At 41.4% G+C, this 144,179-nt stretch overlaps 5 protein-coding genes across 5 annotated transcripts; 3 read left to right on the top strand and 2 right to left on the bottom strand.

Moving 5' to 3' along the window:
• Positions 1 to 11,201: 11,201 nt before the first annotated feature.
• On the top strand, positions 11,202 to 24,951 carry LOC117382592 (solute carrier family 22 member 7-like). Its single transcript, XM_033979805.2, has 12 exons — positions 11,202 to 11,282; positions 13,765 to 13,922; positions 14,705 to 14,925; positions 17,611 to 17,714; positions 17,953 to 18,107; positions 19,029 to 19,197; positions 20,453 to 20,576; positions 21,495 to 21,604; positions 22,024 to 22,238; positions 23,433 to 23,541; positions 23,603 to 23,809; positions 24,109 to 24,951. Exons 1-12 carry the CDS (start codon positions 11,251 to 11,253, stop codon positions 24,182 to 24,184), a joined length of 1,680 nt encoding a protein of 559 aa, XP_033835696.2. The 5' UTR covers positions 11,202 to 11,250; the 3' UTR covers positions 24,185 to 24,951.
• A 19,399-nt stretch (positions 24,952 to 44,350) lies between these two features.
• Positions 44,351 to 106,724, top strand: LOC117382756 (high-affinity choline transporter 1-like). Its single transcript, XM_033979992.2, has 8 exons — positions 44,351 to 44,604; positions 59,836 to 59,949; positions 89,908 to 90,063; positions 98,726 to 98,874; positions 100,500 to 100,643; positions 102,497 to 102,650; positions 103,803 to 104,020; positions 106,191 to 106,724. The coding sequence occupies exons 1-8, from the start codon at positions 44,421 to 44,423 to the stop codon at positions 106,722 to 106,724; spliced, it is 1,653 nt and encodes a 550-aa protein (XP_033835883.1). The 5' UTR covers positions 44,351 to 44,420.
• A 9,169-nt stretch (positions 106,725 to 115,893) lies between these two features.
• LOC117382582 (cytochrome c oxidase assembly protein COX20, mitochondrial) lies at positions 115,894 to 118,741 on the bottom strand. The gene is made up of 5 exons (XM_055227440.1): positions 118,616 to 118,741; positions 117,877 to 117,991; positions 117,284 to 117,347; positions 116,509 to 116,642; positions 115,894 to 116,465 (listed from the first exon to the last, which is right to left on the bottom strand). The coding sequence occupies exons 1-5, from the start codon at positions 118,646 to 118,648 to the stop codon at positions 116,452 to 116,454; spliced, it is 360 nt and encodes a 119-aa protein (XP_055083415.1). The 5' UTR covers positions 118,649 to 118,741; the 3' UTR covers positions 115,894 to 116,451.
• Positions 118,742 to 123,134: 4,393 nt separating this feature from the next.
• Positions 123,135 to 124,617, top strand: lhb (luteinizing hormone subunit beta). Its single transcript, XM_033979616.2, has 3 exons — positions 123,135 to 123,221; positions 124,012 to 124,130; positions 124,384 to 124,617. The coding sequence occupies exons 1-3, from the start codon at positions 123,158 to 123,160 to the stop codon at positions 124,615 to 124,617; spliced, it is 417 nt and encodes a 138-aa protein (XP_033835507.1). The 5' UTR covers positions 123,135 to 123,157.
• A 783-nt stretch (positions 124,618 to 125,400) lies between these two features.
• On the bottom strand, positions 125,401 to 142,411 carry LOC117382909 (high affinity choline transporter 1-like). The gene is made up of 8 exons (XM_033980149.2): positions 142,207 to 142,411; positions 134,813 to 134,926; positions 133,273 to 133,428; positions 131,885 to 132,033; positions 130,715 to 130,858; positions 129,560 to 129,713; positions 126,068 to 126,285; positions 125,401 to 125,975 (listed from the first exon to the last, which is right to left on the bottom strand). Exons 1-8 carry the CDS (start codon positions 142,388 to 142,390, stop codon positions 125,448 to 125,450), a joined length of 1,647 nt encoding a protein of 548 aa, XP_033836040.1. The 5' UTR covers positions 142,391 to 142,411; the 3' UTR covers positions 125,401 to 125,447.
• Positions 142,412 to 144,179: the final 1,768 nt, after the last annotated feature.

Here is a 144,179-nt window from a genome sequence, read left to right as displayed (position 1 = left end):
ATCAAGGTGGACGTATTCCCTTACATCCATGTCCAGGTCATCGTCAGATGCGTTGGAGTCCGATGGATTGGAGTTATATCCATCGATGGATTCTGAGTCATCTGATTCCGAACATAAGGACAAATCTTCACAGTTTACAGGGACCCTATATAAACTGCCTCTATGAAGAACCCAGCTCTCCAACTCCTCATCACTGTCAGCCTGGCTGAGCACTTCATCACTCTGACTGGTTTCATCTTCCTCATCTTGGCCACTTGACCAAGATGAGGAAGTGTCAACCTCCCTTTCATCAGCGATAGGCTCCCAGGTCTCTCCCCGGGCTTGGGCTTCTGTTAGTGGGAACTCAAACCGAGGTTCCCCCTCGGTCTGACTGGTTTCATCTTCCTCATCTTGGCCGCTTGACCAAGATGAGAAAGTGTCAACCTCCCTTTCATCAGCGATAGGCTCCCAGGTCTCTCCGCGGGCTTGGGCTTCTGTTAGTGGGAACTCAAACCGAGGTTCCCTCTCCTCTATCAGGTGGGACCAGTTATTATACATTGAACGGTTGATCCTGTTCATAGAATGTTCATACTGTGTATTCCATTTCACACACGCATCTTGCCATATAATCCATACCTCCTGAACTTGTGACTGAGTGTCCTGGATCATTAACCGGTGATAGTTAAGTCTTTTTTCATGTTCCTCGATCTTAGCTTGCAATGCAGCCATTTGAGACTGAGTTGACCTACATTGTTCACAAGTTTGAGTCGGTCTGGCTGTCTCCTGAATTTCTTTGGACCCTTCCATTTGAGCGAAAGATGTAGAGGCTTCGCAATCTGTTTGGGCCATCTCAAAACTTTTTATAACTTTAAAGATATCGATCAGTATATCTACTAGTACTAGGTAATGCTTAGTAGTGATACGCAAATATGCAATTCTAATACTCAGCTCGTCAGTGTACTCTTGTAAATGCCTGTATTGTAACTGTCCGACAAACAGGGGAGTCACTATCACACACTGAAAGTGATGTGACTTCAGAAAGTGATGTCACACAGCTCAAAGGAGCTTTGAGTGTTGCCTAGCAACGCCAATGACATCCACAGCATAGGGCATTCTAATGGTTGCCATGGCGATTCTAGCACAGAGGCCTGCTTTACAATTGGTAGTTTCCGGATTCTAGAATGTGATGATGTCATAGTCCCAGACAGGGACAAGAAACAGATTTTCCTATTAATAACATTGTGCTTTGCTATGAAAATATCCAAAAAGGTAAATTCACAAATGTTGAACTGGATGATTTCCACTTGTGACTACACTGCCAACTGCCTAGACTTCACATGTGGACACTGCATCAGACGTAGCGCAGCAATAAACCACCAGTCATCCCTCCTTCTGTTGAATAATACTGCCTTTGTCAGAATCACCCTTGCTAGATTTGTTGCCCCTTTCTCTGTAACTGCTGTTGTCAGGCTCATTTTGATCTTAACATGTTTGTGTTAACCCGCTCTACCTGATCCTGGTATGTTTATTTTGCTATTGTGTCTGTAAATCAAGATATGAACATTAATAACAGACAAATCAGGCACCTTTTTTCCCCAAGGTCACTCCTGCTACCATTACGAACAGGTTTGATTGACAGTGTTGCTAAGCGCCTGCTATATGCTAGACCAGCAGTGCTGACTAGGGGCGTCACCTTCATCAGCTTTGCTCCAGATTGGCACTTTGGTTGCTATGACATATGGAACTTGGCTCTAAATTGGCCCCTATAGCCGCTAGCCTCAATGAGCTTCATTTGACTGGAGCCGAATGCTATGGGTGACGTCACACTCCCTCAGTCCACTTCCTTATACAGCTTTTCATATCCTGAGTGAAAGTTGGAGCTGCGGTTTGGGTGGGACCCCAGAAGAATCACGACACTGAATGTGATCTGTCCCCAGCCCATGTGCAGAGCAGTGTGTTGCTGACCTCAGGGCCAGGGGCCACAGGGAGGAAGTGACATCACACCCCATCAGTTCAATGGTTTTATATTTGGTTTTATGCAATGAGAATATCAGAGGAGGGCAGCGAGTCAAAATAGAGTCATTGTACACAAATAAATGACAATATAATCACAAAATAAAGTTTTTTGGAGAATTCAAATGTGAATGCTGCATCTCCACCCTGTGCACACCCTCTCCCCCTGCTGCCCTGTCCTCTTGCTGCTGTCACACTGAAAGCATCTCCACTGATATATCCCTCAATATTAAAGTATTTTTGATGATTTTCCTTTATAAAGGACTTCATTCCACTTTCCTTAGTTGCCTTAGTTCATTATCTGTCAAAAGGTCATTAAAGCTGATTTTCAAACTCACTCTTCAAAACACTTCAAAGATTAGGCACAAGTCTGTTGTGTGAAACAATGTAAACGTCTGTAACAGTACAATAAAAACAGCTGTTTATTTACTTCTAGGGACCTGTGAGTGGAGGTAGGTCACTTGAGTGGCCTCTGGGTGGAGGTCTTCAGCCTGTTGCATCCTGCTGAGTGCGCAGGGCTCATGAGGATGACGGTGGCCAGTATGCGATCGGAGGCCGTGCCGCTGCACATGGTCAGTTTGGTTAGTTTTTTCCATGTGATGACTCTTGGAGGGCAGTGATGTGGTGCAGCTGTGAGTGACCCCCACAGAGAGGATACAATACAGCACCGTGACACTAAAACTACTGTCTGGGATAGTATCAGGGAGTTGGGTTCCTATGATTCTTTGCCACAATGCACCTGATTGGAAATTTTTTCTCAGTTCAAAATCCGTCTGTTGTCTTAAATGCTTTTTAATCATTAGCTTCCACTACACTCTATGTCTGCTCTGTCCTCGCCTCATCTCCTGGTGTCCTCGCTGCTCTACACTTTTGTTTAATCCATACACTTACAGAGGAGTGTCACAGCAGGACTCATATCTGATTCACTGAGATATTTCATGGCCTTGGTCTTATTTTCTTAATTAAAGCAATAGCACTGCTGCTCCACATGTAAACAAACAGTGCCGTGTGATGACATCACCGGGCCGTGGCTCATTTGGTTGTGCAGGTGTGAGTGCGGGCCATGGGGGCCATTGAACCCTAGGCAATCGAGCTTGAGCACGGTTCAAAAGTCCTAGTGTGAGTGTGCTCTTATTTAGCAGCTTTTACCAAACAATGCCTGATGGAAAGATAATTTATCTTGAAAAAATAAATAAATACAGGCTCTGTACAGTCAGGGCGAGAGGGATCTGGCTGCAGACCTCCACCCAGAGGTCCCTCATGTGGCCTACGTCCGTCCACAGATCCCTAAAAATAAACAAACAGCAGCTGAGCCAAACGATCGGCAAAGACCAGTTTCTTGGTTGCTATTAACCTTAACCATTACAGACTTGTGCCTAATTTTAAGCAGACACAGGGCCTATAGCATCACACAGGGACAAACTGCATCTAATATGCCTATGCTATTTACACCCTTGTATATTTGCCCTGATAGCTAAATATCATTTTTTAAATTTGTTTGTTTTAAACTAGCACTGAGTCATGTTTGCCTGCAAGTTCTGGGGTTTAGGTTTAAACCAATTGGCTTGAGGTTAAGAACTCAGACCCAACTGAGAGACTTAAGTGAGGCTAACATAAATTTAAGATTGAGTAACCCCAGGGTTTAATAATCTCATTGCATTTTATTCCATTTTACCTTCTAAATTATGTTTTATGTATTATTTCATATGCACTTAACTGATAAACAAAGAAGCGGTGTCTAAAAATATATATATTTTAAAGAATTTGAACATTTGAAGAACATTTGCATTTCACTGTGGTACAGCAGAGAGTGTGAAGAGTGGTTCAGTTTGAGAAAAGTCTTCCACCTGTTCCACCAATCTGTGTCTCACTGGCAGCAGGTGAATGTGGACCGGTGGATTCACTCTGCCACAGCATCCAACACAACATTCTCCAGCTAAACTCAGACAAGACTGAACTTATAGTCTTTGGCCCACAGAAACAAATAGAACATGTCAGCAGTCACTTTGTGTCTCTCTCTTTAATACCCTCAAATCAAGCTAGAAATTTAGGTGTAACAATGGACTCAGGCTTGAACTTTAACAGCCACACTAGGCAACGCCAGAGAAATGGAGGGTCCAGCCTTTCTCAAGGAGTTAGGTTCCTTGCTCAGGTTCCTTCCCCCCCCCAGCGAAGTGACATTCCATGCCCCCAGAGCAAGTCTCCATGTCTGGAGATCTGGTCGTTGAGGCCCCCACCTTCGAGTTCCACCCAGATCTCCATGCACCTGCTCTTACGGATCCCCCCGGGTGGTGGGTCCACATAAGTACAGCCCCACTTTGCTCTTTCGGGCTGGGCCCGACTGGGCCCTGTGGGGAAAGCCCTGGCCACCAGATGCTCGCTCTCGAGCACCCACCCTAGGCTTGGCTCCAGGATGGGGGCCTGGTGACGCCAGTCCGGGTGATGTAGTTAGCCTTGCTCTTTCACTTGTCATAAGGGGCTTCTGAACCGCTCTTAGTCTGACCTGTCCCCCTCGACCTGTTTGCCATGGGTGACCCTACCAGGAGCATGAAGCCCCTGACAACATAGCTCCCAGGATCATGTGAGTGCTCCTTCACCACTTTAAGGTGGCGGTTCAGGGAAGGTTATTATAGGTTATTATAGGTATTTATGTTTTGATTTGTATTGTCATTTCAATGTCTGTCTTATTCTGTAAAGCACTTTGAATTACTTAATGTAGCAATTGTGTTGTACAAATAAAGTTGCCTTGTCTGTTATCTACCATGTCCCTTCCCTCTGGTGTAGCCCAGTGCAGGCCACAGCCTGGAACAGTTCACTAAAGAAACAGATACATATCACTGTAGAAGATTTTTTATATGTTTTTTAATTATTCAGTTTTTGACAAACCCGTGTACAATCCTATCACATTTTTTACTAGACAGAGATCAATGAAGATAGCAGCACATTGACAGTCTGAGCTGAGTTGTCTGTGTAGACCCTCAGTCGTCCAGCTCTGATCCATAGCAAACAACGAAGTTAAATCTGTCAACTGGACAAATGTATTTTTGTTAGGAAAGAGAATCCTTCCTTAAACAGAAATGGGGGCCTGAGACATAACCTCTCCCCCATCTACAACTCCATCCTCAGACCCAGAACAATGAGAACAATAGCAGGGTCGTTAAGGGCTGAATAGGGTAGTTTCAGCTGAAACTGGAGACAATAGCTGTTTACAGTTTCAGTGTAGTTAGCCCCTCCTCTCAGATAGATTTAAAGGCAGTGGTCACCAGCAATCTGACCAGAACTGAAGAAGCGGCTTGGATGAGCAGCAAAACGTCTTCACTACTACAAGATTTGTCCAGTTTACAGATTTAATTTCTTTGTCTGCTATAAGTCTGAGCTGAGGTTACAGGGCTCATCTCCAGGTCCGACACATAAACATGTGCAGTGAAGAGACAGGAATCTCCACACATGGACATAAGAAATTTATCTCTCATCAAAAACAGCACATGATGAACAACATGATTCTAAAGACCTTATAACACAGCAAACCCATCTCCAATTCAGCTCCTTCAGCGCTTCAGATCCGTACAATATTTGAAAATACTATACTGATCTAAGACAAGACACTTATTTAGACTTTACTCGCCTCTCCAAACTGGATTAGATTTTAGAGCTGCAGAAATCCACTATCTCATCGGCTTAGTTTAAAAGGTTGCTGAAGGTTGCTTCCACTTCAGTAGCAATTTCCCTCAAGAGGTGCGACAGAGTCTCAGGGTCAACTGAAGATGAACCGAAGAAGTATGTCATAAGTTCGCAAAAGTACAAGTACACCAATCCGTATAACAGTCCTTGTCCAAATGATGTGGCAACTGTCTGCACCAGTAGGGAACCCAAAATACGTGTGACAAATCCCAGACATGAGCATAATGCTGTTGGGATAAGAGTTGCACCAGCCAAAGAAAGAGCTGCGCATGTCTGTAAAGGACCTATGGAAAAATCGCTTCCCTCAAAAGGATTTAGCTCGTCATTATTGGTGATGATGTTTAAATCGAGAAGACTCGTGTCTAATCGTGGAAATAGCTGAACAAGAACCGCTAACTCGTTTTCTCCCGTTAACTCTGCCTCGTCCTGATTGGTCCACTCCACCAAATTATCACGGTGGATGGATTCCCTTACATCCATGTCCAGCTCATGATCAGGCGGATTGGAGTTATATCCATCTATGGATTCTGTGGAGCCGTCTGATTCCAAATCTAAGGACAAGGCCTTGTGATCAGTATCATGGTCAACTTCTGCCACCTGGCTCGAGTCTTCTGTTGATGGCCACATAAAGGAATAAAAATAGTCCCTAACAAAAAGGATTGGAGCAACAAGTTTGTACAAAAGCTCTCCATTGAGTTTCGCAATAATCCCCAAATTATTTTCATCAAAAACACCATCATCATCAGAATGGCTGCTGGTTTCACTTTCATTGTCACGCCGGTCTGCAGACTCATTGGAGGCTTGGGGAAAGTTGGAGGATTGTGGTTCAGCCATGTTTAAAACGAGAGGACTTGTGTCTAATCCTGGAAATAGACGAGCAAGAACCGCTAACTCATTTTCAACTGAGAACTCTGCCTCATCCTGATCGGTCCACTCCACAAAATTCACTTCAGCTTCTTCAGCATTATCAAGGTGGACGTATTCCCTTACATCCATGTCCAGGTCATCGTCAGATGCGTTGGAGTCCGATGGATTGGAGTTATATCCATCGATGGATTCTGAGTCATCTGATTCCGAACATAAGGACAAATCTTCACAGTTTACAGGGACCCTATATAAACTGCCTCTATGAAGAACCCAGCTCTCCAACTCCTCATCACTGTCAGCCTGGCTGAGCACTTCATCACTCTGACTGGTTTCATCTTCCTCATCTTGGCCACTTGACCAAGATGAGGAAGTGTCAACCTCCCTTTCATCAGCGATAGGCTCCCAGGTCTCTCCCCGGGCTTGGGCTTCTGTTAGTGGGAACTCAAACCGAGGTTCCCCCTCGGTCTGACTGGTTTCATCTTCCTCATCTTGGCCGCTTGACCAAGATGAGAAAGTGTCAACCTCCCTTTCATCAGCGATAGGCTCCCAGGTCTCTCCGCGGGCTTGGGCTTCTGTTAGTGGGAACTCAAACCGAGGTTCCCTCTCCTCTATCAGGTGGGACCAGTTATTATACATTGAACGGTTGATCCTGTTCATAGAATGTTCATACTGTGTATTCCATTTCACACACGCATCTTGCCATATAATCCATACCTCCTGAACTTGTGACTGAGTGTCCTGGATCATTAACCGGTGATAGTTAAGTCTTTTTTCATGTTCCTCGATCTTAGCTTGCAATGCAGCCATTTGAGACTGAGTTGACCTACATTGTTCACAAGTTTGAGTCGGTCTGGCTGTCTCCTGAATTTCTTTGGACCCTTCCATTTGAGCGAAAGATGTAGAGGCTTCGCAATCTGTTTGGGCCATCTCAAAACTTTTTATAACTTTAAAGATATCGATCAGTATATCTACTAGTACTAGGTAATGCTTAGTAGTGATACGCAAATATGCAATTCTAATACTCAGCTCGTCAGTGTACTCTTGTAAATGCCTTTGACTGTCCGACAAACAGGGGAGTCACTATCACACACTGAAAGTGATGTGACTTCAGAAAGTGATGTCACACAGCTCAAAGGAGCTTTGAGTGTTGCCTAGCAACGCCAATGACATCCACAGCATAGGGCATTCTAATGGTTGCCATGGCGATTCTAGCACAGAGGCCTGCTTTACAATTGGTAGTTTCCGGATTCTAGAATGTGATGATGTCATAGTCCCAGACAGGGACAAGAAACAGATTTTCCTATTAATAACATTGTGCTTTGCTATGAAAATATCCAAAAAGGTAAATTCACAAATGTTGAACTGGATGATTTCCACTTGTGACTACACTGCCAACTGCCTAGACTTCACATGTGGACACTGCATCAGACGTAGCGCAGCAATAAACCACCAGTCATCCCTCCTTCTGTTGAATAATACTGCCTTTGTCAGAATCACCCTTGCTAGATTTGTTGCCCCTTTCTCTGTAACTGCTGTTGTCAGGCTCATTTTGATCTTAACATGTTTGTGTTAACCCGCTCTACCTGATCCTGGTATGTTTATTTTGCTATTGTGTCTGTAAATCAAGATATGAACATTAATAACAGACAAATCAGGCACCTTTTTTCTCCAAGGTCACTCCTGCTACCATTACGAACAGGTTTGATTGACAGTGTTGCTAAGCGCCTGCTATATGCTAGACCAGCAGTGCTGACTAGGGGCGTCACCTTCATCAGCTTTGCTCCAGATTGGCACTTTGGTTGCTATGACATATGGAACTTGGCTCTAAATTGGCCCCTATAGCCGCTAGCCTCAATGAGCTTCATTTGACTGGAGCCGAATGCTATGGGTGACGTCACACTCCCTCAGTCCACTTTCTTATACAGCTTTTCATATCCTGAGTGAAAGTTGGAGCTGCGGTTTGGGTGGGACCCCAGAAGAATCACGACACTGAATGTGATCTGTCCCCAGCCCATGTGCAGAGCAGTGTGTTGCTGACCTCAGGGCCAGGGGCCACAGGGAGGAAGTGACATCACACCCCATCAGTTCAATGGTTTTATATTTGGTTTTATGCAATGAGAATATCAGAGGAGGGCAGCGAGTCAAAATAGAGTCATTGTACACAAATAAATGACAATATAATCACAAAATAAAGTTTTTTGGAGAATTCAAATGTGAATGCTGCATCTCCACCCTGTGCACACCCTCTCCCCCTGCTGCCCTGTCCTCTTGCTGCTGTCACACTGAAAGCATCTCCACTGATATATCCCTCAATATTAAAGTATTTTTGATGATTTTCCTTTATAAAGGACTTCATTCCACTTTCCTTAGTTGCCTTAGTTCATTATCTGTCAAAAGGTCATTAAAGCTGATTTTCAAACTCACTCTTCAAAACACTTCAAAGATTAGGCACAAGTCTGTTGTGTGAAACAATGTAAACGTCTGTAACAGTACAATAAAAACAGCTGTTTATTTACTTCTAGGGACCTGTGAGTGGAGGTAGGTCACTTGAGTGGCCTCTGGGTGGAGGTCTTCAGCCTGTTGCATCCTGCTGAGTGCGCAGGGCTCATGAGGATGACGGTGGCCAGTATGCGATCGGAGGCTGTGCCGCTGCACATGGTCAGTTTGGTTAGTTTTTTCCATGTGATGACTCTTGGAGGGCAGTGATGTGGTGCAGCTGTGAGTGACCCCCACAGAGAGGATACAATACAGCACCGTGACACTAAAACTACTGTCTGGGATAGTATCAGGGAGTTGGGTTCCTATGATTCTTTGCCACAATGCACCTGATTGGAAATTTTTTCTCAGTTCAAAATCCGTCTGTTGTCTTAAATGCTTTTTAATCATTAGCTTCCACTACACTCTATGTCTGCTCTGTCCTCGCCTCATCTCCTGGTGTCCTCGCTGCTCTACACTTTTGTTTAATCCATACACTTACAGAGGAGTGTCACAGCAGGACTCATATCTGATTCACTGAGATATTTCATGGCCTTGGTCTTATTTTCTTAATTAAAGCAATAGCACTGCTGCTCCACATGTAAACAAACAGTGCCGTGTGATGACATCACCGGGCCGTGGCTCATTTGGTTGTGCAGGTGTGAGTGCGGGCCATGGGGGCCATTGAACCCTAGGCAATCGAGCTTGAGCACGGTTCAAAAGTCCTAGTGTGAGTGTGCTCTTATTTAGCAGCTTTTACCAAACAATGCCTGATGGAAAGATAATTTATCTTGAAAAAATAAATAAATACAGGCTCTGTACAGTCAGGGCGAGAGGGATCTGGCTGCAGACCTCCACCCAGAGGTCCCTCATGTGGCCTACGTCCGTCCACAGATCCCTAAAAATAAACAAACAGCAGCTGAGCCAAACGATCGGCAAAGACCAGTTTCTTGGTTGCTATTAACCTTAACCATTACAGACTTGTGCCTAATTTTAAGCAGACACAGGGCCTATAGCATCACACAGGGACAAACTGCATCTAATATGCCTATGCTATTTACACCCTTGTATATTTGCCCTGATAGCTAAATATCATTTTTTAAATTTGTTTGTTTTAAACTACTAATTAACCTACATGTGGGGGGCCGTGAGAGCCTGTGAGATCAGCCACTACTGAGGCTTTGTTTGATTCTGACTTTACTTCAGTCCGGTGTTTTCTTTCCTCTGTCACAGTTTAGGTGTTGTGCCTGAAGTCCTGCTTTTTAGTTTGGAGAAAGGAAGGGCATCTGATGCACAGGGGTACTGGAGGATGGGAAGGTATCTAACAGCACATAATGGTGGGGCGTCTGACACACAATTATGATTAATTTGAAACATTCATCACAATAATATAAAAAGATTATGCCCATGCCTCATGTGAAAGAACCTCCAGAATTCACTCACTGAGCTGCGGAGGCTGCACTAGCACTGAGTCATGACCATTCAGATCAGATTCAGAGAGAGAGCTTTTAAATTTAAACCAACTTGTTTTCAGCATTGAAAAACACAATATTTTACAGTTCCTTTAGCCGCACAAAGGCCTTATAGACAAGCTGGGCAGAGGGATGGCAGGGGGCAGTGTGATGAGGGTCAGCTGGTCCTCTCCTGCAACAGACGTGTCCGTGCCATAGACTGTTTATATAAATGTACATAACTAACCTGCTAGCCGCCACGTTCCAAGTAGGAAGTGATCTTGGGTGCACTCATAATTTTTGTCTTAAAATGTTCATATTAACTCGCTGTACATGATCCTAGTATTTTTATTTTGCTATTTTGTCCATAAATCAAAATATGAAGATAAATTACAAACAAATCAGGCGCCATCTTTCCCTGAGGTTGGTCCTGCTATAATTAGCAACAGATTTGATTGACAGCGTTGCAAAGCCCCCTCTCCCTTTTAAACCAGCGGTGTGGGTGGGAAGGGACGTTACCTTCAACAGCCTCACTCCGGGTTGGCTCTTTGGTTGCTATGATACTTGCAGTCATAATTCCAAATATGGAACTCGGCTCGCCTCAATGAGGTTCTTTTGACTGGAGTCGGACACTATGGGTGACGTTACATTCACTTAGTCCAATTCTTTATACAGTCTATGGTCCCTCCCCCACAGCTCCAGAGGCCCAGAGAGGAGCACAGGCAGAGGATACACATGGACAAGAGGACTTAGAACAGCCCAGAAGAAATAGGACCAAGGAGACATGGAGAAAGACCCCAGGAGCTTCTTAAACAGGTGAGGCTGTACATATGTGGATCTAGGTCTGTGTCATTCTGTGCGTTATGTCAGTGTATATGTGCACCAGAACTGGGTCAGAATGTGCAGTATGTGCAAACAGTTTGGATGCCGTTCTGAAAAAAAAAAAAAAAAACAGAGTCAGTGTCATTTATATTTACACTGTTTATTGTCTTAAAAACATGAAAAACAGAAGTAGTTCATTTCAAACAGTTTGCAGTGGTCCAAAGTTATTCCTCATTTATTCTGAACATTCTAATTACTCACCACAATGAGTGGTTTTACCTGTTTTTATGGTAACACTAACAACAACTAGCCTGCCAACACACTCATCATTCAACAATAAAATATAATATAAAATTAAATGCAGACAGAGCTTGTCAGACTTATTTGGAGCTCAAGAGCTTTTTATACAATATATCTGTGTTGGGGCACACTTTGAAAAAAAAAATGGATTTAGAGATTTTATTATTAATTATTATTTTATTTATTTAAATTTTGAAAGATGTGTCTTCAACATACAACGAGGCTTAAAGGTACACTATGTAACTTTTCTGGTAGCGGCTGAGGTCACCTCACAGACTTGCTCCAAGACCTGTTTGCTTTCATGGAGATATGTATTGCTTGGTCTGGAATGTCCCACAGAAAGGCATTAATTAATTAATGTATTTATTTTAATTAAGAATAATTGTATTATAATGAGTAAAAGCTATATTTGATTTGAACTTGTTTACCTTTACAGACAGGTCACATTTGTGAAATTTAAAATGAAACTCTCACATACAGTTCCTTTACAGGCAGTGGGACCAGACTATTTTAAAAACATCATTGAGGCTGGTCGATGCACTGGCTGTTCACTGTTGTGTTCACACAGCACACACACAGCAGCTCAGTGTGGTTCTGTTTGCTTTAGTTCAGTGAAAAACACAGCTGCTTTGGAAATGCGCTGTGTGTGATCCTGTGTGGCATCGACGATTCCTCATCTTCATCCTCATCCAGTTCAAACTATAATGAAAGCTGTAATCACTTTGAATGTAAAGTGTCTATGTAATAATACAATATAAAGTTATTTTGTAGCTCATCAAGTGTTAGTGTAATGTGTAGAGATTTTAAACATTTACTTAAAGGTTTGTCAAAAGTATTGAAAATCTGATACTAAGTTACACTTAAACTAATATTGAAACTAGAACTCACTAAAAAAGTCACGTTAATTCGACAAATTTTAGCTTTTCTGAACAGTTTTGCTAAGATAAAGAAAGTACAGTTTTTTGTATATGAAAATTACCTTGTAAAACATTTTTTTGTCTTCATTGTGTTTTCATACTCAGTATTGAGTCCTTAGTATCAAAATAGAGTTTGAAATTTTAGTACCGTGATCTGCCCCCCCAGATACGAACATGTTCAAATCATATATAACTTTTAATGCTGATTTATTCTTAATTACAAAAAACACTGAACAGGATGGACAAGTTGTTTTTGTCACTACCTAAACCCCAGCACCTGCAGCCAGTCATGACTCAGTGCTAGTGCAGCCTCTGCAGCTCAGTGAGTCTGGATGTTCTTTCACATGTTTTCACCTGTCCATAAACTGAGAATGAGTGTGTGTCAGACACCCATGTTTATAACTGTTCAAATGAATGGGAGTCAATGGGTGAACCTGATGTGAATGATTCACGGTGAAGTGGGGGAAGTGGAGAGCATTCAATATATATATATATATATATATATATATATATATATATATATATATATATATATATATATATATATATATATATATATATATATATATATATATATATATATATATATATATATATTGAATGCTCTCCACTTCCCCCACTTCACCGTGAATCATTCACATCAGGTTCAATTATTATTATTATCATTAGACCTGATATTACCACCATTTTACCTGAAATTGATCAAGTAAAATGCAAACCACAACTGCGGGACCTTGATCAAAAAAGAAATTTGCTGGTATTAGTCATAGGAACTGGCGACCCAAATCATGTGAGGCGCATTCTGCTTTCTGATTGGATAATCAACTTACCAATTACACAATTGTTTTAACAATAAATCAATATTGATTGATTGATTAGAAGAAAGCCTACGACACACACAGGCCACACAAAGATCACTGAGAGCTGCCTGGAGCTGTTCATCAGCAGGACTCACTGCAAACTCCATGAGGCTGTGGAAAACCTCCCATGAGGCCAATGACCACGTTAACGTGACCATCAAGTGTGCACCAAGAGAATCAGTCACCTCCTCTGCACACATGGGGATGAAGAGATTTGATTCTATATGGACGAGGGATTTAATAATGAAACATATAAAATTCCTGGTGAGTAGAAATCAATGTGTAACAGGTCCTAGCTGTTTTATAAGGTCCAAAGGTCCAAAGGGTTAATCATCATCATCATCATGGTGCTGTAGTTTTAGAGGTCTAGGTAAACCTCCTGAGACCCATCTCTTTCAGGATGTTGTTCGAGACTGTTCTCGAGGAGGTGAATGGGTTCGGACCCTTCCAGATTCTCATCCTAGTCCTACTGTGTTCTCCGCGCATCGTTCTGCCCTGTCACTTTCTCCTCAACAACTTCATCGCAGCCATCCCTCCTCACCACTGCGACTTTAAAGGTGACACTTATCTGTGTGTAACAATCTTGTCATGCTGTTTCCATGTCAAAATGTGAACCTCTGTTTTTGTTTTACTGCCTGCAAAATCTTGATGTCATATAACTAAAGGAATTCAATGCTAGTATGTACTCTTTTAGCCTGCCAGCAGAGGGCACAATGACCCACATTTTGCTTGTGACAGTGGCACTGCCAATGAATGAAAGGCTTTTAATTGTTTTCATAAAAATACTGTCTTAAAAACATGAAGAACAGAATTAATTCATTTTAAACAAAGTCATTCCTCACTTACCTTATGCATTCAGAGCGTCCTAATTATTCACCACGATGAGTTTATAAGCACTTCTCAGAGACCAGACCTCAGTTTATCATCATAGTGAAGATAACCAAAACAGAAAAGTGCAAAAACTGTTGTTCTGCCCATACTGTAGATTTTGTATTTGTATATCAAAGTCTATTTTTATTTACCTTATTTTAATGCAAGAAGTAGCATGCTAATGTGCACACTTCCTGATTCTCTGACAATTGTATTAGCAGCTCTTTAGGTCACAATATTTTTGCTGTGTGTGTGTTTTCAGTAAGTGCACTGTTAGCATGCAAAACTCAACTATAAACTCGTCGTGGTGAGTAATTAGGATGTTCTGAATGCACGAGGCAAGTGAGGAGTGACTTTGGACCACTGCAAACTGTTTAAAATGAACTACTTCTGTTTTTCATTAAGACAATACTTCAAAGTAAAACAAAAGTGTGACATTTCTGAATACACTGATATGTTTTCGTCACAGCTGCGGACCATGATGGCCTCCTGTCAAACCTGAGTGAACAGCAGAGACTGGTGGTGTCTCTTCCCCTGACGGAGGATGGGCTCCCAAAGGCCTGTGAGATGTTTCCTGAAGCTCAGTTTGACCTCCTGTCCAACGGCTCCTCTGGATCTGACCTACCCACAGTGCACTGCAGCAGATGGGTCTACGACAACTCCACCTTCACCTCCACACTGGCTACTGAGGTGCCTCCATGCTCGTCACTCCATTTAAATATGTTTGAAGAATATTGACCCTTTTTCAATTTGATTAAAGTGTCCCTGTTACAGTAGTTTTTCTTTTCTTTTCTATGTTGTAATGTTGTTTCCTCATCACAAACAGACCTGGAGTTGTGTTTTGTTTCATTCACACATGTTTAACACACAAACCTGACTTATTTATGTTTTTTCTTAGACTGAAAACACTCTGTTCCACCTTGTGATGTCATGTGGTAATACAGGAAGTGCTCCACTGTGTTTTTAAACTCCATATACCTTCACTAGAATCATTTGGATCATTTCATATCTGGAAAATCTCTACTCAACTAAAGTTAGAAGGAGCTGTTAACTTGAAATCTAACACTTGATGACATCACAAGGTGGAACAGAACATTTTGAGCTTTGGAGATGTAGACAGACTAATAATAAAGGGTTACTCAAACATGTGTAAATGAAACAAAACACAACTCCAGGTATGTTTTTGAGGAGGTAACAACATTATTACATGACATAAAACTCACACGAGTAAATTTCCCATAATATAGGACCTTTACTTTCAATAATTTTGTTTTAAAAATTGAACATAGATTTTAATTTAAATATAGAGCTTAGGATAGAATGTCAAAAAATGTCTATTACTAAGGAAATCCACCATTTGAAGCAGCAGTGCAAAATGTCCATAGAGTCTTTTGAGGTTAATTACATTAGCTAACATGTGTACTTTGACATATGTACATGCTGGTGTTTTAATATCAAAAGTGTCAGGCATAATTAACACTGCAAACAAAATTAAAAACTCAACCAAAGTCTTTAAAGAGGTGAAACTAACATACTCTAGTTGTTTACAGGACTGTCTGTTATAAGTTACTCCATTGAAGTAACCTAAAATGTGAAGTATTTAATTATTTGAATAAGAATTGGGGCCTTTGAGATAATTTATCTCCAATTTATAACTTCATCCTCAGACCTAAACCTGTACAAAGTAAACAATAGTGCTAGCCAGGATGCTAATAGGTGTGAAAGCCAATTTTTTGCCACTCTTCCAAGATAATCAGTTCTGCCTTTTCCTAGGTTATTGTGCTGCCCTGGTGGAGTCTGCATGGTGCTTTCAGGGTTCATTGAGAAATATGGATCACATATTTACAGTGCACCTCGGTTCAGTCCGTGTTGTTGATTAATTTTTTAAAACACGTGTTGCTGTCTCCCAGAAAAGAGGCTGCTTTTGGTGACCTAAAACTAAAACACTGTGGTTGCTTAGTGATTTATTCACTGTCTTCCAGATTAGGATATGTTGTAACTTGTGCATGGGCAGACTTTCAACATTCAAACCTGGCAACCCAGACTGAAACTTGACTCTGTTGGTCTGGAGTTGGCAAAGGCTTTTATGAGTACTTTAGAGTTGTTAACAGTCAGGTCCCGTTTGTTAAACTAGCAGAGCAACAAGTTAGCCTGTCAGCATACAAATATGTTTTAAAAGACACAAGCGCAAAATCATGATACAAGATTGTTACTTCAGAAAGTTGCCTCTAGCTTGATTCAATCTGGTTTCGCTAATCTTGAAATCCTGCCAAATAAAATCCACTTTGCATTGTCCCAGGATTGTTGCGTCACAGGTAGAAACCACACACTGTAAAGGTCCTGTATTACACAAAATGGACTCTTGTGAGTTTTCTCCAAAACATACATGGAGTTGTGTTTTCTTTCATTCACACATGTTTGAGTAATCCTGCATTATTAGTCTGTCTACATCTCCAATGCTCAAAATGCTCTGTTCCACCTTGTGATGTCATGTCAAGTTAACAGCTACCTGGTGTTTGTCTTCCTGGAGATGTTATTCCGTTGCCTGGAATATTCCCTAGTATGGCTTTAAACACATACATCTCCATTTTATTTCATAGCAGGTGTTTTATTGCCATCCCTCGTTAAAACATGCATCACCTGCTCGGAGATGGATTAGTTTAATGCTATTCTGTAGAACATTCCAGGCAAAGCAATTACATCTCCACGGAAACAAGGAGGTGGCAGACGTTATCCTGTGCACCTTTAACAGACGCCTGTGACTGACACAAGTGTGTGTTTCAGTTTGGACCTCGTACTGTACACACATAATCAGTCTCTTACACATTCATGCATGGGTTAGGTCATGGGTGAAACGTCTTGCCCAAGGACATCAATCAATCAATCAATTAATCAATTTTTCTTTATCTGTCCCTGAGGAGCAGTTTAAGCTTGAGCAGGAAAATATAATCACAATAGAAAGCTCAAACAAAAGTCTCAGTGCAGCTCAACAGCAAAGCCTCTCCTGAGTCACACTCTTCCTCTGCTCTGTTGTTTCGGTCTGCGACGAGACCCTCAAAGTATCTCCTCTGGAACATCTTCTGCCATTTCTGGTGTAGAAAGTCTGTTGCATTGTTGTAAAAAGTCTGTAGCATTTCAGAGCTAGCTGATTAGCACAGCTATCTCCAAGCAGGGTTGCCATGGATACAGGAAAAACAAACTGTGCATGCTTCACTTGTTAATTGTTCATATTCCAAAATGTTAGAAAAAAATTAAGAAGATAAACATTTTAAAAGTTTTAAAACTGCTCAGTGTGCCAGCCAGTCAGCCGCAAGAGCAACCAACCATGACCCTTCCTCTAAACCAGTCTCATTAATTCTCTGTTGTGTGTTTCAGTTTGACCTGGTGTGCGACCGGAAAAGTCTGGCCAGAACCGCCAGCACCATCTTCTTCATGGGAGTTATGTTGGGGGGCATTGCTTTTGGGTTCCTCTGTGATAAGTAGGCTATGTACACACAACCCCACTCAAAAAGACAGTCATATTAAAGCTGAACTATGTAACTTTTCTGTTGATGCTATTGCTTTACCTGGAATGTTACCCTGAAAAACAAGATCTGACCTCCTACTTAATGCCATACTGTGGAAGATTTCAGGGAATAACATCTCCATGGAGACAAAGAAATCAAAAAAGTTACATAGTACACATTTAATTGTACTGATATCCATGTTGTGCTGCAGGTATGGGCGTAAAAACATGCTGTTGTTATCGTACGCCCTGCCTGTGGTGTTCGGCCTCTCCAGTGCCTTCGTGACCTCCTACGAGATGTTTGCTGTGCTCAGGTTCTTCACAGGGTTTGGACTGACAGGAATTAGCATCATCTCCTTAGTGCTGAGTAAGATGTTTACAAGTTCATACAAGCAACAGCAGCTCAGTTAGTAGAGTGTTTGTCCACCGATTCTAACACTGCCTGTTTGAATCCCGTTATTATTATTATTATTATTATTATTATTATTGTTGTTGTTATTATTATTATTATTGTTATTATTATTATTATTATTATTATTATTATTAATAAAAAATACAGTCAGACAGTATCTCCAGACATAGCCTACAATCCCAGGACCACTTCCTCCTGTCAGGACTGAGCTGCAGAAGTCTTTTCAGTTCAGTGATCCTAATCCATGGGCTGTGTTTGACAGCTGGTCTGTTTGAACTCTTCAAAAGTCTTTGTTGATAGACTTGGAGAATAGCTCGGGTTTTTGTCCAGTTTAGACTGTCTCATAGACTGTATAGAACACAGCCTTTTAATCACATTTACAGACAGATAAATGTCCTAATACGTGGCGCAGCATAATGTAAAGAGCTCATATTAGGCTATTTTCTGATCTATGTCATAATTTTGTTTCCTCATCAAAAACTAGAGTTGTCAAGGTTAACGCAGTAACTCATATGATCAATCAAAACTGACACATCATCCACAAATTAAGGCAGATTAATCACACCCATCACTGGAACACTGGAAGAAATGAGGCCAACTCTAACAGCTTGTATCTGACACAATAAGAGCGAGTTACGCTTGCAAGCAGCAATAAAAGGCCTTAAATCTCACTAAGCCTATTGTTGGAATATGTGGGCACACAAATTGTTAGTGCTGAGACCAGGATGAGTATATTTCAAGTATTCCTTCTGGAAAGCAAAATAACTTTATGATAAAGTTAGGACTGGATCCTAAAATATGTTCTCTGAGTTGGCGATGTAAAGATGACTCTTGTATGCTCTTATTCATTTCGGGTGGTGTTGTTGTGACTTGCAGGCCTGGAGTGGAGTGACACTATCCACAGGTCCTTCATCGGTGTGATGGGCAGTACAGCCTGGTCAGTGGGGAACATGATTCTGGCAGGGTTAGCCTTCTCCATCAGGGACTGGAGACACCTGATGCTGGCAGTGACCGCTCCACTGGGACTGGCCCTGCTCAGCTGGTGGTGAGGCCAGAGACACAACACAATGTAGCATGTGTGCCAGGACCCACTGCATTCAGCAGACTTTAAAGGTCCTATATTATGCAAAATGTACTCTTTTGAGCTTTAAGCCGTGTTATAATGCTGTTACCTCCTCAGAAACAGACCTGGAGTTGTGTTTTGTTTCATTCACACATGTCTGAGTCATTGTTTTATTACTAGTTTCTCTGTATCACTAAAGCTTAAAACACTCTTGTGATGTCATGTTAACAGCTTCTTTTACCTGTAGTTCAGTAGAAATCAGAAATTCCAGGGCTGAAATGATCAAAATGATTCCAGTGAAGGTGTGTGGAGTTTAAAAACACAATGGAGCACTTCCTGTATTACCACATGACATCACAAAGTGGAAAAGAGTGTTTTATGTTTGAGAGAAGAACTCAGCCTAAATATTCAGGGTTTGTGTGTTAAACATGTGTGAATGAAACAAAACACAACTCCAGGTCTGTTTGTGATGAGGAAACAACATTATAACAGAGAGAAGTGTCTTATCCAGGTCTTATAGGTCCCCGTCTAAAACCTGCCTTGCTTGTTTATTTGTTGCTCTATTTCCTCCTTTTGGTCAATTCTCTGATTTTGTGCGCACTCTGGTGGTAGTTTAAGAGAATACAGCCTTGACATAAGAAACGTTTGGAAGTATAAATGCTGTTTATATATGAAAGTGGAGCACAGATAAGCTAAGCTCTCTGTAGCAAGAGAAAAATAAAATCTGTCAAATAGACAAACGGTTGTAGGAGTGAGGACGTTTCGCTGCTCATCCAAGTTGCTTCTTCAATTGTGGTCATATTACTGCTGGACACTGCCTTATATGTGTCTGAAGGGAGGAGCTAACTACACTGAAACTGTAAACAGCTGTGGTTTATAGTTTCTGTTTGTATGCTAGGTCTATTGTGCTACAATAACTGCACTGAGCCTAAGTCCAACTTAGCACATTCATTTAAGCCCCTAATGAGTGATTTTACATGTATTAGCAGTGTTTTCTTTATTTTCATGGTTTGGCGTTGGGCGTGAGGATGGAGTTATACAGAGGGGATAGATGACTTCACCTATCCCCCATCGATCTATAACTCCATCCTCAGAAACAGCTTGGATGAGCATCAAAACATCTTCACTCCTACAACCGTTTGTCCAGTTGACAGATTTAAACTTCGTCTTTTGCTTTGGATCAGACCTGGACGACTGAGGGATCACAGAAATAATTTCTCTCTCTGTATACTTGTAGGTGGCTTCCTGAATCTGCTCGTTGGTTATTGGCCAATGGAAAAGTGGAAAAGGCGAGATTTTATTTGAACAGATGCTCCAAGTTCAACAAGGGACAAACTCTGTCACCACAAATCCAGTTAGAGGTACAGAACAGTCATGACAGAACATGCTATTGTCAGTGGTGGAAGGTAACACAGTACAAGTGGTAAAGTACTGTACTTAAGTAAAGTACTGATGCCTAAAAATTCTACTCAAGAAAAAAAGTACTTTTCATATGATCTAAGGGGTTATTTTGACCATGTTCATGGTAACATCATGACTAAAGTTTTCCAGTTCAAGTTTAGGCTTTGAGTGAACAAAAATAAATACACAGAATTTATAATAAAATAGTTGTTGATTCATATTGCTGCTGGTGACCAAGATATGTATCATTTTTTAATTATTATCACTACATTTACACAAGTACAATTTAACAACACTTGTGTGAAATACTTTTACTTTTTAAAAGTACTCTTTAAATGGATACTTTTACTTAAGAACATTTTTTCTTGTGATAAATTTTACCCCTGTATCTGTACTTTTACTTGAGTAAAAAAATTGAGTACTTCTTCCACCACTGTCTATTCTTACTTTAAAGGTCTTATATGAGATTTTTTCCATGTATTTGAGCAAAATGTGTAGTACAGGTGTTTTGTATAAGCAGCTCTTGAGGTCAAAATAAGTGCTGTCTGCATCTACTTAGAAAGCACGTCATTGTTCAATAACAGGAAGTGTGTGTTAGCATGTACCTATGCTCCCACAATGCTGTTTTCTCACAAATAAAATACATTTTTGAAAGTGAATCCATAACACCTACCCTCACCCTGGCCATAACCTTAACCATAATCCCAAAACAAGGCCCTAACCTTACCATAACCTTACAACCCAACAAATGTGAGAACATAGAGCTAACCCTCAGGCTTGTTGTTGTTTTTCACATTTTTAAGAAGGAAAAATCAGGTACAACACCTTAAATTGAAAGTGTTTGTTTTTCAAATCTTATATGCTGTTCTCTTCTTTAGAGTTTCATTGACATAAAAGGCACAAAGAAAGCTGAGAAAACATATAATTTTCTCGACCTGGTCAGAACTCCAAGGATACGGTCCTACACCATCATCACTGGAATTGTCTGGTGAGTATTGGTGGTGTAATGACGTCATGCTGCCAGAGGGGGCGACACAAAGTTTTCCCTATTGATTACACTGGACTTTACCATGAAATATCCAAAAGGTAAATTCACAAACGCTGAAACTGGTATTTTCATTTATTGACTAAACCCAAGGACTCACTGTATTACAACATAATTTAGCATTTTAACTATTTAAATTTGAGCTGTTCCCGTTTGTATTAATTACAATTGGCCTATGGAATGTTGTGGTGTCATCTGAAAACATAGACTGTATAAAGAAGTGGACTGAGTGTGTGTGACGTCACCCGTATGTGTCCATGTCCATTTATATATACAGTTTATGGTGAATTCATAACAAAAATGACATGACTGGTTGCCGTGAATGAATGAATGCCCTCTGCTGTCTGATGGCTGCACTGCAGGTACGGTGTCGCTCAGACGTACTATGGCATCAGTCTGAACATCAGTGGCTTTGGGCTGAGCATTTACTTAACTCACTTCATCTACTCCGCCATCGAAGTACCCGCCAAGTGGACCATTTTTGTTCTGCTCAACATCATCGGACGCAAGTGGTGCCAGGCCGGGACGCAGCTCCTCACCGGAATCTGCATCTTCATCAACATCTTCATACCAGACAGTAGGTCACAACACTTTACAAAGATGAGTGGATCTGGAGGCATATCCTGTCTACTTGATTTCAGAAGGTGTGATTGACAGACGGATTAACCAATCAGAGAGATGCATCGTCGTTCGAGTAAAAACAAACATGGCGGCTTATGTTTTAAAAAAGGGAGAAAATAACACAGAGGGATGAGAAACATGGCTGATTTGTGTCGAATCAACAAGAATTATACTTTTGTCCTGGCTTTGTTGTTTATAGTCTTAAAATGACCAAAAAAAGAAAGTAAATTCTGTCTGACAGCACGGCCATCTTGAGATGACATCTGTTGTTGTTGTCTGAGAAGGGTTGCTAGGCTTCAGTGACCCATCCCACACAAGAGCATATGACGAGTCTGTATACGTGTCTTCTATGTCTTCTGTGATGCACATACAAGCACACATGGAGCTGAACAGTGTGAACGAGCAGACTGCCGGTTGCTATAGTCATAGAAATCTTGTAATCAAATGCCCTGCGCACTTCAGCTTCATGTTTTGTAGATGCTCCACTGTAAGCCATCTGCGACATCATATGCTTGTATCTATGGAGAAAGATAAACAGGGCCTGTTCCCACAACTAGGAAAGTTACAAATTGCAACTTTAAGCAATAAGAAATAAAACACAATGCTTGATTCTGTGTTAAAAGTCCTATATTACACAAAATCGACTTGTGAGCTTCAAGTGAAGTTATAATGCTGTTACCTCCTCAAAAACATACTTGGAGCTTTGTTTTGTTTCATTCACACATGTTTCAATAACCTTTTATGTGTGTTTTCATCTCCAAAGCTCAAAATGCTCTGTTCCACCTTGTAATGTCATGAAGTGATAGTTTTCAAGTTAATGGCTGCCTTTTACCTTAAGTTCACTAGAGACTGGCAATTCCAGGGCTGAAATGATCAAAATGAATCTAGTGAAGGTGTATGGAGTTTAAAAACACAGTGGAGCACTTCCTGTATTACCACATCACATCACATCACATTTTCAGTTTGCAAAAGAGCATAGCCTAAATATGCAGGATTAAACATGTGTGAATGAAACAAAACACAACTCCAGGTCTGTTTGTGATGAGGAAACAACATTATAACATAGATCAGAAAATAGTGTAATATGGGCCCTTTAAATGCCTACACAATGTTAACCTGTTGAACTCAAACGTCCTTCTCCTGCTCACAGGCCTGTGGTATGTGCGTGCAGCCATTGCCATACTAGGAAAGGGAGCCTCTGAAGCTGCCTTCACAACAGTCTTCTTATACACTACTGAAATTTTCCCCACCGTCATCAGGTAGGTCCACTACTGCCTCTGTTCTGAACGCTCCTGTACAGCTCATTGCTGCCCCCTGCAGACAGAACGCTATGGGCTACACCGCCTTCATGAGCCGCCTGGGCGTATGCATCTCTCCTCTGATCCTGCTGCTGGAGGACGTGTGGGTGACCCTGCCTCAGATCATCCTCTGCACCGGGGCCATTCTGTCGGGTCTGGTGGTGCTGCTCCTGCCTGAGACGCTCAACATCCACCTGCCGGAGACCATAGAGGACGTGGAGAACCCGAGGTGAGGGGGTGTGGCTTGTACACTACATATATACATGGACATAGCTAACCTGCTGGCTATTGCATTTCAAACAGGAAGTGAGCAAGGGCACGGAGGGGATCCTTAGAGCTCAGGTTTATTATCACTTGGATGTTGTTTCAAGTGTAAAAGATTTGATAGCACATTAGAAGTAGTTTGTCCATGTGTTGCTGTAGTGAATGATCTGGATGTGAGTTTTTACACAAATCCTGACTCAAATCGGGGAGTCACTAGCCCTGTAGATTCATTTTTGCAGATTAATTTCCTCTTTGTCATTCCAGGCGTAAAGGAACATCTGATGGTGTTGAATCCACAGAGGCTCGTCTGGACTCCAAACTTTCACCTGGTCTAACATAGTTGAGCAGCTGTTTGAGGGGAAGCTCACTCACCCGGCCTCGTCAGTGGAACAATGTTTCACACTAACTGAAAAAATGGACGTCCGATTGTTTTCTTGTAGTTTCTTAACATGTCCGTGTTGAGAGGTCAGGGGTTACATTGTTGGAGACTTGCTAAGAGATATGTGCTTTTTTTTATAACAAACAAACAATATATGTAGTTCAGTAGTAGTCTATAATACAGATTCTTGTTGTAGTACAGTGAGGTATTGGGCCCAGGCACTGACAGGTTCAACATTTGAGAATTTACCTTTTGGAAGTTTCATGGCAAACGTAAAACCCTCATGTGGGAGTATGACAGCATCACCTTTGAGAATCTAAAAACACTATTACATTCTATAGCAATATGTGCAGGAGCAACTGAACCCAGGCTACAAAGTTATTTTCATAATCAAGTGCAGATAAACTGGAACCAGCTGTTGCTAAAGTTCTTTGTTTTTTTTAAGTATGTTAGATGTTACCAGCTCAGCTATGTTCATCACAAGAGCAGGGTGTAAAGGGTGTAGTGGCGCTTGTGATCTTGTCCAATCATTGCAAGGTATGGTTCACTTTCACCTTTAGTCTTTGCCCTCAGAGAAATGCACCTCAGGGGAAGCCCATTCCCTCAGAGCTGAGAAGAGGAGGGACTCATTTTATAACTGCCTAAATATAGGTTTTTACACTAATTATAAAATATGTGTTGTTATACTAATCACTCAAATATTGTCAATAAATTCTTACACATTTTGTGAGTTGGATTTTAACAACTGGATCATTGTTACATACTTGTTTGACTGTTCACTTTTAGCTGTTTCAATGGAATCCACAAACATGTTTACCAGGAGCATCCAGAGGAGCAGACAGCCCCACACCAGCAGAGCAAGACCAGCACCAGATCAACCAACACATACACAGGGGACCAGAATAAGACCAGAATAAGACCAGAATGAGACCAGCATAAGACCAGTATGAGACCAGTATGAGACCAGTATAAGACCAGCATAAGACCAGTATAACACCACTGTAAGACCAGTATAAGACCAGTATAAGACCAGCATAAGACCAGTATAAACCAGAATAAGACCAGTAAAAGACCAGTAAAAGACCAGTATAAGAGCAGTAAAAGAGCAGCAAGGCCATAACATGTACTCCAATAATCATGTGTCATGTAAATTGTGAACATTCTTTGAATGTAATAACATTACAAAAATGACATATTTCATTACATCACAATTGGTTTGGTCCAAGGTTATTCCTCTCTTACCTTATGCATTCTGAACATCCTAATTATTCACCATGATGAGTTTATAAGCATTTTTCACAACTTTCCGAGACCAGAGTTTTGTCATCACGATAAAGCCAACAACAACTAGCATGCTAACTGCACACTATACGATGCTCTATAAGTAGATGCAGACAGCACACAGCGGACTTATTTTGGCCTCAAGAGCTGCTTTAAAAATATATCTGTAGACAATGAACCAGGATAAAAGTTGACTTTGCATTCTGTGTCTTCTTTAAACTCAAAGTCTTGTGTCGACCGCCTGTGCCACCGTCACCACTGCCTCCTCTCTGTGCCCAGCGGGTGTTGAGTGACAGCAAGACAGGGCCTTCAGCACCTCCCCGGGCCCCTGTGTCATGAACAAGTACAACAAAGGGTCCACTAGGGGCCCCAAGTACAGCAACATGTGAGCCACCAGGCCGAGATACTCCAAGGCCTCCCTGACCTCCAACGCTCCCAGTAACACGCTCAAAACATACGGCAGATACAATGCGCTATAGTTCACCCAAATCGCGGCAATCCCGTACACTGCTCTCCTCCTCTCCACAGTGGGACGGTTGGATCGCGAACACGCCAACGCTCTCCACGAATCCAAGGCGAAGAACAACAAGAGAGGGAACGGTGCCAACAAAGCTACAGCGAACCAGAAGGTGTACCTGAAAATCGCCAAGGCCAAAACGCCAAACGGGACGACCCATTTGAAGGCAATGAAGAATTGGCTGGTCTTGCAGGAAGAGGAAGAGGAGACGCATTGAGGGTAGGCAACCACAAAATGGCGCTCTTGGGAGATGAAAAGCATGAGGTAGATGTTGGAGATGAGGCCAAAGTTGAAGATGAGGTCAGTGATGTTGGTGGAGGAGGACGAGGAGAGGGTAGGTAGAGACGCTTGTGAAGAAGACTCATCCACAGCGGGACGTCCGAGGAAGCTGAGGATGTCCGAGACCAGCAGAAGTGTGATGTGAGGAGGGACTTTGCGCTCTCCTGGAAATAATGTAAATGGCAAAAAATGAGTATACAGTAATAATGGGGCTGTGTGATTAAAGCTACAGTGTGTAACTTTATAAATACACGGCTTGAGTGAATAATCTAATTTCATAAAATAGAAGAAATTACATGTTGTTGTAGTTAAATGTGTTGTTAAAATCCATTTTGTATTTTTTCTTGAGTTTTCAGACAATCTTAAATCTTTTTAGCTGTGTTTGCTAATGTGTGCAATTGTCCAGGTCTGATCCATCGCAATTGACAGACGAAATCTGTCAACTGGACAAATTGTTGTAGGACTGAAGACGTTTCACTGCTCATCCGCTTCTTCAGTTCTGGTCAGATTGCTGCTGGACACTGCCTCATATCTATCGGAAGAGAGGAGCTAACTACACCGAAACTGCAAACAGCTATTGTCTTCCTTTAATGGCCCTATTCAACCTTTAATGGCCCTACTATTGTTCTGATCTGAGGTTGGTGTCACCGTGGTAACTCCTGAACATTCTGCCTATAGAGATACATGTAGAACACCCCCAGCGTGATGTCACTGCACAGTATCAATACAATGAAAGGTGAAACTAAATTATTTAAGACAAGATGGTCACAGCATTTCTATCAAATGCAAAAAAAAAATAAAATAAAAAATCATGAATTCAAAACAAGGTGCTGGTAGCTGTAGGTATTAGTGTCTTAGTACAAACCTAAAGATATAAAAAATGTTGTAAGATCTGAAAGTGCATATCAGAGCCTCAGACATTAAGTAGTGTAAGTCTAGTTTAATGTGAGAAATATGAGTTTACGTTACTTAAAGGGCCCATATGAGGCTATTTTCTGATCTATGTTATAATGTTGTTTCCTCCTCACAAACATAACTGGAGTTGTGTTTTGTTTCATTCACACATTTAACACACAAACTCTGCATATTTAGGCTGAGTTCTTCTCTTAAACTGAAAACACTCTGTTCTACCTTGTGATGTCATGTGGTAATACAGGAAGTGCTCCACTGTGTGTTTAAACTCCATACACCTTCACTGGAATCATTTTGATAATTTCACCCCGGGAATTGCCAATTTCTACTGAACTAAAGGTAAAAAGAGATGTTAACTTGAAAACTACCACTTCGTGACATCACAAGGTGAAGGTGGAACAGAGCATTTTGAGATTTGGAGATGTAGACAGACTAATAAAGCAGGGTTACTCAAACATGTGAATGAAACAAAATAAATCTCCAGGTTTGTTATTGAAGAGGTAATAATATTATAACATGACTTAAAGTTCATAAGAGTCAATTTTATGTAACATAGAACCTTTAAATTAGGTCACACAAATATTAAACCCGATTATAAATATTTTTCTGCTGAAATTCGTACACATCTGACAGTTGTTGTTGTTTGGATGTTGTTTCAGAGGCTGCTGTAATGTCTGGGAACCACTTTGAATGAGTTTAATGATTGGTGTTTTATCTCTGTCTAACATAACATATTAGATTACATATTAGCTTCATCAGATCTGAAAATGTTACAGTCTAAAGTCTAAGTCATTTCATGTAGTAGTTATGATCATGAACGTCAGTGTGCTCTGACTTTTTCCCCCAGGTCTGATGTAGAGTTATAATTTGTCTCCATCTAGTGGTGAACAGAGATATTATCTAATTATATTCATGAATAAAAGAGAAGGGAAAAAATAAGGAAAGGCTCTGACAGTTTTAACACAGGTCTTACAATCACATCTGACCCTGTGTGTTCAGAGCCTTGACCTGCAGATAGAGACACATACAAGTGTGTCTCATTCTCAGTTTATGGACAGGCCTCATGTGAAAGAACCTCCAGAATTCACTCACTGAGCTGCAGAGGCTGCACTAGCACTGAGTCATGATTGACTGAAGGTGCTGGGGTTTAGGTAGTGACCATTCAGATCAGAAAGAGGTATTTTAGGTTTAAATTAACATTACAATTTTTATGAGTAAAAGATATATTTAAATCAAACCTGTTTACCTCATATCTGTGACACAGATAGGTCATGTTTATGGAATTTAAAGTCAAAATCTTGCACACTCTTCCTGACATGTTTTAGATTCAGCATTATGACAAGGTTTCAAATCCATTTTTTTCCCCATTTTGTACCATCTTTAAATATTCAGACTGATTTTCACTGGCCCAAACCCAAAACACCTCATAGTGAAAGCACTAACCTTTGGACAGCTTCCGGAGCGTGTAAATAGCCGCTCCTATCGCGGGCAGGCCCACGATAAAACTGAGCCAGCTGATAACTGTGGCCGCCTGGACCGAGGCTGTAGCACTGGAGTTATTGGTCTGATTCCCAGTGTGGCTCAAGAGCACGTGGGCAGCTGTCAGGACCCCGTTGACCATACTGTGCATAGTGACAGGTAACAGGGGGACATAGAGAAGAGTGACAAAGAATGTGGGATTATGTTTGTGGTACAGTGGCAGAGTGGTTAGCATCCTCGTCTTGGTTCAATGCTGGGCTGCTTTTTAGCCTTTTGTATAGGTCAAATGGATCGACGACATGAACTGGTCATTTTTCTCTCTAGGATGTGGTCAGAGGGGGCTTGAGGAGACAAAAACTGGGGCGAAATTAGCTCAGTATTTGTTCATCAAGGCGTTTGAAGAGGTTGCTGGTTCGAATCCCACTCTCAACATCAGCATCATTGATAGAGTGCTCAGATCCCCACAGGTTGGCAGAGCAATTCCAGCTCCCACAGATGAATGCTGTTGTTGTGTCCTTGGGCAAGACACTTAACCCACCTCGCCCCCAGTGTCTGTGTGCACTGGTGTATGAATGAGTAACTGGTTCCTTGATGGAAAGTGGTTTGAGTGACTTAAAGGTGAAAAAGTGCTATATAAAAATATAATGTTTAGCAAAAATTGTACTTAAAAAGTAAAAGTAACTTCAAAATAAAGTAACTGTGAGAGTAACTATAGGAGTAACTAAAAGTAACTGTGAAAGTAACTAAGAGTAGTTTTGAGAGTAACTGTAATCACATTACTCTAAACAGATGTATCTTTTTCCATGGCAGTTATCTGATTACTCCAGAAATCAGATCATAATCAGATTTTTGGTGTCTATGGAAACAGAGCCACTGCTTTGCTCTCATCCACAAATGGATAAATAAAGATAAAACGATGGCCTTGTACAAAATCCAGCACATTGGTAACTTTGCAGTATTTTGATGAAAAGAAAATGTGTTGTATTGAGCACTGAACACAACAGAAGTGAACAGACACAGGTCTGTTTTTATCATTTAGACACTAAAATCTATATTTTGGCACAAATTCCAAAACTTGTCACTCAGGGATTAAACACTCAGATCATGTTGGCACAACCTTATGATAAATGGTAAATGGTCACATTTTTATATAGCACTTTCCACCTTCAAGGCTCAAAGCACTTTCACATTCACACATACCTTCACACACACACTGGGGCCGAGGGGAGTTAAATGTCATGACCAAGGACAAAACATCAGCATTCATCTGTGGGGTCTGTGGGCACAGGTTGACGGTGCAATTCCAGTGGATCTGACCACTCAACCAATGATGTTTATGTCAAGAGCAGGATTCAAACCATCAACCGTCGGGTCAGTGGACACACACTCTACCAACTGAGCCACTGTAACATTTCTAGTGAAGGCTCTGCCACTTGAGCATCTCCATGGAGATGCTATTGCTTTACCTGGAATGTTCTACAGTATGGCATTAAATGTAACTACCTCCATGAAGAGAGGTAGATGGCACCACCACCAGACAAGTTTCAGGTCAGATCTATGGAGAGGCGACCCCGGTCACTGTAAGAATATATGTTCTTCAAGGCATTTTTGAGCAATAAACAGCAGTTAAAGTTGAATAAATGCAAGGCTGATAAGTTTAATGCCATACTGTGGAACATTTCAGGCAAAGCTCTGTTGTGTACCTTTGCTCATTAATCAAATAACAACCAGTGTTGGAATGAGTACTGAGAGTTTGCACTAGAGGAAAAGTAGTTACATGGTTAATATTAAAGTTCTCATTACAAGTACTGCTGCCAAAATTGTACTTAAGTAAAAGTAAAAAGTATGCATGGAAAATACTAAAAAGTAGTAAGTACTGCACTTAAGTACAAATCTTAGGTATCTCTACTTTACTTAAGTACATTTTACAGTGGATCCTTTTTACTTTTACTTCACTACATTTGAGAACAGGTATCTGTACTTTCTACTCCACTACATTTTTTAACTGGACTAAAAAGTAAAAAAGTACTTTGTATTACCATCTGAGCCCTGCTGAGGGTTCATTTAACACGTTCATCATTTGAACAAACAAAAATATACAGATAAAAACTTTTACTTTTACTGTTTAAGTACATTTTTAAACAGGTACTTTTACTTTTGATACTTGAGTATTTTTGCTCCGGTTTCTGTACTGTCCAGTCAGAACAGGTGATGTTGAGCTGTTGTGTGAGTTTGTCAGTTTAAACAGGAGCAGAGATAGAGTTGGATTGGGACATTTAGGACTTGTACAGTACTTAGTCACTTCCATGCTTTAAAATGTAGAATTCTACTCAGATACAAGTATAAGTACAGCTTTAAAAACCCATTCTGAAAGTACAATTACCCCCAAAACCTACTCAACTACAGTAACATGAGCATTTATAATGATTCAAATATTCAACCTTACCTGGAAAACAGACAAGTCCCATATCCAGGGTCTGGGAGGGCATCCTGTGTGAAGCTGGTATAACTGCGCTGTTATCTCGGGCTTACTGTTTTGAATAGAGTTAGCTCACAGCAGGATGTTAGTATTTGCATGTGCAATTACTGCTGTGTGGAGCTGTTCATTTAGTGCTATGGACTCATGTCTGCTCTCCTCTTTCACTGAAATGATTTGGATGGGAAATGATGGCTGTTTTCCAATTTATGCTTTGCAAATTGGAAACATTCACTAAAATAATGACTTAAGAACAACTGTATTCTTCTGGACAGAAAAGAGTTAAGAGCTGCTGAGTTATATAATCTAAGAAGCCGTAGTTCCAAAAAGCAGTACTAGAAAGCCCGCTAAAGTATTACATAAAATAAATAAAAATAGTGAGGCCAGAACTGTGAAATGGATTGCACTATTTATGTATTAGAAACTATGTCAAAATCGTATATTGTCTCGTTCTCGTGGACCCAATCTCATGATATTTCTCATCCATAGTCTGTATGAAGAAGTGGACTAAGTGAGTAGACAATGTGGAGACAAGTTGCATATAATTAACTCTGTGAGTATCATAGCAACCAAAGCTGAACACTTCCAAAAGCATGTACACAGTTTAGTCATACTCTGTGGTTAGGGTCATATCTGTGGAAGCCAGACTTACAAACCCTGCCCTCCGTAAGCCCTCCTAACCTTTTTCATTCTGGTCCCTTCTTCCTTGCCACCTGTCTGCCAACCAATCACAGGTTGCGTTTTGGCCTCTCTACCAATCACAGTTGCTCTGGTCCAGGAAAGTCCAAAGCTTTTTTCTCTGCGGGACAAAATGAATCAGTTTTAGCAGATGCAATTTTGGGCATCTCTGCTCTAGTCATTCTGCAACAGTGCTCCCCCACCTCCACCTCCACCTCCATCTCCGCCACAGCACCAGAGACTTCAGCAGAGGCGGGTAGAAAGTACTGATCTGAGTAGTCTCCAGATGCCATACTTTAACTTCTACTTCTTATATTTCACAGAGATGCAAGCTCACATAGATCATAGACTCCACTTAGCTAACCTGCTAGCCGCCACGTTCCAAATAGGAAGTGAGCATGTGTGCACTCCAGCTCCATTGAATCTGATTCCAATTCACTTTCTATTGAAAAACTGTGGCCCCTCTCTCTGTAACTGCTGCTGTCAGGCTCATCTTTTTGGTCTTGAAATGTTCGCATCAACCCGCTCTACGTGATCCTGGTATATTTATTTTGCAATTGTGTCCGTAAATCAATATATGAGCATTAGTAACAGACAAATCAGGCGCCCTCTTTCCCTGAGGTCATTCCCACTAACATTAGGAACAGGTTTGATTGATTGTCAGAAGGCCAAACTGATCAAAAATCTAAACCCTGACAGAAATGTTGTTTTGACTGCCATGTCTCCTCTTCAGTCCATCCCTGTGGTCGTGGTCGTGCCCGCTGTAACTGGCCCATGTAACCCAGGCCAGTGTGCGTCTTCCTGCTGTTCCTCTGTGGCATGTAATGAGTCAGGAAACTGGCAGAGAGAGAGAGAGAGCGGCCTGTAAAACGACTCGGCGGTATGGCTTTCCCGGAGCACAGCCAGGAAGCGGAGGCTCTCCTGGGTCCTGGGTCCAGCTACGGACCTGACCATGCCCTCACCCTCCCCCCCTCCTCTCTGTGCCTCTCTCCTCTCCCCTTCTTTCTCCCCTTCTCTCCCCCTCTTCCTCTCCTCACCCTTTCCCCCTCTCTCTTCTCCCCCTCTCCCCCTCTCTTCTATGGGTCACTGCTGCTGTATTTCCACCCTGTCCCTACGGATGTGTCAGATTAACTTGTTCGGACTAGCCTAGCGAACCTAGATTGCTATCCTATGTATAGACCACCCTCCCACCTCCCTCTCCCTCTCTACCCCTCTCCTTCTCTACCCTGTCCCTCTCTACCGCTCTATTTGCACCCTCCTTACAGTTAGCAGTACACACCCGTACAAACCCCAGCTCACAAGTCTATACCATCCATGTTCCCACATGGCAATTTTCCATAAATATACAAAAGCATTATAGAAAAAAAACAACAACAATACACTACAACTTCACAAACCTGACCTAATGTGCAGTAGTTTCATTAGCGGGATGCACACTGATTGTGTTGTGATAGCACCATGGGGTTGATATTTCGCTCTTTTGTCCCTAAATTAAGAGATGAACACTTGCCTGTGCCTGGTTTTCCTGAGGTTGCTCTCGTTACCCTTAGCAACAGGTTGATTGACAGCCTTGTTGCTAAGAGCCTGCCCTCTGCCAAACCAGGGGTGTGGGCGGGACGGGTTGTGTACCTTCTACAGTTTGGCTCCTGTTTGGGACTTAGTTTTCGCAGTCGGATTTCCAAATATGGTCCTCTAGAACAGCTAACCTCGATCAGCTTCATTTGGTTCAAACTGAACACTGTGGGTGTCACACTCCCTTAGTCCACTCCTATTATACATATATCTGTGGATAGTGTACTGAAGGGGAAGTTTAGGGAGCAAAGGGAGAGGGACTCAGAGTGTCAAAAACTAAACTGAAAAATTATAAAATATGTTAATACGTTGTTTTGGGTGAATATAGCCAAAAAAAAAAAAAAAAGGTAACATGGTGATCTAAATATGTTATCTGTTAGCAGGTAATACACCATAAAAGTAAAATACCCCCTCTTCAACAACAACAACAAACTTTATTTATAAAGTGCTTTTCATACAAAAGATGTAACACAAAGTGCTTTACAAAGCATTAAAAACAGTCCCACCCACCAAACCCACCCAACCACCCCACAGCCCAACAACCCAACCCCAACACATCAATAAACACAACCAGAGAACCCCCCACCCCAACGCACACTCCCACCCCCCACCCCAACACATGTTAAAATACCTTTGGTTTCAATAAAATATGTTTAAGTGCAATAGGCTGGAGAAAGATGAACCAGATGAGAGAGCGCCACCAGAGGAACCATCTGCACCAGGAGCAGGGTCACCCGCAGCCACAGGACACCAGCCCAGGGCCCCGAGAAGAGATGAGGTCAAGACCAAACCTCCAGGGCCCACGAGCCAGGGCCCAGCAGCCACAGCCAACCACAGCTCCCGGTGCAGAGGGCTCCTCAGAGGAAACACTGGCAAATCTAAAATTATTAAAAGAAATAAAATAAATCGAAGCTAAACAAGTAAATAAAACATAAGTAAAACATGGATATCAACATACACTAGCCAGCCTGAATAAATAGAGAAGTAAACTATGCTAAAAAGATGAGTCTTGAGCCTGCTTTTAAAAACCTGAATGTTCTCTAATGGGGTAAATTAAGTAACAATAATAACATTTTGGCACTTTGACTATCAGCCCCCTCAGACTCTCCATCTTCTCCATCTCTCCACTACCACTAATGCCCATACCAGTGGTGCATTGTAACAAAGTAAATGTAGAAAGGTACTGTACTTGAGTAGGATTTTTTTTGGTATCTGTACATTTTACAGTGGATACTTTTTACTTTCACTTCACTACATTTAAGAATAGTATCTGTGCTTTCTACTCCACTACATTTTTTAAATGGACTGAAAAGTAATTGATTTGAGGGGTTATTTTGACCATGTTTGTGGTAACATCCTGACTAAAGTTTTTGAGTTCAAGCTTCAGCTTAGAGCAAACAAAAACAAACAGACAAAATTCGTAAGAAAAATTAAGAAATTGATTCATATTGTTACGTTATCATTTTGAATCTATATCACTACATTTAGACTTTAAAAATGAACACTTGTGAAATACCTTTACTTTTTACTCTTAAAGTATAGTAAACCAAAGTTAAATCTGTCCACTGGACAAAAAGTTGTAGGAGTGAAGATGTTTTGCTGCTCATCCAAGTTGCTTCTTCAGTTGTGGTCAGATTACTGGTGGACTCTGCCTTATATCTGTCTGAAGGGAGGAGCTAACTACACTGAAACTCTAAAAAGCTAAAGTTTAAAGTTTCAGTCTTAATCGCCTACATTCAGCCTTTCATGGCCCTACTGGCTTGCTCTATTGTTTCCTTTGTTTGCTTTGGGTCTGAAGATGGAGTTATAAATTAGGGACAGGTGATGTCTCAGGCCCCCATTCCAGTTCAAAGAAAGATAATCTTTCCTAACAAAAAAAGCCTTTTTGACTGTGCAAGGAATAGTTACGCCTCTCATTCTAGGTTCAGATTCCCTGTTGTCCTGTTTTTTAGCTCTCTTAGATCTATTAAAGGTCCATTTTGGATATCCACAAGCAGAGAGGGCTTTCTCCACATGTTGTTCCTCCTTCACTTTTCCCTCTGTGTTTGTAGGCACCACTTGAGCTCTGTGGTGTAGTGTCCGGATCAGTCCGAGTTTGTGCTGCAGTGGATGGTGTGAGTCAAACAGCAGGTATTGGTCAGTGTGTGTAGGCTTTCTGTAAATGTCTACCTTGAGTCCCCGGTCCTCTCCTTTTGTAACTGCACAATCTATGAAGGCCAGTTCGTTCTCTTTGGCTTCTTCCCGTGTGAACTTGATGTTTGGATCCACCGTATTAACATGAGCAGTAAAGGGCTCCAGATGCTGAATTTTGATTTTAGTCCAGTTGTCATCCACATATTGGTACTAATGTGTGGGTAGAGTACCTGGAAATGAGGCCAAAGCCTCCTATTCAAATTGTTCCATGTATAAGTTAACCATAATACTGGAGGCCGGTGAGCCCTTAAAGTACATTTTAAACAGGTACTTAAATACAGTATTTTTACTTAAGTAGATGTTTTCATGTGATACTTTTACTTAAGTAACACAAGTGGAGAGGATCATCCACCACTAATGCCAATACCAAACATTATCTTTGTCCAGTTAAACTTAAACCCAGCACCTTATATCTGTCCAAAGTGACCGTTTTATCCGCTGTAACGTCGTCTTTCATACTGTCTCCAAGAGATTCCAGATGTGACGTTGGGGCACTGGGAAATTCTCATAAACGTCTTCTTTAGGGTTAGCCTCATGACCTTTGGAGTTACATAATCCAGACAATAATGGCCAGTGCTCCGGGGTCAGGCGGGGGAGGATTCTCAGTCTCATTACATGGATGACCTACTACAAAAACACTATTACGGAACATTATGAGTCTTCTTGGATCATCGTCAAAAACAGCATGAGTTTTGTTTCACATTCTTGAATCCCTATAGTTTAAGGGTTTTTGTGTTTTTCTAATTCTGACCTGGTTTGGTGGATAGTATCTGTACTGAATATTTATCAGAGTTTTACATCAGTTAAGTGGCAGTTTGTGAAGAAAAATAGAAAAGTACAAGTTGGAAAATACAGGAAGTAGTGGTTAGTTAAAAAAAACAGCACCCGGCAACGTCACTGTTAGAGTCTCTACTTCCTGTATAATTTTTATCTCTTTTTCACTAAAATGAATAAATATTTAAAGATCAGACAGTGGACAGAGAGCTGCAGGTGAATGTCACTGACAACATGATAAACACTTCACAAATAAAATGAAAACTTCACCAGAGACACACTGTTTACAAAGAGTTTTCAGTGTCTCAAAGCTAATGTTAATTACACATAATAAATATTAAAACAACACCATAAACTAAAGTGTACGTATAAAAATAATTGGGTAGTCTTTATTTTAATCAGTTTAAGTTTGTAGGTTGTTTATTTTATGTTTTCATATTTTAATAAAACTGACTGTTAGCTTTGAGACACTGTGAGCTAGCTAGTGCACTGCTGTGTACAGAACCTATTTACACAAATGGAAAGCATATTTTTTGACAGTTTAAACACTGATCTAATAAAATAAAGGTGTTATAATCTATTTTTATTTGTGAAATCATAAAAATCATTGTGTAACTTTAGTCTTGACCCTTTTTAACATAATGGTTGCTAGGTGACATATCTTTACATATGTTATATCTGCTGCCCGTATTCAACCAGGAAGTGAAATTACAAACTTCCAAAACAAAAAATTACAAACTACAGCAGTGTCTGAATGTCTCCCCTGACCCCTCGCTGCTCTCTTTATCAGATTCACAGAGAGATTCATACATATAGCTCGCGCTGTTAAAAGCTCAAACTAAGGTAAACGGCTAACGCTAGCAATGGTTTATTTAAGAGTGTTTTATTCATAATCAGGATCGACAGTGTGATAAACCAGCACTTCTATCTGCTTCATGTTGTGTCCAGTTAAAGACCTGTCTCTGTCCACTGTTTTTTTTTTTTTTTTTTCTGACACGCAACGCATTGTGGTCTATATTTGATCAGTTTAGTAGCGACCACTGATGCCCACCACTTTTCAAAATGCATTGTGAGAAACTTTGAGTTCATTATTTTCTAACCAACTGGACATTTGGACACCGCTAAAAATGGCATCACCTCTAAATAGTGCCCCCTGTAGGAAATAGTGTGGAGGGAAACTAGGCAAGATTTAAAGTAAATTCTTAAATATAATCATGTTAACTATGGTTTAGAGAAATGAATAAGAATGGAGTTTGCTGTGTAACTTCAACAAATTCCGTCCAGTTTGGCTCTTTGGTTGCTATGATACTCGCGGTCGAAAATCCAAATATGGAACTTGTCTCCAAATTCGCCGCTATAACTGCTAGCATCGATGAGCTTCCTTTGACTGGAGCTGAACGCTATGGTTGACATCATACTCACTTAGCCCACTTCTTTATACAGTCATGGATCAGACTCATTATGGTGATTAGAGCGCCTCAAAGTGGTGAAGTGATGACACTGCAGTCCCTGTGAAGAGTCACTGTGCTGGAGGACTTGAACATGTGAACCATAGATTGGGATTTAGACTCAGACTTTTTCAATCCTGTACACATTAACCTCTTTAAAACTGCAGAGGGGGTGGCTAAGGGCTGTTTTTTTGCCTCTTAAAGGAACCGTACATAAGATTTTGGTTTAAATCCATCATCATGACCTCTCTGTGTCCCCAGATAAGAGATAAACATGTTCAAATCAAATATGGCTTTTACCGATGACAATTATAATGCTGATTTATTCTTAATTGCAAAAACATTGGGCAGGATGGACAAGTTTATGTTTATGTTTTGGTTTTCAAGGCGATTAGCCAATCAGAAAGCAGAATTTGCCTCACATGACCCTCTCATCAGAGCCAGATATTTCGAGCCAAAGTCCATTTATTAAAACTGCTGCTTTGAAATATTTCACTCTGATTTTCCCGCTCTTTTTCAAAGCAGCAGTTTCTTTCAAGACCATCAACAGAGGGTCCAGTTCTGGGCCCCTAAGACCTTGGGACCCGGAACATCAGACCCCTTTGTCACTCCCTGTCGACTCCCCTGGTTTCTTTCCCATAATGCTCAGGAGGATTTACAGTAGTACAGTTGAAATACAGTTGTCACTTGATATTGCTCATTTTCCCACTGCAGCTGACACTATACCACAGTATGATCAGCGTAATGCAGTTTTTCAGCCCTCCCACCCCTTTTTCTCCCAGAATGCATTGTGATTTATAGTATAGTACTGTTTACTGGCTCTTAATGTATAGCAAAGCCTTACAGTGTATGAGAATCCACAGGAGGACCCATTGTATGCAGTTCTCACATGGGGTGGACCTGTCACATGATGAAGACTAGGACTGGACCCTAACGCACACTACGCTAACTACACTACATGTTTGTAATTTTAAAGTCGCAGTACCTGTTTTTTTACTGCCTTTAAAACGTGAAAAACAGTTCAGAACTAGCTCATTTTAAACAGTTTGCAGTGGTCCCAACCTATTTCTCACTTACCTTATGCATTCTGAACATCCTAATTATTCACAGCGATGAGTTTATAAGTGCTTTTCACAACTCTAAGCTAACACTAAGCTAACTACAACTAACATGCTAACACGCGCTTCCTGATTATCGGATATTAAAAAGCTTCAGACAGTACATGGTGGACTTATTTTGACCTCAAGAGCTGCTTATAATATATCTTTAAAGGGTTAAAGACATATTTTGCTGTTACATAGGAAAAATCAGATACAGGACCTTTAATTATAAACTTTATATTATAATTTTGCATTTCTACAAAACAGCAATTGCCATATTACCAATTTTTTCATATGTCTCCGTCCTCATCTCAGGACTCGACTCGACAAACAATGAGGACTTGAATGTGACTTGGACTTGACTAAACCCTACATGAAATGAAATGTGCTCTGAGTGAGATCAGCCATGGAAAATTACCAGGAGGAAATTGTGCAATTACGTCGGCTTTGCTTGGCTCAGCCCTTATAGAAACACAGACTCCTGTAGCGTCTGTGCCAGAGGGGGAGATGTATGCTTTTGTTAGACCCAGGCAAGACATCTGACATATCACATTCATATCATTATGTCATTACCTGAACATTGTCTTAAGAAGATATTGTACAAAAAGCATAGACCGGTGTGCTGAGCTAAACCTGCTGAACCCACTCACTCAGCAATATATGTCTTTGTGACCATAGACAATAACGAAATTTAACAATAGTGCTAGCCAGGATGCTAATAGGTGTGAAATCACCCATTAGGGGCCTGAATGATTATGCTAAGTAGGACTCAGGCTCAGTGCACACTTAGTGTAGCTCAATAGACCCAGCCTACAAGCAGAAACTGTAAACAATATTTTTTTAGAGTTTCAGTGTAGTTAGCTCCTCCCTTCAGACAGATATAAGGCAGAGTCCACCAGTAATCTGACCAGAAATAAAGAAACAGCTTGGAGCAGTGAAATATCTTCACTCCAACAACTTTTTGTCCAGTCGACAGATTTTATATTTTTCTCTTACTATCTGGATGACGGAGGGATTACACAGATCATAGTCAGTATAAAGAGGTGGACTAAGTGAGTGTGACATCACACAGAGCATTCAGCTCCAGTCAAATGAAGCTCATCGAGGCAAGAGCAGTTATAGCAGTTTGGAATTTTGACCGTGAGTATCATAGCAACCAAAGAGCCAATCTGGAGCGAGACTGTTGAAGGTAACGCCCCTTCCAATTGGTGGTAGGGAGTGGGAACTTAGCAGTACTATCAATCAAACCTGTTGCTAACACTAGCAGGAGCGACCTCGGGGAAAGAAGGCACCTGATTTGTCTGATATTAATGCTCATATATTAAATCATGGACAAAATAGTGAAAAAAAAAAACCCAGGATTATGCAGAATGGTTAAAGACCAAAATGACAAGCCTGACAGCAGCAGTTACAGAGAGAGGGGCCACAGTTTTCTAATGTAAAGTTAATTGGAGTTAGAGTCAATGGAGCCCAGAGCGCACCCATGAGCATTTCCTATTTGGAACGTGGCGGCTAGCGCTTTCGGTATGTCCTGTCTATTTATATATACAGTCTATGGTTGGAAAACAAATAAACAGCAACATGGAACAAATGGACGTGGACAAAAGATATTTTGTTTTTACCCCCAGAAAAGTTCCACAGTGCACCACATGCTCTCTGTGTTTATCATACAATATCAACAAAGCCATGACGTCATGAACTCTGCACAGAAATCAGTTCAAATCATTGTGTGAAAATGTTGAGAACAGGTAAGCCATCTGCAACTTTAGAACAAATAAAACAAGAATCTTTGAAGTCATTGGTAAGTGCACGGGGACAGAGAGGAGCTCACGGATATGTGCTCTCTTCTAGCTAGCAGAGGAGCCAGGATGGTCTTCAGATGTTTTGGCCGAACATCTGAAGACCATCCTGGCTCCTCTGGTGGGCAACACGGAGCACCATATTGAGAACACAGCTGAATTTGTGAGCAAAATCAAGCATCTTCAATTTGATTCAGATGAGACCATGGTCTCATTTGATGTGACTTCTCTTTTCACTTGTATCCCCACATCAGTAGTGGTGGAGGCAGCAAAGAGGAGGCTACTGCAGGATACTAAGCTAGAAGAGAGAACTAAACTCACACCGGACCAAATCTGCAAACTGCTGGAAATTTGTCTCAATACCACATATTTCCAGTTTAGAGGAAACTTCTACAGGCAAATCCACGGCTGTGCCATGGGCTCACCTGTCTCTCCTATCATGGCTAATTTATACATGGAACAATTTGAACAGGAGGCTTTGGCCTCATTTCCAGGTACACCCCCCACACATTGGTTTCGATATGTGGATGACAACTGGACCAAAATCAAAATTCAAGATCTGGAGCCTTTTACTGCACATATTAATGCTGTGGATTCTAACATCAAGTTCACATCCTACAACGATTTGTCCAGTTGACAGATTTAACTTCATTGTTTGCTATGGATCAGACCTGGACGACTGACGGTCTACACAGACACGGTGTGACATGTACGATGTTAAGAAAAGTTTTATGACTATCAGCCAATGCAAACCAGCGTATATGCCACGAAAGAATGTTCTACAGGTGCCAAGAGAATGAATACTTATGTAATAATGATATAACATATAAAATCCACAACATTATATGTAGCATAACAACACAATCATTTAGTTAAGTTGAAATGAGCCTACTATACAGGATTGTCAAAAGCATAAAAAAATCTGATTTATCAACAGTAAACTAGATACTCATTTGAGCAAATATCAATACTAAAAAAATCACATTCACAGGACAGAAATGAACCTTTCCTGAATAGCTTTAAATCACATATGTCAAACTCAAGGCCCGGGGGCCAAATGTGGCCCTCCACATCATTTCATGTGACCCTTGACAGGGTAAACTTAAAGGTATGATGGTCTTAAAATGTAATTTTATCAGGAGATAAGCAGTTATACAACCAAGTTTTACATCTAGGCTAATGCATATGCAATATTTGTAACTTGAACAAGTAATAAATACAGAAACATTTAATTAACAAGTTTTAAAAAGTAGTTAGATTTATTTTACATCCGGCCCTTTGAAGGCAGCTATTTTACTGATGTGGCCCCCGGTGAAAATATGTTTGATACCCCTGCTTTAAATGGTAAATGGTCACATTTTATATAGTGCTTTTCCACCTTCAAGGCACTTAAAGTACTTTACATCATGGAAGCACTCACCCATTCACACACACATTCATACACCAGTGCATACAGACACTGGGGGTGAGGGGGTTAAGTGTCTAGCCCAAGGACACAACAACAGCATTCATCTGTGGGAGGTGGATTTGCACCACCAACCTGTGGATCAGTGGATCTGACAGCTCTACTAATGATGTTTATGTCGAGAGCAGATCAGTGGTCAGTTTGGATCAGTGGACAAACCCTTTAGAATGATCTTGAGCTGTATCAGAACAAGTATAAGACACATAGACTAGTATACACACATGGACCACTATGGAACCTACCTGGATGACCATTTATGACAATGAAAAACAAATTTAGCTGAGAGCAGGGAACTGTATAATTCTAGAGAGCTTTATAATTCAAATATTCTAATGAAGGTGTATGGAGTTTAAAACACAGTGGAACACTTCCTGTATTACCACATGACATCACAAAGTGGAACAGAGTGCTTTGTGTGTTACTCAGCCTAAATATGCAGCATTGGTGTGTTAAAATGAAACAATGAAACAAAACACAACTCCAGGTCTGTTTGTGATGAGGAAACATTATGACAGAGATGAGAGAATATGGACCCTTATCAGTTCTTTAATGCTGTGAAGTAAACACAACCTTTTTATAACAGAAGAGATATTTCATTTCTTAACTTCCCCTATTGGTTTTCAGAAATTAGAATGTGATGATGTCATACTTCTAGATGGGGTCAAGAGCCAGTTTTCCATAGGCTGCCCATGGCTCCAGAATGAGGAAAAGTTACGACCATTGCCATAAGTACAGTTAAGTCATACACTGTATAAAGAGGATTAAGTGAGTGTGACATCACCCATGAAGCTCATCGAGGCTAGAGCAGTTATAGGGACACATTTTGAGCAAAGTACAGACCATGAGTATCATAGCAACCAAAGAGCTAATCAAGAACCAAGGTTTTGAAGGTTTCTGTCTCCACCGCTAGTTTAGCAGGGAGTGGGCGCTTAGCAACGCTGTCAATCAAACCTGTTGCTAACTCAATTGTCCTCAAAATGGCACCATGTACGGGAAGCTGAAAATTATGAATTAGCTACCATATATTTTGCCATGAAATATCCAAAAGGTAAATTCACAAATGTTGAACTGGATTGTTTCTTTTAGTAACTAGACCCAAAAAATCACTAGACCTTCCCCACGTGCAGGCTGTTGAACAATATTGCCCTATAGAACGTCGTGATGTCATCTGAAAGCGCAGGCGTAGTACGAGTTCATTTTTTAAGCGGCGTGAGTTATACCCGGGATTACAGTAGCAGACTATAACTTATCTTTACGTCCGAGCGATATTCTTTACGCACGCGCTCCTGTGCTATTAATACAGCCTTTATCCCGCGTGTCCACCCCTCCCCCCTCCGCGCGCCCGACCTCCACGCGCACGCCAAGGTTACGCTACGTCCACGCGCGCCGCTCTGCTGTGCTCCACGCGGCGCGGCACCTTTCTGTCGTCTCTCGTCTGCTGCTTACGTCACCAGCCGCGCGTTTCATGTCTGCCGCCGCCTCTGCTCTGCGGCACAGACGGAGGAGAGGAGAGAGAGAGGAGAGAGTGAGGATATAGAGACAGGGAGGGAGAGGAGAGCGGGGATAGAGAGCGAGAGAGAGGGAGAGAGAGCGCAGAGGAGGGAGAGAAAGAGGAAGAGAGCGGGGACAGAGAGGGATAAGGGAGAGAGAGAGCGCGCAGAGTAACGAGAGAAAGAGGAGGGAGGGGGTAAAGAGAGAGAGAGGAGAGAGAGAGAGATAGACAGAGGAGAGGGGGAGGGTGCAGAGGAGCGAGAGAAAGAGGAGGAGAGCGGGGGTAAAGAGAGAGAGCGCAGAGGAGGGAGGGATGGAGGGAGGGGGAGCGCAGAGGAGTGAGAGAAAGGAGGGAGGGAGTAGAGAGAGGAAGGAGAGGGGGAGGGCGCAGAGGAGAGAGAAAGCGGAGGAGAGCGGGGGTAGAGAGAGAGAGAGAGAGAGCGCAGAGGAGGGAGGGATGGAGGGGAGTGAGAGAAAGAGGAGGAGCGGGGATCCAGAAACGGAGGAGGGAGGGGGAGCGCAGAGGAGAAAGAGGAGGAGAGCGGGGATAGAAAGAGGGAGGGAGAGAGAGAGAGAGAGAGAGAGAGAGGAGAGAGCGGTGGTAGAGAGAGAGAGATGGAGGGGAGGGCTTTGTGTTCTCTGTTTTCTGCCCTCTCCAGACGGCGCGGCAGGCACACGGACACGCTCTTCTCTCTCCCCGTTGTCGCCGCGGACGCTACGGCACAGCTCCATCATGGCTCTGAACATCCTCGGCGTGACCGTCATGATGTTCTTCTACCTGCTGGTGCTCGCCATCGGCATATGGGCCTCGGTCAAGTCCAAGAGGGAAGCCAAGAAGGGCCAGGGCGACAAGACCGAGATGGCTTTACTGGGGAACCGCGGCATTAACCTGGTAGTGGGCATCTTCACCATGACAGGCAAGTCACGGCACGTTTCCTCCGCCGCGAGCCCCATGCACGTGCGAGCGAGGGAGAGCGCGAGGGCTAACATCACCTGCGCGTGCCTTCCCCGTCTTTTCTGGTTTAATGGCGTTAGCATCGCCTTAATTACACGCGGTTTTAGCTAATAATTCCGCTATGTTCAACGCAAAGTGATTAACACGGGCTAGCGCATCACCTGGAGGCGCTGAAATTCCCCGGGTGAAGCAGTCCTCTATGGGATATCACGTTTTTTCTTTTCTTTTCCGTGTGATACTAGCTAAAGGGTTGAACTGGTGCCAAGCGGTGTTGCGCCCCGTGCCTATGGATTCATGTTACAGTCATATAGGGCCCAGTGTGTTGTAGCGTCACTGCTGCGGGCTGGAGGCTACTCAGCGGCTACTTTATGAGCTCAGCTGGGTGCTTTTGTGTCCAGCAGACTGTTAATCTTTTTCTAATGACGCTTGGATAATAAGGGAAAGGTCCTAGATCATGGGTGCCCTCTTAAAGACCTCTTAAAAAAACAGGGGACTAATTAGAAATACAGGGGTCAGGTTACAGTAGCCTAATTGAGTAGATAAACCAGGTATATCTACTTTAAGTGGGTGTTTAATCATTCATGTGTACTTATAGCTTAGTATAATTGAGTATAATTCTAGTAGAGTTGTCAAAAGAGTCAAAGAGAGAGATTAAAACTAGTAGCAAACTAGATATTCATTTACGCAAGCAAAATCACATTAACTGGACAAAACTTGACCTTTTCCAGTTTCAGTGTAAGACCACATGATAGAATAAAAAAAACTTCTTCTTTTGTGTTGAAAATTCCAATATTGCCTAAAAAAGGAGATTTTAAAATATTTTTGGTTATCAAAATCAGTATCAAGTATGGAGTCTATTTAATATTGAAATCAAGTTTGAAATTTTAGTACCATGAAAACACATGACACTTAGCTACGTAATTGTATTTGTATGAGTAGACCCTCACTCGTCCAGGTCTGATCCATAGCAAACGACAAAGTTAAATCTGTCAACTGGACAAATCGTTGATTCTCTGAAGTTTTTCAGACACACCTGCAGTGTAAGAAATGGTAACACCTTTCGGTGTTACCATTCCTTACACTGTGGGTGTGTGTGACAGTATGAAATTACTGTTATTTTCAAACCCACAAACACTTTAAGGCAAAAATTGGTTCACCCTAAGGACAAAACCCCGAGCCATGAGCAAAGTAATGTGGTCTACTCCATTCAGTGTAGTGAAGAGTGCAGTGAGTGTAACATTAGAGAAACTAAACAGCTGCTCTATAAGAGGATGTACCAACACCGGCGTGAGAGTTCCTCTGGACCCCAGTCCGCCGTGCATCTCCATCTCAAAGACACTAACCACTCCTTTGAAGATAGTGAAGTTCAGATCTTAGCCAGAGAAAAGGAATGCTTTGAGAGAGGAGTTAAAGAAGCTATATTTGTTAGAAAAGAGAATCCTTCCTTAAACAGAAATGGGGGCCTGAGACATAACCTCTCCCCCATCTACAACTCCATCCTCAGACCCAGAACAATGAGAACAATAGCAGGGTCGTTAAGGGCTCAATAGGGTAGTCTCAGCTGAAACTGGAGACAATAGCTGTTTACAGTTTCAGTGTAGTTAGCCCCTCCTCTCAGACATATATAAGGCAGTGTCCACCAGCAATCTGACCAGAACTGAAGAAGCGGCTTGGATGAGCAGCAAAACGTCTTCACTCCTACAACGATTTGTCCAGTTGACAGATTTAACTTCGTTGTTTGCTACGTAATTGTAATGATCTACATTTGAAATCATACAAGTTAGTGAGTATCCTACAGCTGAAGGCTGGATATCCCGATGTCTTTGCTCCTTTTATATAGATCTACCTAACAAATACTGGGACTGATTCACCCGCTCTGATTGGCTAGGGCTTAAAGAACATTCAAATTGTGATTAAACTAATTAATTAAGCTTTAAATTGTAGGTTTGGTGTAAAAGACTGATGTAAAATTAGTCTTGAACTGCGTAAAAATTAGCCTAACTATTAACCTGGTATTTTTCAGGTATAGTTAATTGACTTAAAAATCCTAGATTACACAAAACTGACTCTTGTGCACTTTAAACCATGTTAAAACCATGTTGTTACCTAATCAAAAACACACCTGAAGCTGTGTTTTGTTTCGTTCACACATTTGAGTTTGAGTAACCCTTTATTATTAGTCTGTCTACACCTTCGAAGCTCAAAATCCTCTGTTGCACCTTGTGATGTCATGTTGTGGTAGCTTTCTTTTTACCTTTAGTTCAGTTGAGATTGGAAATTCCAGGGCTGAAATCATCTAAATGATTCTAGTGAAGGTGTATGGAGTTTAAAAACACAGTGTCTGTGTTGTGTTTTGTTTCATTGTCTGTGTGTTAAACATGTGTGAATGAAACAAAACACAACCCCAGGTCTGTTTTTGATGAGGAAACAACAGAGATGAGAAAATAGTGTAATATGGCTCTTTAAGTACAGATTTGGCAGTCATACTTGTACTTGTAATTGAGTACATTTTGCCATGTACTTTTACTTTTAAGTACTCTCCACCTCTACACATAACTGGTCTCTAGGCTAGTCCTCATACAGGCCAGGTTAAGTTCTGGTTTAGTTCTATTTTCGACCTAGGAAGTCCACCAGTCCGTCCCCCTTTTACTCCTCCCAATGTTAGTCTCTGAAGTATTAAAACTAGAAAAGGACGGTAGCAAAATAAGGGTCAGTTATCAGATTATATCCGATATATTGTTAATAAAAATATTCACTGTTAGCTGAATCCTTATTTGAAATCACAAATCAAACTGAAATATTTATCAGCAAATATGCAAAAATGCAAAATTAGACTTTTATTTGTCCCTCTGGCTTATTTGTCCCATTGTATCCATAGGCATGGACATAGCTAACCTGTTAGCCATCTCGCTCCAAATAGGAAGTGATCATGGGCGCATTTCCAGCTCCATTGACTCTGGCTCCAATTCACTTTACATTGTAAAATTGTCGCCCTGCTGTCAGGCTCATTAGTTTGGTCTTAAAATGTTCACATTAACCCGCTCTACAAGATCCTGATGTTTTTATTTCATCAGAATTCCTAAAATGGAACTCTTCTCTAAATTAGCCCCTACAACTGCAGCTTCAATGAACTTCATTTAGCTGGAACTGAACACTATGGGTCACACTCACTTACTCCAGTCTATGATTGTGTTGCATAATGAATCCCACTTTGCAGCTTTGGTTAGCTGGTGCTTTGTTGGTCTAGACTTGATCCTGTTGAAGACCTTAGTTAATCCTGATCTCGTCCGTGTGCCTGAGTGTGGGTTTATAGTTTGTCAAGTCCTGGTGGCAAATGTTGTCTCATGTGGAACATTTTGAAAACGACTCAAGTGTGTGGGCTTCCTCTGGAGCTTGCATATCTTTTGGCTTATTTAAACCTGGATTAGTCAAGGTTTAGAATTTTGACAGACTTCAGTCTAATATAGTGGCTCAGCTGGTAGTTTGTCCATTGATCTGAAGGTTTATGATTCAAATTCTGCTTTCGACATAAACATCATTGGTTGAGCCACTGCTCCACTGGTTGGTGGTGTGATTCTAGCTCTCTCAGATTAATTCTGTCCTTGGGCAAGACACTTAACCCACTCCCATTGTCTGTGTACACTGGTGTATGACAGTGTGTGTGTAAAGTCCTTTGAATGCTATATAAAAATGTAACTGTTGTGGAAAAAATATATCTCCTGATCTTGATCAATAACTAATCAATTTGCAAAGCCTGGTGAGTTATGAAAGGCAAAAAGGTTTATTCTTTGTTACAGTAGATACGGGACAATGGGTCCCAAGCAAGTCTCCCTGACTCTCTGTCTCTCCCTTAGATCATTTTTCCCCCAGAGCATCTGAGCTCTGAGTATTTATACCAGAATGACAAACATCATACATTACAAAAGCAGGGTCACATCTGTTCACAGTCATATGTAAAGAGAGGTAAAACTACACAGAGTTTCCTGTGGGATGGGACAGAGCCTTCACACATGTGAGTGTGTGCTCTGGGTCTGACAGACTGACACAGATAAAACGCATATGATAAGATTTTCTTCACAACATGAATATAGATAGATTTCCAGCACATGATCATTTACCATTTAAACCCTTTAAATTTGTCTTGAGGATGAATAAAAGTAACTCTGATTCTGATTTGCTTGGTTAAAATTATAGTCTGTTTTGAATGTTTTTTGTTTTTATTAGTTGACTAGTACAATGATTTTCCTGTAACGCAGGACTAAGTCTATTGGCTTTTGTTTTAGAGCCTCCAATGATCAAAATACGATTATTATTATTTTAGTCACAATTAGAGATCAACTGATATGTTTTTTTTTCCATGGCCAACGCCGATATTGACTGTTTAGAATCCAGAACAACCAATGGCTGATGAGCTCTGCCGGTATTTTTGGGTCAATATAGTTTTTCTCAAATTATGTCATTTATATTTACTACAAACTGACCCACAGCTTGTTTTTCTACAAACCTATGGGAGAGCTGTGTATCACATTTAGTGCAGTTATCTCTTCATCTTAAAGTGTTAATATAAAGCTTGGTGTGTATGTTCTAGGCAGCAAATCCACCAAAACAATAGACCTGTCACAATAACACATTAATAACGTAACAATGCTCATTATGGTCAAACAGTTCAATTTTAGTTTTGTCAGACCACAGGACATGTCTCCAAAAATTAAGGTCTCTGTCCCTGTGTGCCTTTGCAAACGGTATTCTGGCTTTTTTATGTTTCTTTTGGAGTAATGGCAGAGCGGCCTTCAGCCCATGTCTGTACAGTACTTGTTTCACTGTGGATAATGACACACTCTTACCAGCTTCAGCAGCATCTTCACAAGATCTTTTGCTTTTGTTCTTGGGTCGATCTGCACATCTTGGGGACACAGAACCCGTCTCCTTCCTGAGCAGTATGATGGCTGGTGTTTATACTTACGTTTAACTGTTTGAACAGATGGATGTGGCACTTTTAGGCATCTGGAAATTGTACTCAAGGATGAACCAGACCTGTGCAAGTCCACAATAGTTGTCCTTACATCTTGGTGGATTTCTTTTGACTTTCCCATGATGTTACACAAAGAAGCAGCGTGTTTCAGTTGTGCCTTCAAATACATCCACAGCTGTGTCTCTAACTCAAATGTTGTCTATAAACTTATCAGAAGCCTCCAAAGACACGACATCATCACCTGAGTTACTGCATGTAAACTTCTGAAGTAGAAATAATGAAAAATCCTTATTATTCTGGCATTTAGCAAATAGAAATAATTTGGGTAATCCTTTTTAACCTAAAACAGGAACAGTTTAGTGTAATGTGTCTTTTTATATAGCGTATGTCTGGGTTCAACTGTATTTACGGCAAAGCTTCTGTTTATTAGACCAAATTAAAGTAAAGGCGGCCCACGTGCTCTAGTTACTCCTTCCTCTTTACGCTGAAGCAGACACACTGTCCCCATATATAGATTCATATCAGTAACCACTAAATCTACTACTGCAGTACTCCACAAAGCTTAACCGTACACACAGCCAGAGCTTCCTCCTATAAGGGCTTTTATCTCACGTTCTTTGGGTCTGTCTAACACACCTAAAGGTTATCTGAGAGGCAACAGGAAACTGTGCTCTACTCAGTGTTGTTTGCGTGAACATGCCAAACCACATGGGCCACTCATGGCGCTGTTTAAAACTCTATAGGTTGGGATCATATTAGACTTTGATGAGATCATTTCAAATGGAGGGACATATGTAAAACGACAGGAGATTCACTGGTTTTGAAAGAAATATTCAAACGTCTGATCCACAAATGTTGAACCTTATCATTATTGTGTTTGGGATTGTCTCCACGAACTTGTCATATTAATCTTATGATGTAAAGGTCCTATATTACACAAACTTGACTCTTTAAGCTTTAAGTTATGTTGTAAATGCTGTTACCTCATCAAAAACATACCTGGAGTTGTGTTTTGTTTCATTCACACACTTGAGTATCACTTTATTATTAGTCTGTCTACATCTCCAACACTCAAAATGCTCTGTTCCACCTTGTGATGTCATGAAGTGGTAGTTTTCAAGTTAACAGTTACCTGTACTTTTAGTTCAGTAGAGACTGGAAAGGGCTGAAATTCTCCAAATGATTCTAGTGAAGGAGTGTGGAGTTTAAAAACACAGCAAAGCAGTTATATTACCACATGACATCACAAGGTGGTACTGAGTGTTTCCTGTTTGAGAGAAGAACTCCTAAATGTGCAGGGTTTGTGTGTTCAACATGTGCAAATGAAACAAAACACAACTCTAGATCTGTGTGTGATCAGGAAACATAATGTCCTTTCAACTGAGAGACAATCACATGTTTGAGGTTGAATAATGGCTCCACTCTCTGAAGAGATTGTGAAAAAGTATTTGACTTTAGTTTATTTGTGCTAGCAGAGAAGACGCTAAACTGTGTGCCAGTTTTTGTTTCATGTGGATAGGCCCAGTAATTACAGATGTATTAACCATAAATCGAACCAAACCCTCTTGCTGTGAGGCATGAGTGTTGCCACTCAGCCACCGTGCTGCCTACACACAAAAATAAAACAGGAAAATCAAACAACAGGAAAAATCAGAAAAACAAGAAAAATCAGCCAGGCGAGGAGGAGGGAGGGGGGCGGAGGAGGGCCAGGCGAGGAAGAGGAAGACCAGGCGAGGAGAAGGAGAGCCGGGCGAGGAGGAGGAGAGCCAGGCGAGGAGGAGAGGGAGGCGGGTGGAGGAGGGCCAGGCGGGGAGGAGGAGAGGGTCCTTGATGTAAAGTGCTTTGAGCCTTGAAGGTGGAAAAGTGTTATATAAAAAGGTGACTGTTCACCATTTACCCTCCTGTCCAAGCCTCCCACCCCTTCCAAAGGTACATTACTGCCCCGTGAATGTGACTTTTTTAGTATCGATACCTGCTCAAATGAGTATCTAGTTTCAATAGTTTTAGTTGTTGATTAGTATCTGATTTTCACAACCCTAGTTCACACTTCACTGTGATTGGTTAAGTCTCACTGTCACTCACTCAGAGCATGACAGAGGCTGACGAATAAGAGGAGTGAGTCGGGAAAGTGTCTGCTTCAGAGAAGTACTGAGTCACAATATGACGATCTCACTAACTGTCTATGATCACAGGGATGAGATCATGTTTTATGGTCATATCCAGCCCTGCTGTAGAGGCCGCAGTTGTCTACAGTGAGGGAGTGGGACAAGACGAGGATTTGAAGTGTTCTGGTGTCTTTGGTCAGGGAAAGTCATTTCTCTGGAGATTATGTTTCACCTTTATGGCAAAGCTTTTCACAAATAAAACCACAATGTGAATGTTTCAATTTGCTGACAGATTAAGTACAGTCAGTGATGGAAGAAATACTCCATATTGTTACTTAAGTAAAAGTACCAATACCACATAAAAAAAATACTCATGTAGTATCACATGAAAAAACTACGTAAGTAAAAGTATTAAAGTGCCTGTTTAAAAATGTATTTTGTGCAGATTTTGAGGTCGTATAAGGCTTCTCAAATGTACTGATTTTGATGCAGATTTATGCTGAATTGTGTTCAAAGGAAACAATTATTGTTTTCTATCTGTTCTTATTTGTATGTTTTAGTTTGCTCAGATTATGAGCATGTTAAAACATACCTTTTCAGCAGGTCTGAAACAACAATAAAAAAAAAAACTTTTACTTTTCAGTCCAGTTAAAACATGTAGTGGAGTAGAAAGTACAGATACCTGCTCTCAAATGATGTGAAGTAAAAGTAAAAAGCATCCACTTTAAAATGTATGGATACCTAAAAATTTATACTTACTAAAATACAGCACTTTAATACTTTTACTATTACGTTCCACCACTGAATACAGTAATGTGACAAAGTAGGAGATAGATCATGTACCTGCCTGTAGCACTGAATACACCAGGGCTGTTCATGGTTTTGAGCTTCCTGTTCTGTGGTTTCATTTTGGACCCATTCAAAAGATATTTGATATAAGATATTTTGAATTGTTCATTGTCTGGAAACTGACCTAACTTTCCTTCATTGTTAAACTCACAGATAGAATGCCATGGATAGAAAAGTGTGACCCCTCCTTTGTATGACTTATTAGAGCCTGTGTAGTGTAGTAGAATGATTGTTTTATTCTGTTTTATCTCGAGTCTTGTCTTTGGTTATCCACTACACCAGAGACATGTAGGCTGTATGGTAGGACATCAGTCTCCTTCAGTAGCCCGTATGCAGTCCCCATGAGAGTGACGGGCCTGTGGGCTGTGCTTCACCTGGCCCTCTGCTCCAGCTCCTCTCACTGTGTGGACCTCACCATGGACAGCTCCAGCATCTCTCCACCAACACAATCCTAGCATTCTTTTATCTCCTACATGATGCTGGTCAGCTCATGTAAGACTTTGTTTTTAGAGAGATTAAAGCTCTTCTGAGATGGAAGAAAGAAGTTTTTTTATAAACCTGCCATAAACAGAGCAGCAAGAGGTGAAGAATGTGAAGTACTAAATCTACTGAGATTAGCAGGTCAAACTTTGTAAATGTGGTGTGAACTGGGATATACCACCTTGAAAAATGCCACTGGTGATTTCCAGTTCACATAGAGTAACTGTGACTTATTACAGCAGTGTTAAAGATCACACAAAGTGGATCTGAGGTGACCTATTACATAAATGAATTAAATCAGGTTACACTCTGTTTTTTATGTTTACATTTCTTTAGCCTACAGATTAGCATTAGCTATTCTTTACACACAAGTTAATTCAGATGGAACGCTCTGAAGTAAACCACTTACCAGTCGCCTGAAAAGCATCAACAGCCTTAATGAAAAACAAAACAAAACAAGGTTCTCAGTTCTCTCTCTCTCACACACACACACACACAGAGACACACACACAAAGACACACACACACAAAGACATACACGCACACACACACACACACATACCCCCCCCCCCCCCACACACACACCCACACACACACCAGTAGGGATGCACCTCCAGCTCTTTCATTTCCAATACCGATACTGATACTTTTGGTGTCTGTCAATACCTGATATTAAAACACACAACTTATTACAAAATTAATCCAATTGTGTTTTATTGAGCAATTAACTATTGAACAGCTTTGTATGAGTAAAAGTTCAAACATTATAAAATGCAGTAAGGTCAATATTTGCCAGTAGAAAGTCTTACTATGTCCAGTTAATGGCCCAACCAGGGGTATCAACTGAACTGGGATCATGGAACCGATCCCCTGAGCCACTAACATTAAAGATCTCTCCTGGGCCCTATTCAAACCATACAAGGCTCCGCCCACAAGTCTCCCACACCACAATTCTCCATAAATTTACAAAAACAGGATACAAAACTGTTCACAGCAACTTGACAAACCTGATGTGATGTGCAGTAATTTCATAAGTGGGATGTACATGGATTGTGTTGTGATGGCGCTCTGAAGGAGGAATGACTTAGTGCAGAGAGCAAAGGGAGAGGGAAACTTATAACATGTTAATATAGGATTTTCAATTAACAATAACGGGTAACATGGTGATCTAAATATGTTATGTGTTACAGTTAATACCCCACAGAAGTAAAATAGAATGCACCATGTTTGATACTCGTGTTAAACAGATGAACCCTGACAGGCCAATAAGCAAAATGTAATTTGGGGATAGTCACTGAAACGGCGCAGCGCCCTCTTGAGCCCATGTGTCTCTGAGTCCCGCCCTCGCTGCGTGCTATCCAGGTTCAGACGTCCTAAGACCCCCTCACCCTCCTCTCTCACCCCCCTCAGCTCTCCTGTGCTTTCAGTGGCATGTGACCTGGATTAAGTCTGTCTCCTGCACTCAAACGGATTTATACAATTTCCTTTCAGCGAGGCCTTTTCTCTCAACGCTTTTGTACAAGGGGAAAAAATTAAGCCATCAGAGCAGGATGTCCAACAATGAACTTTAGGAATAACAATACACGTTCTTAGGGGTTCAGTTTTATGCGTCATTCAGGATGTGTGGCGGCCTCTGCTGGCTGTGGAAAGTGGAGCGTGTTGATATGAAAAATGTAAATATTGATTTTGAAATGTGTGAATGAAAATAAATGAACCAGGAAATGAATCAGTCCCAAGGTACTGGGTCTGAAAGTCACATATTTGTCATAACTAATACCAAACCTTTCGAATTTAGACAATTTTATCAATCTAGGTGTAGCTGGATATAGTGTTGTCACGATACTCAAGACTTTTAACGACCTTAGTTTGTTGACTATATAACTATATGAAGACAACAGAAAAAGTAGAGTGCTGGATTTTGTTACACATACAAACAAAAAGGTATGTAGATGTTTTAAGAAGTATTTCAGATTAAAATGTAGAACTTTTTCAAGGCTTTTTCAAATGACTAAGTGAGCGAGCCAGTTCATTCTGAAACTCGTTCTTCACACATGGCATAGTCCCTTTTAAGTGGAGCTAAACATATAAACTTTGCTCACAAACACATTTCAAATAAAGCTGCTAAACTAGCTGCCTGGACAAATGCGGAACAGTATGATTCGTCTATACTACAAACTCCACCCAGGTTTTGTAAACAGAAACCCCTGCTGTAATCAGCGCAGTCATATGTAATGTCATATGTAATAATGTAGTAGTTGAAATGACATTGGTCACTAGACAACTATTGTCTACTGGTATATTATGCTAGTACACTACTATTAAAACACCATGTACAGAGTTTGTAAGAGTTCATTATTATTATTATTATTACACTTGTGTAGCACTTTTCATATATATATATATATATATATATATATATATATATATATATATATATACACACACATACAACAGCCTCACTGTGGATTGGCTATGATTCCAAATATGGAACTTGTCTCTAAAATTCATCTCGATGAGCTTCATTTGAGTGGAGCTGAACACTATGGGTGACGTCACACTCCCTTAGTCCACTTCTTTATACAGTCTATGATTTTAACACAGTTCTGATACGAGTTTTCTTCTAAAGCGTGAGCTCAAACCACAGACTTTTACTGTGGTTGGCGATTGGCTGATTAACCATTGTCCATTAAAAAGACCTGAGCTGATCCTCCTGAGATCAGCTGTTAGTGATTCAAATGTGATTCATTACAGAACCTGTTTTTTAGTTTGGCACAAGGACTGGGCAATTTTGGAGAAACAAAACCTAATTGTGCTTTTTCTGAGAAGTTGTGCCAATTTATATTTTAAAATCATGATCCAGTTCAAGGTGCAGATTTTAAATCCATTTTGGGAGCAGTTACATTTAAAATTTAAAAATTTCAAACTCGATACTGATCCTGATACCATGATGAGAATAAAAACACTTTATTCAGACAGTAGCATTAAATAGTAGTACTTTCTTTTATCTACTCAATACCAGTTTTAGTATCAATTAGTATCTGAGTTTCGATACTTTTGACAGTCCTACTTACTTCTAATCCTAATGCTTCTTACAGATATCCTACAGTTGAGTGTGTGTGGTTACAGTACCTTTGTTACATAACTGAGATCCTTGATGAACAGCAGCAGCATGTGGTCGTTGAAAAGGAAGTGCATTGTTTGAACTGCGGAAGTCAAAAGTGCTGAGGTGAACTGGACAAACGCACAAATATGTCCATCTATGCAAAAACTGCAGACGTGAAAAACAACTGCTCAAGGAGGGGAGTGCCATTCAGGAGTATTTAGGGTTCAGACAGTCTACATGTGTCTATGGAATTGAACAGAAAGGGAAACTATAGAGCACAGTAGTTCAAAAATACAAAATGTACAAACAAAATAAAAATACATAAAATTATTATTATTATTATTATTATTATTAATAATACTACTACTACTACTACTAATAATAATAATAATAAGTTTATTTTAATGTGCTTTTAACTAAGAATGCATCAATCCAGCTTTTTAAATTCTGATGCTTTCGATACTTTGACTCTAAGTATCTGCCGATAACCCATATGAGCCAATACTACTGCAGGGACGGAAATGTCACATATTTCCTTAAACCACAGTTGACGTATTACACAAGAGATACAACTGTGTATCTACTGAACAGCATTGTGAAGATAATTAAAAAATTGTGTACAGCACAAAGGCCTTATGACAATATTGAGTATCAGTTCCATATTTGAAATCGTGAAGGAAGAGATTGTAGACCAGGTAGAGAGTTGAAAGAAGTTTATCTGATCAGATGAATGAAGTTACAGACAGCAGGCACATGCGTTGTGTTTCAGAGGAGTTTTCCAGTACTTAAAGCCTTTTCAAGGTACTATCTATAGAAGGCAGGTCTGATAAGGACTTAACTAATTTTACATACTGTCCGTACAAGGTCACAAAGAAATGTATGGTTAGCTGTTTACAGAGAGGTAGAATACGTCACTAAGAGATGCCTGCAGTCACTAAGAAGATGTATTGCTAGGCCTCTTGTCAACATAAAGAGGAATACCAGTATCCAGTGACCGAAGCGACTGGTTCTAGTGGAGACATCCTAAAATAAGTTTGTATCACATTCCTACAGAGAAACGAGTTTACAAGGTTTAAAAATCATGCTTTCAATATTGTTTTTTTGCAAGGCCGATATTATGGAACTGATACTCGATACAGCACTTTTTTCAGTATCACGATATTCTATACCAGTATCGGTATTGGTGCATCCTTACGTTTAATTCCAGATGATTATATTTCTCATTCTTATGGGCTTGTGTGAACCTCTTTGTAACAATCTTTTGAAATGTATTAAACTAATATAGGTATTAAAATTTTAAGCAGCAAAACATATTATGAATAAAATGAGAAAGTAAAGGATGTTGCCACATGTCTCAGTGTACAGTATACATTACAGTATGCAGTATTCAGTGTATAGTGTACAGCAGCTCTTCTCACGAGAGCATAAGGAATGCAGAGCTGCTCTGACATGACTGACGTTATTCAAAGAGTAACTCACAGTTTTACAGGTGGAGTTCACGTCACATCAGTATTAGAATCTGTATAGTGCAAACTGAGCTGAGACAGGGATACTAAGGAATAGACTCGATACCAACTCCGATGCCACGATAGTAAAAATACTTTCTTTAGACATTAGAATGCTATTTTCCCACATTAAATTGTAGTACTTTCTGTTTTATTCCCATGTGGCCTTATATCTGTGTAATCCCTCAGTGTCCAGTAGGTTCATAGTGGTCCATGTGTGTACACTAGTCTATGTGTCTATACTTGTTCCGATACAGCTCAAGATCATTCTAAAGATATTCAGGAAAGATTCATTTCTGTCCTGTGAATGGGACTTTTTAGTATAGATACCTGCTCAAATGAGTATCTTGTTTCAATACTAGTTTGAGTATCGATATGTATCTGAGCCTATGTAGTGTCACTTCTCTGAGTGCGATTTTCCTCCAGTTAAAGCTCTGGTGTTGTACATGACCTTGTGGTGCTAAAAGTAACAGGATATTGTGAGCGCTGCCCTCTTGAGGTCGGGTCAGACAGTCTGTGGTTGTGTTCAATAGTCCCGTCCTGGTTTAAATGTGTGAGGTTTGGCCCTGTCCCCGCTATGGCCTCTGATGAGTCCATTCATTCTCCCTCTAATGTGCAACAGCAGCTCAATATGTAACACGTGAGACTGAGCTTGTCACTGTAAGTGCTCCATCAACTATACATGTGGAGGCTGGAGACTCAGGGTGGAGGCTCTGTCTGCAACGCAAGCTTATTTATACAGCACAATTCATACACAAAGTAATTCAAAGTGCTTTATGGAATAAGAAAGATTAAAATCACAATACAAACAAATCAACACAAGAGGCCAGTGAGCAGGCTGTTACAGTAGTCTAACCTACTGGAGACAAATGCATGGATAAGTCTCTCCAAGTCTGGTTTTGACAGTAAACCTTTGATTATTGTAATGTTTTAGACAGAACAAAGCTGCTGTTCAAGTCTGAGTCCATTACCCCCCTCTCTGTAGATGGTGAGGTCTTTGGGCTGAGATTAACAAGAGACACGGGGTGGGAAAGATCGAGAGAGCTGGGTTTTTATAAATAGGGCTTCTGGGTAATTAGAGGTGTGGCTGAGGTGAGTTGTCGTTCGCTGGAGAGGATAAGGAGGAGGTTGAGGGGTCAATCATATTACAGTGTTCCCTCGTTTATTGTGGGGATTACGTTTCAAAAATAACCCGCACTCAAATTCAGCGTCTACTGACACATTTCAAGCACAGTTCCATCTGAAAACTCACTCACCTACCTAATGTAGCCTAATCATTCACTGTGACGAGTTTATAAGCACTTTCCACAACTTTCAGGGACCAGAGTGCAGTTTTGCCATTACTATAAACATGCAAGTTCTGATTAACAATAAAAAGCTTTACAATTAGATGCAGACAGTACGCATCGGACATATTTTCACCTCAAGAGCTGCTTATAGAGTATATTTGTTTTGGGGCAAGACAAATTTAGCCCAAATACATGGAGAAAATTAGATACAGGGCCTTTAATCCAATGCTATCTTTAACAAGAATCCCACCCATCAAACTGGGAGCGCTTGTTATTTCTACACTACTGACAAATAAACAGCTGGTTTCATGCTCACACATAGTACAAGAACATCTCCCCATTCAGCCCAAGGTCTGTCACGATAAGTGGTGGAAGATAACAAAGTAAAAGTAGTCATTTTTAGGTATCTGTACTTTACTTAGGTAGATTTTACACTGGATACTTTTTATTTTGCCAAAAAAAGTACTTTTCATATGATTTGAGGGTTTTTTGCCATGTTCGTGGTTCGTGGAAATAAGAAGACATTGATTCATTACTGTTGCACAAAATATATATCATTTTGAATCTATATCACTACATTTACACTTTAACAAATGAACAAGACTTGTATGAAACACTTTTACTTTTTACTCTTAAAGTACATTTTAAATACTTTCACTTAAGCAGATTTTTTTCATGTACCGTAATATTTACTTCTGTGTCTGTACTTTTAAGAGTGATAAGTCTGTATAGTAATTAGGAGTTTGTTTGTGTGTTCTGGTGCAGGCCTGACCTCAGAGTTGACACAGTGATAAAAGTTGTATTAGATGTGCTTGGGTTACCCCTGAATGTGATCCTCCCTGCCACGTCTCCCTGGCTCATCCTCCTCTCTCTCTCTGTGTGTGTCTACAGCGACGTGGGTGGGCGGCGGCTTCATCGTGGGCACGGCCGAGGCGGTCTACAACCCGTCTATGGGCCTGATCTGGGCTGTCATGCCCATCTCTGCCACTCTGTGCTTCATCATCGGTGAGTACAGGGCTCCACGAGGGGCTCTGCGGGTCTACTGCACACTACAAGATCAACAGGGCTGATATTCTAATTTTACACACCTCTAAAGCAACAATTGTGATATTATTCTTTATATCTTTCACCCATTTTTGGACTCAAAGTAAAAACAGAATCTGATCCAAATACTGGCAATATCATTCAATTTTATTTTATTTTATTTTTTCAGCAAAATACAGTTCCAAAATGTGTTATCCTGACTAGAGATAAACAGACATTTTTATTTTTTTTTTCATGGCCAATACTGATTGTTCAGTCCAGGGCGACCGAGCGACCGAGCAAATCTATAAGAGAGTAGTGTGGTTACATTTTGTAGTTATATCTTCATATTAAAGTGTTAATATAAAGTTTTGTGTGGATTTTTCTAGGCAGCATATTGATCTCTGCTGGAGATTTAAGACTGACAGCCAATATGCTAAAAAGTCCAAATATCAGTAGGGATGGGTAATATAGTGATTCCAGTATCTGTATTGTCAAATATTGATACCTGATACCGATATTTTATAATGGTATTTTTTGTGCTGCTCCAGTCTCCTGATTGTCCTTTTTAAACAGACTAATAATGAGTCAAACTAACAAGAAGTGCACTATGACTCTGTGACACAAACATGTAACAAATTATTTTATACCCCAAAAAATGACATTCTGTTTTTATTTTTACAAAAGCAAAAAGTTAAAGTAACAATCCCAAAGTAACTAAAGATAAATGTGTGGGCCTCGCTATGGTGTTTAAAAGTTAAATATCGGTATTGCCAAATATCAGTTATTGGCAGGACAAGTATCAGTATCAACTCAATGAAAAAACTAAAATCCATATGAGCCCATCACAACAGAGCAGTGTGATTGTTCTAACAGGTATCCACACTTTAAACTGCCCCTGCAGCCAGGTGTTTATGAGAATCACAAACACCTGGTTGTCATCCTGTGTGATGTCATCAACTACTTAAAATCGCAGAGGTCACTGAAGGCAGCACATACTTAACTTTATATTTTTAGCATATTTTGAGCTTTACATGCTCCAAAATTAGCTAGTTTCTACTAAATTTGCCAAAAATAACTACGAACAGTAGATGAAGTGACTGAAACTAAATATATAACATTTAATAATGATCAGACCCGAGGCTCCGCACAGGATCCTCTTCTCCTCATGCTTATCCGGTCAGTGGTTAGCTAGGAGCTGGCTGGCACACAGGAAGAGGTCAGGGCGTCCGTGGAGAGTGGGGAGAGCGTGCCTGGACGCTGCTCCACATCCTGAAGCCTGAATAATTGAAAACGCCACATTTGTCCCAGGGTTTGTTTAAATAATAGAACTGTACACTGAAGGAGGACAAGCTGTACTCTGCACGAGACAAGGCCCAAAACATAGGCAGCTATGTGGGGGGAGCGATCTCGATATTGATATTCACACGATATTTCACCTTGTGATGTCATGTGGAAATTGTTACGACCCTGCTTGGCTCGGGTCAGGGAGGAAACAAAAACCAAGATGGAAAAATGTTGAAATAAAGAAGTAATTTAATAAACAGGATTGTAAAAGGCAAAGTAACAAAAATGGTCTAAAATATGAGCAAATATATAAAGAAAATAACCTAAACTAAAAAAACACAAATAACAGAGTTAACAGATAACAAGTTTTGTGTCTAGTCACGTAGGCCTATTAAAAAATAAGTGACAAAATAATAACACAACGAGGCTACGAGTGTCCCAAAATAAACACGAGCCACATAAACCTACAAACAGAATCGAGTGAGGAAAAAAACAAGAGACACAAAAACAGAACTAAACTAGTGTCTCACACACATAAAGTTAGACACAGAGACGAGTGACTAATGAAATAAATGAGACAGACAAAACAGCAGACTGGCCACAGAGATCAGCGGCTCTGAGCAGGGGTTAAGAATCTCCTTAAATAGGGAGGCGGCTGCAGGTGAGACAGGGTTGGCCAAGCGGGAAAACAGTCCTCCAATCACCAGGGCAAACACAGGCGGGATCCTGTGGGGAAAGGGGACAGATTCAAACACAAACAAAACATAACAGGCAGATACTAACAAATGAAAGTACTTACGGCCTGGAGCTGGAGCAGTAATACAGGAAGTGCTCCACTATGTTCAGTCCAGACACCTTCACTAGAATCATTTGGTTAATTTCACCCCTGGAATTGCTAATCTTTACTAAACAAAAGGTGAAAGGTAACAGTTAACTTGAAAACTACCACTACATGACATCACAAGGTGGAACAGAGCATCGTGTGAATGAAACAAAACACAACTCCAGGTCTGTTTTTGATGAGGTGCAACATTATAACATGACCTCACGAGAGTCAATTATGCATAATATAGGACCATTAAGTGTTGCATTTTGTTTCTTTACTGCAGTTCATATTTTTTACAATATTGTACATTTAGAATACTTTTTGGGGGCTAATTCTATTTTAAGATTTGGTTTCAATATTATCGTTTATTGTCTATATTTACTCCACCAACATATCGCACTTGAAAATGTGTTATGGTGACAGGCCCGGTGGTTTGAGGCGGGTGTGAGGTAGAGTGTGTGAGGTCCTCGTGCATGAGTGATCAGAGCTGTGGTGCTGATGGATGAGTGTGAGCAGATGCACAAACAGAGAGGGGACAGTCCCTTGTCTGAACATCACCAAGAGCACCACCTCATCACGGGGTCTGCTTTGACTCTGGGCCTCAGGGGAGCCAGACCTCCAGCATCTCATGGGTCTCATCAGCTCTAAGACTCTTGCTTTAGTGAGACCTCTTGTTCTTGTGTTTGCTCTATTGTTATAATCTATGACACCCGTGGATAATTGTGTTATAATTTGTACATTTTAAATAGCCATATTCATCTAAAACAACTTAATAAAGATCGGCAAAATGGCATCTTTAAAATAAGAAATTAAAGATTACTCAAACATGAATCACTCCAAATACAACTTCAGAGGCTCAATGAGAAGAAATGACTAGAACATGGTGAAAAGCTCTGAAAAGTCAATTTGCAGCATAGTTCAATGTTTTTTTCCTTTGTTTACTACATTCTACATGTTATATACGCTCAGAAGACATCAAATATATGAAGTAAGATACAGTGAGGCACATAAGTATTTGAACACCCTGTGATTTTGCAACTTCTCCCACTTAAAAATCATGGAGGGGTCTGAAATGTTCATCTTAGGTGCATGTCCACTGTGAGAGACATAATCTAAAAAAAAATCTGGAAATCACATCGTATGATTTTTTAAATAATTTATTTGTACGTTACTGCTGCAAATAAGTATTTGAACACCTAAGAAAATCAATGTTAATATTTGATACAGTAGCCTTTGTTTGCAATTACAGAGGTCAAACGTTTCCTGTAGTTTTTCACCAGGTTTGCACACACTGCAGGAGGGATTTTGGCCCACTCCTCCACACAGATCTTCTCTAGATCAGTCAGGTTTCTGGGCTGTCGCTGAGAAACACGGAGTTTGAGCTCCCTCCAAAGATTTCCTATTGGGTTTAGGTCTGGAGACTGGCTAGGCCACTCCAGAACCTTGATATGCTTCTTACGGAGCCTTGGTTATCCTGGCTGTGTGCTTTGGGTCATTGTCATGTTGGAAGACCCAGCCACGACCTATCTTCAATGCTCTAACTGAGGGAAGGAGGTCGCTCCCCAAAATCTCGCAATACATGGCCCCGGTCACCCTCTCCTTAATACAGTGCAGTCGTCCTGTCCCATGTGCAGAGAAACACCCCCAAAGCATGATATTTCCACCCTCATGCTTCACAGTAGGGATGGTGTTCTTTGGATGGTACTCATCATTCTTCCTCCTCCAAACACGGCGAGTGGAATTAAGATCAAAAGTTCTATTTTGGTCTCATCTGACCACATGACATTCTCCCATGACTCCTCTGGATCATCCAAATGGTCACTGGCAAACTTAAGACAGGCCTGGACATGTGCTGGTTTAAGCAGGGGAACCTTCCATGACATGCATGATTTTAAACCATGACATCTTAGTGTATTACTAACAGTAACCTTGGAAACGGTGGTCCCAGCTCTTTTCAGGTCATTGACCAGCTCCTCCCGTGTAGTTCTGGGTTGATTACTCACCTTTCTTAGGATCATTGAGACCCCACGAGGTGAGATCTTGCATGGAGCCCCAGTCCGAGGGAGATTGACAGTCATGTTTAGCTTCTTCCATTTTCTAATAATTGCTCCAACAGTGGATCTTTTTTCACCAAGCTGCTTGGCAATTGCCCCGTAGCCCTTTTCAGCCTTGTGGAGGTCTACAATTTTGTCTCTTGTGCATTTTGACAGTTGTTTGGTCTTGGCCATGTTAGTAGTTGGAGTCTTACTGATTGTATGGGGTGGACAGGTGTCTTTATGCAGCTAACAACCTCAAACAGGTAATAAGTGGAGTGGAGGTGGACTTTTTAAAGGTGGACTAACAGGTCTTTGAGGGTCAGAATTCTAGCTGATAGACAGGTGCTGAAATACTTATTTGCAGCAGTAACATACAAATAAATTAATTAAAAAAATGTGTCTCTCACAGTGGACATGCACCTGATGCACAAGATGAAATTTTCAGCCCCCTCCAAATACTTATTTGCCTCACTGTATATGCATTATATAATGAAGAAAAAAGGTGAAATAATTCAACTAACTATTTGATACTGTCTCCTCCCTTTACTTCGTGGACAGCTGTAAACCCTTGGCCTTCTCTCAAAGAGCTTCATCATAATGAAGTCTCCTGTAATGGTTTTCACTTCACAGCTGTGCCAGGGTCAAGAAATTAGAGTCCACAGCAGTGATCAAAGCAAATGGTGGCCATTTTTAAAAATATAAAATATGGAATGAGTTTGGAGATTTTGTTAGAGTCGAAATATGTCATTCATTAGTGTTGATGCTTCAGTTAGAATCTATAATGTAAACAGCCATGAAAATAAAGACAAAACAAAAATGAGAAAGTGTGTTCAACTTCTGCCTGCCTTATGTGGCTTGGTCAGTGATGTGTCGGTGATTTTTTTTAAAGTTGGCTAAACCTTTAATGGGTTCATGAGCATTTATACGGACAGCAGCAGGAAGGAGAAGGCTTGGATTGAGTTAGCAGACAGATGCAGACAGAACACAGCAGTCAGGACCCACTGATACAATGCTGGTATCAGATATCTGTGACGATATTGAACATTTTGATTGATATCGGTTCAGTCGATATCCCATTTTGGGTTATACGTTGGTGAAATAAGCCCAAAACAACTCATAATATTAAACCTGTGTTTTTCAAAGCTGTTCTATTGTCACTTTAATGATAAATAACATTTAGAAAACACATTTGGATAATTTTTTTCCCCACGTTGTTTGTGTTTAAGGTAAATACATTCTATTTTCAGCCTCTGTCGTGGTATTGGTTGATATCAGGGATTGGCAGATACTTAAAGCCAAAGTATCGACATCGGTTTCAGAACAGACAAAGCTGGATGGGTGCATCCTCACACAGGAGTCTCACATTGACCCTAAGAGCTGCTTTTACACTATAACTTTATAATAAGGACTAATAAACCACTTTACTTCATGACATGAACAAAAGGGGCACAGCCCGTTCAAGCAAAAGCTCCATTATGCTCTTAAATGTACATTTTTATAACAACAGTGTGGGACAGTGGCTGTGTTTTGGCAACACACAGAGTCTGCTGGACTAACGGCAAAAAGCCAGTTATCAGACGGGGCTGGGCTCAGGACCGGGCTAAGGACCTCAGAGGCTGTAGACTATTGGATCTTTAGTCTCCTACATCTGTGTTTTTTATAGAAATGACAATCCAACCTTTAGGCTAAAGATACAACTAACAAAAACATTCAGAAAACTTTGACATTTCTGATGACCCTTAAAGAGGTGATATTTAGCTCAAACGGGCCAGTTCACTTTAGACAGTGGAGACACTTACAGGCCATACCCATCCACACCAAAGCAAGTATGAGGCTGCATGTATGAGACTGCATGTATGAGGCTGCATGTATGAGGCTGCATGTATGAGGCTGCATGTATGAGGCTGCATGTATGAGGCTGCATGTATGAGACTGCATGTATGAGACTGCATGTATGAGGCTGTATGTATGAGACTGCATGTATGAGGCTGCATAGTTGGAGCTTTTACTACCTCCACTGTACTTACTGACAATTAGCACAAAGCTGCTGCAGCTAAAGATAGCACCCCCCAAATGCCTCTCACTTGTTCAGAAGTGACAGCTCTCACAGGAAGTCTGTGAAGGACATCCAGCCCTCTGTCCCACACTCCACAGCATGCTTCTATTGTCATTCAAGACTACAGAACTGTGGACACCATCGTATCTGAACCAGTCCGAGACCGTGTTGTTTCAAATCATCAGTGATGAGCGTGGCTCTTTTTAATGCAAGGTTTACATTACGGCTGCAAGATTCACAATAATATTTTGCATTATAATTATTGTGTCTTATTATCTTAAAAAAAGCCCTACCAACTCTGTAGTGTAGACCTCTGCAAACATGTTCTGAAATGTATGAGATTCTTGGATTCATTTAGCTGTTCAGATTTTCAGATTTTTTTTGCGTTACTTCTTCTGGACATGTTCAAAATGTGCACTTTGAACAGAATAAAACATAAATAGTAAATATGTTTGTCCAAACAACTAACAAACAGAAGTTCAATATTTTGCCAAAATGGTTCAGTCCTAGTCCACAGCTAGTCCTCTGTCAGTGAAGCCTGTGGTTTAGAGCAGAGTTCAGACTTTGGAGGAAGAAATTTGATTATTTTTGTGTGTTAACTATCTTTCGGGTGAATTATAATAAAATGGAGAAAAATCTGTCACTGGACAAACGTTTTAAAGTGATGACGTTTTGCTGCTCATCCAAGCCGCTTTTTCAGTTCTGGTCAGATTACTGCTGGACACTGCCTTATATCTATCTGAAGGGAGGAGCTAACTGGGTCTGACAGACTGGCACAGATCAATTGCATTTACAAAGAGACATATGATGAGAATATTTTCTTCACAACATGATACACATACATTTGGATCAGTTTAGCTGAATAGACCTAGCCTATAAACAAAAACTGTAAACAAACAGGTGTGTTAGTTACAGTGCAGTTAGCTTCAGACAGATATAAGGCAGTGTGCAGCAGTAATTTGACCAGAACTGAAAAAGCAGCTTGGCTGAACATTCAAAACGTCTTCACTCTAAAACCTTTGTCCAGTTACAGATTTGATATTTTTTTTTACTATAATAAAATATAATAACCTGTGAGTTGTAGTCAATTCCAGTGAACACATTCTTTCAGCAGTGACACTGCATAGTCACTTTCTTCAGCGCTCTCTGACCAGGCACAAAAACATCTTACCTAAAGAAATATATGTTTGACCCCAGTCACTTTGCAGATACCTTTAAGAGGTAACAGGACTACAGTCTCATATACAGAGTGCATACATCAGAGCATAGTGAGCTGTCTGATGAGGACAGTGGGTCTGCTCTAGTGGAATGCAGCAGAACAAAGCCTAAAGGTTCAACTCTAATGAAGTTGGACCTTTAGGCACAGTGATTTGTGTGTGAGAGGTCTGCCCTATACACACACAATGTAATCACATCACCTATGTGTCTGCATCACCTGTGTGTCCTATACACAGAATCTATGACTGTGTCTGAATAGCCACTATTTAGGGGTCACACCATTTTTAATGGTGTCTGAATGTCCATTTCCCACAAAAGTAGTTGGCATCAGTGGTCACTCGACTGGTCAAATATAGACCACAGTGACAGTCAGAAAATCAACGGTGGACAGAGACAGGTCTTTAACTGGACACAACACAACTGAATGAAGCAGATAGAAGCGCTGGTTTATCACACTGTTGATCCTCATTATGAATCAAACTCTCTTAAATAAACCGTTGCTGTGTAAAGATGCTAGTGTTAGCCGATTACCATAGCTTGAGCTGTTAAAAGAGCTATAATTTCCACATTTCAGAGAAAAAAGATGATGAATCTAGTTTGTTTACATGAGATCCATCTTGACAAAAACTGGTATGATTATTATTAGTCTATAAAGACTGTCAGTCCAATCGGATCATTATTTATGACACAAAGCAAGTTTTATCAGAGTTTAGCCTTTAGACTTCTTTCACCCAGACCCAGAGTCACATGACCTGGATATAGTGAGCTCTGTGAATCGCTCTACAGAGTCTGCTTGGGTCCTATACACATAATCTATATGTCCATGTGTTTCAACCACATGGACAACTATTGATATTATAATAATCAAATATCAGTTAGACAGATAGATATTGGATATTGGTATTGGACAGTGGTGGATGAAGTACTCAATTTTGTTACTTAAGTAAAAGTAAATGTATCACATGAAAAAATCTAAAAAAAAAAAAAAAAAAAAGTACTTTAAGAGTCAAAAGTAAAAGTATTTTATAAGTACAGTATTTTACTACTTGTACTTCATTATCTTCCACTGGTGTTGGATCATTGTTAACTCAAAGCCCAGATTGTAATGTAATATTATCCACTGTGATTTGCATCTGTTTTGCTGCGTTACTTGTTCCTATTTGTTTACATTATTGTACTGTATATGGAAAATATTTCACACTTCGTACATGTTTTGAAGTGATAGGTTGTGTGGTTGATACTGAAGCGTGCAGATGGAGTGAATCCCCCACAGACTGACAGAGGAGCTATAAAAGGCCTGAGCGGAGCCCGGACACCAGAGAACTGCCTTATTTGTACATCAGCCCGAGTGCCACTCAAACACTCTGAATGTGCATGGAACTGACTCAAAGCACAGTCTATCCTCCCCTCTTTCTCTCCTGCTATCTTTATCTTCTCTTCCCTCTCTCTGTCCTCTCTCCTCTTCTCCCCTCCCCTTCCCTTCCCTCTCCTCCCCTCTCTCGGTCTACCACCTCCCCTTTACCCTCTCTCTGTCCTTTCTACTCCCCACTCCTCTCTTCTCTCTGTCCTCTCCTCTTTCTGTCCTCTCTCTGGCCTATCTCTCATCCCTCCTCCCCTCACTTCTCCTCTCCCCTGCTTCCCTTTCCTCTCCTCTCTGTTCTCCCCCTCATCCCATCTCTCCTCCTCTCTTGTCCCCTTTCCCATCCTCTCCTCTCTTCTGCTCTCCCTGTCCTCTCCTCCTCCTCCTCTCCTCTCTCTACCCTCCCCTCTCCTCTGTTCTCCTCCCCTCCTCTCTCTGCCCTCGCCCTCATCCTGTCTCTCCTCCTCTTTCCTCCCCTTTCCTCTCATCTCCTCTCTCCTCCCCTCTCCTCTCCCCTGCTTCCTTCTCTCCTCCCCTCTCCTCTTCTCGTCTCCCCCTCCTGCCTTCTCTCCTCCCGTCTTTCTTCCCCCTCTCTCCTCCTCCGCTCTGTACTGTCTGTTGGAGGTTAACAAAAGCCCTGCAGGTGGCTCAGTATCTGAGGCGCTGGTCCCGCTGAGTGGTACAGAGCAGAGAACATGTCTCCTGTACCACTGTGTCATGTGCTGTGAAATATCGACAGCATATTATCCATGGATGTGATTCTTGGATTAGTTTAGCTGGTCATACTTCAATCTTCTTTCGAATGTAAATGCCACTGGACGTGTTTAAAATGTGCACTTTGATCAGAATCCTAAAACATACAATGTGATTGTAGTCCACAGCTGATCTGTCAGTAAAAGCTTGTGGTTTGGAGCAGAGTTCAGACTTTGGAGGAAGAAATGTGACTGTTTTTGAGTGTTAAATATGAGCCAGACTTACAGCTCACACAGGGCTGGGCATCTTTTAACTGACTTGAACTATACCTGTCTCTTAGGTGCTGGTCCTTGAATGTGACTTTTTCTGTACTTCTTCTTGAGTTAAATATGATCTAGAATGACAAATATAAATTAGAATAAAATATGATCTAAGACAGTTACAGATAGGAGATGAAGTTTTACCTTGACAAGTTTTCCGTGATAACTTCCGTGTTCATCCCAAGCATCTAGTGATCAGATGGACCTATCAGGTCTGTTGGGCTGACCACGCCCCCTTCTGGCCGGTGGTTATTGGAGAATGGTGTCCCATGTTCAGCTGGGACATGGGACACCATTCTCCAACAGCCACGGACCAGAAGGGGCCGTGGCCAGCCCAACAGGCCTGATGAGTACGATGGGCTGACCATAACAAGACACAGGGCGAGATGCTTCTGGTGAAGACTAAAGTTGCCAACAAAGATGTATGGATGAACAACAAAAATCCATCTCAGTTTTGGATTTTTATTTTTTGTTTTGAAATAAAAAAATAAAAAAAGTCTCTCAATATGAAGATAAATAGACAGCGCCAATGTGACCGGCATGCTAATGCACACAGTTGTAATGAATTCAATTTGACAGCAGAAATGAACAAGCCTGGACTCATAGGATTTCATAGGTGATGTAACTATCCAGGGAAAATTGATACAGAGTAACAGCGCTCTGAGCGCTCCTACTAGACAACTTCATAAATAGGCTTCATGAAACATGTGAATGAAGCAAAATTCAACTCCAGGTATGTTTTTGATGAGGGGCTAACATTAGATGACTGAATCTCAATCTTGATTAAAAGTGATTTAAAGGCACACCCCTAATATAAACACTTCCATTTGCTTTCATCTTTAAAGAGAATAAAGTTCTCAGTTCAGATGCTGGAGCTGCCCTTTGCAAACACGGAGGGCTGATAGTGATATCTTTAAATATTTCAGATTGTGCTGTTTGGTCACTGTGTTTTTTGGGTGTTGTTGTTAATGGCGTTCACTCACAGACACATACAAGACCACTAACCACTGGCTCCTGGTCAGAACAGTTTGTGTAAGGAACATTTTATGGGCTCAAGAGATTTACTAAACTATTAATCTATGTTTAGTCCAGATTCTAATCAACTGATACTTTTTTTTTTTTTTTTTTTTAATAAATATTGAGATCCGGTTGTTTCCATAGACTCTATAAAACAAACAAATGGGCTTAGCTAACCTGCTAGATGATGTGTTCCAAATAGGAAGTGATCATGGGTGCACTTCAGGCTCCACTGACTCTGGCTCCAGTTCACTTTATATTGAAAAACTGTGGCCCCTCTCGCTGTAACTGGTGCTGTCGGCAGGTACAATTTGGATTTAAAATGTTTGTATTAACCCACTCCACATGATCCTGATGTTTTTATTTTGCTATTGTGTCTGTAAACCAAGATATGAACATTAATAACAGACAAATCATGTGCCTTCATTCCCTGAGGTCTCTTTCTGTGGCATTAGCAACAGGTTTGATTGACAGCGTTGCTAAGAGCCTGCTTCCTGCTGAACCAGCGGGAAGGGACATTAGGAGCAGTGTTTTGGAGCAGACCAAAAACTGTGTTAAAGGCGCTATACCAGATTTTTCAGTTTGCAGTGGTTCAAAGTTATATCTCACTTACCTTATGCATTCTAAAAGTACTTTTTTAAACAGGCACTTAAATACTTTTACTTAAATGTATTTTTACTTGATTAGCTTCTGTGTCTTAGTCTTTCTACAACTTCTTGAGAGACCTCTGTATCTGTACTTTAACTTAAGTAACAAAACAAAATACTTCATCCACCGCTGTTTCAGTAATCCTCTGAGCATTCGCCAAATTTGCTGTTTGAAATTTCCCAGGATTGTGAAGTCACATGTAGAGACCCTGTGCAGTTTTTATGTCTATAAATTATCAGCAGACTCCTTTGAGCATTTCTGCCATCAGGTCACGTTCATTAGAACAGTGTGTTTATATTAACATGTGTGGGCTTGTTCCTCATTAGCTACAGGTAATTCAGTGTATGTAGAGCAGCAGCAGATCAGAGATTGGGGAGCACTGTGAAATAATAATCATTTTATATTATGCAAAATTAACTTTAAGCCATGTTCTAATGTTGTTACCTCCTCAAAAACATACCTGGAGTTGTGTTTTGTTTCATTCACATGTTTGAGTAATCTTGTATTGTTAGTCTGTCTACATTTCCAAAGCCCTAAGCGTCCTAATTATTCCCTGAGATTAGTTCATAAGCGCTTTTCACAACTCTCACAGTAAAGCTTACAGCAACTAACATGCTAACGTGCTCTTCCTGATTCTCACACAGTAAGACGCTCTATTTTTTATTTTTTTTCCTTTTGGCATTAATTCCAGCCCTACTTATGTCTGCACCGTAGTCTGTATAAAGACGTGGACTAATGAATGAATCTCAACGAGGCTAGCAGTTATAGGGTGAATATGGAGCTAAATTCCATATTTCCATACTAGGAATTCCAACTGCTAGTACCATAGCAACCAAAAAGCCAATCTGGAGTGAGATTGTTGAAGGTAATGCCCCTTCCTGTTCACACTACTTTGGTTTAGTAAGGAGTGGGTAGGGAGTTAGCAACGCTGTCAATCAAACCTGCTGTTAACGCTCGGGGGCAACCTCGAGGAAAGAAGGCATCTAATTTGTCATTTTAAGACCAAAATGACAAATCTGACAGCAGCAGTTACGCAGAGAGAGGCCGCAGTTTTTCAATGTAAAGTGAATTGGAGCCAGAGTCGATGGAGCCGAAAGCACGTCCATGAGCACTATCTGGAATGCTGCAGCTAGCAGGTTAGCTTTATCCTTTTGTTTATACAGTCTATGATCTACACCCCCATCCACTTTTTCAGTCACAATGAAGTAGCTGGTTTAAACAGGAAGGGCATCTGGCATAAAACTCCGTCGTGAGCGGTGATCAAAAAGGCAGCTGATGAAAACATGTACAGACTCTAGCGATGTAGCTAAAGGGGAGTCATTAAACGTCTGTGGGTGACTGTAATTGGTTAAGTAAAAGCAGAACACTGGCTCCTGTCAGCTGGAACTCATTTACAGCACTCATTAAAGGAGTTTAGTTTCATCATCGGACGAGCCCTGAGTCTGGAAGTTACACAGATGACGTCACAGCATTCTGAATGTTTACAATGAGTGGCAACATTATTTGATTGTCAATGGCAAGTAATGACTTTTTCTTCTGTAAGAGCTCCAAATGCATCTAAAATGTGACAGAGCTGCTACAGATTAATAGCAAATGTAAAAGTTGACAACTCTGATAAATATATAGTTTGTACCTGGCATGGAAACAAGAAACTCTAGCAAACAGAGCTAAGAGAGATAATTCCCTCTGCTGGAGAGCACTGAACCTGTGAAATAGTAGTTCTTTAAATAATGCAAAATTGAATCAAGTGTCTACATCTCCAAAGCTCAAAATGGTCTGTTCTACTTTGTGATGTCATGAAGTGGTAGTTTTCAGGTTAACAGCTCCTTTTACCTTTAGTTCAGTAGAGATTGGCAATTCCAGGGCTGAAATCATCCAAATGACTCTAGTGAAAGTGTATAGAGTTTAAAAATACAGTGGAGCACTTCCTGTATTACCACATGACATCACAAGGTGGAGTGTTTTGTGTTTGAGAGAAGCCTGCAGGGTTTGTGTGTTAAACATGTGAATGAAAGAAAACACAACTCCAGGTCTGTTTGTGATGAGGAAGCAACATTAGTACAGAGATCAGAAAATTGCATAATATGGGTCCTTTATTTATCCATAGCAAAGTTCTAAATCATGAAACAGTACAAAAAACTCATGATATTTGTTCTTTAAACTATAGAATGTTCTGAAATCACGTGAACCCAACCTATTGAATCATCTATCTCATCCCATATGATTCAAAATGGCTACCATTTCCTGCTGTTTTGGACGGACAGGACCACAGCACCTGACATCTCTAAAAGCTAAAAAAAAACCTACTCTTGTATTTGGAAGTACTTCACAGCTGACTCCACTTGTAGTTAAGAAAAGAACAGTGAACACATCCTACTCTTATGATTAGATTACTACAAACAAAGCAGTGATATGCTGGCACCTCCAATGCCTTTTTCCATGAGTTTCTTCTATTTTGTAAAGCCCTGGAAAAGAAATGAATGAAATGAATTTCTTTTATCAATTGTTTATTAATTTGTGTTTTGTAATTTATATAACTTAAAAAAAATCCAGTTGATGGTGTGTAAACCATAGACTGTATATATAAATGGACATAGCTAACCTGCTAGCCGCCACATTCCAGATAGGAAGTGATCGGACACGCTTCTGACTCCATTGATTCTGGTTCCAATTCACTTTATATTGAAAAACTGTGGCCCCTCTCTCTGCAACTACTGCTATCAGGCTCGTTATTTTGGTCTTTTCATGTTTGTATTAACCTGCTCTACATGATCCTGGTATTTTTATGTTGCTATTTTGTCCATCATTCAAGATATGAACATTAATAACAGACAAATCAGGCGCCTTCTTTCCCCGAAGTCGCTCCTGCTAACATTAGCAACAGGTTTGATTGACAGCATTGATAAGTGCCCACTCCAGGCTAAACTACCAGTGCGGGCGGAAAGGGGGGTTACCTTCGCCAGTCTTGCTTCGGATTGGCTCTTTAGTTGCTATGATAAGCGCGGTCGAGATTCCAAATATGCAACATTGCTCCAAACTGACTTCATTTGACTGGAGCCAAATGCTATGGGTGACGTCACTCTCACTTAGTCCACTTCTTTATTCAGGCTATGGTGTAAATAGGACTCAAGCAGTTTAAATAAGGCTACACACCACATCTGTTAGCTATTAGCAAGTAGCAAGTGCAGGCAATTTAAGCACTGAAATATTTAGGTGAAGTTGTAAAGCCTTTGGGCAGGGCCTCTGTAGTGTGAAATGTGGAGACATTTGCCAAACAGTTATAGCTCAGAAGAAAGAACTTAAATAGAACCCAGAGAATCACACCCAGGAAAACGAGGGCAGCACTTTGGGACATCAATTGGTGAACCACTCCGTTTTGAGCCTTTGAAATGTGTACAGTGAATGCAGGATAACATGCTTGAATAAAACAAAACTAGTTATGTTTTTAATGAGAGAATACCACAACAACATGGTTTTAAAGCTTATAAAAAGATTTCCTTAAGCATAATGCAGGATCTTTAAAACTGACTTTTGTTATATGACCTTTGAACCCTGTTAGAACACTTTACAGCTTACTCAAACTGTGTTTTGATTGACTCCTGCATGTTAAAGTACTCTTATATTGTCCCGTATTTGAAGCTTGAGCGCTTAGAAAATGTCTGTTTTCACCTACCCCTTATCTCCACCCGCTTCAGACTCCAGATCATACATGTAGAGTTAAAATGCCACATAGTCATTTTTCAGGAATTAAAATACATACATATATTGAATCCTAGTCTGCCAAAATGTGTTTTAGTCAACTATTCATTTTATTTATGTGATACAGATCTCTATGGAACAGGATCAGGAGAAGACAGTGAGTGATCTCTAATAAATACATTGTTTCCTAGTACTTTTTACTTTTCTTTACATAAATAGTAGTTTTTGCATGAGCTCATTCTGCAGGTGTAGTCTTGTGAGTGAACTTTGGGTCAGATACACAGACATACGTAATAGTTTCACGATCTTTTGCCACACCACCTTTTTATTCAACCAGTTGATTGACAGCACTATTCTACTGCTTGTTATGGTAAAATCAGGACCAATTCAAGACAGTGGACCTGTTTATGTTATTAAGGATTAATACTGGGCTTTACAGTGAACAAAATGTTAAATAAATTGTGTACATGTTTACATTTATGTGTTAAAATCAGAAAAAAATCCTTAAGATGCAGTTAATGTGGTGTTGTAATAAGGCGGGGGTGTGTCAGTAAAGTGAGTAAACACAGAAACCCAAGTCCACCTGGCTCTGGTTTAAACTCCAGGAGATGGAACATGGAACATTTCAACACGTCTCTGTCACTTCATCCTCATGGTGTTTTCTGATTTAACTGTGAGAATAAAGCCGTTATGATGAGACCTCAGATTTGACATATTTGATCTGTTATTCTACCTTTCCACCAAATAGAGCCTGGTGTGCGAAAATAAACCTGAGGTAATATTATCTTTGCTATGCTACACTTTGACACTCTGTAAATATAGTGCTGTGTGGAGGCCAGGGCGTAGGGTTCCACTCTGGCCTGGGAAATGGACTGTGTTCTTGGGTGGAATTTAGCAACAAAAGTGTCTAAAAATTCTGCTGTGGAACAATCTTTTCATTTCAGATATGATTTTTTAATATTTGAAAACTCTTATTTAAACTTTCAATGCAGCAGAATTATTGTAAGTACTGTACTTGAAGTGAACTAAACCAGATATAATTAACCTCAAAGTGCCAACTCAGACTAATTCCAGTCCTGTGGAACTCCTTGGATGCATCACTCTGGGTTATATTAGAATGTGAAGGTAAACCAGTCACCTCTGAGTCAGCTCTGGTAAACAGTTAATGGGCTTTGGCTTTGTCCATGGGCAGATTTTTGGACTTTTTAGGACATCAGCATCAAAACTCAACAGATTTATACAGTGCTGTTTTGGACACAGAAAATGCTAGTAAAAAGCTATTGTGGCCACAGCTGCCCCAGAGTGGACTGGTGAATGTGAGGCTGCCGATCTGTACCATCGGCCCCTCCAACCAACTCTCACATCACACACACACTTTCATACTAGGCAATGTGCGTGAAGTGCCTTGCTCGAGGACACAACAACACTGCTGCCCTGCTGTTGCACCTGATATTCCCAGCGGTCTCCCATTCAAGTACTAACCAGGCCCTGCCCTGTAGATCTGATGAGATCAGACCACAAACCTTTAACGGGGCTGTACCCCTTGTACCTGTACAAATACATTATAAAAGAAGCTCTTAGAATCAAAATGAGACTGCTGTGTACTGTCTGCATCTAATTATGAAGCATTTTTATTGTTCGTAAACCAGGAAGTAATGCTGGTGCACTGTTAGCATGCTAGTTGTTGTTAGCATTAAGGTGAGGACAAAACACTCTGGCCTCTGAAAGTTATGAAAGGAACTTATATATACACTGGGCTGCCAGGAACGCTTTATGAAAGTGCTTTTAAATCTCAAACAGTATTTTAGTTGAGAACTACCTGAAAATATATGAAGTGTTGTGTAACACAGCATTCAGTCCAACAGAAGGGGGCGCTGTACTGAATGTTAGAGGTGAACAGGTCTAAAGGAGAATAAACTGCGAGTAAAATTCATTCACATTTTTACAGACACTGTGGTATTGTAATGGCGTGACTTGTGTAAAGCTGTAGTGAGTCAAAGTCCAGTCTACACTGGAGCGTGTCTGTTACAGTCAAATACATAGTCTGACCTCTGCATAGCGCCGGGCTCCATTTCACCTCCCTGTCGTGGATCTTTCAGCTGGCGTGTGAAGTGAGCGCGTCCCACACAGATACCGGACAAGCATGTTAATGAGACGACAGGTCCCTATACATCACCATGGTAACCGGGGCAACATTTATCATGAGGCGGTACCAGCTGATTTACTGGACTGACCCGTAAACATTAAGCAGATTGTGTATGTGGTGCCTGCTGGAGGTCTGGGAAAGTACACAGACTGACTGGACAGGAATTGGCTGCTCCTTTACTGAATGTCACGGTGTAGGTAGGGTTGTCCAAAATATCCATCCATCCATCCATTTTCTTCCGCTTATCCGGGGCCGGGTCGCGGGGGCAGCAGTCTAAGCAGGGACTCCCAGACTTCCCTCACCCCGGACACGTCCTCCAGCTCCTCCGGTGGGACCCCAAGGCGTTCCCAGGCCAGCCGAGAGACATAGTCCCTCCAGCGTGTCCTGGGTCTTCCCCGGGGCCTCCTCCCGGTGGGACATGCCCAGAACACCTCCCTAGGGAGGCGTCCAGGAGGCATCCTGAGCAGATGCCCGAGCCACCTCAGCTGGTTCCTCTCAACGTGTAGGAGCAGCGGCTCTACTCCGAGCTCCTCCCGTGTGACCGAGCTCCTCACCCTATCCCTAAGGGTGCGCCCGGCCACTCTGCGGAGGAAGCCCATTTCAGCCGCTTGTATCCGCGATCTTGTCCTTTCGGTCATTACCCAAAGCTCATGACCATAGGTGAGGGTAGGAACGTAGATTGACCGGTAAATCGAGAGCTTCGCCTTCCGGCTCAGCTCCTTCTTTACCACAACGGACCGATACAGCGACCGCATCACTGCAGACGCTGCACCGATCCGCCTGTCAATCTCCCGCTCCATCCTTCCCTCACTCGTGAACAAGACCCCGAGATACTTGAACTCCTCCACTTGGGGCAGAGACTCACCACCCACCCGGAGAGAGCAAACCACCTTTTTCCGGTCGAGAACCATGGCCTCGGATTTGGAGGAGCTGATTCTCATCCCAGCCGCTTCACACTCGGCTGCAAACCGCCCCAGTGCCTGCTGCAGGTCCTGGCTCGAAGAAGCCATCAGGACAACATCATCTGCAAACAGCAGAGATGAAATCCTGTGGTTCCCAAACCAGACCCCCTCCGGCCCCTGGCTGCGCCTAGAAATTCTGTCCATAAATATAATGAACAGAACCGGTGACAAAGGGCAGCCCTGGCGGAGTCCAACATGCACCGGGAACAGGTCTGACTTACTGCCGGCAATGCGAACACAGCTCCTGCTCCGGTCATACAGGGACCGGACAGCCCTTAGCAAAGAGCCCCGGACCCCATACTCCCAGAGCACCCCCCAAAGGACACCACGAGGGACACGGTCGAATGCCTTCTCCAAATCCACAAAACACATGTGGACTGGTTGGGCAAACTCCCATGAACCCTCGAGGACCCGATGAAGAGTATAGAGCTGGTCCAGTGTTCCACGACCAGGACGAAAACCACACTGCTCCTCCTGAATCCGAGGTTCGACTATCGGTCGGATTCTCCTCTCCAGTACCCTGGAATAGACCTTACCGGGAAGGCTGAGGAGTGTGATTCCCCTGTAATTGGAACACACCCTCCGGTCCCCCTTCTTATACAGAGGGACCACCACCCCGGTCTGCCATTCCACAGGTACTGTCCCCGACCGCCACGCGATGTTGCAGAGACGTGTCAGCCAAGACAGTCCCACAACATCCAGAGACTTGAGGTACTCAGGACGGATCTCGTCCACCCCCGGAGCCTTGCCACCGAGGAGCTTGCCAACCACCTCAGTGACTTCAGCCAGGGTGATGGACGAGTCCGCCTCTGGGTCCCCAGTTTCTGCTTCCTCCTCGGAAGACGTGACAGTGGGATTGAGGAGATCCTCAAAGTATTCCTTCCACCGCCCGACAACATCCCCAGTCGAAGTCAGCAGCTCTCCACCCGCACTGTAAACAGTGTTGGTGAAGCACTGCTTTCCCCTCCTGAGGCGTCGGACGGTTTGCCAGAATCTCTTTGAGGCCGTCCGATAGTCCTCCTCCATGGCCTCCCCGAACTCCTCCCAACCCCGAGTTTTTGCCTCTGTGACTGCCCGAGCCGCGGCACGCTTGGCCCGCCGGTACTCATCAGCTGCCTCAGGAGTCCCACGAGCCAACAAGGCTCGATAGGACTCCTTCTTCAGCTTGACGGCATCCCTTACTTCCGGTGTCCACCACCGGGTTCGGGGATTGCCGCCGCGACAAGCACCACAGACCTTACGACCACAGCTACGAGCAGCCGCATCGGCAATAGAGGTGGAGAACATGGCCCACTCGGAGTCCATGTCTCCAACCTCCCCCGGGATCAGGGAGAAGCTCTCCCGGAGGTGGGAGATGAAGACCCCCCTGACAGAGGGCTCCGCCAGACGTTCCCAGCAGACCCTCACAATGCGCTTGGGCCTGCCAGGTCTGTCCGGCTTCCTCCTCCGCCAGCGGATCCAACTCACCACCAGGTGGTGATCAGTTGACAGCTCAGCCCCTCTCTTCACCCGAGTGTCCAAGACACGTGGTCGAAGGTCAGATGACACGACAACAAAGTCGATCATCGACCTCCGACCTAGAGTGTCCTGGTGCCATGTGCACCGATGGACACCCTTGTGCTCGAACATGGTGTTTGTTATGGACAAGCTGTGACTAGCACAGAAGTCCAATAACAAAACACCGCTCGGGTTCAGATCGGGGAGGCCGTTCCTCCCAATCACGCCCCTCCAAGTGTCACTGTCGTTACCCACATGGGCGTTGAAGTCCCCCAGGAGAACAACGGAGTCCCCGGTTGGTGCACTGTCTAGTACCCCTCCCAGGGACTCCAAGAAGGCCGGGTACTCTGCACTGCTGTTTGGCCCGTAGGCCGACACAACAGTGAGAGACCTGTCCCCGACCCGAAGGCGCAGGGACGCGACCCTCTCGTTCACCGGAGTGAACCCCAACACGCAGCGGCTGAGCTGTGGGGCAATGAGCAAGCCCACACCAGCTCGCCGCCGCTCCCCGCGGGCAACGCCAGAGAAATGGAGAGTCCAACCCCTCTCAAGAAGTTGGGTTCCAGAGCCCAAGCTGTGCGTGGAGGTGAGGCCGACTATATCTAGCCGGTAACGCTCAACCTCCCGCACAAGCTCAGTCTCCTTCCCCCCCAGCGAGGTGACATTCCATGTCCCCAGAGCTAGTCTCCATGTCCGGAGATCCGGTCGTCGAGGTCCCCGCCTTCGACTGCTGCCCGGATCTCTCCGCACCCGCCCCTCATGGCTCCTCCCGCAGGTGGTGGGTCCACGGGAGGACTTGTCCAAAATATCAAAAATCAAATACTAATTGATACTAAAACTAGTATTGAAACTAGATACTCATTGTTCCCAGGTATCAATACTAAAAAAGTCCCATTCACTGGACAGAAATGAATCTTTAGAATGATCTTGAGCTGTATCAGAACAAGTATAAGACACATAGACTAGTATACACCCATGGACCACTATGAACCTACCTGCACCAGAGGGATTACACAGATATAAGGCCACATGGGAATATAAAAGAAAGTACTACCATTTAATGTGGAAAATCACAGTATATTGTCTAAAGAAAGAGTGTTTTTTTATCATTAAGGTATTGAGTATTGAGTCTATTCCTTAGTATAGAAATAGAGGTTGAAAGTACGTTTAGTTTTAGTACCGTGACAACTCTAGTGGCTTCTTGAATGCAGGAAAATAAAGATGATAATCATGCAGGCGTCACTCACATTGCATTTTAGCAATAGTTTAGAAAAGCACATGTTGCCGTAGAACAAATATATTGTATAAGCAGCTTTTGAGGTCAAAATAAGTCGGCTGTGTACTGTCTGAGTCTAATTATAAAGGGTTCTTCTCGTCCGAGAATCAGAAACTACGCTATTAGCATGCCGGTTGTTGTGAGAATTATTGTGACAGCAAAACTCGGCTCTGGCCTCTGAAAGTTGTGAAAAGTGCTTATAAATTAATCGCAGTGAATGAGCAGAGAGCATTTAAAGGTCCTATATTACACAAAATGGACTTTTAGCTGTGTTATAATGTCAGCTCATCAAAACAGACCTGGAGTTGTGTTTTGTTTCATTCACACATGTTTGAGTAACACTTTATTATTAGTCTGTTTACATCTCCAAAGCTCAAAATGCTCAAACAAAACACAACTCCAGGTCTGTTTGTGATGAGGAAGCATAACATAGATCAGAAAATAGTGTAATATGGCCCCTTTAATCTAAACTATTTTTATTTTTCATGTTTTTCATAACCTGTTTAAAAGCCAACTTAACATAATATTTTTCTCTTTTTATAATGAATGAATGAAAATCCAATCAAAAATCAAATCAGTTCAAGTTTTCCTGAAGTGTGGCTCCTTCAGTTTTCTCTTCTCCTGTTGATAACATCTAAAAACCTCCAGAGCGTGAAGCAGGTGGGACTTTTTGTACAGGCAGCTCACATGTAAACAGACAAACCCCCACCCCAATGTGCATGAGCAAAAACCTGTTCTACAGCTACAGTACACTCAACTGGCACCACCGGAACCTCCACCAGGGCCAGCCGAAACACACACACATGCACCATTATTTATACTGAGTGTCCCGTAAAGAAGCAGATCTGATGTGACCCCTATAGAGAAATATATCACCCAGCACCACAAACGAAGAAGAACTTTTACTTCAAACAAATAGAACATGGTGTAATTTATGAACAAACTGATTGTCATTTATTTCATTTTACTTAAGTCACTGTGTCCTTGGGCAAGACACTTAACCACCCTTACCCCCAGTGTCTGCGTACACTGGTGTATGAATGTGTGTGTGAATGGGTGAGTGGTTCCTGGAAGTGCTTAAATAGTTGTATTTAAGTAGAGCATTTTTTTGTTCCAGTATCTGTGCTTTTACTTAAGTAGCACAATTGAGTGCTTCTCCCAGCACCGGCCGACCAAAGACAAGAACAAGTGATAACAGCGTTGTGCTAGTACTCCTTATATTGCTCTGATTCATATTGTACATGCCCTTATATATAATTATGTAACAGTTTAAAATCAAAATCATCCATTTATAACAGAAGTAAATCTTGTCTCATTGAATTACAGAAAAGACACTGTTCAAGCCTTTGTTCCTATACTGGATTATTGAGATATAATCCACATCCAGACTTCAGCCTCTACTTTAAACCTTTAGCTTCGCTCTTTCATTCATCCCTTCATTTCATAACAGGTGATGAATTTAAAACCCATCACTGTTCACTCTGAAAAAGTAGCACTGTATAAAATGATCTCACTTAGTTCTTGAACTTTGATACAGGAACTTTTGCAAGATCTCATGATTGTCTACGTATAAAAATTGAACAATTGTCGTAACGGTGCGGATAGGACCAAAGGATGCAGACCAGAGCAGTTTTAACAGTGTTTATTTACAGCGGTGAAAATGCAGTCTTTAAACAGGTCACAAGAGCAGGTACAGGAACCGGGGAGCGGGGGACGGGTCAGGCGGGTGCGGTGCAGGTAGAGGCGGGCAGGACAGGACCAGGACGGGGATAGAAGCAGGTGCGGTACCAGGGCAGGCGGATCAGACGAAGACCAGAGCGGGGAGCGGGTGACAAACCAGAGACCAGGACCGGACAGGAGACGAGACGAGCAGGAGACGAGACGAGCAGGAGACGAGACGAGCAGGAGACGAGACGAGCAGGAGACAAGACGAGCTGGAAGCGATACCGGGACTGGAACGTGGCGGCAGGAGCTGGGCGAGTAGAGGCAGGAATCTGGAGGGTGCATAAATCCAAATGAGCATTTGCCGGAAAGTACCATATAACAAAGCTTAGCAAGAAACATTCACGTTTTACACGCGGACGGTCTGGCACCGAGTGTAGACTGCCAAGCCTTCTTGTACTCAGCAGCAGGTGGTGGTGATTAGGCTGATGCACCCCAGGTGTGCACGGGAGGAGTCAGGCACTCCACCCAGCTCCAGACACACAGGTAGGGGAGGGGGAGAGAGCACGGGAGGACAGGGAAACTGACATCATGACAGTACCCCCCCCCTAAGGTCCACCTCCTGGTGGACCCCCAGGCTTGTCAGGATGAGCGCGGTGAAAGTCTCTCACCATGTCGGGATCCAGAATGCGTGCCCTGGGCACCCAGGATCGCTCCTCCGGACCGTAACCCTCCCAATCGGCGAGGTACTGGAGGCCCCTACCACGGCGACGAACGTCAATCAGGCGGCGGACGGTGAACGCCGGGTGGCCGTCAAAGACTCGGGCGGGGGGTGGGGGATCGGCCGGAGGGCACAGGTCGCTGGTCCGGACTGGTTTAACCTGGGAGACGTGAAAGGTCGGATGAATCCGGAGAGACGGGGGTAACTGGAGGCGCACCGCCGATGGATTTATGATCCTCATGATCTTAAACGGTCCCAGGAATCGGGGGGACAGCTTACGGGAGTCCGTCTTCAGCGGGACCGTCTTGGCGGAGAGCCAAACCATCTGGCCAGGTTGGTATACGGGCGCCGGGACACGGTGGCGATCGGCCGTCGCCTTAGTGCGCGCTCCAGCCCGAAGAAGGGCCGCCCTGGCCTTCTTCCAGATCCGGCGACAGCGCTGGAGATGGCGCTGAACAGACGGGACGGCGAGGTCCCTCTCCTCCGTGGGAAAGAGAGGGGGTTGATATCCCAGCGATGCCTCGAAGGGGGACATACCAGTGGCGGAACTCACGAGGGAGTTGTGAGCGTACTCTATCCAGGGTAGGTGAGTACTCCAGGTCGCGGGGTTGGCGGAGGCTGTGCACCGTAGGGCCGACTCCAGGTCTTGGTTGGCCCGCTCCGTCTGCCCATTAGATTGTGGATGGAACCCGGACGTGAGGCTAACCGTGGCCCCCAAACTGTCGCAGAAAGACCGCCATACCTGAGAGGTGAATTGGGTCCCTCTGTCGGACACGATGTCCACCGGGATGCCGTGGAGTCGGAAGACATGACTGGTCAGCTGGTCGGCAGTTTCTTTGGCTGTGGGGAGCTTAGGCAGGGCAACGAAATGGGCGGCCTTGGAGAAGCGGTCCACAATGGTGAGAACCACCGTGTTCCCCTGGGAAGGGGGAAGGCCCGTCACGAAGTCCAAGGCGATGTGGGACCAAGGGCGACGAGGAACTGGGAGAGGATGCAAGAGACCAGAAGGGGGTGAGTGGGAGGCCTTGGCCCGAGCACATACCTGGCAGGCGGCGACATAAGCCCGGGTGTCTGTGTCCATCGTGGGCCACCAGAAGCGTCTCCTGAGGAGGGAGAGAGAGCGACCGGCACCAGGATGGCAGGCGAAACGGGAGGCATGGACCCACTGGAGCACCTGAGACCGGACAGAATCGGGAACAAACAGTTTATCTGGAGGGCCGTTACCTGGGTCGGGGTCGTTGGTCTGGGCCTCTCGGACGGTGTCCTCGATATCCCAATGGACCGCGGCCACCACACACGAGGAGGGGATAATTGTTTCTGCGGTGACCGGGCTATCCTCCAGGGCGAACTGGCGGGAGAGGGCATCTGGTTTGACGTTCCGAGATCCGGGGCGGTAGGTGAGGAGAAAGTTGAAGCGGCTGAAGAAGAGGGACCAACGAGCTTGACGGGGATTGAGGCGCCTGGCGGACTGGATGTACTCCAAGTTTTTATGGTCGGTCCAGACGATGAATGGTTGCTCCGCCCCTTCGAGCCAGTGGCGCCACTCCTCCAAGGCCAGCTTTACGGCAAGGAGCTCCCGATCCCCCACATCATAATTGACCTCGGCCGAGGACAATCGCCGGGAAAAGAAGGCGCAGGGACAGAGGCGGTTGTGGGGGTCGAACCTCTGCGAAAGCACGGCCCCCACTCCCGAGTCGGAGGCGTCGACCTCCACGATGAATTGCCGTGAAGGGTCGGGCTGGTGCAGGATGGGAGCGGAGGTAAATAGTCTCTTAAGCTTCTCGAAGGCTGTCTGCGCCTCAGGAGACCAGGCAAACGGCAAAGCAGGAGAGGTGAGTTTAGTTAAGGGCGAGATAACCCTACTAAAATCCCGGATGAAACGTCTATAAAAATTGGCAAAGCCGATAAATCTCTGGAGCTGTCTCCGGCTGGTAGGAACGGGCCACTCAGTGACAGCCTGGATCTTTTCAGGGTCAGCTCTTACTTGGCCCCGCCCCACAATGAAGCCCAAAAAGCTGACCTCCTCTGCGTGAAACTCGCATTTCTCAGCTTTCACGAACAGTTTATTCTCGAGGAGGCGCTGGAGAACCTGGCGAACGTGCTGATGATGCTCCTGGGGGGACCGCGAGAAAATCAAGATGTCATCCAAGTAAACAAAGACGAATCGGTTAAGGAAATCACGGAGCACATCGTTGATGAGGGCTTGGAATACGGCAGGGGCGTTGGTGAGACCGAAGGGCATAACCAAGTATTCGAAATGTCCCAGGGGTGTCTTGAAGGCCGTCTTCCATTCGTCTCCCTCCCTGATGCGCACCAGGTGGTACGCATTCCGCAAATCCAACTTTGAGAAGATGGTCGCACCGTGGAGGGGCGTAAATGCCGAGTCCAGTAAGGGAAGCGGGTATTTATTCTTTACGGTTATATTGTTCAGACCCCGGTAATCAATGCAAGGCCGCAGGGATTTGTCCTTCTTAGCCACAAAGAAGAACCCCGCTCCCACGGGTGAAGTGGACGGGCGGATGATTCCGGCAGCCAGGGACCCACGGATATAGTCCTCCATTGACTCGCGTTCAGGTTTAGACAGGTTATATAGCCTGCTAGATGGTAGTGGGGCACCCGGCAGGAGGTCAATGGCGCAGTCATATGGACGGTGGGGCGGTAAAGAGAGGGCCTTGCTCTTGCTAAAAACCTCCCCCAGGTCGTGATATTCAGCAGGCACCGAGGACAGATTGGGGGTGTCTGGGGACGGATCAGCGACAGGAACGGACCTCCCGGCCGGAGGGAGGGCGGACCGAAGGCACTTGGCGTGGCAATCGGGACTCCAGCCCGAAACTCCGCCCCTGGCCCAATCGAAAACAGGGTTGTGGGCGCGTAGCCAGGGGTAACCAAGGACCAGAGGAGAAGCGGAGGAGGACAGGACATGAAACTGACGGTTCTCTTGGTGGTTGCCGGACAGAATCACGGTGACAGGTTCTGTGATGTGAGTGATGTGCCCCAGAAAACGTCCATTGAGCCCCTGGGCATTTAAGGGGCGTTCGAGGGGCTCCAGGTAGACCCCGAGCTGCTCCGCGACTTGGGCATCAATAAAGTCCCTCTCAGCCCCGGAGTCGATAAGGGCGGAAACGCATAAGGTCTCTGTGCGAACGCACAGGGTGGCGCTGAGCCGCAGTCTATTAGAAGAGTCCAGGATGTGTTGCTCGCCCACCAGTACTCCCAGTGCTACTGGTGGGCCCCCCCTTTTGGCCGAACTGGGCAAGTGACCACATAATGTCCGCGCTCACCGCAGTAGAGGCAAGCCCCGGCCAGACGACGCCTCCGTTGACGCTCCTCGGTCGACACAAGGGTCCTGTCGAGTTGCATGGGCTCATCCGGCGGGGGCGGGGCAGCGCGTGGCTCCGGCGGGACCGGTGACCGGCGTCTCTCTCGGCGACGAGCCCGTAGGCGGTTGTCTATACGGTGAGTGAGGGAGATGAGGGTCCGCAGGTCGGGGGGTTCGTCCCGGGAAACCAATTCATCTTTCAAAGTCTCGTTCAGGCCCCGCACAAACACAGCCCGCAGCGCGCTGTCCGTCCAGTCCAGCTCCGCCGCATGTGTCCAGAATTCAATGGAATAATCCGCTACCGTCCTGGAGCCCTGGCTGAGAGTCAATAACCGGGAGGCAGCATTGTCCTGGTAGTGCGGGTGGTCAAACACCAGCTTAAACGTGGACACAAATTCATTAAAATCCAGGCTATCCACAGACGTCTTCATTAGGCGCGCCTCTGCCCACTGGAGAGCTCTGCCCCGGAGTAATCCACATATATATCGGATCTTGGTGGCCCCCGAGCTGAAACGAGAAGGGCATTGCTGGAACATGAACTCGCACTGGAACAGGAATCCGCGACAGAGGTGAGGTTGTCCAGCATACGGCTCCGGATCCGTGCCTCTCGGCTCCGGGAGGCATGGTGGCGCTCCAGCTGCAGCAGGCGGGGTGACGAGGAGCGCGGCCACCTGGTGGTTAAGCTGTGCCACCTGCTGGGACAATGTCTGATTTAGCTCCAATAGAGTTCGAATGGATTGTTCGTGCTGACCCAGCACCGCCTCGGGGTGAGAGTGCGTGAGGCGGCGCATCTGGTCCGGATCTGAGCCTGCTTGGTCCATAGTGGCCAGACCGTTCTGTCGTAACGGTGCGGATAGGACCAAAGGATGCAGACCAGAGCAGTTTTAACAGTGTTTATTTACAGCGGTGAAAATGCAGTCTTTAAACAGGTCACAAGAGCAGGTACAGGAACCGGGGAGCGGGGGACGGGTCAGGCGGGTGCGGTGCAGGTAGAGGCGGGCAGGACAGGACCAGGACGGGGATAGAAGCAGGTGCGGTACCAGGGCAGGCGGATCAGACGAAGACCAGAGCGGGGAGCGGGTGACAAACCAGAGACCAGGACCGGACAGGAGACGAGACGAGCAGGAGACGAGACGAGCAGGAGACGAGACGAGCAGGAGACGAGACGAGCAGGAGACAAGACGAGCTGGAAGCGATACCGGGACTGGAACGTGGCGGCAGGAGCTGGGCGAGTAGAGGCAGGAATCTGGAGGGTGCATAAATCCAAATGAGCATTTGCCGGAAAGTACCATATAACAAAGCTTAGCAAGAAACATTCACGTTTTACACGCGGACGGTCTGGCACCGAGTGTAGACTGCCAAGCCTTCTTGTACTCAGCAGCAGGTGGTGGTGATTAGGCTGATGCACCCCAGGTGTGCACGGGAGGAGTCAGGCACTCCACCCAGCTCCAGACACACAGGTAGGGGAGGGGGAGAGAGCACGGGAGGACAGGGAAACTGACATCATGACAACAATAGAGAGGAGAGAGGGAGGAAGGAGGAGAAAGATGGAGGAGAGAGGTAGTGAGAGAGAAGGCAGGAAATGAGGAGAGAGGAGGAAGAGAAGAGGTGGAGAAGAACTTTTAATACAAGATCTCATGATTGTCTGCGTCTAAAAACTGGCCACACTAGAACTGAAATGGGACAAAAAGCTTTTGGTTATTTTGCTTCACAAAAATGGAATACATTTCAAAACCGGATAGTGCTGGATAGACACACTTTAATAATGTGGTGATAAACATTCATACTCACACCTGCTACTGTTTTAATGTTTTAAATGGAGCTGTTATGTGGTTATAATAATAATAATAATGGCTTACACTTCTAATGCACTTTTCAAAGCCTCTCAAAGCGCTACACTATAGTCATTATACATTCATTTCCACACTTGGTGATGGTAAGCTACTATTGTTGCCACAGCTGCCCTGGGGCAGACTGAGGGAAGCGAGGCTGCCAATCTGCGCCATCGGCCCCTCCGACCACCACCTATCATTCGCACACACACCACTTTCATACTAGGCAATGTGGGTGAAGTGCCTTACCAATGCACTGTCCACTTCAGAAACATCATGGAGGAGAAAATTATACTCACGGTGTCGGATTTCCCAATTCTTTTTGACATCTCAAAGAGACTACCGAGATATATTTTAAAAAAAAAAGCAGCTGCCTGGGAACTCGTTGGTGCCAGGGTGAATATGAGTGATAAGTTAACATGCGCAAATTTGTTAATTCAGATCAATTTATGGAGGCTAATAACCAAATGTATTAAAGACTGATTCAACATTAAAAAAATATATTTATTTAAGGTTTTTACATTAAACAGAATTAGCTGCAGAATAGGGTGGACCCAGGATCGCTTTTTTTTGTTTTGTAGAGTGCAACCAATTGTAATATTTTAGTCAAATGAAGCAAAACTTTACGAGATTTCATTTTAGCGTCTTTTTCCCATCTACTGCTATTAACCTCAAAATTCCCTCCAAATAAACAGCCAATCAGACGTGTAGGAGGCTCGCGATCTGCTCTGGAACAGAGCGCGACGTGACAAGCTGCCGCTAGTCGCTGCAGTTTGTCGCTGCCCGTGTGTTCGATTTTAAAGCCTATGCGATGAGTGTCGCTGCACGCTGTCGTTAGTCGCTCCCCGTGTGTCGAGCCCATAATACAGACATGGGAATTGCTAACCACATTTTATTACCGGCTTTGGAAAAACTGAAAGATACCCGGCCATACCCCAACAACATTTTTATTTGGGTCCAAAAAAGCTCCACATGACCTTGACCTCCAGGACTAAACGCTTTGGTGTTTCTCATAAACCACAATGTAAAGCTGGCACATTCTTCTTCCTCAGTCGTGGCTTGTTTCACGCCAAAGTCTGATTATGATTTGATTTCTTGACCATTAAGATGATTTAAATATCATTCATAAGGATCGTGGTTTGAAAGAAATTAGATGCTTTTGCTGTTTACATGCCATTTTAATAGCCTTATAACCCCACAAATCTGTTAATAATCTGTCTTTGAGCGTGCATGTAACCTTTACCTTTAGTTCTGTAGAGACTGGCAATTCCAGGGCTGAAATCATCCACATGATTCTAGTGAAGGTGTGACGATCATACCATAGCTGTTTGATGTCATGAGATACTCTGGTCTTGTCTCTCTCAGGGGGACTCTTCTTCGCTGAGCCCATGAGGAACAACAAGTACGTGACCATGATGGACCCCTTCCAGATCAAGTACGGCAAAGTGCCCACCGCGGCTCTGTCCCTGGCCTCACTCATCTCCGAGATCATGTGGGTGACCGGGACCCTCATAGGACTGGGTAAGAATTAAGGCTGAACAAAAATACAGAAAAAGTAGATTTAAAGAAGGGGTATTTCACTTCTATGGGGTATTAAAGAGCTTTATTTTTTACTTCATTAACTGGTAGCACATATTTAGATCACATTTACTTTCGAATAGGTCCCGAGAGACGTTGCTAAACTACTCCAACATGCATGAATGACATCTAAAATCTCTTCAGACATTATTTAGATAGATGAGGGAACAACGTCATAACATGGGAGAAAGCTAAAAAAAAAATGAAATAAATTTTGCAACATCTAGGGCCAAGAGTATTATTGGTATATTTAATAAAATGATTTGTTGCTTGTTTAAAGACTGGAATCTTGTTTATGTAATACATTTAACGTACTCACTGTTTTGATGTTTAAAATGTGTGTTTCATATTAACTCTGCACAGGTCATGGTTTAGGACAAGATTTTAGTAGTAATGCTGTGAGCCTTTCAACTGCATATGTCTCTTTGTAAGTAAATGTTGAGCTCGTCTAAGCTATGGATGAATAAACGGGTGGGTAGAGTAGCCAAAATAGTTTTCAAGTAAAACTTTAGCTTTACTATTGATCAGATCTGAACGACTGAGGGATTACACAGACACTCAAGCAAAAGTAATGTTACCTCAAATGAATATTACTCAAGTAGAAGTGGTGTTGCATGTCGTCAATATAAAGTTAGCTCATTTGTTATTGAACCGTATTGAACTGATTTGAAATATATCAAATAGTATCAAATCAAAAAGTGCCCTGTACCGACATGAGCATCATATCTATGTATTGACCATAGACTGTATAAAGAAGAGGACTAAGTGAATGTGACGTCACCCATAGCGTTCGGCTCCAGCTAAATGAAGCTCATCGAGGCTCTACCAGTTATAGGGATGAAGTTCTGATCTCAAGTAGCAACCAAATCATGAGTGAGGCTGTTGAAGGTAACACACCTTCCCTCCTGCACCACTGGTTTAGCAGGGAACGTGCACTTAGTGTTAACAACAGGTGTGATTGAGGCTAGTGAGCGAGAGCAACATCGAGAGTGATCTCAGGGAAGAAGGTGCCTCATTGGTCTGTTATTACTGTTCATATCTTGATAAATAGTGAAATAAAAACCCCAGGATCATGTAGAGTGGATTAATACGAACATTTTAAGACCAAAATGATGAACCTGACAGCAGCAGTTAAAGAGCGAGGGGAGACCATTTTTCAATGTAAATTGAATTGGAGCCAGAATTGATGGAGCCAAAAGTGCGCGCATGATCACTTCCTATTTGGAACATGGCGGTTAGCAGATTAGCGATGTCCATTTATATTATACAGTCTGTGGTATTGAGGTATGTTTCGATTTGGCAACCTCTATGATACCCAGCCCTAGTAAGAATGTATCCCTCTATATGTAAGGCCATGCCCCCTCTGCCCTTCTGCCCCTCTGCTCCTCAGCCCCTCTGCTCCTCTGCCCCTCTGCCCCTCTGCCCCTCTGCCCCTGTGCGTATCCTGTGGCGACCCTCGTGGAGAGGCAGCTGTCCGGGCGATGCCAGGTGAACATTGAAACCTAAGCCCTCGTCTAATGAAGAGTCCGATGGAAATAACTGCAGCGGATTACACACATGAACACACATACAACTGGGAAAAAGAGACAGGATAGCACTCAGGAAGTCCTTTTATTTTTCCAAGGACATGTCATCGTGAATTCAGCTTATCTCGACTTATATCATCAACATGTAAATTCTAAAAAGGTGTTTTAATTATAATGATGTCAGCTGTGTTTGAGTGAAAAGTGCTCTAACCTGTTATATGCACTTTAAATGTATCTATCTCCATGGAGACAACAGAGCATGTGTACTGGATCTTCAGGTACCCAGTTTATTTGACAAAGTACAAATTAGGTAAAACATTGTAAGATTTCCATAACAGTTGTGAAAAGTGCTTATAAACTCATCGTGGTGAATAATTAAGACGCTCTGAATGCATAAGGTAAGTGAGGGGTAACTTTGGACCAGTGCAAAACGTTTAAAATGAACTAGTTGTATTTTTCATGCTTTTAAGACTCAGATACTTTCAGCTTTTGAATGATGGCCAGGCAAAAGTACAAACATTGGGATTGCAGTGCTTTGAGCTGATACAGTACTTCAGGCCTAGGTGCTGTGTACAGTAGATACACGGGACGCTATCGGCTTACAAGCGTCTGGACACCGCCTCTTATCCTCCATCTCCTGCAGACGTGTGCTGCTTTGTGAATAATGAGAGAGGGATGGAGCCTGAGCCAGCAGAGAGGTGATACTGTCTGTGTGGTGACAAGACACAACCTGAGAATGTCAACAATACAGTAGGCTACAGTATTTGTGAGGGAGGAGCTAAGGCTTTGAATGATATGGGACTGGCTCATATGGCAAAAAATGTTCACCAGAATCCCCTTTCAAGTGTTTAAAAAAACCAAAAAACAAATGACTTTTAAGGACCTATATTACACAATTTTTATTTTTAACTTTTAAAACACCACACAGAAATGGAACATAAGTAAATAAGTGAGGGACGACAGTAGCTCAGTTGGTAGAGCGTTTGTCCACTGATCCGAAGGTTGACGAAGCGATTCCAGCTCCCACAGATGAATGCTGTCGTGTCCTTGGGGAAGACACTTAACCCCCCTCGCCCCCAGTGTCTGTTTACACTGGTGTATGAATGTGTGTGAATGGGTGAGTGGTTCCTTGATGTAAAGCGCGTTGACTGTTGAGAATTATGCACTCAGAATATATATACACATTTATACATGGATATATATATATATATATGTAGTAGGGCTGTGAGTAAATTGATGCTCAAACACCCATCAATACCAAACCCAGTATCAAAAACAAACAAAACAAACACATCGTTATTTATTGAGCACTATTTAATGTGTTTTGTAAACTTAACTTCAACTTAATTTTTGGATCTCGTAAATTTTGGTATTGGCAAACATCTGTTATCACCGTTTGGTTCCAGTCAGGATATCTTGGTGTTATATTGTTTTATTGTTCTTTGCCAATCTGTCACATTTGATTTGTATCTGTTTTTGATCTGAAGAACTTGCACTGTATTTTAAATGGGCTATAGAAATAAAATTGAATTGATTCAGCCAAAACAGCAAGACAACTATTGCACACTGAAACAGACTGCAACTGAAAAATAATCCATATCAGATCTTTTTACTTAAACAGTGAGCTCGCCGGCCCAGAACAGTGAGCTCGCCAGTACAGTGAGCTCTCCAGCCCAGTACAGTGAGCTCGCCAGTACAATGAGCTCGCCAACCCGATGCAGTGAACTCGCCAGCCCAGAGTGGTGCCATTTTCCAAACAAAGCGTGCATGTCATTGTTAATCCCTGCCCATCATAATCAGCAGCTCAGAGATTATGTGTAATGTATGTACAGAGCTACAGGACAGGCCTCATACTCAAACGGCTTTGATCTGCAGACAGATGGTGCACACATAGCACCTAATGCCAGCTCCCAATGCCAACTCCTAATGCCAGCTCCTAATGCCAGCACAATGTAAACTATTAGAAGCACACATGAACCTTGACATCTCCTCTGCTCATTAAATAGAAGAAATAACTGCTAGCATTCAAGTTTCTTAGCGCTGCAGTGAGGCCAGTTAAAGCAGACATACTGTGCTTGTGTCTGCTATATATTTATAATTTATGACATTGGTGGATCATTGTTATAATTTGGGCATTTTATGATTAATTGCAATATTGATCTAAAACGACTTAAAAGAAACAAGTGCGCTGACTTGTTGGACATTGCAGAGCGCAGTGGGATCTGAGTTTGTGTGTTACATCATAAGGTCGCTCTGATACGTGTGTAGACTCTGTGTTAGCACTGTTGTCAGGTAGTCTACAACATGTCTGGACGATCTATTTTTTGACATCTTGACTGCTTTGACCGTCAGTCTGTGGGTTTTGGAAAAGTTCCACTTGATTAAAATCTGTATAATTTTTAGAGCCTGTACATTGGGTATTTCAGCTGTTGAGGGTGTCCGCTGTAGATAACACTGACCGCAATACCGCAAACAGCTGCAGCTCTCGACCGCAGCCCCTCCTTAAGAAAACACTGTGTGATATCTGATTCATGAATAGGTTTGGGTTCTTGCCGATGTGACACCTGAGCATTTTACAAGACCAGAGCTTCGTTAGTTAGACTAAGTAAGATTAATCATGATCGAACTGAAAACGAAATTAAATAGACACAATTAGCAGATCACAAAGACTGTAGTCTCGTTCTGTTTAAAAACTGCTAGCCCTGTAGTTCAAATTCTTGTATCAGTTCATATTTCCGTGTTTTCCCAATTCTTCTTGACGTGTTTACAATGTGAACTTTGAAGAGGATCCTATTATTAAATCAGACATATAGTGCTTATTTCATCTCTACACTTATAATCTATGACACCCGTGGATCATTATTATAATTTACACATTTTAAATTGTGAAATATTGATCTAAAATGACTTAATAGATGAAACGAAGTCTGCGGTAGCCAATGTGAGCTGATGTCGCTGTGTAGCTGTCCTTTGGATAGCTGCACTTCACAAACCGAGGACGCTGCAGAATCCTGAGTATCACCGATTAAGAAAATAAAATTGGAGAACGAAGTGCGTACGTCACAGTGGGCGTGTACCGGTGGAGGGGAAAACAGGGTCTAAATATAACTTTGAGAGTGTAAATTAGATGGAATTAATTATAGCATGTTTATGAACTCTAAAAAGTTGACTTTGCTGAATAGGTCTGCTTTAGATATTTTTCTCATATGACTCCTTCCTCTTGTAAACACCTGTATCAGTATGAAAACGACCCCGGTATCATCTGCATGGCACTGTACTTGTGATGGTTGTTGACTAAATGAGTAGAGCCTGAAATAGCAGCTGGTATGTGGGGTCAGGCCCGGTGACCCTTTTCCTCTGGTCAGTGGATGACCTCACTTCCCCAAACGGAAGCTGCTGCATCGGACGTAGAATGTGGTGAAAGCTGTGACGTCCGAAGCTAAAATCAGAACGGAAACTTTTCCACTATGGAAAGGTGCACAGGCTTGTTGTTGTGCTCGACAACAAGCGTTTACAGAGGAGCACATGTTTTGAAATTTGAGAATACGAGCGTTTGGCAGTTAGTATCAAGGTAGTTTATGTTTATCATAGAGATATTTGCTCTTTTTTGTGTATTGGACTTAAGTCTCCTCCGCAGGCCGATATTTAGTTTGAGCAAATTCACAAAGGCTTTATGTTAATACTAGAATGTGATGGATAATGACCTAAAGCATAGTGCCAAACTGGTTACAAAGTGGCTTAAGGATAACAAAGTCAGTGTTTTGAAGTGACCATCACAAAGCCCTGATCTCAGTCCTATTGAAAATTAATGTGCAGACCTGAAAAGCCATGTGTGAGCAATGTGTGAGCCTATGAACTTGGCTAAGTTACAGGTTCAGTTCTGTCAAGAGGAATGGGTCAAAATTCCTGCCAACTATTGTGAGAAGCTTGTGGAAAGATATACAAAAGTTTGACCCAAGTCATACAGTTTAAAGGCGATAGTACCAAATATTAATTAAATGTATGTAAACACCTGACTTTTAAGAAAGTAATGAAAAAATGTCTTAAAAACCCTTCTCTCATTATTCTGGCATTTAGCACATAGAAATCATTTTTCAGTTTCAGCTCTAAGTTTCATGTATAGATCTATTGTTGGATCACCAGTGTTAATAGGCTGACATCCATTTTTTAACACATGATCTAGATCATTCAGAAACAGGGCCAATAACAACAACAATAATAATAATAATAATAATAATAATAATAATAATAGTGATATAATATAATTATATCACTGTTTCTATCTATCTCTATCTATCTCTCTCTGGCATCTTTTTGTCTTCATTGCTTTTCTCATCTGGTTGAAAAAATGTCCGATTCCAAATTCCAATCAGTGAAAAAAATCCTTCAGTATACTCTGTGCACACTAGCTAACTAGCACTAATAATCACTTTTTTTTTTTTTTTTTTATCAGAAAACATTAAATAAACAAACTATTAAAATTCAAATACATTAAATTAAAGACTACCTGATTATTTTTATATATATACTTTAGTTTGTGGTGTTGTTTCAATATTTATTATGCCTCAAAAGTAACATTAGCTTTGAGACATTGAGACATAAACATGTCTCTTTCTAAACAGTGTGTCTCTGGTGAAGTATTCATTTTATTTGTGTCGTGTTTAACATGTTGTCAGTAACATCCACCTGCAGCTCTCTATCCACTGCCTCATCTTTAAATATTTACGGTATTCATTTTAGTGTGACACAGCAAAAACCTCAAAGAGATAAAATTATACAGTGACGTTAACAGTGAGGTTGCCGAGTGTGGTTGTGCACACCAGAGCCAATTGATTGTGCTAGAATTTTCAAGTATTAGTCGTTTCTATATCAATATACAGCACTATAGTCAGACTGGGGTATCGTTTTCCGGCTCTGGTCCTCCTCACATGCTGTTGTCAACTTGGGAATTTTACTCTACTTCCAATAATAACCTGCTCTTGTGGTGCTCTATGAAGTATGAGACCATGAGTAACTCCATTCAATCAATGCCAAAAGCACAGGAAACAATGTGCTGGCATTGTGCTCTGACGGATGGGGCTTGACATATGGCGTTGGAATTTGGGCCGCTCTCTGTAAAGAATATTACATAATTCTACAATGGCAGGTCTAATCCCAGAGGAGAGGGCCACTCAGGGCAGGTTCAATGTGGCTCTCTTTATGTGTATCAACCATAGACTGTATAGACTGTATATATCAATGGACATAGCTAATCCGCTAGCCTCTGTATTCCAAATAGGAAGTGATCATGGGCGCTCTTCCGGCTCCATCAACTCTGGCTTCAATTCACTTTACATTGAAAAACTGTTGTCTCTTTCTCTGTAACTGCTGCAGTGAGCCTCGTCATTTTGGTCTTAAAATGTTCATATTAACCCACTCTACATGATCCTCATGTTTTTATTCTGCCATTCTGTCTGTAAATCAACAGACAAATCAGGCGCCTTCTTTCCCCAAAGATACTCCCACTGGAGTTAGCAACAGGTTTGATTGGTGTAGCAGGGAGTGGGTGCTTAGCAACGCTGTCAATCCAGGGATGTTACCTTCTACAGCCTGGCTCCAGATTGGCTTTTTGATTGCTATAATACTCGCGGAACTCTTAACTCGGCTCCAAATTTGCCCTTATAACTGCCTCAATGAGCTTCATTTGACTGGAGCCGAACTCACACTCCCTCAGTCCACTTTTATACATTCTATGGTATTGTATCAAATGGGTCGGGTTCACAAGACATTAGGGCTGAACGATTTAGGAAAAAATGTGATTTTTCAGGAACACTTCATGATTGCGATTAGATTTGCAGTGTATTTTTTAACCTCCTGAGACCCGAGCTCTTGTATGACATGCTTTATTAATTTCTGATGAATCTAAATACAAAGAATTATCTTTTTACATTATGTAGTTTCTGAAAAAAAAAAAACGTAAATCAAATGTCCTCATATGTGGACATTTTAGTCATTTTGATAAAACATTTGAATAATGATTTGCAAAAACTATTTATTAAGACCCTGAACACAGCAACATTTGTCCTGAATGTAAAAACAAAATAAGAAACAACAATTGTGCCTCTTGGAACAATGTGTCTCATGTGAAGAGCTGCTGACAGGAGCAGGAAGAAAAAGAAAAAAAATAAATAAATAAAATATTCTAAATATTCTAAACTGTTAAAAATGAATATATATAATATATTTGCATTGTTGCTGTTCTTGTATGCTGTTATTCTTCTTCTAAAGATTTGCATTGTGGCCTAGACAACCCAAAATGTGTTGTCCACATATGAGGACGCCAGGTCTGAGGAGGTTAATACAAGGATTCTGTTTGGAGTTCTCATTTTGGACGTATCCAGAATAATTCAAGACTGAAATTAGGGCTGCGTGGTTATTTGAATGTGCACTATTAGCAAATCGCAAAGGCTGCAGTTTTTGAAGTACCATTATTTCCTCCACAAACAATAAAATATCCTGTCTTATTCTGCATAAAAACGGATAACCCTGTAGTTTACATCTGAAATACCCCTGTGTGTCAGATGCCCTCCCTCTGTCTCCATAGAGCCTTATTATAAAAACTGCTAACCCTGGTTTAGGTCTGTACAGTACAAACATGTTCTGAAATGTGATTCTTGTATTACTTTGTCAGTTCATATTTCAGTGTTAATGTCAATTCTTCTGGATGAGTTTAAAATGTGAACTTTGAACAGAATCCTTTTGTTAAATCAGATCACAAACCTAATCTCAGAAATATCTCAATTACATATTTTTTCCAAAATTGACAAAATAATACAGGAATCACATTTCAGAACATCTTTGTACAGATCTAAACTACAGGGTTAGCAGTTTTTATACAGAAAAAAACAGGACTACTTAAGTGGGATTGGATTTTAGGATTTGACCTAAGGGGAAAATTTAAGTTTAAGACTGGTCAGCTATAGGGTCAGCATATTCTGAACCAGGGCAGTTTGAGGGAAATAGCAACCCTCAGGACAAAAGTGTGTCCTTTGTCAGCTTCTAGCCCCTCTCACTGCACTCTGTTTTTCTGTGTGTTCCAGGTGTGACCATGAGTGTGATCCTGGACCTGTCCTACACTGTGAGCATCTGGATCTCTGCAGCTGTGGCCATCACCTACACTCTGCTGGGAGGACTCTACTCTGTGGCCTACACGGACATCATCCAACTGGTGCTCATCTTCATCAGCCTGGTGAGCCTCACACTCTCTGTACATCTTCACAGATATCAGACAGCTAAACTGGCCAGAAACTGGAGGGCAAAAGAGGAGAGCGAGAGAAGAGTGAGAGGAAAGGAGGGGCAGGGACTGGGGGCATAAGGAACTGTTGGTCTGTAATCAGGACAGTCATATGTGATGTCACCTAGTACTTGAAATTGCAGAGGCTACTGAAGGCAGAGGCTACTTCAGACTGATTTTAAATACAGGTGCTACAAAACACTATTATAGAATGCACTTTAAGAAAGAATTTGACCAGTTTCTTCAATAAAACCACATGGAGTTATATTTGTCTTCTGTAGATCAACACTACAGAAAACTCTCCAGGAAAAGTCCAGATTTGTCATAGATACACCAACAGTCTGAAGTTTCTTTTCTTTATTTTTTACTACTTTCTACATTTTATAAACACACAGAAGACAACAAATACAAGAAGTAAAATCTATGGAATTATGGAGTAAAGGAAAGTAATTTTTTTAAATATTTTATTCAAATCGTCAAAGTATCCACTGATTTTCATATGCTTCAGTCTGGTCTGTTTCACTCTGATCCTTTTGTTGTCAGATTGTGTAACAGTGCACTCCCCTATGTGGCTGAAGCTCATTGTATTTCTTATCAAACTGCTCAGATCTGTGTGAAACCTCGGTTGGTGAACTCTGACCTGATAAACAGTGAAATGTTCCGGGGCAGTTCTTTTTGTATCTAATTTGATTTAAATGAAGTGAAAATGCAAATAGTCCAGTCATTCTCTCTGAGCCACTCACTGAATGAGTCAAAGGTGAAAACCACAGGGCAGATGGGAACTGAAGCACATCTACTAAAAATACACGTAAAAGTTCTAATGGTTACAATCGTATCTGTTTACAGCATCCACGAGACAAGGTACAACCATTTTAGAAAGAAATAATGTGAAAATATACTGGCAGTCAAAAGTCTGGACACACCCTCAATTCAGTGTTTGTTTATTTATTTATATTTTTTTATTTATTCTGCTTTTTACATTTTAGATACAAAGAGAAGACATCAAATATATGAAGTAAGATTTATGGAAAAATGTAGCATATATTTTTATATATTTAGATTATATTAGAATAGTTTAAAAATACTCTAGTCAAAAGTTTCGATACACCATCTCATTCAATGTTTTGTATTTTTTGTATTTTTAAAAATTTTTTATTACTAGATACATACAGAAGACATCAAAGTCTGAGTTGGGTGACACCAAAACCAGCTGCTTATTTAAGTCATTACTTCAACATTAAGGGCTAAATGAAGAAAAAAAACAAACTTTTCCCTGGATATGTTTTATATAGCTCACTTATTAAAGAAAAAAAATGCTTATGCCTTTTATGATGATTATTTATGTTTTGATTTGTTGTATTGTGATTTTAATGTCTTTGTTATTCTGTAAAGAACTGTGCTGTACAAATAAACTTGCCATGCCTTGATTATTGTAACAGTCTTGTAGTCACTGTTACACCAGTCCATCGTTGCAGCCCTGTTGACTCTTAAATATTCCCGGCTGTTTTCATGGTACAGTTTCATGTTTTCTTTGCTCTTGTTCTCCTGCTCGTATCTGACTCTGTGCTGTGTCTGCTCAGTGGCTGTGTGTGCCCTTCTCCATGATGAGCCCTGCGGTGGTGGACATCACTCAGACGGCCTACAACTACACCTACCAGAACCCATGGGTGGGCTCTCTGGACGGGGACCGAGCCTGGAGGTGGATCGACAACTTCCTGCTGCTGGTACTGCTGCTGTTTACAGTACAATATTATACACATTTGACATCAGCATTTAAATGTGTCTGTAGTTTAAATCAGTGGTCCCCAACCTTTTTTGCACCACGAACCGGAACAATGTAGGTTTTATTTTCACGGACCGGCCTTCTACGTGTGGCAGATAAATGTGGCAAAAATAAGATAAGTCCATAAAAAATACAACTCACCAAACCACTGCATCAGTGTGAGCCCTGCGCTTGTTGCTTCTTTCCTTCTCTAAATCTTACCTTTTAATCCCAGGTGCTTAGTCTCAATGTGCCAAAGCAGTTTTGAAGGTTTCATTGCCTCATTTGTTTTTCTCTGCATATTACATAGAGCAGACTCGGCGCGTGAGACACCTGTAGCGACAATCCCATATTTTAAGTAGGACTCCTGGTGTTGTCTGTTAAATTTATCTTTCTTTTTCTTGGAGGTCGTAGTCTCCTCTTCTGGTTCCTCAGTTGGCCTTTTCCCCTTTGTTAAAAAGCTCTCCAAAGACTTTTGTTTTGGCTCATTTTCACTTGCTTGTGCCTCTACTTTTGTGCGTCGTGTCTGATGTGTTATACGTGATACGTCATCGCAGAGACAAGAGCAGATCTAGCACAGATATAATAAACTTGCCACTACATCAAATAGATTTCTGTGGCGATTTCCTATCAGGATTTTCATTATATATCTACTATTAAACCTTTCCTGCTTCGGTCCCTTGACCGTGGTTGGGAGACACAGGGGAGATCCGTCTTCTCCAGGGCCAAAGGGTCGCTCTTCCTTCGGGGTTTAACTCCCTATTCTTAACCTCAAAGTTGTGTGGAGTGGTGCGAGCTCAAAGACCCCAGTCTGTTGCTCAAGAGTTGGTGGCTTTATTATCTGTACTGCACTGTAATAACGCATCACTTCTGCTCTAACTCACACACTGTCTTTTTCCAAGTGCATCTGTAGACTCTCACACTCGCCGCTTCTCCCCGGGTTGAACCACACTATGCGCCACATGCACGCGCACGTCACCTCTCACTCACGCTCACGCACCACACTGAACTAAAGCACATAGGAGCTAGACACACATCTCACAACACTACGGACGAGCTTATTAGCGAGGCACGGCGAAAGTTACGTCGGAGAACATGCGGGCGCTGATAAAGTATTTACTGTTTTTGTGCGGCCCAGCAGCAAATGCGTCACGGCCCGGTACCAGTCCCCGGCCCGGTGGTTGGGGACCACTGGTTTAAATGACTTTGACGCATGACTAGTTAGGATTTGTTCAGTTTGTAGGGTCAGATTTTTTATGCATATTTTGCAGACCTATTCTGCAAAATGGACTTTTCAGAGATTTTAACCATGATACAGTTGTTTATTCTCATTTAACATCTCAAAGTTGTATTTTGAGTGATTCATGCATGTTTGAGTAATCTTAAATAATTTATTTTCAAGACGCCATTTTGCCGATCAACCGCCGCTTTCACCACCACTGATACACACCAACTGTGACATACGCACTAATTAGTAATATGCATAGGATTTAGCAGCGTTACATCGTCATCTTGGCACAAATGGGGGAAAAAAAATGCTGCAGCTATCCATACAAGGGCCCGACAGTTGCACGACTTTTACGGCAATGTCAGCAGCTCAGTTTTCTAATGCGGAAGTCAGTGGATTTGCTTATTTTATTAAGTTGTTATAGATGAATATTGTGTATCTGCCATCATCAAATGTGTTTACTAGCAAAATGCCATGTAGTGAAGTCCATTCTGAGCTCACAAAATGGTCAGTCTCTTTACACAGCCATGAACTCTTGGTATGTCTCCATCTCTGAGCATTATATCTGGTGTCATCTCTTTGTGCAGGGCTTAGGAAACCTGGGTCTGCAGAATTTCCACCAGAGGACGCTGTCTGCCACCTCCTCCTCCACGGCCAAGATCACCTGCTTCGCTGCGGCCTTCATCGTCCCCACACTCGGCATCCCTCCCATCCTGCTGGGGGCGGTAGCTGCATCCACAAGTAAGCCCGGGCTTTTGTACTAAGAAAGTAGTTCTCAAACATTTCATACCAAGTGCTGCCAAGAAAATATCTGACCATCTGAGTACCGCCAGGTCCAAAAGAGGAGTATGCCCGGTTTAAACTGGGACCAGAGGCGGTAGAGTAGCACAAAGCAGTGGTCCATGAAATTAGCATTTCATATTGTTGACATAAAGCTCAAGTCACTTTAGATTTACTCACAGTGGGAAGTAATAGTACCGTTACTTCAATGAAAATATTACTATAGTGGGGTAAAAGTATGCTAGAATAGTTCTCAATCCAGCAATGAATCAACTTGCATAGGATTGCACATATCACCACTTAGCACTGCTTGAAAAGTTACACAGTGCACCTTTTAAGAACCCATATTGCGCAATTTTCAGATCTATGTTATAATGTTGTTTCCTCATCACAGCCTTTAAATGCTGCTCTATGCAAAATACGTGTTATATACGTTGGCAGCTGGTGCAGTGAGCGTTTCTCAAATGGAACTTCTTAGAAACAACACACAAAAAGGGGAAGCACCTATTTCTGAAACTGCGGTTTGTACAAATGCTTGAATCAGACTGGATATAGAGGAAGTAGGTGAAAAGGCTGAATGAACAATAGCAGCTCAACAGCCACAGTTTGGGATCACAAAGAGGGTAATATTAGGTAATATTATCATGTCTTTGTTAGGGTTGTCAAAAGTATCAAAAATCAGATACTAATCAATACTTAAACTAGTATCAACACTAGATACTCACTTTTCAGAGGTATCAATACTGAAAAGTCTCATAGACAGGACAGAAATGAACCTTTCCTGAATAGTTTTAGAATGATCTTGAGCTTTACCAGAACAAGTATAAAACACATAGACTAGTACACGCCCATGGACCACTGTGGAACCTACATGGACACTGAGGGATTACACAGATATAAGGCCACATGGGAATATAAAATAAAGTACTACCATTTAATGTGGAAAGAGTGTTTTATTACCTACCATTTCATCGTGCTACGAGGCTAACCGAGTGCTTTCAATACACAGGCATTACTATAACTTCTAAAACATGAGAAGCATGCTGGCGCAGAGGAGCTCAAGAGCATGTTTAAGATCCATTATAATATAAATAATGCATCATATTTGTACAGACTGGAACCTGACCTCGTACGGTCCCCTGTCCCCCGTGGAGCGTGGGGAGACAGGCCTGATCCTTCCCATCGTGCTGCAGTACCTCACCCCGTACTACATCTCCATAATCGGTATCGGAGCTGTGGCGGCGGCAGTGATGTCGTCTACGGACTCCGCCCTCCTGTCCGCCGCCTCCATCTTCACGTCCAACATCTACAAGAACATCCTCAGGCCTCAGGTGGGTGCGCAGCAGGACAGCAGACGGGTATGGCTTGTCTCGTGACACTGGATCCAGTTTTGTTCAATCTTTATGTTATAATTAGCGTATTTTATATCACAATGTTAATTTACAAAACATAATAAAAGAAACAAGTTGGCTGACTTTTGCATTAGAAAACTGAAGTGCCCAGTGGGAGCTGACGTTGTCTTAAACATCATCACAACAAAGCGCCACATGATGTTGGTCCCCCCTTGTGGATAGCGGCAGATCACACTAGCGAACAGCCCCCCTTTTTTTTTTCATCTGTACCAAAATGACTACGTGACGCTGCCAAATCCTACAAGTATCATTAAATAAGAAAATAAAACAGGAGAAGGTAGTAAGTACGTTACAGTGTACCGATGGTGGTGAAAAGGGGAGTTGATCGGCAAAATAGCATCTTAAAAATAAGTGATTTAAGATTATTCAAACATGAATCACTCCAAATACAACCTTAAAGGATCAATGAGAATTAACGACTAGAACATGATTGAAAGCTCTGAAAAATAGGTCTGACTTAATCTAAGATCTCTGACAAAACAGCACAATAACAGAGCAACCTGATAAAAGCTGAGAATTCAAACTTTTTTCAAAATCTAGCATCTTCCTCTTTCATGAAGGTTAATGCTAGAATGTAGGGTCGGGAGGGACGGTCCACTAGGATTGGTTGTTCGAAGAGATGAAGTTTAGCAACAGGGTTATTTCAAGTTAGGAAACAGATTATGGTTAAGGTAAGAGTTTGGTTAAAGCGGGGCTATTTTACTTTTATGGGGATTTAATCTTAAACAAATGTATGGGATCAGTAGAACAAACAGAAAATAAAGAAAGGAAAAAAAAAACAAAAAAAACTGTGGAAAAAACCCTGCAGATGGCAAAACCTGCACCTCGGTTCCCCTGTTGAGATCCTGGCTCCAGACCAGGACCAGGATCAGGACTCAGGAATACTGGTGTTTGTTTCACCCCAGAATGACTCAGATAGAAACAAGAGAACATTTGAAGAGCTTTGGCAGAAGACACGGCGATGACGGGCGCGGGCAGATTAAATGACATTTAGGACATGTCTTTCCTCTCCCCGGTGTCTCTGTCATGGTGTGAGAGGAGAAGAAAGAGCAGTTCATGTGATTTATAGTCAAGAAAAAAATGTAGTTTTAGTAATAATTTTTGTTTTTATTTTTTTTAGTTTTGCCAGTCAAAATATAACAGTGGCTACGGTTACGTGCACACACAGTTTTAAGACTATTAAAATGTAAACAGCCAAATCATCTCATTTCATTTGTGATCATGGTCCCTCTGACCCTCACATCAGTTTTTGCAGTTTGCGGGTCAATTAAAGAGGGTACGGTGCAGCTCCAGACGTGGTTAACGACTAAATGAGATGATTGGACGAGAGAAAACAGACTCAAGACGGCAAAAAGCAGAGATAAATATAACATAATAATCTCTCGCCTTCATCTTGGGATAAACCGATATTTTTCCAGTTATATCAACTCTGTGTTGAGCTCAGTGTGGTTGAGCCGACTGTTTCCTGTTTATCGATGCATCTCAATCGCATATAAAGCTTGAAAATATAATTTTTCCAGGTGATAATGCATCTAACATGAGCCAAACCCACTGCATTACATAAAGAGAGGTTAAAACACAGCGTAGAGACACTGAGATGTGAAATAAATCAGAAAAAAATATCGGAAAAAAATGGTGATAAAACGGAAGAACTTTAGTGTTTATGCTGTCTCCCAGAGCCACAAAGTTTTAGGAATTACTTTAGGAACTTCTTTCGGTGAATCGCTGACATCGTCTTTTAATTATGAGTATAATTCAAGTATGATGTATGAGTTTATTTATTAAGAAGCAGAAGCAGGGAGCATAGAGGAAAATAAATAATAAGTACTTAACAAATACTAACAAAGATGTGACCAGACACTTCTCGTAGTCATTAAAGACGGGGTATTTTTTTTAGCTTTTTACTGTTATAAAGTTGTTCCCTCATCAAAAACATGCCTGAAGAGGTTTTAAATGTCATCCATGGATGTTTGAGTAATCTAGTGATCTCTCCCGGGCCTTATTCAAACCCTCCTTACAGTTAGCTGTAAGATTCTGTGTAATGCTCCGCCCACAAGCCTACGTCACCTTCTGTGTGTGTTGTTTGCAGGCGTCTGAGCGTGAGATCCAATGGGTGATTCAGGGCTCGGTGGTGGTGGTGGGGCTGGCTGGGACGTCCCTCACGTTCCTGGACAACAGTGTCCTAATGATCTGGCTGCTGCGCTCTGACCTGACCTACACGCTCATGCTGCCCCAGCTCGTCTGTGTCCTTTTCTTCAAAATCTCTAACGGCTACGGCGCGGTGCTGGGCTGTGTCACAGGCATGGTCCTGCGGGTTCTCTGCGGAGAGCCTGTTCTGGGGATCCCGCCTGTCCTCATGTTCCCAGGATGCACTTTGGTGAACGGCGTGTACGTGCAGCGCTGGCCCATCCGAACCATCTGCATGCTCTCTGCCGTGGTAGCCATTTTGTTTTTCTCGTACCTGGCGGCGCAGCTCTTCGACAGGGGGCTCATCTCGGAGAAGTACGACTTTTTCAGCGTCAAGCACTCGCAGCCTCAGAGCGGCGTCAAGAAGGAGGAGAGTCTAAAGCTGGAGGGCGAGCAGGCGGAGGCCACGCAGCCCATGTTAGAGTCTCCGTGTTAGGCTCAGAGGAGGAGGATGCAAGCCCACGTTCAACGCTTTGTACTCTGAATACCTCTAACGTCCACTGACTGTCATCATATATAGTGCCCTTCAGATATACTGGCAACAGTGTTCAGAGAGGCCGCTCTAGGGCTGGTACTGTCCAGTGTTTTTTATATCTGTGTTTAAAGACTTATGCAAAATAGACTTAAATTAGAGTTTTTTATAACGTTTTCCCCTCATTCAAAGTTGTATTGTCAGTGATTCACATTTGAGTAATTCTGTAGTGTCCTGTATTTGAGCTTTTGGTGCTCCAAAAATGTCTGTTTTCCCCGCCCCCTGCGCTGTACTTGTAATTTGAAAAATTTAGAACAAATGTTCTAAAAATTTAAATGTGCTGTAAAATGAAATACCTCTATGAAGAGGAGTGATCAGCACAGATGCACTGATACGATCGGTTCCATGATATCGGTAAAGTCGATATCTTGGTTGGGCCTTTCATTGATGCAATAAGATGATTTACAGGCTGATTTTAGCCCAGAACATCCCGTTTTATTCATAGAAGGCTGTTCAGTCATGATGTGAAGGATAATAACAGTTACATAACACAATTTGTAATAAGTTAATTGTGCGTTGGGGAAATGAGAGCCTTTTTCCGTTCCTACACTGGTGTCGGTTAAAATCAGGTATCGCAAATACTTAAAGTCAAAGGATCAATATCAGTATCAAAACTGAGAAAACTGAATCTGTGCGTCCCTAGTGACCTGCAACAGAATCAGTTCAACAGGAAGTCAATAGACATGTTTCTATTATTAAATAGTTTTGGATCAATAATGCTTAAATTAGATTTTTTCTCAAACTCCAGCTACACTTTTAATGAGGAAACAGCCTATAACATGTTCAAATTTGTGATCGATAAAATTATACAAAACATAAAATAGGGCCTTTAGGTCCTACATTATTTACACTGCCTTGAATGCTACTCTTTTTGATTCCTATGTCGTGTTCACTCATCATTTTTAACCTTATCATAATAATCTTAAATGAAATAAAAGACCATGTCACTTTAGCAAAACTCGAGTCGTTTAAAAGAATCGATGGTCCAGTACCAGCCCTGGTGCGTTCTCTCTCTCCAGAGTTTGTGACAGACTTGAGGGTCAGAGAGAGGCCTGTTTACTATGACACTATGACAACACTATGATGTGATAATGATAATATGCAATTCACGGACTCTGGTTATCACAAAACCAACTTTACTTTTTACCTGGGACTTCTGCGGTGGCGAATAGTGCTGTTAGCAACGTCTAATGGCTCCAAATGGGCAGCGTACTCACACAGAGGCCTTTCAGAAGAGGCCCAATGTTGCACCTTAAGTTTTTCATCACTGCAAAACATAAAGAATCGGTTATACAAAGATGAATGTATTTAAGCCCCACCAAAAAACAGTAACGAATCATTATTGGAGAGAACATAAGTGTCTTTAAATGAAGAAATACACAAAAGCACCTTTTTATGAAACAAATAATTCGTATGTGGAAAATATTTGCTTAATTTTATTTTTGAGAATGTAAGAGATGAAGAGATGAACTGTTGCAACCAGCGCTGAACATCAGAATTTACATTTGTATACAGAATTTAAATTTGTAAACAGAATTTGTACACGGATTCTGACATTGTATACCGAATTTAAATTTGTATATAGACTTTATATACAGCCTTAAATTGTATACAGAGTTTTAATTTGTAAACAAACCTTGTATACAGATTCTGAAACTGATACAGAATTTGTATACAGATTCATAAATTGTATACAGGATTTGTATACAGATTTTAAATTTCTATACAGAATTTAAATTTGTATACAGATTCTGAAATTATATACAGAATTTGTTTACACAATTTGTATACAGATTCCAAATTTGTATACTAAATTGAAATCTGTCCACAGAATCAGATGTACAGAATTTAAATCTGTATACACAATCTGCATCTGTTCTCATAATTTGAATTCATAAACAATATTTCATTGCGTGACATTCAAACAGTCCCAGTCCTTATTCCCCATGAGACAAACATATTGTCAGTCACATGTATGTAAACCATGTAAACAGCCTCACGTGTTCGTTTGGTCTGAGTGCACAGGTCTGTGAGGAGTTGTACAGTGAAGAGAGTCAGCTAAAAGCCATAACTCCCTAATACCACTCCATATTACATGTGTGCAGTGTTCACATCCATACTAGCTCTTTGTGTAGTAGAAAAATAGAATAGAATTAGGGCTGAGCGATATTGAGACTTGTTTCTCTCCTAATAGTCATCCTACGTCATGCTCCAAGTGAGTGACAGGCGGGTTTAACCAATCACAGTGAAGCTCGAACTCTCAGAAGACGCAGATATTGACATTAAGGGCGCAGTATCTGATTTTTACTGTCTTAAAAACATGAAAAACTGCTTATGTTAAACGGTTTGCAGCGGTCCAGTTATTCCTCACTTACCTTATGCATTCCGAACATCTTGATTACTCACAGTGATGAATTTATAAGTGCTTTTCATAGCTTTCAGAGTTTTGACACAGTTACTGTTAAGCTAACAACAACTTGCATACTAAGAGTGTATTTCCAGATTATCTAAAAAGCTTTATGTTTTGATGCAGACAGTATGAGGCGGATCTATGTTGACCTCAAGAGCTCCTTATACAATATAGCTGTACTGGGGCAAGACACTTTTTGCTCAAATACACGTAAAAAAAAAATCAGACACAGGCTAACAACAACTAGCAAGCTAATGCATACTTATTTTGACCTCAAGAGCTGTTTATACAATATGTCTGTACTGGGATAAGGCACATTTTGCTCAAGTACACAAAAAAAAGGAAAGAAAATTCATTTTTTCCAATATCGCTCAGCCCACATTAGAACAGTATTGTATTAGAAGTAGCTGACTCAGGTTTTCAAACAAGCTTTATTATTGTAGTTACTTTTCCACGCCAAAGGTACGGAATAGTCACCTTTATAGTTTGCAAAAAAAAAAAATACAACGTTGAAGTAATTTTTTAAAAACGTGATTACATGTGTGTACAGTATATTAACAAGTGCATTTTTATATAAGTATTATTTTGAAGTGTGATTTCTGCCGGTATATCTTGGGGGCACTGCATGTAAATTCCTTAGTTTGATTATGGAGAACACAAATCCTTTGAATTTGTGTTGACTTTTCTATACCGTCATGGGATAATCACAAGTACGCTCTTCGTTTTAAGAGCTCAGCGTTTTCTCTGCAATTTTCTGCAGTAGTTCTAAATTCGACTAGTGTTGTGATTAAGTCTAGTTTGTTTAAGGGTGTTTGTAAAGGGTGGAGGGAGGAGGGTGGAGGGGAGTGTGAGAAGCTGAGGTTCCCTATGCCATACACTATAGGTCCATGTGCAGTCAGGAGGAGCAGAAAGGAGCAATGCTAAGACCTTTTAGCATGCTAGCACCTTAGAACTACTAACAAGACTTCTACAGCGTCAAACTGTAGTATTTTGTTTTCCTTTATAAACTAAAATGAAAAAATAACATGCAGAGTGGGGACAAAACGCCAGTCTGCACCGTCACTCTTGGCTTTAGTCAGCGGGGAGACCAGATTTGCACTATCTTATGTTTATGGTGGGGATTATTACTTTTTTAACTGACATGACTGTGTAACTCTCAGTTTTAAAGACGCATTATGAAACTTTTCTAGTGTGGGGCCAGCTGGCTGCTTTGTCTCCGTAAAGATGTTATTAGGTTTTCAGGAATGTTCCATTAAACTGTAACTTGGCCCGGTGAGTTCATTGGTGCACTGTGGAACGTTCCTGGAAAAGTAATAACATCGTCATGGAGATAAGCATGTGGCAGACCTGCACCAGAGAGGTTACAAAGTGATCAGGCCCATTGACAGAAATTTGGAGGCCCGGGGCAAAAAGCCTCACATGGGCCTCGCTGTAATATAAATGAATAGGAAGAGGGTCCAATTCTGGGTCTTTAAGACTCTATGGCCCGGGACAGCAGACGTCTTTGTCCCCCTCCTGTCAACTCCTTGTGTCTCCAACGGCAAATTTAGACAACAACTGCAGCCAGATCCTCTTTGTTGGAGCTGGGATTTAACCACCAGCCTTCTGATTGGTGGGTGACTGCTCCAACCACTAAGCCATAGACGGAGCTAAGGCTAATTTTGACCAATAAATTATAAAAAAATAATCCAAAACTACAAAAATAGATATAAATGTTTACAAAATAAGCAATGTACAGTATAAAAACTGCTGAAAGTATCAATATTGGTATGAACCACATCATAAAACATTGCAAAAAATACAACAAACATTATTTTTCTAGCCCAAAACTTTTGTAAGAGTAAAGCGTAAACCAAATTGAAAGTGAAATACATTTTTAACTGTGTACTTTTTAATCTAGTACTACACACTTTGGCCTGTTGCTCCTGTCTGCTCCTCCAAACTCACGTTGTCCAAAACATTGTACTGTATTTCACACCATAACTAACTGTACTGTACCATTCACTACTACTACTAATACTACTACTAATAGTACACTCACACACACATCTGAGCCTGCGCCCCTTTGTGAAGCGTCCCATAGCAGAGGTGTCCTTGAGAGAGCCCACACGGTGTAAGAGGGCCCATGTACTGTGCTATAATAAGACCACAGATAACAGAGGAGTGATATGCCCCAGACAGACGCACAGAGGTGGGTAGAGGAGCCAAGCGTTGTAGTAATAGTAACGTTACTTCAAAAATAATATTAGCCAAGTAGAAGTACAAAGGAGTTAGAAAGAAAAACTAAAAGTATTTTGGGAAAGTGCTAGAGTAACGTAAAGAGTCACTGTTGAGACGTAACATCTGATTTATAATTTGAATTTGAAGTTAATGTAATTTGAAGGGGGAAAAAAAAACACAAAAATGAGCCAAACTAAATCATATCTGAAGTAGCTCCAAAAAAACAAAAACGCAAAAGTTCCAATCATTTTATATTGTCGACATAAAGCTCAAGTTACTTTAGATTTACTCACAGTGGGAAGAGGAACCACAACTTCTACTCAAGTATTAGTACTGTTACTTCAATGAAAATATTACTCAAGTAGGAGTAAAAGTGTGCTGCTAAAAAGTACTCTGAAAAGAACAATTTCTTTAAAAAGTGAAAGAGTAATGGAGTACTGTCCACCTCTGCAAGTAGCGAGATCGTTGGCCTGAAAGTTGTGTCGCAATTTGGGCTGCATTTTGGACAAAAAAATAATAGTAATAATAATTCTCTTTTTTCTGTTGATTAGGCTTGCAATATATGTTTGAAAAAGAAGGATATCCCTGTGTCTCCAAGGGGTCTTATTCTGTGTAAAACCTGCTAGCCCTGTAGTTTAGACTCTGCAAACATGTTCTGAAATGCATGAGATTCTTGGATTAGTTTATCCGTTCAAATGTTAGTTTTCTTTCAAATGTTAATGCTCCTGGATGTAACTGTGAATTCAATCTTGATTTTGAAAACAATTTGTAAATCTAAAAAAATCCTAAAGTCAGCCCGACTGTTTCATACTGGAACAGAGAGAACTGCAAATACTTTAAAGGTACACTATGTAACTTTTTAATGCGGCGTCTGCTACGTGAGCTTGAGCCGAACTCTGTGGGTGACGTCACACTCCCTCACTACTCTTCTTTATACAGTTTATGATCTGAGCTGTAACTTGGCCTGGTGCAGTCACCTGTTTGTCTCCAAATTTAATGCCGTACTGTGTAACATTCATGGAAAGAGCAGTAACATCTCCACGGTGTCAAGAAAGTAATATACCCTCCACTTGAAAAGTTACATAGTGAACTTTAAAGTGATTAAAAAGTGATTGGTTTTGGATTGTAGACGCAGGGCGCACTGTCGGTGAAGTATTTTATAATCAAATTGAACAATCATTCGTATGTGTAATAATGTTATAAATATGTCCTTGCCAGGCTTCCATAGTTGCTCAGTGTCAAGTGGAATTCAAATTGCACCTTTACCAGCCTTCTGTCATCATGTAATCAGAATGTGTCATTAATATAAAAAAAAACTGTTTTTACTTTTGCCTGCAGAAGGTGGCATGTCTAGAAATGATTGATTGTGGCATTTGCCGACATGAAATGAATCTGATTTTGTCTAATGTAATAATGAGAATCCTAAGTGTCTAAGAAGTACTCTGCAGTGTGGGAGCTACTGTTCAGGTCACTGACTGTGTGAATGCTCATCACCTAGCACCATTTTTACATTCTTAGAAATAAAAAATATATATATTATGATGAGATTTTGTGAAGCGACTAACAAAAAAATGATTGTTGACTGCCACATGCAAAGCCAGTCAAAGCATCACATACAGAGGTGGGTAGAGTAAGACTGTACTGCAAAGTAATATTACTCAAGTAAAAGTACAAAGTCAGTAGTGGTCTAAGTATTTTCTTAAGTAAGAGTAAAAAGGTATCTATGGAAACTAAGAGTAATTGTAACTGTACCTAACATCTGATTTACAGCATAAAATAATGCACATATCTGATATTTAAAGCTACAGTGTCTAACATTTTAGCTAAAAAATTTACCTAAAATAAAAGCATGTTTTTTGTTTTTTTTCATTTTGGTCGTGTTAAGTCCACTGAAAAATATGCTTCCTTACTGTGAGCGGGCTTGCATCTCCACAAACCTGACTCTCATTTGGTTTCCTCCTGCTGGTTTCCATGGAAACTTTGTTCCTTTGGCTACAATAGTCTATGGAATCGCATAAAATGTATCTATGTCCATGGAGAATGTTGCGAAGTGTGATTTTAACTTTCTATTTCTATGGAATCATGCAGATGATGTGCCATCCCCAGAAAGTTACATACTGTACCTTTAAAGGACAGACACAAACAAACTAAATGAACTAAATCATGTCTGAAGGAGCTGCAAGAAACACAGATCATTTCATATTGTTGACATAAAGCTCAAGTCACTTTGAGCTTTACGTTACAGTGGAAAGAGGGATTACAACTTTTACTCAAGTAAGAGTACTATTACTTTGATGTACAATATATTACTCAAGTAAGAGTACTGTTAAACTGTACAGTATTTACTCAAGTAGGAGCACAAGTATGGCGTCTGACCTAGATAAGTATGATTTACTCAAGTCAATGTCCTACCCACCTCTGTTTAGATAAATGCTCGTGACTAGTTTTGTATACTACTAACCATTCCATTACCCTGCCACTAATGAACTGTCATCACTGCCTGAAGAATGTAACGTCCCCCTGCTGGTCAACGTCTGTACATTCATCGACCAAAATGGATGCAGACGGACATATATACTTTGTGATCTGAGGGTATATATAACACATGAGTCGTCATAGAAACTCCAGAGTGGGGTCACACGTAGAATTGTCACTGTCCACTGTGCCGTAGTGAAATTAACCCTTCTACAGCTGTACATATGGACATCTCAGGTTATTCTGTACAGGAGAACCAGTGGACTAACACATGATCATGTCTCTGCCTCTCCCAGGATGTAGGGGGCGCTCTTCAATGAGGTCCATTAAACTACCTCCTGCAAAACCCACATAACTGTCTCCTTCTTTTTTATTCAAGATTGCTACAAGTTAGGACTTGTTTTATTTGTATTAAGATTAACCTGGGGTCCTATATTACTCAAAACTGCCTCTTGCCAGCGTTAAGCCATATGATAATATTGTTAAGTTATTAAAACCATACCACACATGTTAGAGTAATCCTGTGTTATTGACCTGTTTACATCTCCGAAGCTCAAAATGCCTTGTGACGTCATGTTTATTTATTTTATTTATTTATTTATTTAAAAAGGGGACAATGCACATTAATAAACATTACAAAAAAAAGTAATGTAAATGTGCCCGAGTTAGCTGGCTAGAGCTAATTTTCATCGGTTGTCCCCAGGCCAGATGTATCAAGGCAACCTACAATTAAGAAAACATTTCAACATTCAAAGATAAGAATTAAACATAATGTAGTGGTAGTTTTCAAGTTAACGTCTACCTTTTACTTGTAGTTCAGTAGAGTTTGTCAATTTCAGAGCTGAAATCATCCAAATGATTCTAGTGAGCCATATGCAGTTTTAAAACACAGTGGAGCACTTCCTGTGCAGTGTTTTCTGTCTGAGAGAAGAACTCTCCTAAATATGCAGGGTTTGTGTGTTAAAAATGTGTGAATGAAACAAAACACAACTCCATGTCTGTTTGTCATGAGGAATTAACATTATAACATGAAATAGCATAATATGAGCCCTTTAAAGCCCCATGGCGTAACTCTTAGCCCATAAATAGATTAAAATAAAAGCATGTTTTATTGCGCTGAAAAATATATAAAAATGAATAAATCATGAGGGCTTGCAACACCACATACCTGACTCTTATTTGGCCTGGAGGAGTGTGTCCTGCTTGTTTCCATGTAAATATTGCTTCTTTGGCTATAATACTCCACAGTATGGCATAAAACATATTTATTTCCATGGAGAATGTCCCAAAGCATAGTTTTAACTTTTTATATCCACGCCATCAAATTATGAATACATGTTTTCCCTTGATGGGCTCGTTGCATACTCATCTGTCATTGTTTTGTTTTGAATTCAAACATAGTGGCGCCATCTAGTGGACAAATCCACTAATGCAGCCTAAATTGCTGCCACATCTGCAGTCATGGTGAGGTTTTTACCCAACAATACACAGGGTCAAAATTTTAAATGTAGCTTGAGCTAGAATGGATCATATACACTGATTAGACAGATATTATACCCTAAAGTGGGTCCCGTGGTTCAAACTTGGCCCTCCAGGGGGTTTCATTTCACTCTAGAAAGAATCGATTTTGATAAAATTTTGCACTAAGAAGACTGTTACAAGAGAGGAGGATCCAATGAATGGTTAAGTCAATTTAATCCTAAATTTCTATCCAGAAGAAAAAACGACCCACTAATGCATGTTCATTTTGCAAGGACAAATACTCGGGCACCTCTGTCCTGTATGAAAGAATTACAGCCCAGATGGTACAGGGCTCAACTGTGGTCACATTTATGATACGTAATACAGTATGTGGTGATAATGAAATGATAATTCTAATAGTAAGAGTAATAATGTGAAATAAGAAGAAACTAACTTAAATACACTTCAAAGGTTTAATTTATTACAATAGAATCAGACAATGCAGGGATCATTCTTTTAAACACACTGTACATCTGCCAAAACAATAATAAGCAGCTCATTTGTGATATCCATGTTGAAATCGTATTTGTTTCAATTTTATATATGACAGAAAACACACATTTTAAAGAACACATATCAGGCATTCTTGTGGCTTTAATTGTCTTTTAAACATGCTTTTGGTCAGCATGGAATAAGTAATAAGCATTAAGTTAGAAATTAAAACTGTTTGGAAAATATACTTTATAAATTACAGCTCTGTTTCCAGTGAGGCATTTAAGCCTGTGAATGCTATGCTAACAGAGCCATGCTTTAGTTATGAACACAGTTTAACTACAGAATGCATGGTATGTTGTTTTTTTTTTTTTTTTATGAGGGGACAACAGTATAACATGGTTAAAAGCTCAATTTGTCATAATACATGTTCTCTAACCGCTCTACATGTAAGTGCAACACATCTCTCTTCTTTAGTCCTTAGTCTTAGTCCCTGGAAGGTCAATGTAGATTTGTTAGGAGTCCTTAAGCGGCTTAGGCTCTATGGCTCTGACTCTGAGGGGGGTCTGTATGTTAGGGGTCTTTGGGTGACTGGCTCTGGGAGGGGGTCTGTATGTTAGGAGTCCTTAGGCAGCTCTGTCTCTGGCGGGCTCTTCCTGGTTGGGTCCAGGCTGGTTCCCTGGTACACCACTTTGTTGCGGAGGCCCTGCTGGATGAAGCGCTCCTGGGCACGGAACTTGGCGTTGTTTAACCGACAGTAAAACCTGGGGAGGGGGAGGGGTAACCGCAAACTGGTGAACGTGCATTGGATTTTTGGCATAGATCAGTTAGCGTTGTGCAAAGAATTTTAATCAAAATCGAGATTCAGTCATGTCTAATGATCAGTGATCAGTTTGGATCTTCTCAGTGGAGAGATCTACAGCCAGTAGAAAAGCATATGGTTTGGAGCAGATGCAAGGCTTTGGACAAAGAAATTGGCCTAATTTCTGTGATAAATTGCACAGATTAAAAGTCTGTCTTTTCTGTGTTCACAATATCAATATTTATTTTTGTTTTTGAAAAGAAAAAAAAAAAATTAAAATTGAAATTGATCAATACAAGGATGATTTTTTTTTCCTTATCGGGCACTCCTCGATTTGGGTGTGGAGCATGTTGACCTTGTGGGCCTTGAAGTATTTGGTGAGTGACGGTTCAATCCCTGCTACTGCTATCCTCACATAATGTTACATTGAAAACTCCAGTCTCACAGAGTGTGATAAATGCAATTCAGAAGAATGTTTCCAAACACATGCAAGACTTGAAATTGTGATCATCATTGTTGTTGACAGTAAATCAGGTACAGATTTGTTCATTCACACTATTAATGAACACACTACATTTCCCCTGGAAGTGAGCATAGACCTACCAGGATCCCAGTGTGGTGACAAAGAATCCAGCAAAGCCCACATCATAGGACCTCCTGACCCGACCTGCGGACAGACAATATACAGTCAGAGCCAGACTCACCGCATCACACAAGTACACACAGTATCAGTTTTATAGTACACATGGCTCACTGGTCACACTAGTACACAATAGGCCTGTCACAATAAATACTATATTGACTTATTGTTCAATATATGACACAAGTAATGTATTTTGGGGGTAAGTATTTATCGTGGGAACATTTTCCTTGAACTAATGGGACATTTTTGGCTATTTTTTGTACTATGATTTAAACTGTTGAACTGTGTTGAATTATGAACTTCTATGACTCATTAAAGACACAAAATAACTACTATTTAAGAGATGCATTCTGTTATTTACTTATTGCAGTTTGTGTATTTAACAATATAGAGAATTAACTTTACTATGCTTTTTTGTAAATAATTCTGCTTTGTTTTTCCTTCAATATTATCGTTTATCATCTATATTTACTTCAGCAATACTTTGCACTTCAAGATTTGTTATCGTGACGGGCCTAGTACACACACAGAGTGCCAGTATTATAGTACTTACTGGTGGCTAAGAAGTGTAACAGGCCTGCAGCCAGCCCTCCGCCTCCTCCATACAGCAGAGACTCTCGGGCACATGGCACGTTCTGGATGTCCAGGATCCCGAGCAGACGGAAACCCTGAGGAGGAAAAAACTATTATTGTTCACATTTTGCAGTCAATTATTTCACAAATTTTTTTATATCTATCATTTATTTTTCAACAGACATTTTTTTTAAAGACAAATTTTTGCAAACAAGTGGGCATCACAAACTTTTATTTTAACCTAATAATATGAATGAGAGCACCAACCCATGTAATATATATTAAAACAGAAACTATATCAGTCATAAGATAACAATGAATATAGCACGTTTTATGAAAGCAATATACTTTGCAAATGAAATGAAAGGTACAAAATATTGAGGCACATATTGCAAAAAAACCTTCAATTTGACAATTCAGATTACTGTAAATAACATAAGATGTAATGTTAATGAATACGATTATAATGCAAGATTATGTCTGGTAACCGTTAGATCTAGCTGCTAGAGCTGCTAGATGTTTGTGTAATTAAATAATTAAAGCCATGAATGAACAGGGGTGTTAATGGTTTATTAAGACGTCAATATGATGAGACATTATAAATTTACTAATGTTCCGTGATACAAATGACATCTTGAATACTATGACCTCTGGATCCTACATTGAGTGACTTTTAGCTTGTTTAAAGTCCATTTCACCACTATAATTCGCGGGTGTACCTTCTTTTCGGTGTCCTCGTCCTCTCCGGACATGGCACTAGTAAATTTATTCTGTAATAAACGTGTAGATATTTGATTTCGTCTAATTTGCGCACTTATGTCATCAAATTAAGTAACAAAGCTCACACTGCCCCCTGCGCATGCGCTCTGGCCTTGTTTTGTCCCGGAGCGAAAATACGCCGGGCGGAAACATAAACACAATTATAAACGTTCCAGCCCAACGCGCCGCCTCACAGGCCCTTTTTAATTCTTCCGTGTAAATGTGCAATTCCCGTCATTTTATTTGTATTTCAACATTTCAGACTCACTTGACTGGTGTAAATCTACAATATTAATTACAGGTACTAACCCACTCAGTAAGTAATGATTAAAAAATATGATATCCTGTTATATGCATAACAGTATTCTAATGTATTTATTATTTGTTTATTTGCATTAATTCATTCATTTACTCTGAATGTGTAAAAGAGAAGAAAAATTTAAGGGAATAGTCTGATGCAGGTGGTCTTTTTAAATATGGCAACAACAATAATACTTAATATATAAACACATACATGTTCAAAGAGGAGTTAGGAAATATGAACTTATTTAGTCCCCAGTAATTCCTCTATAACTCTTTTTATACATTCATGCATTGTGTTGAGATTTTAGTGGTGTTTATATTTTGGTTTTACCTTTATAATATGTTTCTTCTCCTGGTGACAGAGCGGTGTCAGTGTGCTCTGTGAGGACCTCTCTGAGGATCAAGCTGGATTACTGCAGCAGCACAGCACATCTCTTCTTCTCTTCCACTAGAGTCTGGAGACAAACACTCAAGGATCACATGTTTTAAAGTGCCTATGAGAAGTTAGACTAGTTTTAGTTTACTAAAACACACTTAAGATCATTATAACACCAAATCATGACATCATACTAGGGAATTCCATAGTTGTTACCTAGCAAGGCCAAAACTCCTTAAATGTACACAGAGATAATTATTTTACAATACAAATACAAGAAAACACTTATTCTATTGAAATAATGTTTAAAGTATTCTTTCTATAATTTCCAACATGTTTTAGACTTTTCTTTGCAAATAGCTTCTTTTATCTCACCACATTAAGTCAAAATGAGAGAATCCTCAAAAGCTGCCATATGCTCATATTACTCTATTTTCCTGATCACAAACAGATCTGGAGTTGTGTTTTGTTTCATTCACACATGTTGAACACACAAACCTTGCATATTTAGGCTGAGTTCTTCTCTCAAACAGAAAACGCTCTGTTCCACATTGTGATGTCATGTAATACAAGAAGTGCCCCACTGTGTTTTTAAACTCCATACTCATTTGGATGATTTCAGCTCTGGAATATCCAATCTCTAATTAATTAAAGGTAAACTTGAAAACTACCACTATACTATATATTACAAGGTGGAACAGAACATCTTGAGCATTGGAGATTCAGACAGACTAATAATAATAAAGTGTTACTCAAACATGTGTAAATGAAACAAAACACACCTCCAGGTATGTTTTTGAGGAGATAACAATGTTGTAACTTGGCTCAAAGCTCACAATAGTCACTTTTGTGTGTAATAAGGGACCTCTAAACCTCATTGTACCCAACTGCTCTGTGTGTGCAATGTGTACTCTATTACTGAAACATTCACTTTTCTGATGAAGGGCTCTATTTGGTTCTTTATAGGGATGTGGTTGGTAAAGGGAGAAATAATACATTACTGAATATTACTGAATATTAGTACATAGAATGCTTCATTACATTCGTTTAATGAATTGGAAGGGACCTGACCAACTTTTCCTTGCAATTAGAGTATTTTTACTCATGAAATTAACCTCCTCAGACTAGCACTACTTTTTTGGACCAAAATATTGAGAGTTCAACTCCTGGGTGATGCAGGTGAAATCCGATCTCAGTGTACATTTCTGTGGCAGAGTTTTCCTGTTTGGTTCCGTTCTCCAGGACTCGCTGACCTGCTGTGTCACTGTGTCCTGATGTGGATAAAGAATATTTCCTGTTCGGGCAAGAGACAATGTCACTGTTGCCGTGGAGATGCTCAGAGCTGCTCTTTAAAAACTCCACCATGGCTCCAACAACACCACCGTGCACCACACAGGTACGTACTACTTTCACGCTCTGTTCTGTATGTTTATATTTGTGTAATTTTAATAGCTATAGAAGAATCGGTATTAAGTATTGAGTCCATTCCTTAGTACCAAAATCGAGTTTGAAATTTTAGTATCGTTACAACACTAGTCTGTACTAAACTGGTACAAAAGGTATAAAGTGAGGAAACCCCTTTTGCTTTCCCTAGAATGTTCCCTAGTATGTTTTAAAACGCATATATCACACATTTATTCCATGACAGGTGTGTTTATTTGCGGTGAAGTGTCTTGCTCGGGGACACAACAGCAGTATGCATTTGTATGACTATTTGAACATTCTGGTTGTCTTTACAAACTGAACGATATTAACACAAATTTGGACTATCCCAATGATGATATACAGACAATATATTTGATATCCATCAGAAACGTGTCTTGGTTGAGATTGCACAAGTAAATGAGTTTTGCAAAATTAAACAAAAAAAAAAATCACAATATATTTCTTTTATTGTTATTTAGAAGATAATGAGGTTTTATTTTTTGTAACTGATATTAAGCACTTAAATGTAAACTACTCTGCATGGTGCTGACTTAAAATGATGTTACCATGTCGTAATGGCTAGTGCGGGTGCGGACCAAGGAGTGCAGACTCAAGGCAAGTTGACAGTGTTTATTTACAAAATGGTGCATCTCAGTCTTTAATAGTTCATTTAACACACACGGGGAGCCAGGGAGCGGGAGGCAGACCAGACGGGCGTAGTGCAGAGCGGGGACGAGAAAGCCAGGACCAGAGCGAGGACAGGATTGGGACGAGACCGGGGCAGACCGGGGCAGACCGGGGCAGACCGGGGCAGACCGGGGCAGACCGGGGCAGACCGGGGCAGACCGGGGCAGACCGGGGCAGGCCGGGCCGGCGTGGTCCAGAGAGCGGGAGCCAGGGCAGGAGTCGAGAAGCAAGCCGGAGACCAAGACGGAACAGGAGGCAAGGCAGAGGGGTGACTGTACCGGAGCTGGAGCGCAGAGGCAGGAGCAGGAACGAGCAAGAGCAGGAATGTTGACGCCCGAGACGGTCCTGGAAACAGGGTGAAGACGAGCAGGAATACGCGGACGGTCTGGCCCCGAGTGTCTTCTGCCGAGCGCTCAAATACTCGGCAGCAGGTGGAGGTAATTGCGCTAATGCGCTCCAGGTGCACACGGGAGGAGAAGGGACTCCGCCCAGCTCCAGGCTCAGACAGGTGAGGGAGGGGAAAGCACACAGAGAGACAGATACTACAGGCATCATGACATACCATTTCAAAAATCCAAATGAAATCATGTCTCATTGATTAATTTTAGACTCCCCAAAGTTCTTAAATTCTGGTTTGGTTCTCCCATGGAAATCGTGGCTGCTCTAAGTACTGCAGCTCCCAGGAGCTCGGACCCAGAAAGAATTCTCACATAGAGCACAATGCATTGATGTGAATTCAAACTGCCCGTGTTCTGACAGCTGACACACATGTTGGATTTTTGTATGGATTCTCCTCTATTTTCACAAGATGAACATTTAACAATTTTAAATTGTCAAAGTGCCAAAAAGTTATTTTTGTAAGATTTAGCTCAGCACTGCTCTGAGTCCGGGCTAGTTCCGCTTTAGCAGCTTTCGCACTGATTCTGATGTCACATGGGTGGGAGATGCTCTCCCATATTGAGGGAGTAATGCAGAAGAGAAAATTTTTTTTGGTCCTATGTGCCAATGAACATAGGCCATTGAAAACATAAACTGTATAAAGAAGTGGACTAAGAGAGTGTAATGGCATACAGCGTTTGGCTCCAATCAAAATACACTAATCGAGACTAGCAGTTATAGGGGCCAATTTAGAGCTACGTTCCATAAGAGGGATTCCCACCGTGAGTATAATAGCAAGCAAAGAGCCAGGAGCGAGGCTGTTGAAGGAAAATGTCCTTTCCCGACCACACTGCTGGTTTTGCAGGGAGTGGGCGCCTAGCAACACTGTCAATCAAACCTGTTGCTAATGTTTGCAGGAACAACCTTGGGGAAAGAAGGTGCCTGATTTGTCTTACGTTCATATCTTGAGTTATGGACAAAATAGCTAAATAAAAATGCTAGGATCATGTAGAGTGGGTTAATACAGACATTTCAAGACCGAAATGATGAACCTGACAGCAGCAGTTACAAAGAGAGGAGTAATAGTTTGTCAATACATGGTGAATTGGAGCCACAGTTGATGGAGCCGGAAGTGCACCCATGATCACTTCCTATCTGGAACGCGGTGGCTTGCAGGCTATCTATGTCCATTTACATATACAGTCTATCACCATATAACGCCATCTTGGATTCACATTTCAGATTTTATTATACTTTCATGGATTTCCTTATTAGACTGTATTATTTTGAACCACAGTTGTTTTGCCCTGCAGAACCACAGCAGTGATCAGCCATGTCTCCTCTCAGCTCCTTCCTGCTCATGACCTGTCTGTCCATTTGGTCCATGCCTCCTGCAGGTGAGATTCTTGTTTTATACACATTGAAAATACACTAAGAAGAAAGGTAATAGGACTGAGGATGGGTCATTTATGAACCTTTAACTAAACTGTAATGGTTTTCCCTGATCATTATTTTATATATGTATATTGTGTGATTTATGCATGTTTGACTAACCCTATAATGTCCTGCATTTGAGGTCTTAGACCACAAAAAATTTCCTGTTCCACTTTCCCCCCATCCCCACCCATTATTATCAAGGACACATGCATCTCCAATGCTACAACAATGTGCAGTCTTGACACCGGTACAAATTGACAGGTGAATTAGCCAATCCGAGACACGTTTGGTCCATCTGTGTCAAAATAAAATAAATAAAAACACAGTGGACTGGGATCCTGCAGAATCAATGAGTAAAACATCAAACTGTTAATCTGAAGTGAGGAAACCTGATCGGTCAGCTCTGTCTCAGTTTGACCTTCTGTAGAGAATATACAGAGAACAAGTCGGGACCCCAGGCATTTGTCACTTATCTGACTGGTCACTACCTAAACCCCAGCACCTGCAGCCAATAATGATTCTGGTGCTAGTGCAGCCTCTACAGCTCATTAAATGAAGTCTGGAGGTTCTGAGCTTTCACATGAGACCTGTCCTGTCCATACATATATACATATACTGAGGATGAGACAAACTTGTGCATGCTATATCACCCTCCCTACCTTAAAAAAGACAAAAAATATAGTGAAGTGTGTAAATGTGTGGGTGTGTGTGTGTGTGTGTGTGTGTATGCATGTTTGTGTGTTCTTGCAGAGGGCTTCCACCTGCCGCGCTGTCAGCTGGTGAACCAGACGGTGTCCCTAGAGAAGGAGGGCTGTCCTCGCTGTCACACTGTTGAGACCACCATCTGCAGGGGACACTGTCCCACAAAGGTGCTCTGTCTGGCCTCTCTCACAGCCTCTTTAACCCAGTGTTTAACCCACATGTGCTTTTCTTTCAATAATGTACTGCACACATGTCTCATTTATGCACCTTTTGATATGTGGTTCACACTGATAGCAGTTATAATGTTGGTTTATTCACTATTAGACAAACATGATTCCAGTGGTTTACATCTGATTGTTATGGTTGAACATGATTCAGTATGCTCATATTTCAGCACGCGTGTCACTCATGTCTTTGCAGGACCCTGTGGTCAATCTCCCATTGGGCCACATGTACCAGGACGTGTGCACATACCGGAAGTTTGAATACCGCAAGCTGGAGCTGTCAGACTGCCCCCTGGGGGTGGACCCGGTAGTGCAGTACCTGGTGGCCCTGAGCTGTCACTGCGACCGCTGCTCCATGGACACATCAGACTGCACCTTTGAAAGCCTCCCGCCCGACTTCTGCACGAACGACATCCCCTTCTACTACTGAGCACATACCCACATGAGAGCATACACACAATAAACCTATGCTTCCACAACTGACTTGCTTTTATTTAAAAACAGAATATTGACAGTTTGTACTCAAGTAAAGGTACAGTCACATGAATAATATGTATAAAGTGGTCACAGTAGCTCAGCGGTTGAATGTTCATCATCAGGTCGGGGGTTCAAATCTCATTCTTCACATAAACATTGGCAGAGGTGTTGCATCAAATTCTGGGCTATATTTTAAAAAAGCACAAGGCCCTGGATAAACAGTACTCTTTACCCCCCAGTCTGAAGCCCCTGATCATTGGTAGAACAGTCAGATGGTGGGGTGATTCCAGCGCCCACTGTTTGAGATAAATTGATGTGCAGGACATATGGACAAAAACGTTTGCTGTGTCCTTGGACAAGACACGTAATCCCCCTCGCCCCCAGTGAGTGTATGAATGGGTGAGTCGTTCATTGATGTAAAATACTTTGAGTGTTTATGAGATGTCCTGTTACCAATGACAACATGGTCTATGGCATGTTCACGTTATGTCACTTTTGAAAAGCTTGATTTTCCTAAGTTTTCTACTCACGTTTTAGACTTTTATATAGACAACTTTGACTCTGTGGTTGCAGCTGTGCCTGTGTCACAGTTTCACATTGAATGAGTCAGATTTCTAGCAGCTAAAGACGGTTTGGCTCCTTGTGGGTTGAAGAAGACAAAACAGGTTTTTCACTTGTAATGATGCAGTTTGAACCGTTGTCTCAGTTTGTTCTGGTTAAGCTGGAGAGGGATGCCATTCGGGATTATATTTCTAAAGTGCTGTTTAAAGAGCATACATTGGTTCAACAGGTGGATTCTAGCATTGGTTGGGTCGCTCTGTTCTCTTGTACAGTCTCTGAGAGTTCTCTGCTACTGCCTGATTTCTTTGGCGTGTCTTTCACATGAAACACATCCCACCTTTCGGGAAGCAGATCTTTGTTGAACAGCACAGTGCTCACATAAGACACAAGCAGGATGGTGCCAAAGACCACCAACACGCAGATGGACCTGATGGGCGAGTACTGCACGTAGACCCCGTCCTCCTGCACACACCCGGGGAAGTGGATGGCAGGGGGTAGACCCAGCATAGGCTCCCCACACAAAAGCCTTGAGAGCAGGCCTGTGAAGAAGCCCGCTGCGGCCCCGTACCCGTTGGAGATGCTGACAAAGAGCACACACACGAGTTGGGGGAACATGAGGATGTAGGCGATCTCTCCTCCCAGTACCCAGAAGGCCATGACCCCGGTGTGGAGGAATGTCAGGGAGGCGCCAACCAGTCCGAACATCACCACGGAGCCTCGAATCACCCAGCGCAGCTCCTGCTCTGACGCCTGAAACAACAACGGCAGTGCACATCACAACACTCGCTGAGAGATGCAGGCTGCCACGTACCCCACTACCTGTAAAGTTCAGCTGTTGTTACCTTGGTTCTCAGTATCTTCTTGTAGATATTAGAGGAGAAGATGGATGCAGACGATAAGAGGGCGGAGTCTGTGGATGACATCACAGCGGCGGCCACAGCTCCGATGCCCACCACGGAGATGTAAGGCGGGGTCAGGTGGTGCAGGGCCAGGGGCAGGATCAGGCCCGTCTGCCCGCGCTCATATGGGGGAGGGGAGCCGTACGACGTCTGGTTCCAGTCTGACAAAACACAGTCATGCTATGTTCACACATTCACTTTTAGGACTGCAGTCTGCATTTATGTACACAGGGCCGGCCCAGCCTGTGATCAGACTAAGCAGCTGCTTAGGGCCTCGAGGCCACCAGAGGGCCCCCAAGAGCCCATACATTTATATTTAAAATAGTGATTGAAAAGTTTTTTTCTGAAAACTAAATGACACTCTGGTGTTTATACTAGTCTAAATGTCCCTCTTGAACGATTAGATGTGTTTTATTTCCAGTAACTAGATATATGCTGCCTACATTTTTTTAATTGGGCAGTGGTGTGGACAGCTACGTGTTTACACCGGTGTGAAGGACCCCTCCCCTCAGGTGTGCTCTGGCTGCACTGAGGCAGCAGAGGGGCATGTGACTGGGTGTTTTACAAACTAAAAGACTAAAAAGTTAGTGAAGTTCGGTTTATTTAAAGTACAATGTAACAATGTATGAAGAGCCCAGAGGAAGATTGTTTTGGCGAAAGAGGGACTTTTCAGAGAGGACTCAAAATACACTCCCCTGAAGGATTATTAGGAACACCATACTAATACAGTGTTTGACCCCCTTTGGCCTTCAGAACTGCCTTAATTCTACGTGGCATTGATTCCACAAGGTGCTGAAAGCATTCTTTAGAAATGTTGGCCCATATTGATAGGAGCATCTTGCAGTTGATGGAGATTTGTGGGATGCACATGTTGTGGCTTCACAAATGCTTTGCTGCATTCCTCGGTTGTAACGAGTGGTTATTTCAGTCAACGTTGCTCTTCTATCAGCTTGAATCACTCGGCCCATTCTCCTCTGACCTCTAGCATCAACAAGGCATTTTCGCCCACAGGACTGCCGCATACTGGATGTTTTTCCCTTTTCACACCATTCTTTGTAAACCCTAGAAATGGTTGTGCATGAAAATCCCAGTAACTGAGCAGATTGTGAAATACTCAGACCGGCCCGTCGGGCACCAACAACCATGCCACGCTCAAAATTGCTTAAATCACCTTTCTTTCCGATTCTGACATTCAGTTTGGAGTTCAGGAGATTGTCTTGACCAGGACCACACCCCTAAATGCATTGAAGCAACTGCCATGTGATTGGTTGATTAGATAATTGCATTAAGGAGAAATTGAACAGACGTTCCTAATAATCCTTTAGGTGAGTGTATATCACCACTTTACGTCAGTGGATCTGCAGATAAAACAGGACACACCTCAGAGGGACAGAGGACAGAGAGGATACACCTAAGGGGGACAGAGGACAACAGGTGAGTCCGTTTATTACACTGGCTGTTTTTGGCCGTGGCTTGTCCTTTTGTGGTAATTTATTTAGATAAGCATCTGGCTTTAATATTTCCCACTTCCTCTTTGCCGACTGCTCCACGATAACTGCTAATGAGCTAACGCGCTAACTGCTAACGAGCTAACTGCTAACGAGTCACTGTTAGCATAACAGTGACGGTTGTGTTACTTTTACCAAGGCCACACTTTCACACATATGTTCATGCTGTACGTCTTTTAAAAACTCTGAGCTCGCTCTGTTCAGTCACTAAATGTGTTTGTTAATTACAATAAGTTACAACGCATGTACAAGCAAATAATCAGCAGCACCACTTAGCAACATTAGCATGCTACTACGGTAAACAGACCACTGCGCTGATATCCTCTGTGAACAATAAAAACCTGTTGGAGTCCTAAATATTTGTATATTTCATGTGACAGTCACATGTGATCACAGCTGTGCTTAATGTGCAAAACAGTGAATGTGCAGCTTTATGTCCAGAGCTGCTCTGCGGAGAGATGAGCTGTTAGTCAAACAAGAGGCGGCGCAGATGGTATCGGCTCTTGGTATCGGTAGTCCATTGATGAGTACGAGCTCTGGCACCTGATACTAATATCAGTGCCTGTGCATCTGTACTCATTAATATGTGCATTTAGGCGAAATCTTTCATCCAAAGCCTGACAATAAACATAAAAATAATGTAATCCTAAAATCATCAGATCATTTGGAAGGACTGAACATTAAACAAGAGGATTATAAATCTGATGTTATGTCCAGCTCGTTTCTCTTATACAACTCTTAACTTGGATCACTACTTTGTACTTCTTGAGTGATATGATTTTGAAATAAATGTACTTTAGCTTAAGTACACCATTTGACTACTCTATCCAGTTCTACATTTTATGACATAAAGAATTGATAAATTTAAGATCACTTTAGTCAACTAGAACACAAAATGCACCAGAAACCAAGACAAAATGGCAGACCGCCCTTCTATGTTCTATGTTTTTATACTGTTATACTTGCAGAATTTGCAGTCTTTTTTATCAGTGGTTGTGATGAAGTGGCGAGGGCCCCCGAGGGCAAATTCAGGTTAGAGCCCCCTAAAAGCTAGGGCTGGCCCTGTATGTACACATTCCACTAAAACATACATCATGGTATTTATATATTTATTTTACAAAAAATCTTGCCTATTTTTTTGTTTTAGAATTTTACAAGTTTAGAATTTGACTTACTGGTTGGACACGGGCAGCAGATATGACGTACTTAGAGGTAATTCCATAGACTGTATATATAAATGGACATTGCTAACCTGCTAGCCGCCACGTTCCAAATAGGAAATCAGCATGGACGCACCTCTGGCACCATCGACTCGGCAACAATTCACTTTACATTGGAAAACGGTGGCCCCTCTCTCTATAACTGCTGCTGTCACAGGCTCATCATTTCAGTTTGGTCTACATGATCCTGGGGATTTTATTTTGCTAATATGTCAGTAAAATCAAGATATAAAGATTAGTAACACAAATCAGGTGCCTTCTTTCCTCAAGGTTGCTCCTGTTAATGTTAGCAACAGGTTTGATTGGCAGCGTTGCAAAGCGCCTGCTCCCTGCTAAACCAGCAGTGAGTCTGGAAAGAGGCATTACCTTCAGCAGCCTGGCTCCAGATTGGCTCTTTGGTTAATATGATACTTGCGGTCAGATCTCCGCTCCAAATTCTGCTATAACTGCTTGCCTTGATGAGCTTCATTTGGCTTGAGCCCAACGCTAAGGTGACATCACACTCACTTCGTCCACTTATTTATACAGCTGAGCTCCATATTTGGAATTCTGACCGCAAGTATCATAGCAACCAAAGAGCCAATCAGGAGCAAGGGTGTTGAAGGTAAGGCCTCTTAGAGGAAGTGCATCCATGCTCACTTCCTATTTTGAACATGGTGGCTAGCAGGTTAGCTATGTCCATGTCTAATTGTTGTGAGGTGGAGTACCTGTGGAGGCAGCCACAGCCCCGATGAGCACCGGAGGGATCCCAAAGGTGGGGATGAGGAAGGCGGCAGCGTAGCAGCGCAGTTTGGCTGTGCTGGAGGAGGAGGCCGACAGCGTCCTCTGGTGGAAGCTCTGAAAGCCCAGGTCCCCCACACTCTACAAGTACACGAGCACACATCAGGGCTTCAGTGGTGTCACAGGTTTGAGGAGCGATGTCCAGTTCTTTCAGTGCACCCATGAACTAAGGTGCTCCAAGTAAAGCTTCATCTGTCTGAATAACAAACTTAAAGTGCAAACAACAGGTTTTCATGTTTTCTTAATTCTGACCTGGTTTGGTGGATAGTACCTGTGCCAAATATTTAGTTTTACATCAGTTAAGTGATTAGATTAGTTAAAAAAAAGTGCAGAAGTTAAAACGGAAATGATTCTTTGCAGCTGATTTCATTCACTTTCACTGGGGATGTGCAGTTAACTGTAAGCACTGCTCTGTCTGAAGCTCAAGAAACAGTTTTAACACAATCTGATCTGAAAAAGCTGACTTGTTTGGAACTACAACAGATGAACTGATTTGTGTTGTCTCAACAGATTTACAAAGAGGGATTGTGCAAAAGATTTGCTTTCTCCCATTTTATAATGTTCCCTTATCCCTAACATGTCTGAAGAGGTTTTATTTGTCATCCATGCATGTTTGAGTAATCTTGTGATGTCTTCCGGGACCTATTTGAACTCTCCATACGGTTAGCTGTAAGATTATATGAATTTCTCCGCCCACAAACCTACATCACCCATGCTCCCACATGACAATTCTCCATAAATATACAAAAACATGATGCAAAACTGTACAAAGAAACTTGACAAACCTGATGTGATGTGCAGTAGTGGTTGTGTTGTGTATCGCTCTGAAGGGGGAGTGGCTTAAGGCTGGGACCAAAGGGAGGGGAATATAGCATTTTCAAAACAATTTCATACTCCATAGAAGTAAAATCCCCCCTCTTTAATACCCCATAACCACTGTAGCTACTCTAAGCTCTAAGGAGTCAACCACAGCCTCCGCCCACTCTATGCCCTGCCGTCAGTCAAGTAGAAGGTTATATGGGGTAAATGCCCAAGCCTTTCACAGCTCATAGGAGTGTCAAAGCAGCAGCCAGACTACATACCAACAGGAGGAAGATATCGAGCCACCTCCAGACCGTGCCTGCGCTCAGGCTGCCCACCCACGGAGCCTGGAAAGTGTGGTTAAAGGAGGTGGTGCTGATATCCACAGAGGAGGGGCTCATGAGGAGGAACGGTACACACAGCCACTGCAGACAAGAGCCAGAGGAACAGGCCTGTTTTAACTTCCAAAAATATGCCCCCCCCCTTCCCCCCCAGATACCATGTAAACATGTTTAAATCAAATATAGCTTTTACTGATAACAATTGTGATGCTGATTTATCCTTAATTACAAAATCATCAGCTGTATGGCCAAGTTGTTATGTTAAATTATGTTACAATTTGGTGTTTTGGTTCTCATGACAATTTTCCAATCAGAAAGCACAAAGAACCTCACATGGCTCTCATTTGGGCTGCCAGTTTCAGCTAAAATCCAGTTGATTTAAAACTAAAATGCCTCTCTCTGATCTGAATGCACCTAAACCCCAGCACCAGCATATATAATATATATAAACACATTTAAATGATTTTTAAAATGTAAAAAAAGTTCAGTAAAGGTATATGCGAGATGAATGCATGACATGGTACACAGGACCAGTAGCTCAGACTTGTCCTTGGAAGAACTTTTCAAAATGATCTGATAAGACAGGAGAGTCAGAAGTGACGACAGGATGGAGACAGGCTGAACCACACTCTGTTCAGTCCTTTGTTCAAACTTATTTTCGACTTCTGATGTCTAAAACCAGACCCAATACCGTAACACATTACATTCACATCATGTTTGTGAGTGTTGTTTAGGTTCTGCAGCTCATTTCAAACACTCAGTATATTGATAGTATCTTGTGTTTTATCTACAAGGCTCTGTAGTACTTACACCACTACTAATTATAAAGCATTTTATTGTCCAAGAATCAGCAAGTGCACGGTTACCATACTAATTGCGTTTTAAAATCATTTTTATAAACTCATTGTGGTGAATAATTTGGGTGTTCTGAATGCATAAGATAAGCGAGGGATGATTTTGGACCACTGTTTTTCATGTTTTTAAGAGCCTTGAGCTCTTTTCAAAGATGTAGATGGATTTACACCCTTTATTCAGCTCTAGGGAGTGGTCCAAATATGACTACATTATTGCAGATACAATGTAGGTCTGAACGCGTCAGTGTGGTCTTACAGAAGTGATGAAGATGAGAACCAGTTGGATGATGTCCGTGTAGGCCACAGAGTAGAGTCCTCCCAGCAGAGTGTAGGTGATGGCCACAGCTGCAGAGATCCAGATGCTCACAGTGTAGGACAGGTCCAGGATCACACTCATGGTTACACCTGGAACACACAGAACAATATATAAGACAATCTGTACACAAAGTAAGTGCTTTACAGAATAAGAAAGACATTAAAATCACAATACAAACAAATGAAAACATTAATAATCATCATAAAGTTAACATTAAAAAAGAAAAATGCAGAAAAAACCTGGAGCAGTCCTGGAACATCTTCAGGTAGACTGTTCCAGGTTTTAGCTGCATAAAACTGAAAAGCCGATGTTTAGGCCTGATCCGGGGCACCAGCAGGAGGCCGGGACTAAACCAGAACTAAACCAGTACTAGAGCAGGAGGCCGGTCCCTGAAGTCCTCAGAGTGTGAGATGGTTCAAAGTTGGCTTTAAATGCAGCATCATTCAGGAATACTTAGTCTTTTGAAAATATAATTTAAGTATTTATCAACATTTTACCAAATTTTATACTGAATAAACTGACCCTGGATTTGGTGTTCCACAAACAAGTCTTATATTCTCTACCCTGCAGCAAAATGTACCAGCTTAAACTACAGTGGTCCGGTCTATGTGTCAGGGATCACATATGACATTCACACTAGTTATTATTATTATTATTATTATTATTATTATTATTATTATTATTATTATTATTATTGGCCCTTAAGAACCTTGGTGAATATGCTTAATTTACCATAAGTAATAAAAGACGTTTTCTTTCTTTTACCAGAATCTGACCCAACCTGAAGAAGTGGCTTGGATGAGCAGCCAAACGTCTTCACTTAAAAAACAATTTGTCCAGTTGACAGATTTGAATTTTTTCTTTTACTACGAATCAGACCTGAATGACTGAGGGATTACACAGACACCATAAGCAGTACTATTTGTAACAACTTTAAAGTTTTTACTATCTATGTTCTAATGTTGTTTCCTCATCACAAACAGACCAGGAGTTGTGTTTTGTTTCATTCACATGTTTAAGACACAAACCCTGTATATTTAGACTTAGACTTAGAGTTCTTCTCTCAAACACTGTTCCACCAGTCGAATTCATAATATGCAACTTGGCTCCAAATTGGCCTCTATAACTGCTCTAGCCTCGATGAGCTTCATTTGACTGGAGTCGAACACTGTGGGTAATGTCACACTCACTTACTCCACTCCTTTATACAGTCTATGGTCCACCCTTCATGACAGTTAGCATCTACAAACACAAGTTCCTTCCAGCGAAACTTGAGTCCAGTCTCATCCTGGGCATTACTGTTAACCCTGTGTGCCCCCATGCTTCACCTAGACTGATGAGTGTGGACGTGACCCAGATGATTTCAGACAGCAGAGGGCCCACCGACAGCAGCCCGCACAACACGTCTCCATATTTGGTGTGGAAGGGGTCCATCATGGTCACGTACTTCCTGTCCCTCATGGGCTCGGCGAAGAACACGCCTCCTGCACAGAGCACACAGGTCATGATGGTCAAGATGATGAGGTGGTCTACAAGAAGAATCATCTAAGGACCCTGTTCCCTCATACCAGCACACGCCATATTGTCCACTCTGTAAATGTGACATGATCTAGGCCAATGGTTTATGTCACAAAGATTACAATTTCAGCTTACTAGATAGATTTTTACTTCCTTAAAATGTGAAAAACAGAACTAGTTTGTTTATATTAAAGAGGGGGTATTATGCACATTTGACTTTTTGGAGCTTTCTCCCAGGTTATAACATTATTCCTTCATGAAAAACATGCCTGAAGAGATTTTAGATGTCATCCATGCATGTTTGAGTAATCTATTTATCTCTCCCGGGCCCCATTCAAACCCGTGAGCCTCTAAAAGGTTTCACCCACAAGCCTACGTCACTCATGGTCCCACACGACAGTTTTCCATAAATATACAAACACATGATACAAAACTGTACACAACAACTTGACAAACCCGATGCATTATGCAGTACTGTAATTTCATTAGTGGGATGCACGCTCATTGTGTTGTGACAGTGCTCTGAAGGGGGAGTTACTTAGCACAGAGAGTAAAGAGAGGAGAGAAACTTATAAAACATGTCAATATGTTGTTTTTGGCGACTATAGCATTTTCAAAACAATAAAAGTAGCATGGTGATTTAAAATGTATTATGTGTTACAGTTAATACCCCATAGAAGCAAAATACCCCCTCTTTGAAACCCCATAGACGTAAAATACCCCCTTTCTTTTGTTGCAGTCTAGAACTTATTCCACACTTCCTAACACATTCAGAGCATCCTAATTATTCACAGTGAATAATTATTCACTGCTCTGAATAATTATTCACCGATCTGAATAATTATTCACCGCTCTGGTCTCTGGAAGTTTCACAACAGAGCAGAGTAAAGCTAAAGTAAGGACAGCAATAATTAGCATGTTAACAGTGCACTTCCTGTTTCTGTTTTATAATCTCATTTTGACCTTAAAAAGTGCTTTTAAAATATATTTGTTGTCAGGCAAAACACATTTTGCCCAACCACATGGAAATAAATTGGGTGCAGCAGTGTTACATGTGCACTATGGACATTTTCTGAAGTATTTCTGGTGCTGACTGTTTCCATGGTGATGTTATTGCTTTGTTGAGAATGTTCCCCTGTATGGCATTAAACTATAGCATTTGATCAGTTGCTCAAAAATATCTTGAAAAACAGATGTTCTTACTATAAGCGGGGTCTCCTCTCCATAGATCTGAACAGTAACTTGATCTAGAGGTGCCACCATCGAAAGATAAGGTTAATGCCATGCTGACGAACATTTTCATCTAAGCAAAACAATAAAGAAAAGAATAAAACAATGGTGAGGTCTTACCGAGGATGAAGGCGACGGTGGCGGCCAATGGCATCACAGCCCAGAGCAGCCCCTGTCCCGGGTCGTACACGGTCTCTGCTGTCCCGATGATGAAGGTCCCTCCTACCCACGTGGCTACACACACACACATAAACACAGACACACATACACACATACAGACACACACGCAGACACACAGGGAAGTACACAACAATGCATTCCAGTATAAGTACCACTGCATAGGTTAGAGTGAGGTAATAGTAGGTCTGTGTTATACCCTAAAGGCTCATGAGCACACTCCTTATAACTGTCAGGCTGTGTCGCCAAAGAGGAGGTATTTTATGTCTATGAGGTAATAACTGCTATATATTTAGATCACCATGTTTCCTTTTATTATTTTGAAAATGCTATATTCACCAACGTATTAACATGTTTTACATTCATTTTTGACACTCCAGTTCTCCCTTCTCTTTACTCTCCATGCTAAGTCACTCCCCTTCAGAGAGCTAGCACAACACAATCAGCATGTATCCCGCTAATGAAACTACAGCGCATCACATCAGGTTTGTGAAGTTGTCTCCTAAAGAAGAGCAGTCTTGATGCCACAGTATTGAACAATTATTGACTGATCTCAAATCTGCTGTTTTTAGGCCAACAACTTACCAACAACTTATTAACTTCCTCAAAATGAACAACTCCTTTGATGTCTTCCAATCAGGTTTTAGACCCCACCACAGCACTGAGACTGCTCTTATCAAGGTGACAAATGACATCCGCCTGAACACTGATGCAGGCAAAGGCTCAGTCTTGATCCTGTTAGATCTGAGTGCTGCTTTTGACACTGTTGATCATGGGATTCTCTTACAGAGACTAGGGGACTGGGTGGGCATCTCTGGTACGGCACTAAACTGGTTCAAGTCTTATTTAGAAAACAGGGAGTACTTTGTTGAAATTGGAAAATGTACATCAGATAAAATGTCCCTGACCTGTGGGGTGCCCCAGGGTTCAATCCTGGGACCCCTGCTGTTCAATCTCTACATGCTGCCGTTAATACGCAGCAATAATGTGTCTTACCACAACTATGCAGATGACACTCAGATCTATATCTCACTGGCAGCAGGTGAATATGGACCAGTGGATTCAGTCTACCACTGCATCCAACAGATCAGTGTGTGGATGTGAAACAACTTTCTTCTGCTAAACTCAGACAAGACTGAAGTCATCATCTTTGGCCCACAGAAACATAGAGAAAGTGTCAGCAGTCACCTCCAGTCTCTCTCTCTAAAACCTTCAAATCAGGCTAGAAATCTAGGGGTAACAATGGACTCAGACTTGAACTTTAACAGCCACATCAAATCAATAACATCTGCAGCTTTTTACCACCTAAAAAACATTGCAAAAATCAAAGGTATACTGTCAAAGCCAGACTTAGAGAGACTTATCCATGCATTTGTCTCCAGTAGGTTAGACTACTGTAACGTCCTGCTCACTGGCCTCTCCAAAAGAGCCTTAAGACAGCTGCAGTACATCCAGAACACTGCTGCTCGAGTCCTGACTAGAACCAGGAAGTACGAGCACATAAGTCCTGTGCTCAGGTCTCTGCACTGGCTTCCTGTAGCTCAAAGAATAGACTTTAAAGCAGCTCTGATTGTGTATAAGTCTCTCCATGGCCTAGGTCCAAAGTATATCTCCGACATGTTAGTGCCATATGAACCATCTCGCAATTTGAGGACTTCAGGGACCGGCCTCCTGCTGGTGTCCAGAGTCAGGACTAAACATGGGGAATCAGCGTTTCAGTTTTATGCAGCTAAAACCTGGAACAGTCTTCCTGAAGATGTGAGACAGGCCTTGACTTTGACGATATTTAAATCCAGGTTCAAAACGGTTCTGTTTAGCTGTGCATACGACTGAAAGGTTTTTATTCTGCACTCTTCTTTTTTAATGGTAAATTTATGATGACAAAAAAAACATGGACTGATGGACTTTTATTAGACATAGTAAAGTGACAGGAAAGTATTTGAGAAGTGACAGGAAAGTTGTTTTTTTTTTTTTTTTTTTAAAGTAATGGGAAAGTTCTTAAACTGAGCAAGACAGTGTTTAAAGAGTGCGAGAGAGAGTTTTTAAAGGGTGCAAACAAGTGGGTGAGAGAGTTGCAGATTGGGTGATTATTTATGTTTTGATTTGTGTGATTTTAATGTCTTTCTTATTCTGTAAAGCTCTTTGAATTACCTTGTGTACGAATTGTGCTATACAAATAAACTTGCCTTGCCTTGTTGTTCTATTTTCTAGTAAGAAAACGAGGGATTATATAGATTAAGGCCACAATAATGACAATATAAAAGAAAGTACTACCATTTAATGTTGAAAATCACATTCCGTTTTTATTTTAATCTGTATTGGGGATCACATCTATTCCTTAGTATTGTCAAAGATTTATACCTTAAAAAACACGCATTCACTCAAAAAAATGAATTGTGGCTGTTGTTACTTTTACTAAAGTGTATTTTGTAGTTTTTATTTAAACACTTTGATTTTTCACATATTTTTGACATGCTTATGTAAATATTATGAAATACATTCAATATTTGGCATTACTCAAGGCTATATGCAAGGGATTACTCAACACTCTTAAGTAAAATGTTTGAGTTATGTCCTTCTGGTATTCCGTATTTGATTTGATTTTTTTTGCCCGCTCAAATGTGATCACACACGCATGCGCTAATTTCACCTGCCCTGATCAACGAGACCTGACAATCTTTGGAGTTTTCTCTCAAATTTATTGGTAAGTAAAACTTTATTAACTTTGATATACTTTATATCGTTATTTATCCGGACATTTCGGCTGTATATAATATTCATGATTCGTCACGAGCATGTATTGAACGCTAAATTGAGGGAATAGTTTGGTTAGCATACTTTTTGCACTACAGACTGGGGCTGCTGCACGTGCTACACTGGCGTGGGGGAGAATGGGAAGAATGTATGAGCGCGGGGCGGACCGGCCGGTCGGTCGGTCGGTCGGTGTGTGTGTGAGCGGAGACCAGCGGAGACCAAATGAAAGCTGTAGTGGTGCGTGCGAAGGCGGCGATGGGCAGGCACAACCGCCGTGATGACGTGACTGCGGAGCCTCGCGCTGTATCCCGGTGAAGAGGGAGACTGAATAAGGAATTCGGCTATTATCTTTTTGTAAATACTTCGATAGGGTTTGAGCATGCAGGATCACTCCTGCCGTTGTATTACAAGTAGAACAAATAATAAATCTTCCCTCCATTTTGTAATAAGATTTTGTATGCATATTTTAATGATCAAATCAATTAGTTTCATGTATAGACTTATCATGAAATTATGGAACATGTATCTAATGTAGTCTTTTATAAAGTTATTGTAATGACCATAAGACAAGATAAAACTATCTACACAGATAGAAATTTGGAAATTTGTGAAATTTAAATTTTTTACATTTATAATTTTACTTCCTCATTGTAAACAATGACATACTTGGTAATTACCTTAGCAACCATGTTTTACACTGGGCCAAAATTAAGAATTGTTAATTTGACAAAATTACATCAGAACACACATTTCTTTTTAAACTTTTTCAGATAAAAAACATTTTAAACACCACCAAGCTTACAGGCTATATACATTTATAATTTGGTATTTGGGGCAGGAAAAAAAAAAAAAAAAATTAAATACATTTTTATTTCACTGTCTTCTAGATTAATGCAGAGTTCAGACGAATCACCACAATGCCATTGGCCTCAAAGTTCATGTCACAGCTGGATCTTTATGCTCCTAAACTGATGAAAATCTTTAGAAAGAAGGGAGGAAAACCTGGACGGAAGATAACAGAAATCATGACAGGAATTAATGAGGTTTGTCATTTTAAACTTGGAAATAATTTCATTACTCAGAACCACCACTTTCATTTTATTAAAATCTATTTAAATAGTGTACACAGCAGGGGTCTCCGACTTGTCGCTCAGGAGCTACTAGTTGTGCTCCACATGCTGTATTGAATAATTCAAATTAGATCTAACACATGCCCTATATAACCACTGTAAATGTATATTTAGCTAGCTAAAGATGTTTGTATGTTTCCAACTAAGGCTTACTATTGCTGTTATTACAACTGTTATTTTTGGTTTGTAAAAGTGTCTCTCTAGGAGATAAAGGTTGTATTAGGTGTGCCTTGAAAACATTTCCAATAAATTAGTTACTATTTATAAATGGATGTATTAGACTGTTAACATCTCAACATAATGGTTTTTAACAATATATTTTGTACAGCTAACCAGCTAACATTAATACAGTCTTTATAGGATATTTTTTTTGTTTTTATAAAAAGTGTAAAAAACATTTATAAATGGTGGTCACAGAATGTCTTCAATCCAAAAAAAGTGTGCCGTCGCTTAAAAAGTTGAAAAATACTGTATATTAAAGTATAAAAAAGTTGATATTTAAAATTTTACATTTTAAGTTTAAATCAGAATATTATTGTTATTGTATTTTTAAAAATATAAAATGGTTTTAACATTTGGCACATATAGAACATACAGAATGAATAAAGTCGCGTTAAAGTATGAAATCCCTGCATAGGTCCTAATTTACTCCCAAATTTAATTTTATTTATTTATTTATTTTTCAGAGAGACTCCATTGACCAAAGAAGATGTTGTACCCTGAAGGCCCTTTCTGTTTATCTGAATGAAGATCCAAGCAACATGATAAAAGAATATGTAGTAAGTTTATTGTATGAAATGTTAATTTTAATAATAATAATAATAATACTATTTTGAGGAAAATATCAGAATTTTACTTACTTATTGTTAATGACTAATGGTTTTGGTATAACGTATCTATGGGTGTAAAGATTTATTTGTGTCCAGCAGAAAAGCATATTTTGGTACTTTAGTCTTATAAAGATGGACCCCTGGTGTTGGGTCTTAGTCACTGTCCGCATCAAAGGTGAGACAACTACAGTCCTCTTATTTCCTCACCCCCACCACCACCACACCTGTGTCCCTCATTCTTTAAGTCGAGAATGTTTATATCTCTTATAAAAAGAATACGTTGATGTTATTGGAAAAACTTGTACAGTGAACCTTTGTTTATGGTGGGGGTTTACGTTCCGAATATAACCTGGGATAAATTAAATCCGTGAAATAGTGCTGTAGCGTCTTTTTCTACTGAAGGCTGCGCAGGAGTGTTTCTCAGAGAGAAGAACATTGTCATGGGTCATTGTTGGTAATCTTTCTTTTTCTGAGCAAGAAGATTTTTATAAACGGACATGACACCTTCCATTAAGTTTGAGAACTGTTATGAATGACATGACACAAGTTCAATTCTTGTGCCGATCTAGAACACAATGCACGGTAAAAAAAAAAAATGCGAAGTCGGTGAAGCGCGTTATAGTTTGCGTTCACTGTAATAAAACATTTTTTGTGTGTCTTTTTTTAGAATATTGATTTCCTTAATGCCCAGCAACAAATGCCAAAGACCTCTATTGGCATTTATGCCATCCTGCATGAAGGGGATGATGGCGGCAAGGAAGATCCAGAGGATGTGGGAATCATCATTGAGGGAGTCTCTGTACTGCAGGATCTTCGTGAGGTTGCCACTGCTTTCCCTTTGCTCTTTGGACTGATCAACTTGAACTACCCACGGGATCTCAAGTACACTTTTGAATTTTACCAAAAGGTGTTGGAGCTTGATAACAAAAAAATGTCAAACAAAATCCAAATTCTAAAAAACAAGCTTCTTGAGTAGATTAGCTGACCATATTTTACAACTTTTTCTTTTTTTAAGATGGGCTGCTGTTCTTTCAGTGTTTACTTTGCACTAGAGGTTGGAAATATGAACAAAAATGTATGTATTTATTTTTTGGTGATCTCAGATGAGCAGTAAGCCAAGTGTAAACAATCAAATTTAAATTTCCAAATCAGGATTACTGAAAACATTTTTGAAATGCTTTACTTACTTTTTGATTAAAAAACAACTTTATTTTATTTAAAATATTCTTTGCTAAAAAGGAACACGTTAAGTAGACTTTAGTACATTCCAATAAGTTCAATGTATTATTTTTTTAAGTTTTAAATTTGCTCGTTAAAGTTCATTATTGCAAATTGCAAGTCTGTGATGATTTTTCACAATTTTAGTCAATACATTAATACACTTGTTCACAATGTTCAAAGATGGTTTCCAGAATGCTACTGCAAAAATGTTCAAATGAAGTGTATTATTGATGAAAGTTTGAAAATATCTGCCTATTTTGCAGATATTCATAAACATTCACAATATCTCAAATTTGATATTAATATCAATATTTATATTTTTAGTAGGTGCTACTTTGCACCATATGTGTTGGTTTGGGACAAAATGTTGTCCTTTTCATACATATTTTTACTTTTTTCACAATCTTATCTGTTGTTTGCTAAGTTAATTTTTCAAACAAGGACAGCTATTTTAGAAAGGTTATCTTATGTTTTTAGAATAGACCCTATTCACTTAAAGAGGACTGCCCTAAAGAGGCGTGTTTACAAATTTTATTGTTTGCAGGTTGGTTGCTCTTTGTAAAGTTAATTCTTCACAATTGGGAAGCAGTTTTATAAAACTTCATGTTGCACTTTTCAAGTAAAAAAAAAAAAAGTTAGTTTTGAGATGTAAAAATGTGTGCTAGTTTTGCACTAAAGCATGGTTTTAGAATGTCATGTTCTAAAAAAGACAATAAATGAAGAATTGTAAAATTATTCCTGATGCTGTTTTTTGTTCACTTCTGGGAAACTTGACTTGCTTTTGTAAGCGATACTTAGCAATGTTGCGTCATCCGGTTGCATGCAACTGCACTGAGTAAATATGAATGTGTTTTATTCATAATATTAAGTTACTGTAGTGATGTTAATTCTATTTAATGGTATTTAATACAAGTTACTTAATATGTTTGAATTAGGGTTAAGAACGCAAATTCTTAAGATTTACCTAAGCATCTTGAGTAATTACTATTAAGTATTTTATAAAGGGATTACGCAATGCATTTATGTAGTTTTACCCAATAAGGTTGAGTATTAACTATGTAATGAAAATATCTAGTATATATTTAATCCATCTACATAGACCCTATTGAAGTATGTTAAGTATGTACTATATAAGCATACTTTACAACAATTACTCAATGTGATTGCGTGCAACCGGATGACGCAATGCTTTTAAGTAAATCCAAAGAATTATTTTTTTGAGTGTTCTTTAAGTCCACAGATCTGACCTGTTACTTGGACTGGTGAGATCAGATCAAATAAATCCAGTGTGTTTACATCTGTGCCAGGTCAAATAAATCCCCATGGAGACAAGCAGGTGTTGGAACACCTTTAACTCCAGCACTTATCACCACTCTGAGCACGGTGCCCCCTGCAGACTCACCGGTGGTAGTGAAGATGCCCACCACAAGGCTGATGTTGCGGTCTCCCAGCAGAGCCATATCACTGTGCTGGGCTTGGGTCCGGCTTTGGTCCCGCCTGGACTTCACCGAGGCCCAGATCCCGATGGCCAGGACCAGGGCGTAGAAGACCAGGGTGGCGATGAGTCCCGGGATGTTCAAAGCCATGTTAACATGCAGACATAAGAGCGTGTGATGAAGGGTCTGAGGCACAGACGGCTAATGCTAAACCTGTAGAGCAGGTAGCGTTTAAAGGGCGGGGCTTGACTTGGGTCTTATACAACCTGCTACAGGGCATTTTGGAACAAGTAAAATGAGGCTAGGGTGTAAAAATTAACAAATGAAGAAATAACATCAAGTACAAATACAGCAAAACCTCAGAATAACTTCAACTACTGCTACTATGTACTTTTACTATTACTGATTAAGTTACTGCTATAGGAATGTAATCGTTTGGCTAGCAACCTTAGCAGTTCAGTGAGGAACAGAGCAGAGCTGAGACAGTTTGTCCAGTGCAGACCCAAGTGTAGTTATTGAACAACAAAGATATTTACAAAAACAAGAACAATTTTAAAAGAATCAGCATGGCAGTACCTGCTATACATACAGCACCCTCCCTTAGCCAACTGAGGTTTGCTCCTTTTATAGAGCACCCCCCTAATTGGCTGAGCCCACTCTGTAGTACAGGTAAGTTTTCCCACATCCAATTCTATTGTTAAAAATGTGCTCTAATCAAACACTGTAAATATTTATTCAATTAAGTTGTTTGTTAAAATGGAGCTCTATGTTTAATTTATTTATTTTAACAGTGAACACTAACTAGACACCCAAAAAGTTAAAATATAGGACACCCCTCCTTGTTAGCACCCAGCTGTCTGCCCTGGAACCTTCTTAAGGTGCTTCGGCTCCCCAGGGACTCATTTGGCCGAAACACCTAAGGCAGACAACGTGGGGAAGTAAAAATTTGCAACAATTCAATTATAATCAATTAACTGATACAATATTTATCAATAAAACATTTTAAACTTTTGTGTATATTGTCATTTCTTTGTTTCTAGTCTCAAATATAGGCCCATGTAATGGACTAGCTACATTACAAGGAAATAACACTAAGAACAAAACCCACAAAGCCTCACAGCAATTTCAATCACTGCTAGTACTACACAAACACACTACTTTTACTGTAACTGCTAAAGTTTGGAAGTAACACTGAGTGCAGAACCCACCAATCTTTATGGTATAAGTTACCACACAACTTCAGCTACAGCTAGTACTACTACTACTGGTCTGGGAAAGTATAAAACCCACAAATTATGCCTGTGTAATCCCTCAGTCGTCCAGGTCTGATCCATACTAACTATTCCTTACATAGCAGGTGAGTCTGAAGACTTTCAGACAGTATGAGATTCCAGTCCATTTCAAACCCACAAACACTTCAAGACAAAACCTGGTTCACCCAAAGGACAAAACCCCGAGCCAGTGAGCGTTACATTGGAGAAACTAAACAGCTACTCCATAAGAGGATGTACCAACACCGGCGTGAGAGCTCCTCTGGACCCTAGTCCGCCGTGCATCTCCATCTCAAAGCCACTAACCACTCCTTTGAAGATAGTGAAGTTCAGATCTTAGCCAGAGAAAAGAAGAGTTTGAGAGGGGAGTTAAAGAAGCTATTTTTGTTTGGAAAGGGAATCCTTCCCTGAACAGGAATGGGGCCTGAGACACAGTTTATCTCTGATTTATAACTCCATCCTCAGACCCAAAGCAAACAAAGGAAACAAAGAAAAAAAGAGCTAGCCAGTAGGCTTGTTAAGGCTTATTGATTATGCTAAGTAGGTCTCAGGCTAGTTAGTCCCTCTCTTCAGATAGATATAAGGCAGTATCCACCAGCATTCTGACCATAGCTGAGGAAGCGGTTTGGATGAGCAGTGAAACGTCTTCACTCCTACAACTTTTTGTC

The sequence above is a fragment of the Periophthalmus magnuspinnatus genome, chromosome 15, assembly GCF_009829125.3.
Source record: "Periophthalmus magnuspinnatus isolate fPerMag1 chromosome 15, fPerMag1.2.pri, whole genome shotgun sequence".
NCBI lineage: Eukaryota > Metazoa > Chordata > Actinopteri > Gobiiformes > Gobiidae > Periophthalmus > Periophthalmus magnuspinnatus.
This window is presented reverse-complemented; position numbering and strand designations above follow the sequence as displayed.

Bases quoted from the DNA above. Each gene is read 5' to 3' on its own strand.
- LOC117382592 (XM_033979805.2), top strand. From the start codon at position 11,251: ATGGAGAAAGACCCCAGGAGCTTCTTAAACAG. The intron at 19,198-20,452 runs GTGAGGCCAGAG...GTATACTTGTAG, and splicing joins CTGGCCCTGCTCAGCTGGTG to GTGGCTTCCTGAATCTGCTC. The intron at 23,810-24,108 runs GTGAGGGGGTGT...TTGTCATTCCAG, and splicing joins GAGGACGTGGAGAACCCGAG to GCGTAAAGGAACATCTGATG.
- LOC117382756 (XM_033979992.2), top strand. From the start codon at position 44,421: ATGGCTCTGAACATCCTCGGCGTGACCGTCATGATGTTCTTCTACCTG. The intron at 59,950-89,907 runs GTGAGTACAGGG...TGTCTCTCTCAG, and splicing joins CACTCTGTGCTTCATCATCG to GGGGACTCTTCTTCGCTGAG. The intron at 90,064-98,725 runs GTAAGAATTAAG...TGTGTGTTCCAG, and splicing joins CGGGACCCTCATAGGACTGG to GTGTGACCATGAGTGTGATC.
- LOC117382582 (XM_055227440.1), bottom strand. From the start codon at position 118,648: ATGTCCGGAGAGGACGAGGACACCGAAAAGAAG. The intron at 117,992-118,615 runs GTACACCCGCGA...TTTCCTCCTCAG, and splicing joins ACGAGGACACCGAAAAGAAG to GGTTTCCGTCTGCTCGGGAT. The intron at 116,643-117,283 runs GTAGGTCTATGC...CCCCCTCCCCAG, and splicing joins GTCACCACACTGGGATCCTG to GTTTTACTGTCGGTTAAACA.
- lhb (XM_033979616.2), top strand. From the start codon at position 123,158: ATGTCTCCTCTCAGCTCCTTCCTGCTCATGACCTGTCTGTCCATTTGG. The intron at 123,222-124,011 runs GTGAGATTCTTG...GTGTTCTTGCAG, and splicing joins TTGGTCCATGCCTCCTGCAG to AGGGCTTCCACCTGCCGCGC. The intron at 124,131-124,383 runs GTGCTCTGTCTG...ATGTCTTTGCAG, and splicing joins GGGGACACTGTCCCACAAAG to GACCCTGTGGTCAATCTCCC.
- LOC117382909 (XM_033980149.2), bottom strand. From the start codon at position 142,390: ATGGCTTTGAACATCCCGGGACTCATCGCCACCCTGGTCTTCTACGCC. The intron at 133,429-134,812 runs GTAAGACCTCAC...TGCTCTGTGCAG, and splicing joins CACCGTCGCCTTCATCCTCG to GAGGCGTGTTCTTCGCCGAG. The intron at 132,034-133,272 runs GTGAAGCATGGG...TGTGTGTTCCAG, and splicing joins GTCCACACTCATCAGTCTAG to GTGTAACCATGAGTGTGATC.